We start from the raw sequence: 139,240 nt of genomic DNA, 5'->3' as shown, positions 1-139,240 counted from the left end.
GCTCCAGCATCCACCTCTTCATCTCCAACAGCTCACAGTTTCAAAGCCAGAAGCCGGAATGGATGCTGAGGCCGGGATGGCAGGGCTGGATAAGCCACTTGCGTTTGCTTTGGAAAGGCTGATGTTTGCATGAGCACCAGCTCCAGTGGTTTTAAAGCGACCCACCCAAGAGCAAATCCCAAATCCTCAAATCAGAGCTGTGGCTGCTCCCACCCCGGCCTGGGCTGGAGAAGTCTCTGTCCTATACTTAGACCCAACCCGTACGTCCTGGGTGGAGGAGGCCACTGGAGCCAAGGCTGCAGCTGCAGATCAAGGGAAGCAAACGGAGACCCCAGCATGGATAACGGGGCTGGCAAACACCTAGAAAGATCTTTCTTGGAAATTTGGGGCAGGAAGGGTGAAGCTGCTGTCTGTAGCTGGAGACATAGTTCAGCTGAGCTCAATATGGCCCATCTCCCAGAAGTCCGATCTCACCCAGCATCCTCACTCCCAGCAGATGTGCTCTGGTACCTGGCTGCTTCAGGAAGCGTGACATATGTGTCACCACCCTGACATGAGAAGGGACGGATCCCTGGATACGTGGTCTGTGCCTGTTTCAGGACTGGGGCTAAACCTGCCCTGCCTGCAGAGCTGCCAGCAGCTCCAGGGCATTTCAGCCTGGAGCCTCTCCCCTTCCCCTAGAAACCCCCGTAAACTCAGCAAAGCACCGACATGTGGCCTGGGAGAAATGCTATCATTTATTAAGCCAGCTATTTTTTGTTGAGAATTATTTAAACAGCGCTGGAGGACTTACCCTGTCTCCACCAGGGGCCCTCGGCTGATTCATCGCATGCAGGGCTAGAAGGAAAGCGGGGGACAGCCAGCCTTGGGGGACATGGTGGCTCAGTGGCAGTGGTGGAGCTACACAGGGAGCCAAGCACAGCTGCTCCAGGGCAGGCAGATGCGATGCTCATGTAGGGCAACCTGGTCCCGGTTTGCTGAGATTCCCCAAAGTCCTCAGCAGGTGCCATCTCTGGGAATTTTGGACATTGTCCTGCTCTCCACGTCCATCCAGGGAAGCCCTGAGGATCTGCAGGGGAAGGGAGAGTGCTCGGGGATCTCAGTGCGGGGGGTAATTTCCACTAAAGGTGTTGCTTCAGAGACACAAAGCTGAACCTGTCATACACTCGACCACCTTCCTAATCACAGCCAGGTCACACCTCACATCTAGAAAGAGTCACAGCCAGTTCTCCCCTCTCTCTTGGCTTCCCATTGACAACAGGAGATGTTGTCCCCACTCCCACCACCCCAGCAAGGAAAGAGCCAAGCTGCAACCCATGTAGGAAGGGGAACGGCTGCGCCATGGTGAGAGAAAAGCCATCACAGCACTTGTCCGGGAACAAGACGCACCCACAGACTGTGAAGCCAGGACCCTCCAGGTTTGTCCATGCATGTAGAAGAGCCCCTCTCCTTGAAGCAGGGGGCTGTGGGATGCTCACATCCTTCCCTGCATACTCTGGTGAAGGCAGCAGGTCCTGCCCAAGCTCTTACACAGCTCCAGCTGCAAGCCATGCTCTACAAGCCAGCAAGGGGTGTGCTGCAAGGCATGGTGGGAGGACAGTTAAAGGCACAGGCAGAAGCCAAGGCTAAAAGGACAGATAAGGTGTCTCCAGGGCAGGGTCACTGCAAATCCACCCCATCAGAGAAGCCTCATATTTCTGGTTGCTGGTAGGGGGCAGAGACCTGGCACCGTTCATCACACAGGTGGGGAGAATCCCAGCCATCACCCCCATCACACTGCATCAGAAGAAAGCACGAGCCTTTCTGAGTCTGAGCCCTGTAGGCTCTGCCAGGCTGCCCGTACGCTGCTACATCCCGGGGTTTCTGTAGGGCCTGGTCCCGAGGGAGAAGACAGTCCAGAAACAAACTGGGAGAAATGGATCTCTTTCTCCCACACAGTGCTTTGCCCTTCTTGTGCAATCAGATCGGGAAGGGAAGTCTGCACCATCATCCTTTCTCCGCAGGGCACAGATGAAGGCTCCCCAGCCCAATGGGAGCATCTACAGTGACCACCCTGATCATGCTTGATTGGCTTCACAGAGGCATTTAAACCAGGCAGGGCTTCACCCACAGGAACTGGGTTTTAGCATCCACCATGTGCTGCGGCCAAACCCCAGGTGCCCCAGGTCAACCCTACCCTGGATGGACACTGGCCTTGAAGACAATACTGGAAATGAGCACATCAAACAGGGATGCCCTGCTGATAGTCCTGCTGAGCATGCTGGTGCCACCAAGCTGTGGATGCATGCATCTCTTGTCTCCTCTGGGTAGCCAGTTTGGGGGAAGAGTCCCCAGTTTTTGCAGACAGGAGGCTGAGGATTAGAGGGGAGAGGTCCTAGGAGTCCCACTATCCCAGGTTTCCCCACCAACCCTTCCCCGCCACCAACATCAAGGACAACAGAGTGACCAGCCACCAGCAAGCACCATCCCAGAGCAAAGGATTAAATTTATGGGGACCCATCTCATCCCACCTCTCTCAGAAATTTTCCACGGGGGGGGGGCATCCCATCCCTTAGAGCTGCATCACCAAACACTGACGAGAGGGGGCAGAGGAACACTGCAACACCACAAGCCAGCCCATCCTCCTCCTCTCCAGCCACCCCAACTCTCTCAAGTGGAGACAAGTGCAGCAGAGCAGGCAGCTGGGAGAGCTGGACTGGGAAGGTGAAGCCATGGGCTACAAGAATGTCACATCATCCTGAGACTGGAGCCAGCGCCAGTGGGCATCATACTCCAGGTGCAGTTTGCTGTTGAGTTTGCAGTTCTCAAAGTCAGCCTCGGCTTTCCGAGCCTTCCCACCCGGGTTCCCCTTCCCCAGCCTCTCCCCAGCCCCCGATGGCAACTTGTTGTCTCTGCCTGGCTCCAGAGAGGAGGGCTGCTGGCCCAAACACCCGTTGGCCACCTGGGGCTCCTTAGCAAAGCGGTGATCCTGGGGCAGCCCGGGTGGGGAGAGGTCCACGTGGGGCCACTCTTGCTCTGCTTTGCCCTTCTCTTGCTTTGCAAGACCCCTCTCAGGGTCGATCCTGGCCCAATCCTGCTCTGCCCTGACCAGGGCTCTGCCTGGCACAGATGTGGCAGCAGTTTCGGCAGCATTTTGGGAATACTCATCCATGTCATCAGCCAACGTGTCCAGGTAGCTACCGACAGAGATGCTGTCCAGCCTGTCATTGGGGTCCTGCAGGCTGTCCCAGCTGCCCCGCCGTGAGGCCGCCTGGCTCTCCACCAGGCTGTACTGGCTGCTGGCCAGGCTGCTGCATCGGCTGGTCAGCGTGCTCCTCTCCTCCAGCAGCCACTTCACCGCCTCGATGCCTTCGTTCACCACCACCAGCTGCTGCAGGATCTTCACATCGACCGCTCGCAGGTAGGCCTGGTGGGGAGACAGAGCGTGGGTTTTTTGAGGGAACCAAGGTGACACCAGTGGCTGAGAGCCCCAAGTCCCAGCCCACCCTGGCAGAGGTCTCATCATGGTGGCTGCAGGTCTCCTGAGCTGCTTGAAGAACAGCATGGCATGGGGGCACACCCTGCAGGAAATCATTCCACAGGGATCCTGCCCAAGACTTGGGGACACAAACATCGAAGACCAACAACTTATGGCACCCACTGGCCACGAACCCCCTCAGGGAAATAAATCCAGGGCCTTTATGTCACTGTGTTCTATGGGGACAGGGATAAGCATGGAACTGGAGGCACCGGGTGCAAATCTGATCCCAGAGCATCCCCCAAGCCCTGGGAGGCTGCTGGCAGGGCAGGAGGGATGCAGGAGGGGCATTGCTCAGGGCAACAGTCTGGCCAGACCATCAGCACCTCCCTGGGCTGTTTCAGCCAGGTCCTTTCATGCATGTACTTCCCCCTTCTAGGGTCTGATCCAAGCCTGGTGACAATGTGACACAGCAGGAGGAGGACAGTGTGGAGGTCAGGCATTGCTGACCACACCACTCGCCTCACTGACTCCTCTTCCTCCAAGCTCAGGGAAGCTCTTTGCAAAACTTCAGTTACTGCAGAAACATCTGTTTTCCTAACGGAAAGCCCCGCGTGCCAAGACATTCCTGTCTGTGTGATACTGGCCGCCGAAAGCCACTGGATTTCCCCTGCGCAGGACGCAAATATTTTGCCAAGAAAGGGAATAAGGCAGTGGTAGGGGGAGAGGGAAAGAAACCCATTGCAGGACAGGTAAAGCAGCCTGAGAGCTGCAGATGCCCACAGACTCATTCACAAACTGATCCTGTCCCCAGCACCAGTAAGCTATGACAGAAATCCATGCAGTCCCACGGGATCATTTCTGAGCACAGCGCCCAGTCCCCAGTATCCGGTACCCTCACAGTCACCCTCCCGCCCACGGATGACCCACTGGTCTCTCAAGACCCCAGTCTCCGGTCCCACAGCAAACACTGCAACAAAAGCATCCGAGGAAAGAGCCTGGGAAAACTCCAGCCAGGGTTTCAGCACGTGACGCCTCTCAGTCCAGAGGATGCAAGAAAAGGGACAAAGATTCTAGAGACCCGACACCAAACCCCCGTCCCCTCCCCACACTCCTCAAGCTGGAGTTAAATAAAAAATAGCAGTGATGTGCCCAGAGCCAGCTTTGAAGTGCAGAAACTTCCTTTCTAGGCAAGTTATTTCAAAAACTGCCTACAACAGACTTTTCTGCATGTGCTGCTAAAGCATGTGGCCTTGGCAGGGAAAAAATGCAGGGGGAGGAATGCCGGGAACCTCTGATGGGAGAGTTCCCCATTTTTCTCTGCCTTATGAAACTGTGGCTGTCAGAGGTGCCAGGGGAGCCATCCTGAGAGCAGCGGGTGGGAAAACACTCCCCGCTTTCCATAAGAGTTTGCTATCAACTTGCTGCTACTTCAGGCCAGCCTTACCCCCTCCCCTCCATTGCACCCCTGGGAGAAGATTTAGGTCCAGCTGCTCTCTATATTCCTCTAGATGCAGTGATGGGTACACCACACCAACCTCCTACCAAGAACAGCCGTACACAGGACCATCACGCTCCTCCTCACACTCTCTAAGGGCAGGCAGAAGGGAGGGAGCATCCCCCCCGGGGGTGGATACGGTCTGTCTCCCCTCCCCAGCATACAGAAAACCTGCAGGCACCTTCTTCCTTCAAGACATCTGTCCCTAGGGATAAAGTGTCCTCCTCGGACCAGGAGACAAGAGTGGGAATTTGATGTCTTCTCCCACCACCCACTCCCATGCCAGCTTCTCCGAGCGTTGGGTTTGCTGGTCTCTGCTGCTGGGAGGAGAATTTTGGTTCCTGTTCATGGGGATGGGGAGATCAGGGGAGCTCCGTGCTGGGTTTTGGTCACCTGGGTGCCATTCCCAGGCTGCTGACCTGGATGCAGTGTGTCTCTGCTTCTTCACTGGCTGGTGAGAAAAGCCAAGGCAGAGGAAGGAAAAGCCTTTCTGAGCCAAGGTTAATAACACATGGCCAAAGCTAGGCCTTGCAGGTCATGGGCTGACCCTGCCTGCACCTGGGCAGGGCAAACACCACCACTGCTTCCTCCTCCTCTGAGCAACCCAGAGCCTGCAGACCTTTCTCCTCTGGTCAGAGTGCAGGCTAGAAGCCGGTGCGGAGCAAGGGTGAAAGCGGAGGGAGGATGAAAGCTTTTACACCAATGGGGAATACCAATTTGGCCAAAGTGCGGGTGCGGAGGGCTTGGGCTGAGTGGATCCCCAGCCCCCCGGGTGGCAGGCAGGGCTGCCGGCATATTTAGCCTATTTCCCTATGGAAACGATGCTCATTCCCTCCCGCTGAAGCCTGTGTGCGTGGGAGAGTCCCTTCCCCCAGTGGCACTTGAACTCATTGCCCAATCTCGCCACGTTTCCCGGAGGCGCAGGCATCGCCGTATTTGCTCCCTCTACGAAAAGAGGGAGGCGAGAAAGCTGCCACCGGCACTCCCACGGTCGCCGGGAACGGCTGCCACCGAAGCCCAACCCTTTACTAGCCACCGGAGAAACTCCAGCAGGAAGCGAATCCCAGGAAAGCTCCCAGCGATGCTTGTGCCTTATCACCCAAGGGCTGACACCCGTGGAGGGAGGAGGGAGGGACCCGCCACCATGTCCTTGGCGAAGGTCCCTGCCCTAAATCCTGATCCCCGGGACACCCCGTCCGCGCCGGAGCCAGCGACTAGGGGGTGCGTGGGGTGTGGGGAGCAGGACGGAGGTAGGCGGAGGTGTCCGTGGGACCCCGGGGGGGATGCTACGTGGGCGGGGGGCACAGAAATGCCGGGGAGGGGGGGGGCGGAGGGGTCCCCAAAACGCGGGCAGAGCGCTGGGCGCTATTAGGGGGCTGTTACCAGGGCTGGCAGGCAGTTACCCGGGAGGCAGTAGTTACCCCGGGGAGTGGCAGGCAGCGCCCCCGTTGCCGCGGAACTCACCAGCTCGAGGCGGAGCGCCCGGAGGCGGTCGGCGAGCGGCGGTCGGACGCCGCGGGCCGGCGGTGCCGGTGGTGCGGGGGCGGTCTCGGCTCGCAGCCCTCGCAGCAGCCCGGCGGGCGGCCGCCGTCCCACCTTGCTGGCCAGCTCCCGCAGGTCGGCGGGCAGCGCCTCCCCGCCGCCCTCCATGCGGGTGGGGCGGCGGCGCCGCGCGGGGCGGCGGCCGCGCTGTCACCCCGGCCCGAGCCCCGGCCCCGCCCCGCCCGCCCCCTCCCCGCTTCCACCTGCCCGCTCCTGGCGGGGGCGTGGCGTGGCCGCGCACCAGAGAGGTCCGCCGGGGAGCGCAGAGCGGCGCTCGGCGGGGGGCGGAGACCGGGGCGGGGCTGACGCTGGCCCCGCCCCCGCGGCGTCTCTGCGGCGCCGGAAGCGGCGCGGCCCCGCTGGCGCTCAGGGTTTGCGGGGCGGCGGCGGCAGCGCCGGGTCGGGCCCTGCCCTCCCTTGCCTGATCCCGCCCGGTCCCGCCCCGCCTCGCCTCAGCCTCGCCTCGCCTCAGCCTCCCTGCGCGGACCGTGAGTAGCGCGGCCGGCACACACCCTCCGGGCCGCACCGCCCGGCTCCCCCTGGGCTCCCCGCGGTCCTGAATCGCCTGGGCCCCCCACCCGCTGCTGTTCCGGGAGAGCCGCCGCTCTTTGCCGCCTCCGTCCTTGGAAGCCTGACTCTCCCTCCCCTACCCCCCGCCCGGAGCGCCTGGGTCCCCTTCGCGAGCCCTCCCCGCACCCTGGTCCCCCCCACCTCCCGAGTACCGGGGTCACTCTGCGGTACCCGCACTCCTTTCTTCGTCATCGCCGGGGTCCCCGTGTCCTTTCCGTGAGGCTCCGGGTCCCCCAGTCCTGTCCCGCCGTGGGCGGCTGCTGTGCACTCCCCACCCTGCCTGGCCCTGCTGGGGGGGGCGAGGGGCCTGTGCTCCAGCCGTGCCCCTGGCTCTGCCGGGCCTCCGCAGCCCACACCAGACCCAGCAGGTTGCGTGGGAAGCTTGGACTCACCTGGGCACAGCCCCTCTGGCCCAGGGGTGCCGGGATCTCCAGCAGGACTATGACCCTGCTCCCATCCCCACATCTAGGCTGGCTGCATGCCTGCTAGTGGGGATGATGCTGCTTCACAGCCCCGCTGCTGCAAGTGGGGAGGGTGCCTCTCTCTGCCAGGGATCCTTCAGGCCGATATGGCCAGTGATGGCATCTCTGTAACACCTGCCAGTCCAGGGCCTGTTGCCAGCCCATGACTCTTGGCCGATTTTCTTTTCCAGAGTGGGAGCTCACTGCACTGCAGCAGCATCGCTAAGGGGCTGGCCTAGGGCAGAGGTCCTCACTGGTCCATGAGTTCAAGGGCTTCCCACCACCCTGCTTGCAATCCTCCAGCAAAGCCTGGCCTCCTGGATTGTTCCCTGGGGGGCTGGGGGTGCTGGCAGGCGGAGAGGCTCTGTGGGGCTTTTGCTTGCAGCACGAGTGCCATTCATGATCACTGCTTGTGCCAGGCCCTGTCTTTGCTGGTGAGAGGGTTTGAAGGCACTCGCCTCCCTCACCCTGCACCCATCCCATCCTGGCAGGGAGCCCTGATGGACACGAGAGTGAAGCAGCACGCATCCTGACCCCCGCCCCACACGGCTGCCCCCATGCCACCCCCCATGACTATGGATGAGTGGAAACCCAACCCTGCTGTCAAGCCCCACAAGAAACGGAGCTGGTACCTTGCCTGGAAGTACAAGCTGATGAACCAGCGCGCACTGCGGAAGCTGTGCCAGGTGAGTCACCCACAGGCCTGTGGTAGATTAGGAAGGATAATCTACAGGATTTACGAGTTTATGGAGCAGCTGCATGGATGGAAGTGGGTCTGCTGGCAGTCTGGGTGACCTAACATGCTGGGAAGCATAACTTGTCCCCCAGAAAGTTACCTCTGGTGGCTCTGTGCTCGTGCGTGGAAGGGTCTGCCATGTCTAGCAGCTTCTTCCAGCTGCAATTGGACCTGTTGGGTGGCTATGCCAGGACAATTATCCAGGTGTCTTTAAGAGGCATTCAGTGAGAAACCTGTCGAATTCCTCTGCTCCTGGTTCTGGACCCATGCCGAGTGCAACAGGGCTCAGCCTGCAGCGGGAAACCATCCTTGTCCCATGTGGTTTGCAAACCAAGCCTGGTATAAGGCACAACAGGTGGACAGAGAAAATAGGGTTGAGTAACAGGATCTTTTGCCCCAGAGGCAGGTGGTGTCTGGGAAAGCCGTGGGCCTGGTCAATTGTGCTGTAAAATGCCTAATTCTTGACGGAGCCAGCGTCCTGGGGGGCATCTGGGGGCATAAGGATGAGGAAGGGTTTGGCCCTGTGGCAGCGAGCTGCAGGAAAAGGGCCATTCCTGAGATGAGTAGAGCTCATGAAATCTGGCAGTTGGTCCCTGTGGGAGGGAGCAGGGAAGGGTTTTGCGTGTGTCTGGGAAGATGAAGGCTCGCGAGGGCTCCCTGGAGAAGAAAACTGCTTGGACCTGCATCTTCTGGGGTGCTCAGGGCTTGGGAACAGGCCCAATCACGCAGACAGGCATTGCTCATCATGCTGAGGGTAACAAGCTAGAGCCTGTCTGCTGTCATCTCTCTCCTTCATGACACTGCTGTGGCTTAAAGCAAATGGAAATTTGACTTAAAATATGTAAACCAGAGCTGCAGGTATGAAGTAGCCAGGTCTACAGCAGCTGGGCCTCTATCAGCAGCTCTTACTGAGCCAGCCTTGCTAGACCCAGCTTCTGGCCTTGCTTAGTGCTGCCTTGTTCACTCTGGTCACTGGGGCTGCTCCTGCATGTCTCCAGTGCTGACCATGGTGGAAGGTCTGGGCAGGTTGGTAAGGTAGCCTTGCTGCTGGCCACCAGGCACAGTGTGCTCCTCACCTCGAGCCCAAGGCTCTGTTCTTGCCTAATTAAAAGCTTTCTGTGCACTGATCCTGAAAGGTGCTCATACTCCTGAGTCAACAGCAAATCAACAAGCCAAAATGCCACAGCGACATTTATATCATTGTCTTATTGCTGGTTCTCTGGCTTCCTCTTCCTCAGTTACTTCTTGAAGCCATTTGGCTGCTTGGCAGAGATAGCAGCAACACACAGCTTTGAGGCAGTAGCTGGCCAGGCAGGGCAGGGATCCTTTCAGTGCATCTCCCCAAGGGCAGGCCTGTGTGTGAACTCAAACCCCATACCAGACCTCAGAGAATCAAGGGTCGTAGAGCTGAAAAAGGCACGGATTTTTAGGAAGCAAGCTGTTCAGGGGTTGAGAAGCAAGGCAAGAGACTCAAAACCACCCAAGACCCAGCTCAACATCCACTTGTGGGTGGACCAGGCTATGAGCAGCCTCCACCAACTTCTCCCCTTCAATCCCTTGGTTGTTGTGACATGTTCACGCTGTCTTGGGAGGCTCCAAGGAGGTTAGTAGGACCCTGAGCTTGCGTGGCTGAAACTGGAAACTATACGGTGCGTCCAAAGTGTGGCTGGGACAAGGGGCCAGAACTTGTGGGCCATGGGGTGAATCTGTCAGCAGCACATAGCAGTCAGATTTGGGCCTCTGTGGTGGTTCTGCTGTGAGCTGGATGGACTCTCCTGGCTAGGAGGCTGCTGGGCAGAGGCCTGCAGCAGTGTTAGCTTTGAGGGTATGGCTGCTTAGGGCTTCATATCTTAAATCTGATGGCAAACCCTTCCCTTGCTGCGTGACTGTCCAGGGCAGCTCTTGGGCTCCCTGCTAGAGCTGTTCCTCAGACCTGGGACAGGGCTATAGCTGCTGGGCAGGGACTTTGTCCCTCTGCAGAGCCCCACAGCCACCACATGCTGCTGCCACTGTTCCACCACAGAGGAGTACCTGGACCCCAGGTTACAAAGCTTCCTGGGTCAAGTAAAGAGAAATTGCTTCAGCTGAGGTCTTGTCTCTCAATCCTGCATCCCAAGCCAGCACTGCAGCTCTAAGACCATCCTCTTGGCCATGGCTGGACATGCTCTTGCAGCCTACACCTGCAGGCAAATCATTTCCCAACACAGGACATGATGGTCCAAGTCTTCCTGTGTGGCTCTGTCTCAGAAAAAGTCCTTTTAGCATGGAGTATTTTCTTCTTTACACTGGGTCCAAATACCAGGAAAAAGAGTGAAATTGGGGAAGAGAGCAATAAGATGCATTTAAATAAATACAGATGCTTGTAGAAATAAAGTCTTTTCTCCCTCTTGGTCTGGGAGCTACAGGGCCATGGGCAACGGCAGTGTTCACGACAGAGGTTCCCATGGACTGCTCCATAGCCCCTGGACCTTCCCATAGCCCTCTGTGTCGGTATCCACACAGGTTGCCTTGGTTTGCTGCAGACAGTAAGGCAGAGGGCTGTTCTCTGCAGCCTGTGGCACAGTGCGGTTTCCTGAAGTCAGACCTCAGCTTCTTCCCTTTGCCTTGCTTTGGTTGCACAGCATCTCCTCTCCCTCTGAATATGTCTTCTGATTGCAGAGGGAGAAACAAGAGTAGTGATGCTACAGGAGAGGCAGAAGTTAAGGTTACTGTGGGAGCTGTAACTCTGAATTACCAAACCCTTGGCCTGCAGAGACCCTCACCCTTAATGCAATACTTTAGCAGGCATCTGCTCACAGATCTGGAAGCAGGGATACGTTGGAAGTGCATTAATTTTCACTTATCAAGAAGTTGGTGCTGTCCAGCTCATGAAAGCATTTCCCCTAAAACTCAGTCACCTATATTTCTTTCCTGTTGCCTTTCCTCAGAAGAAAACAGGGGAAATAACAGATGCTTATGATCCCTTGCAAGATCTGCTTGGGGTGCCCTCCAGCCTTTGCCAAGGAGGTGGGCTGATCTTGAGGTTGTTACTTAACAAGTTGCTAACACGAAGCATCTTGCATTACAGACAGGTGCTGTCCTCTTCCTGCTTGTGACTGTAATTGTGAACATCAAGCTGATCTTGGACACCAGGAGAGCCGCTTATGAGGAGGAAGAGGAGTCTGCACAGGACTATGGTGAGGGGCAGCATCTAGCTTTTCTTTGAAAGCAAGGAAACCAGAGGGAGGGAAGTAATTTCTTTAAGTCAGGGCAAACTTGCGACCAGCTACAGCATGAAAGACAGGTCTGTGCATGTGGGTTTAACAAAAATTAATAGAAAAGGTTGTTCCCATTCCTAATGTGCCTACTCAAGCCTTCAGCACATTTGGTTGCAGAGTGTGGGGATAGCTAGGGCCAGACCTGTTGCCATTTTGGATTTCCCTCGCCTGCCATCCTTTAGATTCTGACCCATGGCTTGTTGGGCTGGGGTACCTGCTGGGCATGACCTCCTGGAGGCCTGGCTGGGCTAGCACCAAGCAGGGACAAGCCAGAGGTGCTTTGGCTGATTGAAACTGTGCATTTCTCTCTTGTAGATGATGAAATGCTGAACGTGGAGGTCCCTAGACACCCTCTCAGCAACAAGAAGGTCTTGGATGTCGAGGTGTACTCCAGTCGGTCGAAGGTCTATGTGGCTGTGGATGGGACGACAGTAAGTGACGGGTGCTGCCTATCCCTGTGAGCAGAGAGTGGATGGAGCTGAATGGTTGAAGCCTTAAGCAGCGTGTGGTGAGAGCACTTTGATGGCTAGTGAGAAGGTCAGGAGTGAATCTGATTCCTGCCTACAGGACTCTGAAAGTGTTGTCCCATGTTGTCTTCTACTCTGGCATCTGTCACTGCCATGAGCAAAGCCAAAATGTCACAGGAGAGAGACTTGCCTCTTGTTTGGGGGCTCTGCTGTGCTGAATGGGCAGGGAATAAGAGGTCTTGGCGTATGGTTCTTACTGCTTCCGCACTTGCAGGTCCTAGAAGACGAGGCTCGGGAGCAGGGAAGAGGGATCCACGTCATTGTCTTAAATCAGGCTACGGTAAAGCATCCCCATGTGTCTGCATTTGTCTTTCCTGTTGGGCAGTGTTTGTCCTTCCTCTTTAACTCGTGGGTGCCTGAGGCAAAGGGCATCCAGGAGGGAAGTCCCCAAATGCTAGTTTGTAGTTTCCAGAGCACGGCATGATCACCCAGAGAGTCCCTGCAGTGTTTCTCTTGTGCTTGCCTAGCTGTCCTTGAGGAGCAGGCAGGAAAGGAGTTGTGAGGTTGGGTAATGCTGTCCGTGGACCTCAGTGCGCTTCATGTCACGCGTGAAGGCCTAAGGGCTGAGCTTGCCTGGAGTCTAACTCCCTGGCATACCAGAATAATAACTCATTGTGTTGCTCAGGGACCGATGCTTCCAGGACAGATTTCCATAATTCTGCATGCCCTGGCCATGTAGCATTTAAGATGCGTCTGATGTTGAATACCAACAGGGTCATGTGATGGCCAAGAGGGTCTTTGACACCTATTCTCCCCATGAAGATGAAGCCATGGTACTTTTCCTCAATATGGTTGCTCGGGGCCGGATCCTGATCTTCACCATTAAGGTATGTGACCTTAGTGCCACACGAAAAAGTCACTTTGAATCAGGATGCCCTAAAGTTTTTCTGGGCAGTTGCCTCCTGAATGTCATCAGGCATTCCCAGGGCTAAATGTCACATCCTCACTGGGCTATGCCTCCTTGACTGGATCACCTTGTCCTCTCGCTCCCCCTTGTTACTACAGATAACTGCTGTGTGCCCAGCAAGGCAGGAGAGCAAAGAGCAGGTATGTCAGAGCCTGCAGCAATAAACAAAGAGGCTGGGTGGAGAATGGACATGAGGAAATAGAAGGATGTGATGGGACCCTTCTGGGTCCTAGTTCCAGGCTTTACAGGATGCACTGTGGACTGTGCTGGCTCTGGGCTGCTGTGCAAGCAGCACTGTGCTTCTTCAGGGTGTCGGGTTTAGCTGTGTGAAGTGTTGCTGAACACATGCCCCTGCTTAAGAACAATTTGGTCTCAAGGGAACAAGAGTCTCCAATTCCTCTGACCTCCCTGTGCGTCATGATGAAGCCACCAGCAGGTTTAGTGGCACAGAGACCTTAGGAACCTGCTCTTGAAGGTTTCTGGCTCAGCTGGTTTAGGGGTGGGAGTGGGCTATGTACCTCTTTGGTATTGGTGGGAGACTTTCCTTGTCTGCATCAGGAGCCAGACCTCAACTGCAGGGTTGTGTTTTGTCCAGGATGAAGGCTCCTTTCACCTCAAGGACACAGCCAAGAATGTCCTGAAAAGCCTGGGGAGCCAAGTTGCACCATTCCTGAGCTGGAGAGACATGTGGACATTTGTGGGAAAGAAGGGAGGTGAGTCTTCCACAGGCTGGGAGAGGAGTTCATGGTTCCTTTTCTTGGGAGAAGCCAGGTGAAGACAAACCCAGCCCATCCCGAACATGCCATATGAGCATGGAACAAGTCACAGAGAGCAGCAACTCTGTTCCTGGGCGTGAGGGAGGGAACAGAGGCAGAGCATGTCCCTTCAGCAGCTCACCAGAGGCCAATGGGGAAATGGTGCCAAGCTGCCACCCTGAGCTACAGCCCCTGGTCATGCCTTGATGCAGCAGAGACGGTCCCTTTCAGACAGTCCTGACCCTGTGTCCCCACACCAGGTGAAGTGTATGGGGAGAAGCATGCCAAGTCACCCGCCCTCTCAACATGGGGTGACCCCGTACTGCTGAAGACGGAAGTTCATCTGACGTCTGTGGAAGGTAGGAAGTAAGATCTACTCTGTGGTGCCAGATATCTCTGGGAGATGTCTGCCTGCTGCACTTGGTGGTTTTGAGTCAAAGCCATGGGTCTGTTGGCAAGATCCCAGGATGGATTTAAGGCTGTTTGAGATGGGGATGGTGACTTTTGAAATGGGGGCCATCTTCCCTTCTTCCTGCTTCTATGGCAATTCCAGGCATGGTTGTTGAGAAAGATGAGGATGGGGAAGTGAGGACATTGTCTGGCCATCTGCTATCTCTCTAAACCAGGCCTGGTCTAGTCTTTTTTGGCTGTTAGCTTTGAACATGGCCTGTTGCTGCTCAGAGAGGCCATATGGTGGGGATGGCTTCTGAATGGGTCCAGTGGTTATTTCTGGCATCCAGAAGTGTTGCTTGTTCGTGGTAATAAGGATTGGCTTGGTATTGGCTGAGCTCAGGGAGAGCTGTCCATGTGGCAGTGCAGCCTGGAGCACACAAGGTGGTGAGCAGTGGTGGGGGGATGAGCAGTCTCTCTTTTTTTTTTTTTTTTTTTTTTTTCCCCCCCCCCTCTCCTTGGTGCCACTAGATGCTGAGTGCCATTGGCCCGACACAGAGCTGAACCGCCGCCGGAAGAGGTTCTGCAGCAAAGTAGAAGGTTATGGCAGTGTCTGCAGCTGCAAAGACCCCACACCCATTGAGTTCAACCCCGATCCTGTGAGTGTGGGAGCAGAGTATTCAGGGAGGGCTCCAGGAGGGAGGGCTGGACTGAACCAGGTGTGTTTGCAGCTCAGATGCAGAGCCCTGTCATTAAGCATCAGCTGAGTGGTGCAAACTGCCACTGGGCAAGCTCTTAGCCCTGGCAAAGGTAAGGTGAATACACGTGGTCAGGTCATGCTGACGAAGGGGAGTTCCCTTGCCCTATCTCTCCCCTGAGCTGCCAGGTTACTGTGGCTCTAGGGGCATCAGTGTAAGCAGCAGAGTCTGTACGTTTGGACACAGAGCAGCCGTCATGGCCTGTGGGCTGTCCTTGGCACAGGCTGAAGGGTTTGGACAAAGGTCTCTGGGTGGATGCAAGTTAGGATTTGGGAGCTGGGTCTGTGGGGGGTTGAAGCTGGGGGAAAGCTGGCAGGGTCTCCAGCAGTGCTGAGTGGAGTCCTAGTTGATTGATGTGATCCTGAGCCAAGGGTTAGGATGATGCAGCTCTGCTGTTTAACAGTGGGGCCAATCCCTACCCCTTGGATCCCGCTTTCAGTGGCATAGAATCATTTAGGTTGGTATGGCCTCCCCCAACCCCACTCATACATATTTTTCTCTAACAGCTCAAGGACAATAAAGTCTTTGATGTGCCTGTAGCTGTTATTGCAGGGAACCGCCCCAACTACCTGTACAGGTAAGCACTTCCAGGGCACCCAGCTTCTCTGCTCTGTGTCACACAAGACCAGACATGGCCCAAGCCCTCCCCTTCATCCTGCTGGCAGGATCCAGCCTCCTCCTGGTGTTGCATGGGCAACATGGGCAGACCTGCTTGGACAAATCCCAGGGTCCTTGGCCATGGGAAAGGGAAGAGCCCAGGGGCAGTAGGTCCTGTTCCCTAATCATGCACACTTCCCCACCCCAGGGGATCCCTACCCCTCTGCTGAGCTGCCTGGGCCCACTGGGGCTGTGTGCTCAGGCCCCTCAATCTCTCCCCAGGATGCTGCGCTCCCTGCTGTCGGCTCAGGGTGTCAATCCACAGATGATCACAGTCTTCATCGATGGGTACTACGAGGTGAGAGCACTCCCAGAGGTCCCTGTAGCCAGGTCTTTGGTCCCTGAGCTGGGAATGTGTGGTGCTGACCCAGTCCTTGATGGTGGCAGGCGATGAGCCCTTTCACCCTTCCTCCTGCTGTGGGTTGCACTGCTCCTTGCCCGCTCCTGTGTAAAGTCAGTCAGCTTAGCCAAGCCATGGCTGTGGATAAAGCTGCCTTGGCCTTTCCCAAAGCCCAGATTTTACATCCCCATGTCAGAAAGAGGCTGGTGCAGGAATGAAGTGGTCATGCTGGGCTCTCCCCATACCCCTTTCTTGTTTGATGAGTGTCGCCAGCCTGGGTGTAACACTGCCTGTCCCACTCCCTTGCATGAAAGAGAACGAACCAGTCCAGCTGTGCCTGTCCATCTCCACTCCCAATAAGAGGTGAAGAGACCCAAAATGATCTGTTTTCACAAGGCACATGAAAGTTGAGGAGAGCTGGTCCTTTAGAGGGCAAAGACCTTCCCGTCAGCAAAACCTTATAAAGGCTTAGAGAATCCCACTCCAAGCCTTGGCTCTCTGGCAGTGGGATGTGCTCTGGAACAGGCATGTGGGATCTTAGTAGGTCTCAGGAGCTTGCTAGCCGTCCTTTGCAGCAGCCCATGAGGTATTGTCCGGTTGCCTTGTGTTGGAGACAGGGAAGGGTACAGACCTCTCCCACCACTGCCAGGTTGTGGGGCTGGGGGAGCTGGTTTGTTTATGCAGGCTTTTACTGCAGCACATGAGTGGTTAAAGATAGCAGCATCCATTGCCATGGCAACTGAGGCAGCATCTTTGAGTTACAAGGGGGCAGCCTGGATGCTCCTGCTGCCATGGTGGATACCAGGGAAAGGAGGAAAGGTTGGTGCAAAGGGAGCTCCTTCTTTCTTTTGTGGCTAGGAGGTGGGATGGACAGTAAGGGGATGGAGAAGGCCTTGGTGTGGCCTTGGGGCAGAGATGCATCAACCCAGATATGGGTTACTTCTGACCCCAGTGCGGATGTGCTTGGTCAGAGAGGTCCCTTTCTTGGCAACTGTGAGAGAAAATGGAGTTGATTGTGGTCTTGATGTTAAGTGCTAGTAGGTGTTCCTGGCTGTACCTGTTTTCTTTCTGCACTGTCAATGGGGGACTAGGAATTTGGGACCTCTCAGATATTCTTGGATACAATTTTGGGTCTGCAAACTAGCAGGGCTGACAGAAATGTGTGGTGATACTTAAGGGCTGAAGGGCCAAGAGGGTTTGGCAAGTTCCTTGCTGTGGGGCCTACAGCACAGCACCATTTTGAGCCTCACTTGCCCCCAAGAAGACAGCCACATGCAGGGGATCCCACAGGCATATTCTTCTTGTCCCATGGAGCTGACACTGGCAGAGGGTAGGGAGAATGTATCCAGACCCACACGTTTGATGAGCTTTTACCTTTCCATTGCAGGAGCCAATGGATGTTGTGGAGCTGTTTGGTCTCTCAGGAATCCAGCACACTCCCATCAGCATTAAAAATGCCAGAGTTTCCCAGGTGAGAGACCTTTCCCAAATCCTGGGAGAGTTATTTCCCAAGACCTGGGATAGCATTCAAGGGAGGCAGGCTCAGCCCTGCATCTGTGCTAGGTTGATGCTAACACAGGCAATGATCTGTCTTTTTTTTCGTAGCACTACAAAGCCAGTCTGACTGCAACCTTCAACCTGTTCCCGGTGAGTGAGACCTCTCCCTGTGTCCTGTCTAGCTGCTCGACTGTGGGAGCCAGACAGCGCAGGGTTTCCCTGGGAGAGTGGCATCTGTGACCCCCATCTCACAGGAGCTGGAATCAATCCTCCAGGGCAGGGAACAGCACAGGCAGGGGACACTGTCCTGTTCCTCTCCGTCCTTCTGACATTCTCCTTGCCCTACAGGATGCTAAATTTGCCGTGGTTCTGGAGGAAGACCTTGACATTTCTGTTGACTTCTTCAGGTAAAGCTGTGGGTCCCTGAGCTCCTGTTTGGGTGAGGCACTTCCTAGAAGCTCTCTGGCTATGCAGGAGAGTCCAGATCCCTGCCGTGCTGTAGCTCACCTATCCAAGGCTGAGCAGTTCACAGGCAACAGAGCTGTGCCTGCAGAGAGTCTTGAGTCCGCTGTCCTGGCACTCAGTACAGGGTGACTTTAGGGTCTGGGATCTCTTCATGATTTGCTTTCTGGGGACACTGATCCATTCTGTACACACATGGTTGGGGCTGCCCCATAGCAAGAGGACAGGGACAGTGTCTGATGGGGCTCCTGTTTCTTAAGGAGGAGGGACTGTGGTGGAGCAGGAGACAATGTTGTCCCCTCCACATGGTGAGATGCAGCTTAGCTTGTTTGGGTGCTCCTCCCCTGATCTCACACCAGCATCAGCTATCTCAGCCCAAGAGATGGGTTAAACAGTCCCAGCAGTTGGGGGTGGCTCATCCCTTGGTGGACAATTTGCCTTGGTTTGTGTGGGGAAAGGATGTTTGACCAGGGACTGGGCAATTCTTTCTTCAGCTTTCTAAGCCAGTCAATACACCTTCTGGAGGAGGATGAGAGCCTGTACTGCATCTCGGCTTGGAATGACCAGGTGGGTCAAGGAAGCATGGTGGAGCAGGGACACCATCTCCCCTGTGTTATTCCCATGTTAGGCTGGGGTCCAAGTTCTGTCTTTAAAGCAGGGTGTGTCCCTCACTATCCTGCTAAGTGGGTCTGTCTCCCCAGCCCTAGACTGTTCAGAAGTGCCTCTGCAAATCACTGTCCTGTCCCTGCCGTGTGCTTCCCAGTGGCTGTCCCCTGCTCCCCATGCTGAGACCCTCAGTGGAGCAAGGTGTCTCCTTTTTTGATGGGGTAGGGTTGCATTCAGGGTGCTGAATGCTCCCTGTAATATCACAGGGCTATGAGCACACAGCTGAGGACCCCTCACTCCTGTACCGTGTGGAGACCATGCCAGGCCTGGGCTGGGTGCTCCGGAAGAGCCTGTACAAGGACGAGCTGGAGCCAAAGTGGCCAACCCCTGAGAAGGTGAGTACCCTAGAGGGACCCTGTCTTCTGCACCCCCATTTCTGCCCATCAGCAGTCCCTAGTCATCACCCAGTCCCTATGGGTACAGTTCTTGGAGGGGCCCTGGCTCTTCCTGAGCTTCTACTGGGAAGGGTGCCCAGGCAGAATGGATTTGGGACAGACAGTAACTTGAGGACCACATAACCAGCCACAGAGCTGGCTGGAACAGCCCAGGCAGGCTGGGGCCAAAGGGTCTAGAGCTGGTGTGGGCAACCAGAAAGGTGCCTGGATGGGCATGCTACCAAATCATGTCCCCAAACTTGAGTGTGAGTGGCAGTTTCCCCTCCCCAGCTCTGGGACTGGGACATGTGGATGCGGATGCCTGAGCAGCGGAAGGGCCGGGAGTGCATCATCCCTGACATCTCACGCTCCTACCACTTTGGCATCGTGGGGCTCAACATGAATGGCTACTTTCACGTGAGTGACCTCCCTCAGCCCCCAAGCCCTGGCCTGGTGCTGAGCTCTGACTCAGCCACCTTTCCAGGTAGTGGGGATGCTTGAGGTGACTTCCAAGTCCTGCTGACTCCTGACTGAACCTTGTTTTCTTTCCTTCCCTCTCTCTTCCTCCCAGGAAGCCTATTTCAAGAAGCACAAGTTCAACACAGTTCCAAATGTTCAACTTAAAAATGTGGAGAGGTGAGTGCTGGTCAGAATGAGATCTGGATGGAACAGTTGGTTGACCCTTCTCCCCTTGTGCTGGGGACATTCCACTTCCTCCTGGAAGAACAGCCATAACCTCCAGCCCCAGCACGCTGACCTCTGCTGGGGAATCCTTGCAGTGGTTTTTGTGAGGTTGGGTTCAGCTACCCTGTGCTTCTGGTGAGCCTGTTGAAGGGTCACGCTTTTGCTGCTATATCCTCTAAGATGCCTGGCAGTCCCTGCTCTCCATTCATTGTCTCCTACCTGCCTTTTAGTCTTACACTGAGGCAGTCTTAAATTTGGATCATCTTGGGATGTTCCCTGCTTATCAAACTGCCTGTGTTGTCTTCTCTTCCAACAGCTTGAAGAAGGATGCCTACGAGACTGAAATTCATCGTCTCCTGCGGTAAGTGCGTGCAGGAAGGCTGGGAGACCACAAGGCACACTGGATGACAGACAGAAGAAAGGGTGGAGGTGGACACAGCAGCCCCAGCCACCACTTGCCTGTCTGAAGTATTCTGCAGTGGGAGGAGGTGGCGTCCCCTCTTACCCCCTGTTCTGTTTCTGCAGTGAGGCTGAGGTCTTGGACCACAGCAAGAACCCCTGTGAGGACTCCTTTGTGCCTGACACAGAGGGCAGGGTCTATGTCATGTTCATCAGGATGGAGCAGGAAGCAGATTTCACCACCTGGACTCAGCTTGCCAAGGTGAGGCCCCTGACGTGACCCATCCTCAACCATGCATTCATCTCGGCATCACTGGGAAACATCTGGCTGCTGTTCTTGGGTTTACCCATGGCATCAACACAGCTCGGTGAATGGGTACTTGCTGTCCTTGGGTGGTGATAAAGCTGTTGGTGTTTATTGAAGGCACTGGGTCCTCGAGGGCAGGTGCTTGGCTCAGTGTAGAAGATAAGTCTTAGGACTTTCCTGTGTGGGAGCCCAGGGCCTGAGCTTGTCTGGTAGTTTCCATCACTTGCCTGGAAGTGATGATTAAACCCTCTGTCCTGACGCAGGGGTGGGAGCGGGTTCCCCCTGTCTTCTCGCTGATGGTGGCTGAAAGGGTGCTACCTTACATCACCCCAATCAAGGGGTGCAGCCCTCCCTGCCGTGTCTCAGTGAGGGCAGGGGTGGTGGCTCTTCCTTTGCCAGGGAACACTTGTACCTAGTGTCTGTTCCCAGGCTCTGATGTCTCTTCCTCCCTCCCTACCATCCTAGTGCCTCCACATATGGGACCTGGATGTCCGTGGGAACCACAAGGGGCTGTGGCGGCTCTTCCGCAAGAAGAATCACTTCCTCGTGGTGGGGGTCCCTGCCTCCCCCTACTCGTGAGTATTGGGGGCACAGCAACCTGGGTAATCTCCCCATCCTCATGGCACTGGCCAATGCACTGCATCATCCACTTCTGTCCCAGCCCAATCCTGGGGCATACCACCCCCCCTTATTAAACAGTATAGCAGGAGGGTGACATGATATATGCCCAGGGCTGCAGGATGCCCCAGTGGGAGGGAGACCATGCCAGGAAGGCCAGGCAGTGCTGTTGGGAGTTGGGGCCTGAGGGGGACAGTCACCCATGCTTGCTCCCATCTGGCCTCCTCACCTGCAGGTCCAAGAAGCCCTTGTCGGTGACACCAATCTACATGGAGCCCCCCGCCAAGGAGGAGGGGGCGGCAGCCGTGCCAGCGGTTGCTGCAGCAGAGCAGACGTGAGACTGGCAGCTGGGAAGCAAAGGGGACCGGGGGAAGACAGAGACCCCCATGGTGCAGAGACAGAGTTGGCAGCAGCTCTCGGAGGCTGGTGACTGGACATGGACTCCCATTTCAGGCTGCAAAATGAGATCTTGGGCTTCCTCCAGCCCCCTATGGCGGTCTCCCTCTCCCTCAAATGGGACAGGGTCCTTCCCTGTAGATATGCCACCCCCATCCCAGGAACTTTTTTTTTTAACACAGACTTTACTAACGCTGCTCCTTTTGCCCCCTGACTGGGCAAGGCTGGAGGAAGAGATGCTCAACTCGGGGCTAGAGGGGGCCTTGAGAAACACTTCTGCTTCTTTTTTTGGCCCTCAAGTACTGAGAAGGCAGCATGCTTATGCGTCAGTGCAGCAGCCTACCAGTTGGGTGTTATTTATTAACGCTTGCCTGGCTGGCTCCATGCCCAATGGTGAACATGGTGGTGAAGAGGGGATCTTCCAGCATCTCTTCTATCTCCTGCACGATGGATGCACCTTGAAGACTGTATGCTGGGTTGGACAATTCCCCACACACTGGCTTTGCTTCTTGGGCTGCGGCAGCTGATGCAGCCCAGCTCGCAGGCAAAAGGGAATGCTGAAGAGGAGCTGAACTTGCTGTGGACATGTAGAGGGCACTGCATACCCAGCACAAGGGTGGTCAGGTGCCCTTTTCCTTTCTCTGCAGTTCTGAGAGCTGGAGATGACTATAGATGGAAGTGGACCAGGCTGTGTGCTGCAGCTCAGACCATCCTCACCCACCTTCTCTGTGGGGAGCAACCCTTCCCTCCCGAGTCATGGGAGAGGGGATGAAAGTGCCTTGCAGAGCGAGATGGGAGCAGCCAGCGGGCATTCTCCCAGCTGCACGGGCAGGATGGACCAGGGTCCTCTGGAGCGAGAGATGCTGTGCTCTGGCGTGGTCCCTGCGTGTGGTACTGTCTCTCCCTCTTCCCTGGCCAGGTGGCCCCAGCTTTTGCTGAAGGCAAAGGGGGGTTCTTCTCCTGAATCCCCACCCTTACTGTGGTACGTTGCTAGCAGGGAAGCTGTGAGATGAGCCAGGATGGGCAGCCTGGCTTTCCTGCAGAGGGAGAGGGTCCCTGTCCCCCTTCCCGTGCCTTAGGAAGGACCCCAGGGCCCCCTCCTGTCACCAGCCACTCGGTACTAATCTCCCCCCACCACTGGGGGCAGTCCTGGTCCCCTTGCTCAGTACACCTCCCTGTCTCAACCGTGCAGCAAGAGATCTATTCTCTGCCAAGGTCCCCCAGCCTTGGGCAGGGATGCTATGCTCTGGCTTGCCCTTAGGAGGAGGATTTGCTGCTCAGCCCTTTCCCTGTGTTTGCAGGGGCTCTTCCTCTTCATTTTCTCACTGTGAACTGAGTGTTGGGGTCTACACTACACTAACTTATTTATTTATTGCTTGTGGGAACGGGAGGCTAACAGGAAAGCAGCATGTAGAGCTGGCAGCCCCCAGCCTGCACAGGGAGTCATGGGAGGTTTGTCTCTTGTCCCCCTGCCTCCATCCTCTGTTCCCCTCCTTCCTCCCTTGTCCAGCATAGGAATGAATAGTTGGGAACCTGGGAAATCTCCTCTGGACAAAATGAGCCCTGTGTGGACACAGCGCAGCTCTAGCATGACCACAGGGCCTCTGACCATCACGCTCCCTTGCATCCCTGTCCCAGCAGCAGGGACAGGATGGATGCAGGAGGGGAACAAGAGGGTGCAAGGTGGCACCCCTGAGACTACAGTACTGGGCTTGGGTTCAACCCTGCCCTCTTCTGTCACCCACAGCACTGCCCTTTGCTGGGACTTTGCTCTGGCAGCCGCTGGGTAGGCGCCCTCTCTGCGCTGGCCCTCAGGGTAAAGCAGCTCCTTTCAGTGCGATGGGCAAGAAACTTTGCTTCTTCCCGGGGAAAACAGCTTGCTCCCCATACCCTGCTTTGGAAAAACTTCCACGGCTCTTCACCGTGATGACCTTTCCCAGCATCTCTGTTCCCAAGGCTGTTTCCTTGTCCCCAAAAGCTAAGTGCACACGATTTCCCATCTTCTCTGGCAGGGCTCAGGCTTGGCTTCCTCCTAGCTCCTTCTGGGGCTGGGGAAGGTGGCCCTACAGATGGGGAATGGCTAAACACAAGTTCTGCTCTCTGTTGCCTGCTGTGGCTCCCTGCTCTGAGCAACAACAGGACTTGACCGGTGGGCTTCAAGCTCCCCCTTCTCTGCACACCATGATGGGCCTGCTAAGTGCTGTTCTCCATCCCCTCCCTATTCCTCCAGCAAGGCTCCGGTGTGGCTGCCATGGTAGGGCTGGGTGCGTGGGCACCCCCAGGGCTTGCCGCTTTCTGAATCGAACTATTTTTTCAAGAGTAAACATTGCAAAGCTGTTGAGCCTCATCTGTGTCATAGCTGGCCTTGTGCATGGCCCAGGGCTGGGATCCCTGGCTCTGGCCTGGAAAGGACAAACCCTTGTCCTCTGGTGTCTTGCTCTGTACTGTGCACCACAGGGCTAGTAGCTGTGGGCTAACGGTGGCCCCAGGCGCCTGTCCTGTGGCTCCTGTGCCAGCAGAGGTCCTGCAAGCCATGCGGTGCCAGGGCTGCTGGTGCAGGTTGGCAAACTGTTTCCTTCTCAAGCTTTATCGCTTTTATCTTCAGTTCACCAACCGACGGAAACTGTGACCAGCTGCCTGGGGACTCTTGCTTGGCATAACTAGCCCCCATGCTTCCTGGCTTGATGTCCCCTTGAGGGTCAGCAGGGTGATGCAGTTGCTTGTGCTGGGGTGAGGGGCAGCGATGGCGCTTGCACCCCACCATCCAGCAGTCTGAGCCCCACAGTGCTGAGCTGCATTTCTGGCCTCTGGTGGATTTGGGTTTTTTTCCTTTGATGAAAATGGGATCTTCAAATAAGGACTCCCTGCCCAAGGTCACAGCAGAAGGAAGGGATGTCATAGCTGGAGGGGACAGGGCCCCTGCTGTCCACCAGCCATGGCTGGAGCTGAGACCTGGCAATTCAGGTCATGCCACACCAAGGCCAGTCCCCCTCACTTCTGAGCTGTTCAGCCTCCACCTGATTGTGTCTGGGGATGGCAGAACAAAAGCAGGGGCTGCAGGAGCGATCTCCAGCAAAACCACCTCTGCAGTGCAGAAGCCTTCACTCCTCCCTGCAGGAGTGGGTACAGGCAGGGGGTGAAGCAAAGCCAAGCGAGGAGCTGGCTTGGTCCTGCCATGAGAAAAAGTAGCTGCAGAACCTGTGGGTCAGCCCTCTGTGGGTGCCTTTTGCAAGAAGCCCAAGAGACCTCTCCAGATTTCTGCCCCTGTGGGGCAAGGTGAGTTGGGGGTGCACCTGTTTCTGGGGCAGAGACAACAGGACCCAAAAGAAACCACAATGGGAGAGCGTCAGCCACTGGCATGGACCAGCTGCAACCTGCATCCTATACCTGCTGCCTCCTGCTCCCATGCAGATCCCTGCAGCCAGGCTGGGCTTCTTCCTAGGCAGCTGCCACCCCCTCCCCAGGACCAGACACAGCTTTCAGGGGGGCACCCCCTTGCCAAACAGTTTTTGCCCAGCCCCAAGGGCTTTTCTTGGTGGTGCAGGAGTGGGCTCTCACCTCCTGGCAGCTTCCTCGTCTGCATCCACCTCCCACCAAGGCCAAACCCTGCAGGACTGAGCCCTTACCAGGGCGCCGTGGGCGAAGGGAGGATGCAGCCACTGGGACTGGTGCCCATGGGCCGAGCCCTGCAGGATGATGTGCACTCAGGTTTGAGACCCACCACATCGTGCCTGCCTCAAGGAGCCAGCATTCGCAAACTGCTGCGTTTATAGGAGCATCCCCTCCTGAAACAGAGAGATAATCTAAAAGCAGGTTAACCCCCTTGAAGGGGAGTGTCTGTGCCAGGCCGATGGAGAGCTCCAGCTCGTTGCCCCTGGGTGATGGCGATGCCAAGGTTCATTGTCTGAAGGGGCTCAGTCCTGGGAGCTTGTTAGAGGTCACTCCCCATCCTGCCCTTTCTTGGGGTTCCACTCACCTCCCAGCTCAGCCCGCAGGTGCTGGAGCATCCCCGGGTGTCCAGGAGCTGGCCAGGCAACTGGCCCATCACCTGCCCAACCTGGGAAGCCCAACCCACTGGCTCCCATGGCTCGGCCCCATGTGGCACCAGCTTTAGTACGTGCTGCCCAAGTTGCCAGTTCCCAGGTCTCGCCCGGCCCCATGCAGCATCCCCCCCTGCAGCCCGGCCTCCATGGCTTTGTGCAGCCGTACAAAGGAGAACCTGTCCAGGCTGCTTTGCATCCCAGGAGCCGGCTGATAATTAAACAAAAGCAAAACAGCCTTGGCATGAAATTTGACCTTTCCAGAGCTTGGGGGGGGGGGGGGGGGGGATTTTGCATCATTTCTGGCGATAGTTATTTTTATCCATTATGCTTTTTTGGCGGGGATCTCTGTGCCAGAGGAGTGGGGAGTCCCCATGCACCAATGATGGACTGGGATGTGGGAGACAAGGTCCAGGCTGACCCTTCCTTTGGCACATCAGTCCTTCTGTGCCCCATAGATGGAGGGAAGCACCCTCCAGCCAGCGTCCTCCAGGATAACAGGCACAGTCCTCTCAGATGGAGGGATCTCAGCACTGGAGGGATCTAGGGTATGCTGGCCCTGTCCCCATCCCTGCATGGGAAGGAGGCAGTGACGCTGTGCCCAAGCCACCTGCGTCCCAGCTCAGGGAACTGATCCCCAGTTTTCAGCACCCTCTGCTTTATAAAGAGCCCAAGCCGCTCCCAGGAAGGGGCTCTGCTTGGCTTCTACCCTCGGTCCCAGCTGCAGGGAGGCCCTTCCCTGTGCCCACCCCCTCCCTATCCCTGTCCCCTGCTGCACCTCCCAGCACGGGGCTGCCACCTCCTGTGCCCTCACCCAACAGAGCCTGGCAGTGAATTAATCTTCAACAGGGTCCCCAGGATTGTTACCATGACGGTTATTACGCCATGTCCTGCCCAGTGCGACGTTAATGATTAACACCCCAGGTTCAATGTCAGCTCCTGCCTGCTGCCTTTTGAATAGCCCTTCCATCACCACCTCTGATATAGCCTGACAAATAACCAGGGCACAGAGCTGCCCAGAAAGCACCCTTGGGACTGGGTGGGCACTCAGGATGGTTTATCTCTGGGACATGGAGAAGGAGGAGAAGGGGAGCCAGGGAGAAAGGCTGTGATGGGGAAAGGGTGCACAGTCTCACTTCTTCCCCTGGGCCAGCCCATGTCCTTTGAGGACGTCCTCTCCGGTCTGGGAACATCCTAGCCAGGCTGTTACGTCAGGCGGGGGGAAATCCCCCGCAGGGGGCACTCCTTGGGTAGCTGATGCAAGATGAGTTTCATTTTGCTTTCCATTCGCTTCCTTTATCAGCACAAACCCAAAGAGCTGCAATTCTTCCTCTCTCTCATGATGCACCCTGTCCCCCACCAAACCTAATTCCCAGGAGAGATGGGGCAACTCATTATCTAGGGGCTGCCCGCTCCTTGCCAGCACACACCCCTCTCATGCAGGCTTTTTCCCGTTGTGCCCTGGGGCAGGCAATGCCATGGCCCTGCAAATCTCCTGGGACTTTGGCCCATGCGCGGCACCCATGGTGGTGGGGCAATGGGTGCACAGGCACCCCGTGGGGCTTCTGGGAAGTGAAAGGCAGCTCTTCAGGTAGCTGTCTTCTCCATACGGCCAGGAGCGCCAGCCCTCATTTTCCCCTTCCTGTGCCCATGCAGATGCTGCACTGCAGGAGGCTGCCGGGGAGGGGGTGCTGGATCCACCCCACCCAGCCCAGCCTCCAGCACACACACCCCAGCCGCTTGGTTATTGCCTGAGGGAGCAGCTCAGCCTTGAGTCATCCCACACCCCAACAAGGGGCAAATTCCCTGCATGGGCTCTGAAAGTAGCTGTATCCCACAGGGAGAAGGTCCAAGGCTGCTATGGGCAGGGTGGAATAGAGTGACATCGGGCCAGTCCTCATTGTGTGAGGGCTTGTGGGGCCTCAGCAGATGGGATGAGCTGCCACACCGCTCCCAGGGGCTCCGGGTGGGCAGGGGGGTGTGCATGCACCCCTGTTTCCCTGTACAGGGTAAACCCTGGAGCACAGGGGCCAAATGCTGCCTATTTGCTGAGCCCAGCCCTGATGGTGACCCTGGCTCTGCTGCCTGGTGTCCCCCTGCATGACTGGGTCTCTCCCCACCATCCTCATCACCTCCACAGCCAGGAAAGGGGCAAATCCAACCCAGGAGAAAAGCAAAGTCTGCCCTTGGCCCAGCCCCCCTGCCCTTCTCTCCTGCTGGCTTTGCTTATCCCAGACGGTTTCTGCCCACGCCAGCTGGCCAGGCTGGTTGGCACCCGCATAGGGGTTAGTTCCCACGGTGGAGGGGAGCAGGGCACAACCCATGGGCTGGAGAGCACCAGAGGGTTCATGGCTGGAGACAGAAGTGACCCAGGCTCTGGCAGGTGGCAGGGTGCTGCCTGCAGTCCCTACCAGGGAGACTTTACCCTCCTGCTCTCCCCCACCCCTGTCATGGGTGGTAAAGAGGAACCCCCACCCTGGCACAGACACACCCCATCAGCTGCTCGGTCACCTCAAGTCCAAGGACGCCTTCCCGGGGGCAATAAGGAAGTTTCTGTTCGCTACCACGTGCCCCCAGGGACTTTTTGGCCTCGTGCTCTGACAACACAACTGTCAGCTTTTGGTGTGCTGGCTGTGAGGAATCAGGCAAGTCTTAAGGGTTACAAGGTGCAGAGATGCCTGGTGGCACCCACGTGGGTTGGTGGGGACGGGTGGTGGGCTGGAGTGCATCCTGGGGCTGGTGGGGAACCAGCTGGGATGGGGTCTCCTCTGGGGAGCCCAGAAGCTCCAGCGGTGCCTGGGCAGTGGGAAGCAGAGGGCAGAGGCACAGCGGGAGCACAGGGGAGGCTGCACCAGCCTGGCTTACCCCCTGCTGTTGCCCTTCAGCTGCCAGGGGAGCCAAGATCCGGGAAGGGCAATGAGGAGGAATCGCATCCGGGAGGAGAAACTGGTCCTTCGAGTTTCCCCAGCAGGTAGAGGGGAGGAACCAAGCCGGTGGTTGCAGGGTTATTGCCAAAACTCAATGTCACAGAAACTGCCTGCCCTGTCTCAGAGAAACCCCATGGCTGGGAAGAGGTGCCAAGCGTGGTGCCTCTGGCCAGCCAGGCATTGTCCCTGAGCCTGCTCCACCCCGTGGGGGTGACGGTGAAAGGGGTTTGCCAGGAGCTGGCTTTGCAAGGCAGCCCCAAGAGGGAGCAGAGGGAGACGTGAGCAGGCCACGTATGCCCAGTGGTGCCCGGCGTGGACACCTCCAGGAAGGGCTTTGGGCAGCACCAAGGTCCAGGCAGCTCCTGCATGCTCAGGGAGGGAAAAGAGGAAAAAAAAAGGCCTGACGTCACCCATGCGGTCATCAGTTTATGGTGGAACCAGGACTTTCACCCATTCAGCAAGGAGGAGGAAGAGGAGCTCATTTTCTGGCAGCTTCCCCCCATGCCTCACCATGGGGCAGGGTCAGAACCTACGTCCCTGTGGCTGAGTCATCCTGGGTGGGGAGCGGGTCCCTTGCGCCTGTCCTGCTGCCACTCAGCTGTTCCTGCCAGTGTTCTGGGTGCTGGATAGTGCCAAGGAGATGCCGGATGCAGAGGGGCCATGGCAGCGCCCTGGTGCAGCCCCGTACCCAGTGCAGGAGCTGATAAGGTGGTGCCATGGCAAGCATGGAGCAAGGTGGTTCATGGGAAGGCTGTTTGCACACTGGCCTCCTGCCCTGCTGCTTATCACCCCGTCCTTCACCTCCACCACCCCACAGCCCTCACACTCTACCCCCCAAACAGGAACATAGGGAGCCTCATATTAAAAATGGGGTGAAGCAGCTCTCTACAACAGCCACTTCGCAAACCACCTGCCTTGCTTTTGAAATGGGGAAACTGAAGCACAGCAAGTGGATGCTAAAGGCAGGGTGGTAGCAATGCTGGGGGAAGAGGGGGGCTGGAAACCCTCCCATGACCCCCAACATCTCCATGCGTAGAGGGGCTGTGGATGCATTACACAGGCCCTGTAGGATAGTGCTGGGGGGGGAGGGACATGCCCAGAGATGGGGCTGGCAGGACCCACTCCCCCTCACCACCCCAAAAACTGTATTTTGGGTTCCTGGGGCTGATGGGCACACAGGCACCAGTACAACCCCACACACCCCAAACCAGCCCTGCCTTTCAAGCCAAGCAGCAGCTGTCAGGGAGGGCAGGGTAGGTTTGCAAGGCTAATGGTAGCCCCTGCCGCTCCCCAGCTGTTGTGCAAACACCGGGCAGCTTGTTTGCAAGCACCCAAGCAGGTGAGGAGCCACAGAGGAGGGAGGGAGGGCAGGCAGGCTCCAGACAGGGCTATGCTGCCTGCATGGGGCTCATGGCCAGGGGAAGGCAAGGCAAGGCTGTGATCCTGCAGGCAAAGGCTGTTTATTGAAAGCAGCACTCAGAGGAACTCCAGGAAACAATTTGTATCCAAGATCAAAAATTTATTTTTATTTTTTTCTTTACAGCACAGAGAGGGGCTCAACTATGAAATGACAAGTGTACAGGCAGCCCTGGCCCCTGCAGGGCCAGGGACTAACAGGGCTGTCTTCATGCCAGGGCCGGGACAGAGACCAGCCAGCATCTCTTTTAGGGGACAACAGGGTGACAGGGCAGAAAATGGGTGTGGGTGTAGATACATCCCCATGTGAGGGTGCAGTTACAATCTACAACACCTTGGCTGGGCACAAGCCCCAGTTCAATGGAGCAATGCAGGGGGGCACAGGCTAGCCCCAGTGCCAGCCTCTGCATAGGGACACAGTGGGGACAGCATGGGAGAGGTACAGCACCCACCTGCAAGGGTTTAATCAAGATATTGCTGTGCCACTGCCAGATCAGCAGCCCTGGTCAGCCATTGTGCTGCCTTATCTCCTGCTGGCATCAGCTACACAGACCAAGTAGCTTCTCCCCACCACCCCACTCCAAAAAAAAAAAAACAACAAAAAACAACAACAACAAAAAAACCCACAAAACACCCCAAATCTCTATGTACAGACTCGGTGTGCCATATCAGTACAAAAATATACACATAAACTCTACAGATCCCAGCTCAGTAGATCAAAACACAGCTATAAATCACAATGCACAGGACATCAGGCCCAGGGAGTGATTGGGTCCTCCCCAAAAGCACTGCACACCACAGGCGCACCCTGCCATGGGGAGGGGGGGGTGGGGGGGGGTGGGGCGGGCGCAGATCATCCTCCTGCCTTGCGGGGTCATTTCTGATCCAGCTGGCAGTACAGGTACATGGAAACAGCCATGGATGCAATCTGTGGGCAGCAAGAGGTGAGTCAGCACCCCCCTTGTGTGTCCCACTTCAGCATGGGTTTGGGTCACAGCCCAGCGCACACAAGGAGAAAGAGCTAGGTGTGCCCAGGGAAGAAGGCTCAGTAGCCACCCTGGGACAGTCTCTGGTCCATGGGGCTGCACCAGACCCCTGCAGCCCCTTGGCCACCCAGGCTGGTCCCAGCCCCACTGCTCATCTCCAGGTACAAGGAGAAGGAGTCAGCTCAGGCACTTACCTCCAAAGCAGCAATGCCAGCTGCCACACCACCCACCACACCTGCATTAGTTTTTATTTCTTCCAAGATCTGATTGAAACAACCCTGCAGGAGGCAACCACACAGGTGAGGATGAGCAAGGGGTAGTGATCTCCCAACCACTGGGGCACAGCATCACCAGAAAGGGAGGTATGGTTCTGCAGCCTAGAGCTGCACGGCCATGGAGAAGTCTAGGGGCTTCAGGGGGCAACTCATCTCAGCCACTTCTCAGGCCAAAGCGTAGTGTTGCTGGGCAAGGAGGGGAAGAGGCACAGAAAGCACCCAAAAAGGCAGAGTTGTTCCTGGGTTCATGCTCAGCTCCAGGCATGCCACCCTGTTGCAGAGCTTCCTTTAGGACCAAAGCTTTGCTTGTCTCCACTAGGGACAAGCTAAGGCCACCATAGCATCCCCCAGGACTTAAAGCCCATGGGATTGCCATGTCCAGAGCTGAGGCTGGAGCTACAGGACAGGTCTCCCTCCCCATGCCAAGGCACACCCCAAACCAGGTGGCACATCCATACCGGGACTTTGCTTTGTGCTGCAACCGTGGCATTGCAGGGCTTCATGTCCTCACAGCACGGCTCCGGGTAGGTATTGTGTTTCTCAAGCCACTGAGAGTTGTTGAAGTCTGTGTAGTTATTCAGGCCACAGCAATGGACCTAAGAGGGAGAGAGAGGATGGGATGGGGAGAGCATCCTGCAGGTCTCCCTCCTGGGTCAGACGTGGTCTGGACCCCACTACTCCATGAAGGAGGTCACTCAGCTCTGAGGGGGGTGCTCAATGGCCTTCTTAGGACCAGGACTTTACCCCCTGCTCCAGCATGTGCAGCTATTGTCCCAGCCATGGGACCACTAGATCCCAAGCAGGTAGATCCCAGGCACCTGGGAAGCTGATGGGGTGGTGACAGCTCAGCACATCCAGGATTGCAATGCTATCCCCATTCCCATCCCACTGGCCCACCCAGGTGTGCACCACCAAGCCTGTGCTGGGAGCATCCTGACCCACAGGTGAGGGCTCCAGGGCTCAGCACACCTCTGTCATGGTGACATTCCAGATATGCGTGAGCTTCATATCCACCCCATACTTCTCCTTCAGGAGAGGGGTCACCACAGCCGTCAGCAGCGTCTCTGCCTGAAAGAAGAGGCAGAGAAACACCATCAGAGAAGGTCCTGGTGAGCACAACAGAGCCAAGAGCCCCCCATGCTGGTCTCAGACCATGGGGAGGAGACCAACCAGACCCAGCATAGCCAGGAGCATGTCACACTGTGTCCGTTCGGCCCGAGGACAGCTTGGCCTCTTCCCCACTAACCAGTGCTTTATGGCACCAAGGCCACTTACGACCAGTGAGTCACCTGATAAGCAGCATAGCTGAGGGAGCCAGGAATGACGTTTGCCCTGCGGTTGACTTCCCCAGTGCCTAATGAGGCAGTCACCTTTCTCCCCAGGTGGTTTCTCAGGTGCCTAATAAGGGGTTGAGTTTGCTCAGCATGAAGCAAACTTCCTCTCCCATGTGGCTCCTACCATTAGAGGTGTCAAGCCTAGGCTGGTACTGGACTAATGGGTTTGAAAGAAAGAAGTGGGTGAAACTTGTACCATAAACCTCATTTCTTTAGGGCCATGTGAATCCCTGATCCCACCAGCCTCACCCCAGCAGGCCGGCCCAGCCTGCCCATGTAGCTGGTGCCAGCAGGGACTGGCATGCTTCCTCCTGCAGCAGTGCCCACCTCTCGGCTTCCCCATCCATTAGCAGCACTGCTAGCCCCAGTGTCTCCTGTTTTCCCAAGGGGTAGGACAGGTCCCAGATTAGCCCAACCCAAGACTTAGATATGCCACTCACAAGACCTGTGTAGACCAGAGCCACCACGGCAGCAGCAATTTCAGCAATGAAGATGATCAGCACCACCGAGAAGAACTAGGATACAGCAAGAGGAGGGAGGTCAAAGCAACAGCCAGAGTCAACAGGGGCCCCAGGAACCCATCTGCTTCCCAAGGGCCAGCAGGACCCTCCATCAGGGCTCAAGCCCCATCTCATTGCCTTCAGCACTACTCCAAGGCAGAAGCAGCACAACCTTGGGGTCCTCCAACCCTCTGCCTGCATGGGGCTGACCTCTCTGGACATGCTCCAACAGAGACCTCTGCTCAGCACCAGCTTCTGCTTCCTTTCACCCTTGCCCACGGCAGACTTTGGTTCCAGCACTGCCTTTCCAAGGTCCACCCAGCCTTCGACCACATGGGAACATCCAAGGAGGACATCTCCAGAGAAATCTATCCCTCAGACCTCCCTCACCAGAGACCCAGCTGAAATGAGGCTCGATAAGGAGATAAGTCAAGTCCATACCATCATCAGGAGACACTTGCTCTCCTTCTGGGCACCACAGCACCCAAGGAAGCCAATCACCAGCAGTATGGCACCAATGACGATGAGGAAGTAGCTCACATTCACAACCTGCAGGACGCTAGAGGAGAGCGTCCCAAATATATCCAGAAATGACTGTCCATCCACCGTGACCCAGATGCCAACTCCCAGGAGGGTCCCACCACCAAGCTGGGAGGAGAAATACAACATCAGCTCCCAGGCAGGCAGAGATCCAGGCTTTGGGGAAGGTCCTGACACAGGTATTTCTTCCCTCTGAAAGTTTTCACGGTACTAAAGCAAGACTTTGTGACCACTGAGGGCAGCTCAGGGCTTTGCCACTACAGGCTTGGGGTGGACAGATAGGTCGCTACCCTGAAACACCCCACCGCCAGCACGTCCCCAGCTGCAGCATCTCAGCTGCCCCCTTCCCCAGCCCAAGGGGGTTTAGTGCCAGCAGCAGAGCAGAAACACTTGTGCTGGGCAGGCAAGCCAGCAGCATCATGCCCACCCCCCACCCCTGAGGGGCAACATGCAGCCAGCTCAGACATTGGCAACCATCATGAGCTCTTCCAGCCAGGGAAGCTGCCTGCTCACCCGGGGGAACAGTTGAGCAGCTCCTGGCTCCAAACACACACACACACTCTCAGCAAGGGCAGCTCAGGGCTGCCTCCAGCCTGCCCCAGCCCTGCCCTTCACCCACTCAACCTTCACCACCAGCTCCAGGTCCCAGCAGGAGCTCTAAGAAGGGAGCTCTTTGGCAGGGTGAGCCTGGGGGCTCTGCACCTCCCCTTCCCACTGCACGCCCTTCCAGGTGGCTCCATTGCTCCTGCAGAGCCAGAGTAGCTCTCAGGAGCTGCACTACCCTTTGCCTTGGGTGGGAGCAGAGGCTGTGCGTGCTCTGGAGACCCCCAACACCACAGGTCACTGCCTTGCACATGGGCTGCTCCCCTACAGAAGCAGAGCCCCCCAGGCAGAGACCCAGCAAACCCCCCTGCTCTGGGGCACCCAGGACCCTCCACCAGAGATTCAGCACAGGGAAGGACACGGGTGGCTGATGCAACAGCCACAGTCCCCAGAGCCCAGCACAGTCCCCTGGGCTTCAGCCAGAGCTGAGAGACCCCCACAAGGTTAAGTCCTCAGCTTGGACCCCTCACCGGGGTCCCAGCAGCATGAGTCCCACGAACACTTAACACCCCCCTCTCCACCCACCACAGAAGGGACGTGGAGGGGCAGGAGAACCCACATGGGCAGGCTTCATTCACCCCATACCCGGCTCAGGGTGCTCCCTAGGAGTTGCTCGCACAGACCCCAGCCCTTCATCCCAGTTTCCCGGAGCAGCCGGGGGGGGGCTGCTAGGCTCGGCCCCCCCGGTCAGAGACATCAGCTGGGGTGCACTTACAAATATGGCCAGGTTGAAGAGGATCATCATGACCTTGATGAAGGTGAAGCACCCCATGTTTGCACCTGGGGAAAGCAAAGAGGTCATCAGGGGGAGCCCCCACCCCGCTGCCCTCCTGCCAGCGGGGCTTAGCCCCACTCCAGGGGAGACTGGATCTCCCCACGGTGTCCAATCCCCGAAACGCCGAGCCGAGCCCAGCCTACCTGAGTGGAGAGCAGGTCCCAGAGCCCCAACCTAGCCCGCCCCGACCACACTATCGCCCCTGCCCCGCCGCCGCCGCCCTTTTAAACGGGCGCGGCTCCGGGGCCGTCCCCGCCGCCGGAGGCCCCCGCCCCGCCCGGCCCGGCCCCCTCCGGGGCCAGCCCCTAGGGTGGCCAAGCCACGCGTGTCCCTGGGTGCCCGGTGGCTTGCTGCCCTCTGCCGCCGAAGCCGCCCGCCCCGGGGAACCCAGGTATCCCGGCCGGCCGCTGCCCGCGCCCATTGCCGCGGCCTCTTGGCGTGTGGTGGGGAATACGGTGCACCCGTCCCACTGCTGCTGTGAGCTGACAGCCCTGGAGGGGCCCACAGCGTACCCCTGCCTGTGTCCCCGCTGAGTCCCCACCCGACAGAGCCCCGCGGAGCAGGAGGCTGGGACCCCTGGGATGGGGACTTTGGGGGGGCAACGGTATCAGAGAGGGCATGGGGCCCGTGTGAGCTGGTTTGCAAAGGAAATCCAAAGCTGTACAGGCCATCCCTAACTGTTGCACAGGGAGGCAGATTTTCGCTGGCGGGGGCACAGCAGGGTGATAGCTGGGGAGGACAGTGACAGCCGTAACAGATGCCAGCGCTGGAGCAGGTCAGCAGAGACCTGCCGTTGCCTAAGGGCTGCCAAAAGTAATTTTCTTTGGAGAGACGCTTTGAAACAGGCCTGGTTTCCCACAGAGGGTGGCTGCAACAGAGAGATGAACAGCTCACTGGAGGATGCTGCATCCTCAGGCCTGACCATGGGGTGGTCCTTGCCTTTCCAGCGCACCTTTGTGGCAGGGGCTCATGTTGGACCTCTCCTCAGCACCCACAGTATGTCCCTTCAGCTTGTCATCAAACCGAGGAGCTATGCAGGAGGCCAGGAGGCCCTTGCCCTCTGACAGCAGGCAGCAAATGCAGGCTCTGGGTGCTGGGCATGCTCCACCCTGCACTCAGCTCCCCCAAAACCCCACAGCAAATTCCCTGCCTGGCCATAATGATACATTTCAGCAGGATGAAGTCAGTCCTGTTGGGCTCCAGTCAAAGCCCAGTGGTATTTGGGGGAAGCCTTCAACCTTTCCAGGCACCCTGGGTAGTAATGCAGCCTATGCTGGAGCCGGGGGCTTTAACATTTCCCCCTCCCGCTGCCTGCAGCCTCAGCCCTTCCCTGCAGCAGCTGCCCATCCACTGCTGCCACGAAGCCGCTCAGCTTGAGGTGCTAAGCCTTCTTCCCTCTTCCGAAGTGGGACCGCTGCCCCCTCAATGTGAATGAAGTCTCCCATCATATTGCCCCTCTCCCAAAAGTTGCCCCATCCCAGCCTGACCCGACTCCCTGCATGCAATCACCCCACCCCAACAACAGTTTTTGGCAAATACATAAATACTGGCTTTCCTTCCCAATCATTCCCAGCCACGAGGAAAACCAAAGGACAAGCTGTGGCTGCTCCTCTCGCTTCCCAGCGCCTGGCGCTGCAGCCTGGGGTTTGGCCACTCCCCAGCATCACCTATCCGAGACCCATTAGGGAGCCAGGGCTGGATTTTCTGGCTTTCCAGGAAGGCCTGGCCTGACCACAGCAGGATGAGCCTGGTGACATTCTCATGTCCCTCCTGCCTGGCAGGGCCCTGCCACTTCCCCACTGTCACCATCCCCACACAGAGCTCAGCTGGACCCCGAGCATCCCCTTCCCCAGAGCACAGGGATGCCTTTCACTGGGGTGTTGGTAGCAGAGCTCCTCCACAGCAACCTGGCCCTGGGAGACTGAGAGCAGGAAAGTGGTCATAAGAGGTCCTGTGTCCCCAGCCCAGCCACTAGCCTGTGTCTGGCTGAGTACAGGAGCCAGGCACAAGTCTGGTGTCAGGATTTGACCATGGCGTCTGCACCAAGCACCCCTCCCTGCGCTTTTCTTCAAGGAAAAGCTGCAAGCTCTGCTCCCAGCCTCAGCCCTCTTCCAGCTCGTGTTCGCATTTTGAGCGTTCAAGTACTGAATTTCCACCCTGCTGATGATTCTGGGCCTTGGCATCCTCCAGCTAATGGCCGAGCTCACTGTGGGCACAGCCTCCCTTGCATCGGGACCTTCCTACCCAGGGCTCCAGCAAGGCAGGGCAGGCAGCTGCTGGGCGCTCCGAGGTGGCATTTCTGAGCAGCCATGCATTCCTCTCCACAGGCAAATTAGCCTGCGATCCTAACAGAGCACCTGCTTGGGAATAGGTGGGGGGAACCTAAACTGGCATCTCACACCCAGCGGGGCACTGGGCACCCTGACAGCCCTCCCACCAGTGGGGTTTGCTGGAGCCTGCTCAACCCGCTGTGTGAATTGGTAAATGCTAATGAGCCTGACCAATCTGCCAGGGAAGAGGCCAAGTGGGTGCTGAGCCTGGCTCACTTGGCTTAATGCCATCCACAGAGATGTCCCCTGTGCCGTTCCCCCTCTGCCTCAGTTTCCCTCCTGGTAAAGCATTGGGTAACAAGCCCTAAGCAGGGCCAGCTATGGAGACCAGACCAGCCCAGTATTGATGGGATTTCAGGGTACCCCCAGCCAGGTGTGCTCCTTGCAAAGGGCTTTCACGTGTGTGTTTTGGGCTGGCAGCATCTGTCCAGCTGTCTGTCCAGCGTCCAGTCACCTGGAGAGTGGTGGATGGATGGATACACTGCAATGTGCCAGAGCTGAACCTGGCTTCGGATTTGCAGATGGAAGTTACTGAATATTCCTATTTTGTGCTGAATTCATCACTTCCCGCCACCTTCTGGGGTAAAATAAAAATCTACAGGAGACAAAAGTTTTCGACATCTTGAAAATGAAATATTTGACTTCTCAGCTTTGAAATTACTCAAAGCATTTTGGCCAGAGAACGGGCGAAATCACTGATTCCCCCACCCTGGTAGGGACTAGGCAGGGGGACCACACTGATTTCCCTGTGGCTGCAGCTCTCACTTTGAAGGAATTCTCCCCATTTCCATAGCTATGTGCAAAACCACAATTTGAGTCCAAAAACTGGGAGCTGCCCCATCTGGTGCCACGGTCTGTGCTATGCGAGGCCTGGGGTGTAAATATGGGGGTGATAAGTGGGGGCTGCAAGCACGTCCCAGAAGTGCATCCCCACAGTGTGAGTCCCTCAGGGTAAGGATGCGGCCCTGTGCCTTGTGTGGCTGGTTTTAATCATGATGTTTTTTCTAGCTGTGTGTTAATAATGCAATTAAAGAGGGGCTCGATGACATCTCCCTGCCTGTGTACTGGGCTGAGCTTCTTCCCAAGCATGTACCCCCTGCAGCGAGTCCCCGGTGCCTGCCCTGCCGCTGGCCGCCTGCCCACACCCCTGCAGATAACATTTTCTTGTTTCTCATATGTGTCCAGGCCAGCAAATCCCTCCCAAATTAATTAGCAAGGGCCGTGCCCAGGCACCAGCTGCTGCAAAAGCCAAGCCGGGTGGGTTCAGGGATGCACAGGGCTGTGCTGCGGGGTCATGTCAGGACAACCCCGTGGCCAGGCGCTGCTGCTCTGGGGGCTGCTGCAGGCGAGAGCCAGGCTGCAAAGTCTTCACCTCCTTCACGAGGATGGCCAGGGCCACCCAGTTGATGGAGCTTTCTCCTGCCACGGATTGGGGTGCAGGACCTGGCCCAGCTTGGGGCTTGGTGCATAGGTGTGCTGGTGCCCACTGCCCAGGGAGGCAGCGTTGAGGGGCCATTGGTCCCCGGTGCCATGTTAGGATGCCCTGTCTGGCACACCGGTCTCTCTGCCGGCACCTGCTCTGACAGCTCCTGGCATCTACCATGCTGTAAAGCTTCAGCGCTGCAGAGAAGCACAGAAAAGAGCCCCAGCACCAGCCCTGGGCAGTGCCCCGAGCCTTTCCTTATGTTCCTTGGTTTTTTTCCAGCATCTCCCTCCCCAGGTCGGGGGTACGCCCAGCCCGGCAGCTGGGTGGTGGTGGCAGAGCGTGGCTGCAGGAGCGAGTGGCTCCCAGCTGCCCACGGGCACCACACTGGGATGTTCTTTGAAGAAGCACTTGGCTCTTCCTGAAACAAAACCCATAGAGGCCAGAGCTCATTCGTGGGAACCCTGGGAGAAAAACAAGAGAAAGGGAGTTTTCCTGCTCCTAAAGAGACAAGAAAGCAAAGTGTGGCCCCCTCCAAAGGGGGGGGGGAAAGAGATGAAATCAAAAAAGCAGCCTCCGAAATGTCAGCGGAAATCAAACACCATTTCTCTCTGATTTCTACAGCTGGGAAGGGCTCAGCCTGGTTTAGCAGCCTCACTTACTCCAGCCGGGCACGTTAACAACTCTATTTATGCTCTATTTATTCACAGCCGTGTGGCTAACTTCCCCTGGCTGCTGCCAGGAAGCACAGTGTGAGCATGGCCAGCACATCTTGGGGCTGGCCAGCACGGCGCTGGGCAGTGCCCAAAGCAAAGCAGGGAGCCGTGGGGCACACCTGTCATTTTGGGAAGGACAAGGCAAGCAGATGAGGTGGGTGCCTGTCAAGCATCCCCTGGAGATGCTCCCACTGAAGGCTGTTCCTCTAGCCAGGAGAGGAGAGGGGCCTGCAGCAGAGCCTGAGGACCCCCAGCAAGGAGATGCGTCACTCTCCCTGCCCTGGGCTGTACAGGTAGTGAGCAAAAGGGAGCTTGAAGGGGAACATGGGGTGCAAGGTGCAAGGGTGCCTCCTCCTGCACACCCCGCAGAAAAGAAAAGGCCAGTCAAGTCAAAGGCAAAGCTCTCATTGCAATGAGTGCTGCTCATTAAGAAAACGAGGAAGGATCTGTAGCTAATCAGGGCCTGACAGGCAGCTCCTCTGCTTGCTCAACAAACAGCAGTGGAGGCCTGAAGCACCTTTTACTTCATAGGGTGCCCCCTGAGGGCTCTCTGCCCACCCTGGTGGCTGCACCCACCTCTGGGCTAGAGTGAGGTGGAGGTTTAAACTAAGCATAGGGGTGACACAGGGTAAGGGGCTGCTTGGGATGGGGGAGTTTTGGGAATGATCCTGCTGCAATGCAGCTGGGGTGGTGGCAAGGGATGATCTGAGGGCTGGGGGATGTATGGACACAGGCAACAAGGAGGGGCCCTGGGACAGGAGCTGGTGAGAACTACAAGGAGGGCTATGAAGAGGATTAGAGGGCTGGAGCATCTCTCCTACAAGGAGAAGCTGAGAGCCCTGGGGCTCTTTAGCCTGGAGAAGAGAAGACTGAGAGGGGACCTCATCAACACTTAGAAATATCTAAAGGGCAGGTGTCAAGAGGATGAGGCCAGGCTTTTCTCAGTGGTGCCCAGCGACAGGACAAGGGGCAACAGGCACAAGCTGGAGCACAGGAAGTTCCACATTAACATAAGGAAAAACTTTTTCACTGTGAGGGTGACAGAGCACTGGAAGAGGCTGCCCAGAGAGGTTATGCAGTCTCCTTCTCTGGAGACATTCAAAACCCACCTGGACGCATTCCTGTGTGACCTGCTCTAGGCTAACCTGCTTCGGTGACCAGATGGTCTCCAGAGGTCCCTTCCAACTCCTACCATTCTGTGATTCTCTAACTGGGGTGATGCTCAGCCCCATCTGGAGAGGAGGGAGGGGTGCAACAGGGCTCCAGGAGGAGCTAGTGCCTTTGGGTTTGGGGACCCTGAGGTACATCAGGAGCAGGAGATGTCTACTGCTGGGAAGGAGGGATCCCATCCAGCAGCCTGGGAAGGGGAGATGGTGGATGTCATGTCAGGGTGTTCCCCTGCCTCAGAGCCCTGGGACTGTGTTAATTCCTGGCCTGTATATAGGATTGATCCTAGGATAGGATCGGTGGTAATATCAGATGGTGATGTACCCACCAACCTCCCCAGCTCTAATCCTCTGCCAGGAGGAGAACACCTCCACACCTTTCCCCAGTCAGCCCCTAGAGCACTGGCACCATGCCCAGCCCTGTTGGGCTTGACAGCACCCGTGGGACAGGCTGGGGAGACCAAGCAGGGCTTTAGGCACTCAACAAAACCCCTTCATCCCCAATGGGGCACAGGGGACACGACTAGGGCAGCCTCAGGCAGGGAAGCACGACTCAGGGGAAGGCAGCATCTGGCAGTTTGCAGTCAAGTCTGACTCTGTCCCAGCAGCTGCGACAGCAGCACGGTGCCAGCAGAAACAGGACAAGGGAGAAAAAAAACTCTTTTAGTCCCTGAAGGCCAGCAGCTAGGCTGGATCCAGGCTGGGGACCGGGGCAGCAGGGTCTGTGTGCTGCCCAGGGAGATACAGCTGGGGAGAAATGCCCCAGGATGCCGCTGCTCTGCATGGTCAGGCCATGCACTGCAGGGAAAGGAGTGGGGAGTTTGCTGAAATTATGAGTCAGAAAGGCCATACATCTCCTGCATTGCTCTGCTGGCATCTGTGCCTCAGTTTTCTCCGTTTTCCCAGCCCTTCCCCAGCTCCTGAAGTGCCCTCTTGGACCTTGTGCCACCCCTGGACTGCTCCAGCACCAGCCCGGATTCAGCCAGCACGCATTTCCCAGAGCCTGTGTTTTAGGTACCTATTTTTAGGATGCCCAACCTGCAGCAAAGACAAGGAGTAACTGTCAGTTCTGAGAAGTCAGTGTGAGAAGCAAGGATTTAAAAAAAAAACCAAACAACCAACCCAAGCCTCTGCACCTCTGGGAACATCACATCAATCTTTGTGCCTCATGATCAATCAAATATTGGGACAGCTCATCCCTGCCCCAGTGTAACTGGCTCTACTGAGACAGAAACCACCCCAGGGCAGAGGCACCAACAGCATGGGTGTCCTCCGGCTGGAAGTGAGCTAAGAACTGATGCTCTTGTTGCAGGCAATGGCACTGCTGTGCACACTGTGCATCCCCAGTGTGGCTGAGCTTGGCCCTTTCCATACGAGCCCTGCCAGCCCCTTCCAAGTTCTGCCCCATTATATTTTGACTGCTGCCTCATTAACTTTTAAGGAACCTTGCTGCCTGCGAGAGCTCTTGCAGCGTTGCCCCACACTGTTTTATGGGGTGTCCAGCCCTTACCCCAGGTCTGGGTCAGAGCAAACACTCAGGAGGAGAGTGAGGAACAAGAGCATCGCTGGGCTGGGGTTCTCCAGGGCAGCTCCTGCCTGTCCTGTGCGTGTGTTTTCAAGCCTGGTTAAGTGATGGGGTCCTCTGTGGGTGGGCTGGGTGCTGGGGCAGGAAGAGCCGGCTGGTATGGGGTGCTGGTCCTCCCCTGTACTTTAGCATCCCTACGGATGGTGGATGGACACCCCCCACCCCCCCCCCCCCAAATCTGTGGCTCTCCAGGAGGCAATTTGGGAGAGGAAATGCTGCATCTGGGGATGAAATCATCCACCTACTCCTACAATTCTCCCCCCTCCCCGGTAGCCGGGCGCCCCCCCCCGCCGCAGCGCGGCGGGGGGGGGGGGGGGGGGGGCGCCCGGCTACCGGGGAGGGGGAGGAGGGACGCTGACATCACCGCCGGAGCGCGGCTCGGCGGGGCCGGGGCGGCCGGGCCGGCTCCGCTCCGCTCCCGTTCTCCGTTCCTGCTGGGGGACCCACCGCGCCCGGTAAGGCTGGAGGGGTAACGGGAGGGTTTTGGGAGGCGGGTGGATAGATGGACAAGACGGACGGCCCCGCGACTGCTGCTCGTCACCCACCCCTCCATCCATCCATCCATCCATCCATCCATCCCTCCATCCCTCCATCCATCCATCCATCCCTCTTCCGCGGGGTCCTGCGGGAAGCTGTGGGGGCAGCGGGTCGGTAGCAGCACAGCCCTTCTCCCCGGGGAAGATGTCTCTCTTGGAGAAATATTAAAAAAAAAAAAAAAAAGGAAAGAAAAAACCAGACCCAAAACCACCCAAAAATCTTACGTCTTCATACGCCAGCTCTGTGCAGTGTTGCCAGGCTGGAGATGCCGGAGGGGAGCTGCGTGCGGCAGGAGGTTTCTCAGCACATATGTCTATTTTAAAAGCCCGTGGCGTGATCTCTTGCCCTACTTTCCGACTCTTGCCGGTACTTTCTTTGCGTGCAGTGGCCAAGCCCTGCTGTCAGGAGCTCCCCGGGAAGCGGGAGCTGAGAGCTGAGTGAGCTGCTGGGCTCTCCCCAATGCTGGGAGGCTGGGATGGGGGGACAGGGCAGTGGGGTTGGGGGCAAGACAGCCGTTTGGTCACTAACGCGGTGCCTTTCTCTCCGGCAGAGGGAGGGAAGTCCCCAGCACCTGGGATGAGACCGGGCAGGGAAGAGGACTGTACGTTTGTACCCAGCACCCAAATTAGCTTCATTTGCTCCCCTCCATTTTCCCCAGTGATGAAAAGGCTCCCTGCCCACACCTGAACCAACCCCGCCAAGCTCTGGGCGCCAGCGTGGCTCAACAGCAATTTTGGTTCAGGAGCCGCTCTCCAACACAGAGATTTTCCAACACTGACATTTTTATTCTGCATGCGCAGGGAAGGAAGTGCTCCCAATCCCTGTCGCATTGCCCCAGCCCAGCTGTACCTGCCCTGTGCAGGCACACTGGGCCCCTGATGCCCAGCTAGATTCAGGCAGTGTGACCCACACCACGCTGTCACCATGGCCTCCTCGGACGGGCTGCAGTACCGGGCTCTCTACGAGTACCAGAAGGACCGAGAGGAGGACCTGGCACTGTGCCCTGGGGACGTGCTGACCGTCAGCAGGGCCGGGCTGCTCAGCAGCCCCGACTATAAGGATGGGGACGAGCGCAGTCCCCAGGGTTGGCTCCACGGCCTCAACGAGCGCACCAAGGAGCGCGGAAACTTCCCCGGCACCTACGTGGAGTACCTGGGTCCCACACGCATCGTCACCACCACCGCCAAGGCCAGGCCACGGCCCTTGCCCCCACCACCCGCTGGGACCCCTGCACACTGGGGTGAGTGCTGAGGGAGCAGGAAGGTGGGAGCCCACGGGTGGGTGTCCACTGCAAGATGACGAGGGTGGCATGGTGGATGCTTGTGTTTGGGGTGGCTCGGTGGGGGGATCCACCCTCAGGATGGGGATCCAGCCCCAGAAGGATGAGCTGCCCCAGGAATTATCTGCCCTGGTTCATCAAGGCAGCTCCCCCCCAGGCAAACATGCTGCAGGGATTGCTCCTCATCAACATCTCAGGCTGGCTGCTGTGCCAGCATGGGGTGTCCAAGGGGGTCCGTGTCTGTGAGAGTACAGAAGAAGATGTAGGAGCCCTTTGGCCCCCCAGGGAGGAGCAGAAAGCCCCATGGTGGTCCCCAGGGACCTTTTTTTCCAACTGCTCTTCTTCCCACCACTGCGGCACCCAATTCTGGCTGCTCTCAGTGCCCGGGTGAGTGCTGGCCCCCAGCCAGCTCCCAGCCTCACTGTCACTTTCTGCAAGCTGGGATGGGGGACAATCTTGGCAGACGGTGGGGTTGGTCCCGGGGGGGGTTCCTCCATCCCCAGGGACTGCAGCACAGTGCTGGGAGGGATATTCGGCAGGTCCCTTCCTGGCACGGGGGCCTCCAGCCATTTCTCTGACTGGATCTGCTGAGCTCGTGCAGCCGGCTCTGCTCTCGCCACTTACCGTGGCCAAGTGCGTTGGGGTTGGGAGGGCTTTCACAGCAGTTGCATAATGCACCCAAGCTAAAAAAAAAAGCAAAAAAAGCACAAAGGAACCCTGCTTCCAGCCGGCAATGACCTGGTCACCCTGGCCAAAGCCATGGTGCTCTCTTCTCTGGGATGTGATGGAGGAGAAATGGCTGTCCATGTGGGCCTGGGGCTGGGAGAGCGGCACCACCTTTAGCCATGGCTGCCCAAAACCTGCCTGGCTGCTGGCCCGGCACCTTGGGCAACCTCCTCGCCCAGTTTGGGACCAAGGATCAGATGTGATAACCAAGAGAGGCTGTTTCCCTCCTGGGCTAGGCATCGTACATACCTTGGTCCCAGGTTTAGAGGGGCACCTGCTCATGAGAAGACCATCTCCCTCCAAAATATTGTTCAAGCCCCCCTTGCCACCATGATTTAAGAGGCTGGGAACCAGCTGACATGGGGCAACTCCTTCCCTCAACACCATCCACCACCGTACGTGGGGTTGCCATGCAGATCCTGCTGCTCAGCCCCCCCAACAACATGAGAAGGATACTGGGACCCACTTCTGCCTCCCCTCACTGAAACACAGGTGCTCCTCCCTGACAGATGCTCTGAGTGCACCAAGGCAGCCGCAGTCCTGGCAGCACTGGTAAGGATCAGTGAGCAGCTATGTGCTGCCTTTGCAGGAGGGAGGAGGCCACTTTTTAGGGGTGCTTACCCTGCCAGACAAGGGGTTTGAGCCCCCTTCCCAGTCAAGCTCACTGGTATGTGAGAAGCACTCTGCCCTTGGCTGTTTCGCAGGCAGAGCCCTAGCAAACTTGGTGCTGCAGTGTGGACAACTCGGGTCAGACAGGAGCAGACCTAAGGGCTCTCCAGCCCCCTTCACTGGGGAGAAACGTGAAGCCACTTTCTTGCTTCTACCCTTTGCACAGCCTGGCTGGAGAGCCTGGCCTGCATGGAAGGTCTCAGAATGGGATCCTTAGCCCTGCGTGCACTTGGGCAAGCAGATAATTGCTTAAAATTTAAAAAATGTAAAATGGAGATTTTTTTTCATAGGGAAGAACCCACTAAAACCAGGTTTTGGAGGTAGATTGGGGAGGGTGCTGCCATCTGCAGGACATGCTCTGGCCGTGGCCTTGTGTCCAGCCCCACTGCCCAGGAGGACTTTGGCTGCTGCCTCCCCGATGCTGCGCCATGCGGTGTCCCTCCCTGGGGTGACTTTCCAAGGTGTGCGGGCACCTCGGCAGGGGACACTCGTGGCCTATGACCATGTGTTTCTGCAGCAACAGAGCAGCATGTACCGTTTTATGTCAGTTTAAACCCAAACCTCCCGGCTGGCGGGATTTCCCTTAGAGTAAAAACCTCCAACGTGCTCTTGCAAGAGAAGGGACTTTTTTTTTTTTTTTTAAATTCTACCCATACTGTTTCCACTCCCAGATGGAGGTTTTGAGGGACATTTGTTTTGGCTGGCCTGAACGCTTATTTTTCTGCATCAGCAGCTTACCACCCTGCATGTCCTCAGTGCACACTGAGCCCGAGTGCTGGCTGGGGACCCCAAGCAGGGTGAAGCCTTGGGGGGACCCCTGGATGGGAGAGAGACACTGCTTTTCCCAGCTGTGCCCCAGAGCCAGGGCTGGCTCTGCAGGGAGGAATGGTCTTTTTTTAGTTAAATAATATCATAAAAATGGTTCTGCAGTGGATCTGAGTCCCCAGGGGACTCCCCAAGAGCTCAGCGGCTGTTTTGTCCCTGCCTGGTTGTCCTGGATGGCATCACTGCTGCAAAGCATCACCTCTGCTTCACCTGAGGTTAGAGCCAAGCAGTGCATCAGGATGCTGGGGTCCAGCCTGGCACCCTGAGGGGAGAGGATGGGCTAAAGCTCCAACCTGAGCTTGGGGCCATTCCTGCTGTTTCCAGCAAGGAGAAACAGATGGTTATTTTTTGCAGTCACCACCTTTTCCCTAAGCCATTGGCTTGGAGGCCAAAACTGTTTTCCCTCATTAAAAATCCACCCCTGTGGTGGGGACATTTTCCGTGGGCTCACAACCACCTGCTTTGCTTTAAACCCTGAAATCTTCCCCGTTCCCACCCAAGGCATATGCACATCCCCATCAGGCAGTGGAAAGTACTCCCTTGCTGGGCTCAAGGGTCACAGCCATGCCTGGGGACCAGATCAGCCACCTACAAGCAGGAGGTTTGCATCCCTTCCTATTCTCCAGGGAGCACCAGGGCATCTCCATGGCAAAGATCAGAGCCTGGATCCACCCATTGCAGCCAGGTTGTGTGTTTGCAAAAGGTGGAAGGCAGCATGGCCCTGCCCAAAGTCTCTCTTTTTTTTCTTTTTCATTCCTTAAAATTGTTACTAGTTTCTTGGCTTCACACAGGAGCTCCCTGCCTTCTGCCAGGCAGCAAAAACCAAAGACAAAATGAACCTTACAGGGAAGGTGGCCAGGCTGGAGTGCACCTTGCTGGGGGGGAAAGTCATGCTCAGGCTTTAATTTGCCTCTTTTTTTTTTTTTTTTTTTTTTTTAAATATATTTCCAGCAAAACAGAGCCACTTGCCACATAAAACAGGCAACGAGCTCTTGACACATCAGCCTTTCCAGATGCCGTCCATACTTTGGCAATTGCATACAGCTCTGATGTGCTGCAGCCAGCAACAGCCTCTGCCAGACTCTGCCCCTGCCTTCTCTTGCCTGCCCTTTGCCCACTGCCTTCCCGGGGAGGGAGGGGGGCGGGGGGGGGGAGGCGGGGCGGGATGTTCAAGGCCACTGATGAGAGAGTGTCGGGGGACATCCCAACACTGGCACTGCCAGGGTCTCCATCAGGTATAACCCACACAGGAAGGGTTCATCAGCTGGAGTGATAAGAAAGGATGGATGGATGGATGGACAGACAGCAAGAGGGATGGATGGATGGATACAGTGTGCCCTTGGGAAGGAAAGCTGCTCTCACGTATGCCAGGGGGTTTGCACCTCTCTGGCAGGGTCTGGGGTGAAGTGTCCTTGGTATAAAAGCCAGGAGCTAGCAGCCCCTGGGGATTTGCGCTGTGGGAAGCCTGGCCAGTATTTGGCTGAAAGGCTCCTCAAGGGCTGGCGGAGGTGTGCGCCAGCCAAGGGTGTGGCTGAGTTCTCCCTGGGCTTGTGCTCATCCCTGTTGTAGACACCAGAGAATCCAAGTGGGTGATAGCTGCAGGGAAGCATGTCTGTGCTGGGTAGGGATCTGGACCCCCCAGCTCCTGCCTGGTGCTGCTAAGGGCTGTGGGTGATGAGAGGAGTCAGTCTCAGTTCCACGGGAGGAGAAGTGGGGAAGGGTTTTTGGCCTGAAGGAGCTCCGCGTTTAGGGCAGGATGCTCGGGGGAAGGGGGGGGGGGGGGGGGGGGGAGCGGGCAGGTCGCATGCCTGAGCAGGTATTTGCATCTCAGCAAGTGGCTGAGCCTGCAACGATGACTCTTACTGCAAAAAGAGGATGAAATAAGGAAGAAGTTCTCCAAAATTTGCCATGAATGAGCTGAAGTGTTGGTTGTGGCTGTGCCAGAGCAACAGCTTGATCCTAACCTGGGGCAGCAAAGGAAAGAGGCTGGAATTCCTGGAAGCAGGAATTTCCAAGCCTCTTCTCCCCTTCTTTCCACCACAGGTCTCCCTGGGCAGGCAGAGCTCGACGAGCACCCCACCCTCCCTGAGCAGGTGCTGCCGACTGTGGCCAAGCTCATCGAGGCGCTGGAAAAACAAGGTACGGGCAGTCATGGCAGCCTCTGCAAGGGTGTACATGGGTACACACATGCATGAACAACCACTTTGCCCTGAGAGCATTGCTACAGTCAAACCTCTCCCCATGCACCCCAGTCAGTACCCACTCAGTGTGGGCAGGGTTTGGGATCCTGGTGGTCTCAGTCCCTGCCTGCTTCCATCAGATTGGAGGGAGGATTTGGGGCTTAGGACTGACCCCTCTCTCTTGGCTGCTCCCCAGGTCTCGACAGCGAGGTGCTCTATAGATCCACCCCTGGGGCACTGGGGGATGCTGAGCTGAAGCAGGCTCTTTTGGCAGGTAAGTCTCAGAGCCCTGTCCCTCCCTGTGCCCCTGGTCGGGAAGGGGGCTGTGGAAATGGTGCTATCCAGGCATGTGATGTTACTCAGACACAGCAGAGACAGTTTACTGGCTCCGACCTCATTATGGCCCTAATTACAGCTCTGTAATGCCCTCCCTGCATGCAAGCCCCCCTCCACTCACCCAATACCCCAGTGTGATGCTGCGGAGAGGGATGCAGGCACGGGGCTGGGGGTCTTCATTAGAAGCCCTCCATTTTTTAGGGAGAAAAATATTTTGTTTTGTAAACTTTTACGGTTTCTATTCGAGAAGCGGGGCAAGAAGAAAGCCTCTTGTGGGTGCAATACGGAAAAAGAAAGGGGGAAGAAAAAGCTCATTTTTCACGAGAATGGGAAGCGTGTTGCAGGACTAGGGGTGCACGAGCAGGGGCGGGGGGAAGGGGAAAACCATCTCCCCAGCCCCGCTCCTAAATTCACGACTGGGATGGCACGGGAGCATCGGGGACATGATGGATCCAGTGTGCCGCTCAAATATGGGGCGGCGGGGCCGGGGGCGGGGGAGGGGGCTGCTTCGAGCATCTCCATCCTCCTGGCCGCGGTGCCCAGAGGGCGGCACTGTGGCACCAGGCACGGTCCAGCCCCGCACAGTCCGGTTCCGGCACCGGGTGTCCTCCCACCCGCTCCCCGCCTGCCCTTGGGCCCAGCATCCCCGGAGCTGCCGGCCGGGGCACGGCGGGGGCCGGGGCGGGGGGGCGGGGGGCGGCGGCTCTGCCAGCGCCGGGAGCCGGCGGCAGCCGGGCCGTGTTGCTGGGGAGAAGGGCTGTGATGAAACCGCTATATTAAGCAACATGACCTCATCGCTTTCCCCGCGCACCGGGAGCCGAGTCCCCGCCGGGCGGGGGACGGGGCTGCGGAGAAGGAAGGGCTGCGGGAGAGGAGATGCTCGGGGTCCCGGGGCTGCTCCGTCCCCGCTGCCCGAGGAGGGCTGTGCTCCCCCGGGGGTGATGTGGGGCACGGTGTACCCCACCACCCCGCTCTCCGCCCTTGCGGAAGCCCCTGCTGCAGCCAGAGACCAATCCCCGTGGCCCCGGCTGCCCTGGGCATCGACGCCCCCAGGCTGGGCAGGGGCAGCAACAGCAGCATGAGAAGGATAATTTGCTTTCCGAGCACGCAGGAGTTACCGGTCCTCCATCCTCCCCACGCAGCCAGTGCAGCATCCCCGGCAGGCACAGGACTCCCCAGCAGCACTGCAGCAGTCACTACCAAAATCCTGCCCACCCTCAGGAGACCCCCCAGCCCAGGGGCAAACCCCACTGGCTTTGCTGGAGCCTGAGCTGGAGCTCTGAGCAGCTGCTGGGTCCATCCAGGTTTTCATCTCCCACTGTAGGACCCAGCACTGGGCAGGGAAATGCCATCATGATTTTCAAATAATTTGAAAGCCCTGAAAAATCCCCAACGGCCCTGAGTGACTTAATGCTCCCAAGCCCCCCATCTCCTCTAGGATGCAAGCTCTTTTATTTGGCAACTCAGGGGGCTGCCAGTGCTGGGCAACACTGAGCTGGGCAAAGTCAGAGCTCCCCAGAGTTCACTGGAGGGGGTAGAACATGTCACAGATTTGCTAGCTCTCAGCTGGAGGGGCTGATGCTCAGCCCTGCCCAAGGGATGCTCTGCAAACAGGATGGGGATGATGTTCTTGCCAAGGCCAAGCATCCTGGCAGAGCCCAAGCTTGGCAGCCTGCTCTCCCGACAGCCTCCTGCGGACCAGAGACCCAGTGGTGCTTCCCCAGGATCCTGCTGGAGTCCGAACTGGGCTGGGGAGGGCAGGAGACCATCTCTGCTTTTGCCCCCATAACAGGCCCTTTCACTGCATTTGGTGGAGTAAAACATCCCTGCCAAAAAAAAAATGGGAGTTTGCACACCCCATGCACGAGACAGCAGAGAGGAGGGTCACATTTCTCTTCCTCCAGCGCTCCTGATGCCTCCAGCACCCCATCTCTGCCAGCAGCCTGCCTGAAAAAGTCACGCTTTATCTTGGGGAACAGGGAGAAATCAGAGCCAGGGCTGGCAGTGGCTGGAACCGAACTGCATCTTGGCTGAGGGGGAAAACTGTGTTCCCAATGGGGGTTTCAGCTTCTCTGCAAATACCCAGATCACGCTGGTGTTTGGCAGTGGTGGCAGGAAAACTGACAGAGCGCAAGGAAAAAGGAGCAGGAGCTGGAAAATTCAGGTGTTGATTTTCTAACCCCCAAAACTTAATGTGTCAGAGAAAACAGGGTGTTTTCTACACTGGAAGAGCACCTGAACTTTTGGTGGAGTGGAGGAGGAAATTTCTCCAGGACAAGGAGCCATGCAGGTCAGAGCAGTCCTGGCTGGCCCAGGGAACCATGGGGCTGGGCAGCAGAGGTGTGCTGATTGAACACTTTCGCCATCCCTGGTCCTTTTAGAGCCCTTATCCATGGGGCACTTAGCCTGAGGGGGTAGCCCTCAAGCCAAACATTGCCCAAGCTTTGGGATGATGGTTTCCTATCCTCATGGGGCTGCAGCAGCATTGGGCACAGCTGACTTGGACACAGCATGTCTCTGCATGGCTCTACAGCCTCGGCCGAGCCTGTCACTACCCAAGCACTGGTGATGTTCTGCAGCACGGTGGCATCTGACCACTGGCTAGAGCCTGTGGTATTTCCATGTAGGATGAAGCAAGAAAAAATACTTATAGAGAGAAAAAAAAAAAAAAAGAAAAAAAAAGAAAAGCAAAGACAGCTCATTGATAACAGGTCAGTGAACTGGGTGCCTCCACTGCCACCCAGCTGAGATGCCATCCAGGCCAGCAGGTGAAGCATGGACCAAAGGGTGGTTGGGCTCACAGCTGACTTATGCTGGCTCCAGAGGAGAATTAATTGTTTTAGGACACTCAGTGCTCAATTCAGACTCTCATGCCCCAAGAGGTGAGAGGGGCCATGCAACATCACTGAACGCAGGAGTCAAGAGTCATGCAGTGGCACCAAAAAGGGATTTATTGAAAAGCTGCAGCCCCACTGGGGGCCAGGGGGATTCAACAAAGGGCTGCAGGCAAGCAGCCAGCCAGAAGCCCTGTTGTAGCCACAGGGAAAGAGTTATGGGGAGAAAAAGAAGAAGAAAGTAGAACTTTAAACAGCAGCAGTAGGATGCAGCACTCACCCCAGCTGTCCCCAGTGCTCCCTGCAGTGCCTGGCTGAAGGGCTGCTCCATGGCCTGAAGGCATCTCTGTGCCTGTCATGCCAGGGGCCACACGCTGACCCCGAGGGTTTCCAGCCCCCAGCACTCCTGCTGTCCTCTGTGTGTAGCTCAGAGGCTGTTTAGAACACAAGGGATGGGTCAAATCACCTGCAAAGTCCCCAGCACCTGTGGACACGAGGTGTACAGGCCCCTCTGGGAGCCAGGGGTGATAACTTCTCACCCCATGCTCGCTCTGGGTCCTGCCCACACCCCTCTCCCCATGAGATGTGCTAAGCAGCCTTCTCCTCCCAGCTGCCCCTGAACCTAGAAACTTGGGACCTTCTCTGGCCAGTGACAACAGAGCTGTGGATGGGCTGGTGGGTGCTGGAGCCCTTGCATGGGGATGGCTGGAAAGTCCTGCATGTAGTGACCAGGCAGCACTTTGCCACTGCTGGGTCTGCATCCTCATCCCTCCCCCCTGGTGGGGGACAGGACAGAGAGACCCACGTCATGGCCCCCTGGGTGCCCTGTAGGGCTCAGATGGGGCTGAACCCATTCAGAATAGTGGCGAAGCACTGAAACCTCCTGCAGATGCAAATAGCAAGACTCTTCCCCAGATACACGGGCAGCACTGGGAAAAACCTCTGTTGCTGGCAGAGCCAGGCAGGAGCTGCCTGCACCCTGAGGTGCTGGGGCGAATCCAGCAGCAGCGCGAGGCGGATTGGAGACGGTGTCTCCAGGCGTGCCGTGCATGTGCTGCCATCCTGCGTGCTTTGATCTCGGGCTCTGGTGCAGAGCAGTCTGCCTGGAGACACGCTCACGTGCCCGGGAATTAGGTCAGGCCTCAGTGGGGATTAGTAAACGGTGGTGGGCCCTGGAGCTTCACCGGGGCTGCAGGGAGCTGCTGCTGGGCAGAAAGGGCTGGGCTGGAGTGAAGAGCACCTGGGGGGGCCTTACACCACTTCCCCGCATCATCAGGGATGCCCAGGGAGGGAGTGCATCCCCATTCTCATCTCTGGGATGCCAGAGGGGGTTGAAGGACCCCAGGGGCTCTAGTTTTACCTGGCCAAGCTATTAACGCAGCTCCCAAACCCAAGGTGCCCTGGTGCCTGTCGCACTGCTTTTTATTTATACCTGCAGTGGAAATATACCCTGCGTTGTCAGAGCCTGGCAAGAGGCATGAGCTCATCTCTTATATTTGGTGGCAACGAAGAAGGGTAAATAAATGGCAGCAGCACAGATGTCCCTGCCAGACCCATCAGGGCGAATTGGGGGTAAGCTTTTGCCATCCCCTGGCACAGCTGCTGGGGAAACTGAGGAAGGGAACTGCCCTCAGCAAGCTGAGGTGGGGGAAGACAGCCTCACTGGGGTTGAGGGTCTTTGAAAGGGGGTCCCAGCACACTTGCCCTGTCTGAGTGTGAGCAGGAGGTATGCCAAGGTGAAACCCAGCTGGGAGGTTGTTCGCGGCTGCCAGGTCCCCAGCACAAGGTACAAGCAAGCTGGCTGAGAGATGTTACAATGATGCTGAATCAAAGCTGGGGAAATATTCCCTGATTGAGTGCACAATTCCCCAGTACACCCCCACTATGGGATGCCCAGGAGCTTCAAACACCTGGGCAGGTCTGAGGGATGTACAAGTCCTGGTGCAGGCAGCATCCATGTGGATGGGAAGGTAGAACCCTTAGGACTGGATGACAAGGACATCCCTTCAGCACCAGCTGGCAAATAAACCAAAAAAGTCCGTAAGGAGTAGGGAAACTCCCAAGTTAGTATTTAAGTCAGCCCCTAATATGGGTGGTTTGGGTGCCCCTCTACCATGGGGACCATGCACCCAAAAGCATCACACTGCAGCAGCGCTTGGCAGCCGATGTCCAGCTTAGCCTGTAGGACACCCTGCCGCACCCTGCTGCGAGAGGGGACATGGGTGCTAGGCAGAGGCTGCACCCTGTCACCCACGTGTTGGCTGGGGATGTGGGCACAGCCATCACCTGTGGCAATATGCAGGGAACAGCTGGTTACCAGGGCCCACTCAAGCCTCTCCTTCAAAACAAACCCCTCCACCTCCTCCGCACCACCTCTTGGCTGAACATCCTCCGCATTTACCGAAACTCCAGGCTTACTCACCCCTCCCCAGCTGGCTGCAGCTTTTGGGAGAGGTCCTGGTGTTTCCTGTCCAGCCTGACTCAGCCCAAAGGCCCAGCATCCCTCAGCCTCTGCTGGGATGTGGGGTCTGGCATCCCGGTAGGAGGAGGCTGGGAGCATCCATTGCTTTTCCCTCGGGGCTGGTGGTCATTGTACACACCCCTTCCCCAGCCCCAAATGTATTCCTGCTTTTCATCTTCCGTGGACAAGGGATACTCTCCAGAGGTCCCCAGATGCCCTCCACTAGTCCCAAGCTGCTTGCTTGCTCTGCCAGCAGGTCAGCAAGCAGGTTGTGTACTGGAAGGGGTTGGTATGGGTTTGAGGTTGGGGTTTTGGGGTGCTTTCCTTCTATTTGTGACAAGTGGATGGAATCCCTCCATCATTCCCCTGGGGGGAAGGCACAGGAACATCTGGAGAGCAGCAGGAGAGCATTGAGTCATCCTGCAGCATCATTAACTTCTTATAGCTGGTTATCATCTCCCTCTGATAAGAAGAGAGCAGCATCCATGCATGGGGTCAGGCCAGTGGTAATTGGCTGGGAAGGCTCCAGGGTTAACCCTTTCTCAGCTGCCAGCCGAGCCTCCCTGAGCTGCAGGGGTGCAGACAGTGCGGGGGAGCAGCTCAGAGCAGCCCCGGCTGTGCTCTCAGCCTAACAGGAGCCCAGCTCACCACAGCAGCTCCAGGCGAAGGAGGGGAGCTGGGGCAGAAGGATGCCACTGCATCTCTAGAAGGATGGAGGCAGCAGGCTAACGGCTATTTCTAGTCAACGTGACAAGGAAAATGGTGCCATCAGCAACCAGTCTGTGATAGCAGGGTGTGAATCCCCCTGGTCTCCCCATCACACCTCTCTCTGGGTATGAAGACGTTTTTGAGTCTGTCTTTGAAACCGGCTGAGCCCTCCCTTTGAACAGCCCCCCAAGCCCGTGCCTAATGATGCAAATGAGCTAATTAGGCCATGGTGGAGCCCCCGGCTGATCGCCTGGGGCCAGCAGCCAGCAGCGGCCCCTTCCTTGTGCAGAAACAGCTTGTGGCTGCTCTCCCCAATCTGCGACAGCATCCTTAAGGCGAGTGACAGGTCCCTACAGAAACCTCCGCGGGGGCAGGGGAAAGCAGCCATGTTTGCCCAGGCTGAGAAGGTGTTTGGAGTTTGCCCGGTGCATTCTGCTGATGGGAGAAGCTCTCTGCAATGCAGCTGCTTGCCCAAGCAACAAGACACTGAGACTTCCCGGCAGCATCCCTGGGTATTAGCCATGCACTGAGGGGGTTCAGCCCAAAATGGGGGTTAGAGCATCTTGTGGGATCCCTGGCCTCGCTCTCCTTCCCCTGCCTGGCTGGAACCAACCTGCCAGCTCACTTCTCCAGAGCAAGTGCTAGCAAAAATGGGGAACTGGCTGTCATCCTCCCACAAAGCCCATTAGAAATAACACTTTTGCCTAGCTGAGAAGGTCCAGAAGTATGGCTAGGAGATGGGAGCATTAGCATGGACCAGAGCAGGACCGGGGTACAGAAGGCATGAGCTGGCACAGCCCTGCCCACCTTGAGGATGCTGAGGGCAGAGTGGTCCATGGGGTGATGCTGTGACATCAGAGGGTGCCAGAAAGGCAGCACCCACCTTTGCCCCAGGTCACATTTGGCCTTGCTGGACAGCTGCCCACTCTGGCATGGTGGCATCTCTCCCAGCTGTCCCCACGCTGCCCTGGCGCATGGTTCCTGGCCGGCTGGGTGCTTGCTTCTGAAAATGAGGTAGCGTCTCCAATGGCTGGGTTAAAGGCTTCACTTTGGGCATTGGTCAATCTGTTTTCTCTCTGGTCTCTGAGCCAAATGGCAGGCACTGGCCGTAAGGGACCCGCCACAGTTTCTTGTTCTCGAGCAGTCAGAGGCTCGCAAGCTGCGTGGTTCATGGTGGGGTGCCCCAAGGAGAGGAGATCAAGGTCAAGGTGCCCCAAACGAGCCTTTGCCAGGAATCGGGGAGCTGCTCCCCATCCCAGCCCTGCTGGCTGGGTGTCTCCAAAGCCTTGCCCTAGGAATTAGCTTTTCTCTGCTCTTTTGGGTTTATCACTCCAGAATGGAGTATAGCCAAACGTGGTCAGATGAAATGATTGGAGATTTGAGGCATTTCTGCTGGAAAATACTGGTCTGGGAGATGGAGCATCTCCCAGAATGGCACTGGTTTCAGTAAAGCTGCATTTGGGGGTAAAGACCCAGAGAAGGGAGGGGCAGGGAGCTCACAGCAGGGCAAGCCTGACATCTTCTTCTCAATCACAACACACTAGGCCATTTGGGGCCTGACACGTCATCTTTAAGAAGGTGCAAAATTTGTTCTTTCTTCAATATTCTCATTTAGAAGTGAGAAATTAGTTTTCTACAAACAAACGATTTCAAATGATCCCAAATATCTTGGGCTTTTTTATTATTCCCCCTCCCCTGCAAGATTTGTCCTATAAGGAGAATTTCAAAACATTGCGTTTGGCTCCATTTCAAATAAAAGCCAGATTTTGAAACCGCCAGATCTTTGCAAAAGGGACCATCACCCTCCGAGCAGCCACATCCTGGCCCAGCCTGGCTGAGAGACCTCCAAGACAAACTCATGAGGCAATACCAAAGGATGCTGAAAGGGCTCTTCCCCCTGGACCCTGATGAAGCAATGTCTCCATGCCAGAATGGTCGCAGGGCTCAGATGGACACATCCCACCATTTGGCTTCTGCTGGACTGTGGGATATTTCTGCTCGGAGCGCTCCCCTGTCCTGAGCCCAGGCTGGGTGGGCTCAGACTCCCCCAGGTGCTTTGCCCTGGTCCCTGGAGCATCCTTCACTGCCTCTCCCAAGGCAGGTTCCTTTCTTGGGGCTGGGAAAAGTGATGCTGGTTGGGACATGTTCACAGCATTTCGGGCTCACTGGGGGTGATGTGTGCCTTTAGCAATGTGCATTGCCTGGAGACCATAACCACATTCCATGGATGCATTTTTCCAAGCAGTTCCTCCAGGGCTGGGTTGGAATATGAGGAGGGCTGTGGCAGGCCCTGATGGCTGGAGGGTGCCTGGGGCACCTGCTCAGCCCATCCCATGAGTGCTATCCTGCAGTTGGACCCCAGTGGGATGGCAAGAGCCCCTGCCCCACGCACTGGCTGTATGGTGCAAACAAAGTGGATATGCTGCCACGTGCTCTCCATGGGCACATGGAACTTAGGGTCAGTGGAATCTGGGACAGGAATATTTGCTGGAGAGGACTGGTGGTGAAATCATGGGCTGCCACACCTGGAAGATGGGGGGCATGGGTGAAAAAATCAGCACCCATGTTTGGAGGAAGGCCTGTGGGGATGGACAAGCTCCATGCTTGGGTGGCAGTGCCATGGGCTAAGGGCTCCTGCTGGATCTCTCCCTACAGATGCCTCGGCTGTGGACATGGACCTTTACGATGCTCAGACGCTGGTGGAGGCCCTGAAGTGGTACCTGCAGGAGCTCCCATCGCCCCTGGTTCCCCCAGCCCTTTACAGCGACTTGGTCCACATGGCTCAAGGTAAGCACAGCCAGGGTCCCTCATGCCTGGGACATTTGTGGGGCTAGAGAACATTTGGGAAGCTCCTAGAGAGGGTCTCCAGTATCTCCAGGGTGGCTCCTGACCCCATCCCCTGCCCGATGCTGCAGTAAGGGCAGATCCTGAGAAGGACTGCCGGGAGCATGGGAGCATCCCCCTGCACTGGAGCAGCGTGGCAGATTTTGGGAGATGCTTCGGGAAAGCAGCAGCTTTGCCCTGGCCACAGCATGGCCCTCTCCCACTGCAGTGTCTGGAGGAGGAGGTGCTGCCTGCTGGGACGAGTGGCTGCCAAGGCTGGGTGATGCTGGCCCCAGAAGAAAGCGTTATTATAATATTTTGGCTCTGCTGCCTGGGAACTTTTTAGTGTAATCTCGTTAACTCTTAGCTTTATATGGGCATAGAAAATTCTCTGCTTTTTAAGCTTAGTGCTGTTAGGAAGTGCCTTTAGGTCCCTGCAAGCTTTCCAGCCTCTGTGCAAACATACAAGACCATCAAAGTTTTGGTTGTATTTGATTTTTTTCAAATAAAGAGGGCAGGCCTTGTAAACAGGTCAGGAGAGTACACAGTGCATCCCAACAGGCAGCCTGGACCAAAACCCATTTCAAATGAGTCCTCGCAGAGCCGCTTAGCCCCTCCCAGCCCAAGACCCCATGGACATCGCCAGGCACACACCAAGCCCTTGCCTACCATCTTAGATAGGACCTGAACCCCTCACCCCCTTCAAAACCAGGACCTTCCCTTTCACAGCAGCTCTCGTCTCACTGACAGTTGCTGCAGTATCTGCCATCGCCGTGCATCACCTCCCCATCCTAAACCAGATTAGCACTTGGGCAGGTCATGCCCTTGGCTGCCTTAAGAGGCACCAAAAGATCACCTGTGGCCAGACCAGTGTGGCCTTTTCCTACTATATCCTGGTGGGAAAATGCCACAGGCTCTTTGTGGCCTCCAGCAAGGCAGCAGGGACACACGGAGAAGATGAGGGATAACTCACACCCTGTCCTCCCTGCCCTGCACAGAGACTTGGAGCCAAGAGAAATACCCCCGGGGCTGGTGGCACGAGAAGCTGCTTTCCCCTCACCCATCAGAAAGAGGAGAAATCAAAGGCTGCCTCACTTCCAAGGATAAAAACACAATTAGGAAGCAATTAGCTGGGTTGCCTCGTTAAGCAACTTCAAAGGGAAGCGCCTTTCCCTGCAGCCTGAGCCGGAGTGGGCTCTGCTCCTGGCACAATGGGTGCAGGAGGAGGGGGAAGGAACGAAGGAACGGAGGCGAAACCGATGGGGATTTCTCCGGGCCTTTAAAAAAAAATAAAAATACAAGTCTTTCAGGAGACGGTGCTGGTTTTTGGCAGTCTGCCCTTCAAGTAAGCTCTTGCCCCTCTCGAGGCTGCCGGCTGCAAAAGCAGCAAGCTGACCACCTGCAAAAGGAGGGGGAAAACATCCCCCAGTTCCCCCTTTGGCTGTGGACCTTCCCCCTGCATGCAAAAAGGTGCAAAAAGCAACCAATTGGGGTAGGGGAGGCCTGAAGCAAAACAAAGCAACCCATGGAAGAAGCTTCTTGGATACAGGGGCACACAAACACCCCATCTGCTGGGTTGCAGACCTGCTTGGGAGGGGATCCTGGACACCCAACCCCTCCGGCTCTGGTGCACCCCAGCCCCGAGCATGGATTCCAGGAGCTGGCTGGGCATCGGCCAAGCCTCAGTCCTGGTGCAAAGAGCCGTGGGGAGCTGAGTCAGCCCCTGGCCGAGCTGGGTTTTGAAGATGTCTGAGAGCAGCACAGCCCTGGGGACCTCCCTGTCCCCTGCAGATGAAAGGGCCAGGCCAAGGCAGGGATGGAGGACGGCTGGAGAGCGGCTGTTTCTCATGCCAGGGGCAGAACTGCGGTCCCAGGCCGCTGAGCTCATAGCTCACAAGACCAGGGAGCCCTGGCCAAGGCTGCCAGAGGGCACCGGGGATACAGGGAGATGCTTCTGTGAACACTGCGAGGTTGTGGGAATGCTTGGAGTGCCCACAACTTGGATCCTGGCAGCACCTCTGTGCTATGCAACACCATTAGATGCCTGTTTGTATTCACATGGGCAATTCATGCATCGCTGGAAGTAGTTGCCCGCTGATCAGTCCTCCCTGCTGCTGCAATTCATGGAGCAAGACAGGCCGCAGTGAGAGGGCTGCAGGGACCTTACTGCAGCTCTGCCGTTAGGTCTCAGCCCAGGTGCAGCTTTTTTTCTCCTGAAAAACCTCCCTTCTAGCTTGCTTTTTCTGCAGGGGAGGGCTGAGCCTCTAAATTTGCCAGGTCTTCCAACTGGTGCCTGTTTCCCCTCTTTGCTTTGGTCTGCCTTTTCCATGGCTTTGCTGTGCACTAGGGCAGGGCTCTTGCTGTTCTCCACTGGATCAGCAGTGAGGGGTATTTAGGTGCAACCACTGCCACGTGAGCAGCTCAGACTCACTTGCTCCCTCCCTGGCTGTGCTGAGAGGGGGAACGTGCTCATATCACCCTACAATCTGATCTGGGGTGGTATAAGTGGGTAAATGGGGCTGGCAGCCTCCAGCAGGCAGCAGCTGAGACCTCCAGAACATCACCTCTGCACGCCCTGTGCCCCTTGGGGTACCCACATGTCCCACAGCGTGTCTGGAGGAAGGGATGGCGTGCAAAGAAATAATCACGGTTTTTGGAGGAGAGATAGAGGTCAGGGTTTTTATGGGGCTCTGTGGGGAGTAGAGATCTGACACAGCTCATGTCATGTGTTCTGGCAGGTGCCAGGCTCCCAGGAGAGGCAAGGGGATGCCACAACCTCCCAAATTAACCTTTCTTCCCCTGTTTTTCCTCCGCTGCAGAGAGCCTGGGCCTGGAGGAGTGTGGCCAGCGAGCCAGAGCCCTGCTGGTCTCCCCGGCCCTGCCACAGCCTCAGGCACTGCTCCTGTGCCAGCTCACCCACCACTTCTGCCGCCTCTGCCAGGGTGCCCGCAGGAGCCGCCTCTCGCCCCGGCTCCTTGGCGAGCTCTTTGGGGAGCTGCTTCTCCGCCCTGCAGCAGCCAGGTAAGGTGCCCCTGCCACCCACGGGATGGGGCGGGCGAGAGAAGGGTGCCCGTAGCCAGGCACAGGCATGCTGACCCCCAACCAAGCTGCTTTTGCTGGATGACAGCCCATGGGTGGCTCAGCCCTGGGTTTTTCTGAAGGGGAAGGCCAAAGCTGGGAGCCCCCATCCCAGCTGTGATGCTTTGATATCACACATTCCCAGCGTGACCTGGCGTGTTGTCACACACGGGACTGGGATACCCAGCATCGCCCCAGTCCCACAGGAGATCCATCAGGGCAGCTGACTCCTGTCCCAGGGGCTTGGGGGGCACCAGGAGAGCTGAGCTGCTGGCACCCTCACCGATTCCTCCCTTGTCCCTGTAGCACCGAGGCGAGCCCCGAGCTCCACGCAAGGATCCTTGAGTCCCTCATTGTGGCCAGCGAGACAGCGGAGGTGCCAGCAGTCCCTGGTAAGAGATGCCCAGCTGGCAGCGGAGTGGGGGCAGTGGGAGTGAAATCTGGGGAGATGATAGCAGCAGGTTGCAGGGTGGTTTTGGTGGCCGGTGAGGTGATGGGAAGGTGCCCATGTCCTTGTGGTGGTGCCTAGGCTGCACTGGCTCCCTGGCCAGGCACGCCGTTTCCATTTCATTCCCTCCTTTCTCCTCAGAGGCTGGTTTTGAGGCATTTCTTTGTGGTCCCTCAGGAGGTTTGCAGCTGTTTTCTTGCTTAACGTCTGTGTTGCTGCTCTTTGGTGCCAGTGTGGTGCAAGTGCATCCTGCTGCCCTGTTTCAGGGGGCTCGGTGGGTGTAGTGCTCTTGATCAGGGGCTGCTGCACAGTTTGTTTTGGTGAGCAGAGATCTGGCTGTGGTCTGGGGTCAAAAAACTACCATCACAACCATAAAATGGCAGGATGGTGCTTGCTACAGAATAAAATCCAGATTTATGATTTTTGACTTTCATTTAGTTTTTGTGTGCACAGAATCACACTTCGTCCATCAACACACGCCTGCTTTCCCTGTGGGGCATTCCCAAGATGGGGATAAGGGTGGGCACTTGTCCCCCACCTGTCCATACGTGGGAAAGGACCCAGGACTGTGTGTTTTTCTGCAGATGTTGGTGACCCCACCCAACCTTCACCCCTCAGGACTGCAGTTCTGCTCCTTTTATTACCAAAACCACTGTTTGCCTCCAGCACCTCTTTGCTTTTTACTTCTGCTCTAGTGGTTGAAGTACCAGCCCTCTGCTGGCCTCCTTCTCCTGCCATGTCCATCTTGCTTGGTGGCATCTTATGTCCCATCATTGTCCAAAACCAAAGCACATACCTCTTGTGCCCTCTGCAGCACTCCAAGGATAGGAGACAAGCGGTCCATCTAGGCAGGGATGTACGTGGTAGGGAGGGTGCTCAGGGGAGCACAAACTGTGCACCTTGAGGATAACAGGGATCCATTCCTGTGGGAACCCATCTCCAGGCACCCACTGGCTATGTCCCCACGCTGAGCTGCCCAGACCCCTAGGAGGCCCAACTGCTTCCAGCCCTCCTGCTTGGGGATGGCTGGCCCTGGTGAATCTTGTCTCCTTGTGGTGCATCTGGGTCCTTGTCATCGCCCTGCCTCCTTGCAGGGTGGCCAGGCCAGGCAGGATTACGACTCTTAATATTCCTCATAAATCAGTGCTTTCAGACCTGTCATCTTATTTATTGCTCTCCCCTGAGCTCTCGCCCACAAGTTTGTTGAGACCCATATGTCTCTTCCACCTGTCGATCCAGATGTTGTGCAGCTGCAGCCCAGTGGTCTCTGGGGTCCCTGCTGCTGTCCCCAAGCCCTGTGCTGTCACCGATTGCCCCCACCCCAAACTAAGAAGAGGGACTGGGCAGGATCCTGGGGCCCTCATCCCCTTTCTGTGTCAAAATCTCCCCTATGGGCATGTCCCCACGCGGGCACCCCACAAGCATGGGGCAGAGGATGGGGCATCTGGGCTCACCACCCCACGGGCTGCCTCACTGCGGGACTTCAAACAAGTCCTGTCACCTCCCCTCTCTTCGTACCTAAAAGCAAGGATATTATTACTTGGCTGTCATCACATTAGGATGTTGGGAGCTTAATTAAATGCCTGCAAAGCGTTCTTGAGAGCTGCGGATGAAAAGGGCTATATATAAAGTGCAAAGAATTACTATCAGTGGTGGGGACCATACCCTGGCCCTGCTCCTGTCACCCTGGCCCCGCTCCTCCATGTCCCGGCATCATGATTATTTTTGTGCGTGTGTGGAGTTGTGGGTTTATAATTACATATGTAAAATAGCTATAAATACCCTGCAATAACACGGCGGGTGTATGTCCATAGCACAGGAATAGGAGTCGGGAGCTGACAAGGAGGAAACCGCGGTGTGACCTCATTCTGACTCAGGTGTAAATATACCTCGTGAGAGTGGATGGCTGGGGGTTTTGGGGCAGCTGGGGGATTTTTGGGGCCACTCGGGGGCTGTAGGGACAGTGGCCACCTTGGCAGCAAGGGTCAAGTTTTGGGTGAGGTCCAAAGCTGGCTGCTAGCCCCAAGGAACTCCTGCGGGGTTGGGGTCCCTCCTCTCCCATGTGTCCTGGGGCTGATGGTGGAGGCTTGGATGTGAAAATCATCAAGAATAAAAGTGTAAATTATTAATTCTGATTCCTGGAGGGGCTTCCTTGGGCAGATTTGCTGTTGTTGAGTTTGCAGCGTCCCTTGCCCCAGGCATTGCTCCTGGGGGTCTCTGCAGCTGCTTGCAGACTGGCTGCAAAGGGGAATGGCATGGGATGGGATCTGTGATGGTTCCCGAAAGCTCTTCCTAGTGACTGTGGGATGCAGCACTGGAGTCCTGCTGGAGGCACTGGTTTGAATGGGGCCATGCACTGGTTCGCCCAGGGCAATGCCATGGATCCGTGGCAAAACTGGGACGGAGCCTGGGGCCAAGCGATCACGTCCAGGCCACCTTGCTGTGCTCTGCAGCAAGCCCCCAGCACTGGGCAGCCACTCCCAGCCCAGGAGCGCAGGGACAGTCCCCCAGCCCCATGGGGACCCAGAGGGGCATGCACAGCCCACAGCAGGACCCCAGATGCCGTGGGGGCTGTTTCCCGAGCAGGGTGAGGGGGCAGGGGAAGGCAAAGGGAAGAAGTGATGCAAATACCAGCTCAGCTGAAGGAAGATGACTTCATCTCCTTTTCCTCTCCTGGTGCTATTTATAGCCACTTTAATTTACTCCCCTTTGCTTTATTATCTCTCCAACAAGCCGTTAGCCCTCAGACAGCAGGATGCCTTTACTCACCATGCAGCACAGACTTCTGCAAAAAAAAAAAAAAAAACCACCAAAAAACCCCAAAAAGCAGGGGTGGGAGGCAGGGAAAGGTGGCAGAGCACTGGGGGCAGGAGCTTTGCTGTCCTGTGGCATAGGTTTCTGGAGAAAATGAGAGGATTTTGGCTCCTTTCGGGGAACATAGTGAGAATCAGGCACAGGAGTTGTCCCCCTTCCTCCTTCAGAGCAGCAGCCAGAGGGGACAGGACCAGTGGTACCAGGGTCCTCTCCTTACTCCAGGATGGGGGCTGCTGTTTTACTGGACCCTGCTGAGGTAGGCACCCCCTGCTCCCCCAGGACCCCCAGCCCTGCCCTGCTCTACATGGGGCAGTGGTATACTGCCAGCAGGTGAGGATCAGGCTCCAGCACCCAGTCCAAGCACCTTGGAAACATCTTCTCAAAGAGCAGGTTTGGCAGCCTTGTGCCATGGGGAAACTGAGACACAGCCTCCCAACAGAGCCACTCTCCCAGTGGCTCCAAAATCCAGATCCTGGGGGGATCGGTCACCAGATGCCCAGCCTAAGACCAGCACCATGGCACCCTGCACCCCAGTGCTCAGCAGGGATGGAGGCCACATGGCTGTGGTGGTGCTGGTGGTGGGTGACATCTTGTGATGTGGCATGCTGGGCACTTCCCAGTCTAAGCCCCATGCAGGCACCTCTGACAGCATTGCCGCTGAGCAGGACTGCCACATTAAACCAAATTAGAAGTATCTGGCTTTGAAGTTTTTAATTAACTTTTTTTCCTGATCGCTTTCTTCTGAATCCAAGGGAAAAGCCCATCCTCTCACTCTCCCTGGCTCACCTGTCAGTATGCCATGACAGAGCTTGCAGACTCAGATGTGCAGGGGGGTCAGGAGGCAGCAGAGGGCTTGCCAGGAGGTGTCAACCCGGGGGCTGCAGACCCCCACCTGCCCGGGATGCTGGGAGCACATCCAGGCACTGCCCTGCCTGCATGGGAGGGTCCCCATGCAGCCATGAGCATCCCGCCACTCGGCCTGGCACATTGGCCATAGGGTGCCTCCAGTTTGTGTTACCCCTTGGTGTTTCTTCCCCTTGGGGCTGCTGATGTGGGTTAAAAATAGCCAGGAAAAAACCCAACCAAAAACCCCTGGGTGGAGGGCAGCATGGGGAGGCTGTGGCTGAGTGGTCCCCTGTGCTGAGATACCTGGTTCTGCTTCCCCTAACCTGCAAATAATACAGAGAAAACAAATTAACACTGAGGAGGGAGGGGGGAAAGAAAAGAGAGCCAGACCCTAGCTAGCGACACAAGATAGGGAGAGCAGCTAAAAATAACAGATCCCTGAAGGGGAGGAACATGACAGGGATCCACACTCCTGCCATCCCAGAAGGCGGCCTTGTGCCTCCCCAGCTGCTCTGGCCATAATGCAGCCCAGTCTGGTGAATCTGAAGAGGGAAAAGCCTCCAAGATGTGCAGCAGTAAGGAGGCAAGAGGTGCAGAGCCGTGCCGTGGACCAGGGAGCGATGCTCCCACCCACAGCAGAGAATGGGGGTCCCCCAAGCACCCAGGGCACCCAGCTGGGAGGCAGCCAAAGCCTGACCCACTTGCAGGCAGCCGGTGGGCAGTGGGATGCTGCTGGGAGACCCCAGGGGTGCTGCCTCTGCAGCTAATTTTAGCCCATGTTCAATTAATCATGGAGCAGGAGGGGATAGCAGCACTGCGGCAAGCCCAGCCGTTGCCAGTGCCTCTGCCAGCTCCCCTGCCTGCCCCATGCTCACTGCTGGGAGGGCTTGGAGAGGCAGGGAGCAGGGCATACCTCTGCCCGTGATTTTGGGCTCAGGAACTAGGAGTGACCCTGTGCCGCAGTCCCCTTCCTCCAGCGGTCTTTAAGTGGCTGGGGCAGCCCCTGGAAGGATGTCCCACAGCAGCCTAGGGACAGAGGGGTGGGAGGCCTCCCTTGGCATCTCTTCCTGCCTCAGTTTCCCCTCCTGGCTGGCAAAGATGGTCTTTGCCTGTAGGATTTCTCAGGTTGCCTGTACTGCTCCAGGCAGGCATTTTCCTGGCACACCAGGGCTCCGGGTTGCCTCCCTGGGGTGAGAAGCAGCAACACCCAAAAAGGGTTATTTCAGCCAGCCCAGATCTCTGCTGCACACCCTGGTGGCAGTCCCTTTCCGAGGGGTCGCCAGCTCTGGCCCCTTCATAGCCCCAAGCTTTGCAGGTGGCCATGCCCAGGCCACAGCGGCCCGGCAAAGCTGGGGCAGGAGAAACTGCATTGCTTGGGGACTGGCAGCTTCCCTGCCATGAGGAGGGACCCTGGCAATGCCATGGGGATATGGCGTGACAGCCCTGTGGGCCCTCTTTCCCCATGGCAGCCACAGCCCTGCTTCACCGGTCCTAGTGTTGAAAGTATGGCATGGTCCAGCCCTCTCCTGTGGGAAGGGGAACAGCTCCTGACGGAAACATGGCTCAGCTGGGATTGAAACCCTTTTCCTCCCTGCACCGCATGGCTGGAGGTGATAACGGGCTGGATAACCCCAAGCATTGTGCTTGCCACAGGCACATGACCTGCCTGGGGTTTCACTGCCGGAGAGGAAACTGCCACTCGACCGGCCGGAATTTGGAGGGAGCCTCTGTGCATGCCGGCAGTGGGGCACTGGGGCTGTCCTGCCGTCTGGGCAGCCTTCCTTTCTTTTTGCCAGCATATGAATTTTTGGGATGGCTCTGTCAGATCCTTACTGGTGCAAGCCCAGGCCACTGTGCCAGCACGCACTGGCCAGCTTTCAGCTGTATGGCTGTGAAAGCTGCCGGCCCAGATATCCTGTGGGTTCAGGGAGACAGTCTGGCACAGCCGGAATCTGGCCTTCAGGGTTTGCAGGGCTCTCCAGACAGGGCTTTGCACCTGGGATGCCCCTGCCTGCTCCAGAGGGCAGCTCCTGGAGGCCAGGCTGGCTGAACAAACCCTCCCCATCCCAGACAGAGCCACCAGCTTGGCTGTCACTGCCGGGCCAGGGCTGGCTCACTCCTCACACCGGCTGCTCACCAAGCCAAACTGCAGGAGCATGTGTGCCAGCGCACGTGTCCTCCCGGCCCCCGCCCTCAGAAGCTGTCTGGGCTGGAGTCACTCTTTCTGCTGCAGTGACTCCAGCTAAACACCACTGGCAGCTTCACAAAAGAAGATGGGGAGGGTGACAAAGTGCTGGTCACACCACCAGCCACAGCCAGTTTTCCAGCTTGGCACCAAAGCCGGGAGCATACTCTCCTGTGAGGTGGCATTTCTGTCCCCTGCAGCCTGCCTGGCAGCAGACGGGCAGCAGCATGTTACCCTGCTGCCCTTTTGGTCAGGAGATGCCAGAAAAGGGCAATGCTGCCCACGGGGGATTCCATGCTGGAGCAGGAGAGCTAAAGGGCAGCTGATCCCTCCATGATCCCACCAGCACCCCTGGACCCTGCCCCCCTTAAGAGCATTCCGGCTTTGCTCTGAAGGGGTGGGAGGAGGCAGGCTGCCTAGCACACATGCATGAGTGGCTCTGGGGAAAGGCAGGATTTGTGCTTCCAGGAGGCAAAATGAGTCACAGGGGGATGGCTGAGCCATGCCAGCAGCTGAGCGTGGGACTGGGGTAAGCAGTGACTGTCGGCTGCTGTCTGGGAGGTCAGGTAGAAATGCTCTCACAGGCCTTGCCTGGCTTTAAAATCTGTTAATGTCATTTTGCCGTTCGAGCTGAGAGCGGCACAGGCAGCAGAAATGTTCGGGCATGGCTCAGATCAGAGCAGGATTTCAATTACAGTAATCAAAGGTGACACAGATAAGAAACCCCTGGTCTATGAAGCCACAACAGCTGTCCTCTGGCTCAAACCGGCACCCATCCAGAGCAGCTCCATCAAAATCACTGAAGTGGTACTAGGGTAAAATTGGATTGTGAATCCATTTTCACCTGCCGTGGTGGAAAATGCTTTCCCTGCACTCCTTGGGGAAGAAAGCCACCTTCTCAGGGGAGCAGCAAGGGAGGAAGGTGCCAGGTGTGGAAGAGGGGACAGCAAAGGCACTGATGGCTATTTGTGGATGATGGAGGCAGCAGGAGGAACAGCTGGGATGCTGGAGCATGGCAGCTCTGCCTCCTGCTTTCCCCCCTCCCCTTCAGCCTGGCCCTGCGGGGATGCTTGTTGCTGAGGCAGGGATGTTCTCAGCTCCATGCCAGGCTTCCCGGAGGGAGAGCCCTGGCATGGCCAGAGCACCCCAGGCCATGCTCCAGGACAGACACCCCTGGCAGTGCCAAGGAAAGCCTGGGAAGAGGGTCGGGGGGTTGGAGGGGGCGAAGAGCCCCAGGAGGCAGGAGCTGGCACCCTCCTCTCTCTCCTTGTAAGTGCCTGACTTGGTCTTTTTGAGAAGTGCCATAGGCACACTTCCAGTGAGTGACCTGCTGGCAGAGGCTGTGTAGGAGCGCAGGGTGAACACACCGGGAGCGAGGGCTGAACATGCCGGGAGTGCGCCCACCCTTCCCATCAGCTGGGGAGGATGCTCACAGTGTGACACCCAGGGAAAGCTGCCTCCTGCTCCTGCCTCTGCCACTGCTTGAATGTGTCCCTGGTCAAACCCCTCCACTCTTTTTTTCTCCCATGGTCTGGGTTGCAAATCTTTTGGATGGCAGCAGGGCGGCAGCAGTACTGTCCATACCAGCGTGCTGGCTGAGCTCCTCCACCTGCCACCTCCGACCCCCTCACCCTGTCGGGCTCCCAGCCCCAGCTCCTCAACACCACCCCACGGACCCACCAGTCACCACCTCCACAGCCTCACAGGATCCTGGATGCAGCCGAGCCATGGGGGCACCCTCTGGGTCCCTCACGCACAAGGGGCCCTTTCTGCCCTCACCCCGGCATGGTGGGAACCAGCCAAAACACAGCAGTTCTTTCTGCGCCCACTGACCCCGCTCCAGCCTGGCTGGGTGTTAAGTGCCAGGCTGTGGCGTGTCCTCCCCGGTGCCCCCTGGGGAGTGTGAGCCCTCTCCCGAACACTGGGGGTTTGTGCAGGGCGGCGGGGCTGAATGGTGGGTCTGTGCGGCCGGGGCTGCCAGGCAGGGAGGGAAGGCGAGCCGCTTGCCTCATCTGTTTACCTGGAAGCGGAGATCGTGGCCAGGCCCAGCTGCCGCCACGGCGGAGTTTTCATGCCAGAGCTAATGGGATGGGGAGTGCTGCGCTGCACGCATCCCCAGCAGCCCGTGGCATCCCAGCAATGGGGACACGGGCAGCGACCTGGTGGTGCTTCTCTCCCTCAGTGTCCCTGCACAGTGCTGGACCCTTCTGCCCACCAGAAAGCCGGAGCCTGGGAGGGATGTGAGGATGGGGCCCAGGCACACCAAAGGGGTGGGCAATACTGCTGGTCATCCTCTGCCCTGCAGCATCACTGTGCCCCAGGGCTCTACAAGGTCCCCCCACATGTGTCCCCATGCTAACTGGGTCCCCATCCCAGCTGTGTGTCCCCACAGTATCCATGGGTCTCCATCCCTTGCGGCATCCTCCTGGACTGGCAGGGTCCCCATCCTGGCTGCGTGTCCCTCTACTACCTGGTCCCCGCCCCAGCTGCCTGTCCCCATACTCTCAGTGGTCTCCATCCTGGCTGCATGACCCTGCACCATCCTTAGCTCTCTGTACTGGCTGTGGGGCCCCACATTGCTGTGGATGCCTGTGCCAGCTCCGTCCCCATGCAGGCTGTGCATCCCTGCACTGGCTGGGCCTCTGTACCAGCAGTGTCCCCAGGGGAACATGGGAGCCACTTAGCAGTTCCGCGAGACAGGTCACTCATGCAAGCAGCAGGTTTTGTCTTTGTGTGAGCCAGGACTGATGGCCACCCACAAGCTGCCAGGGAAGGGAAGGGGACGATAGCATCTTCATCAGCACCTGGATGCGCGGGGATTAACAAAGCTGGCTCGCTGTCCCCAGAGTTCAGGTTGCCTTATCTATGTGTATCTGTTCCTACCCAGCCACTGCTAGAGCTGCTCCCAATGCCATACAGGTAATCCAAAAGGCTGCCAGATAGGGCAGGGACTGCTTCTTCCACCCACACTGAGACTGTGCCATGACCTGCTCCTGCCCTCAGGCCAGCTGACGCTGGAGATAACCGGAGGCCCAGGACAGGTGTGCAATGAGTTGGGCATTCTTTCTCTCCGGCAGTAGTACACAGACGGTTGGGAGGCAGGCACCGGCATTGCCTCTTATCCTGACCTCAAGGCTCAGTGACCTTCCAGTTCTCCCAGCAAAGCTATGTCTGCCCAATTCATCTCCATTCATCCTTTCCTTCAGCTGAAAGAGTTAGTGCCCCATGGCCAGGGCTTTAGGGACTACACCAAGTCTCTGGGAGCTTGTGATCATCCTTTGGGGTTGCTGAACAGATTTCTCCATATTTTAGATACTTCTGGCATTTGGAGAGGGGTGTGGGTGGTGAAGGACCTGGGGTACCCACAGAAGCTGACATCTTGCCGAGCAACCTGGCACTGCATTGTCCCCACGAGACATGGGGCTGGGGCTAGCTAGACCATTTGACCTCACACCATGCAGATGTGACTGGCATCATCAGCTCTTCCCAAGTACTTGGAGGACCCACGAGTCCTGGCTGTCCATCCCTGGTGCTGTTGGAGAGGTGCCCTCCCGCTGGCCTCTGGCACTCCTAGTTTCTCCATCCTGCATTGGCCCTTCATGCCCTTGGGCAGGAGGAGCATCCGGGGCTGTGCTTTGGCACCATCCCAAATTTCCAACCTGGCATGCACAATACCATGGCAGCGCCTTTATTTTTTCAGCTGCTTCCCTGTTTTCTTTGCAATCGGGCTCTTTCACTGTGTGACGGCGATCATGGGGGTTATTTGGGGAGGGCTCAGCGTGCCAATGAGCAAGCAGCTTGTAGTGTGGTGCCCAGACCTAGGACCTCGTGGTGGCCTGCCCTGTCACACACCCCACATCTCAGATAGCTCTGACCCTGCCTGGCCATGTCACAGGAGGAAACACACCTCAGCTGGGCTTGGGAGAGACAGTTTGGCTCTGCACACCCCAAAATCACCTTGGGGCCTCAAAGCCACTCATTCCCCACGGGCTGTGCAGCTCCATGCACCACAGACGTGGACTGCCCAGACTGACGTCCCCAAGGTCACCAACACCGCTGGAGCTCTCCATCCGCAGCGAGATGGTGCTGAGCCCGCTGAAGCAGGTGCCCAGCATAGCTGGCACTGCTCTCACTCCTATGCCAGTGCCTCCTGCTCCCAGCCAGCGGTTTCTCCAGAGAATCTCTCCTGTTGCCTCCTGACCCTGCTACACTGGGATTTAAAGCTATGGGGAAGGTGGCCTAGAGAAGGCTTTGCAAGGTGCCAGCAGGGAACAACAGCAAAGGAAGCCACCCCAGGGGAAAGAGTGGGGTCAGGAGAGCACAAGCACCCAGGACCCCTGTGTGAATGGGATTTGGAGGACTGAAACCCCCAGTGACAGGGTTTTGGTAATGTAAAAAGCACCAGCCTGAGCTGGCCCTGCCCAAACAGCTCGCTGAGCTGTTTCAGGAGCAGTCATAACTGAGTGGCTACACATTTCTGAGGGGAGCTCTGCTCTGCAGCCTCCAACAGCTGTTTCTGCAAGAGCCTTGAATTGAAACATCTGGAGTATTTCAGAAAGAGAAACCTGAGTGTTTTGGGGTCCAGAACAATTCAAAAGATCCAAGACAAATTCATGAGCCAGCAGGCTTGACTTGAGTCTGGTCTTTTCAGTGAGGAAGCCAAAAGCCCTCGTCCAAGTCATTTCCTCCCAGCTTTTATTGGGATTAGAACCTGTGCTGGCAGGCGTCCCCCTGTGCCAAACACATCCAGCCCCTGAAATCCCTTTGCACTGGCCCCAGACTCCATCTCAGCATCCCGACACTTGCTGCTGCCATCACTTCCAATTTAGACCTTCTCGTGGCAGAGACCAATATAGAAGCACTTTGCAGGATGGCGCTTCCCCTCCCCGGGGAGCTGGCGCCAGCGCTTCGCTCTTCCCACTCACCAGCTCTAAGGAAGACTGAGGAGCTTGAATTACTTTTTTACAAGAAGGGTGGATTTGGTTTGCAGAAAGATAAGGGCTGGGGAGCAGTTGTTCTGCTCTGCTGAGCCTTTTGCCATCTGGAACAGCTTTTGGTTTCCTTCTGGATGCCTCTTCCATGACCTGCATCAGCAGGGTTGGGAGAGGGGCAAGGGCATCACTCAGACCCCCAAGGACAGGAAGGATGAGGAGATGGAGCCGGTGGATAAATGGGTCTGTCCCTGTGCATCCTCTTTGCAGAGGTGAGGGAAAGTCCAGCCAGGCAAAAGGAGAGCTGGTTTAGCAAAGCGCTTGGAACAAACGCTGCTGTGCCAGTCATGGAAGTCCTCTGGTCAGCCCTCCTGTGGGACATGCCTGCTCTGCCTGAGCTGCTGCCTGCCCATCCTCTTGACTGCAGCCACTGCTTCTCATGCCACATCCTCCAGCCCAGGGCTGGGAACAGTCTCGTCTTCTCCATCCTCCCTCTTTCCCTCCTGGGGAGAAAGATAAAGCAAAGAAGTCAACACGAGGGCTGGATTGCCCAGGGTCTAAAGAGGGGAGAGCTCTCCCCAGGGTGGGGGCACTGCTGACCACAGCCCCCCAGGTGAGGTCTCCAGTGTCTAGTAAGGGGTTGTGCTCCTGCAGCTACTTTGTCCTCAGGGAGGCCATAAAAGTCGTCTCCAGTGCTCCTGCTGCCTGTTCCCATGGAAGCTGGGGGAGAACTGGGTCTCTTGGGCACAGCACTCCTCCCAGCTGGAAAACACCCCACAGAGCTCTGCCAGGGGCTGTATGTCAGCTCCCATGGCCCCACACAGCTCTGAGCTGGTCACGCCTGTGCCTACCACATGTTGGGGTCCCCTGGTCTCCACTGGCTTCTCAGTGGCTCTCCCCCAACCATTTCCTATGTAGTGGCTTTCATTTGGTGTCTCCAAGGCTGACACCCGGCTCAGGACCACACTGCCACTGCCCAGGCAGCCTGTACCATCCTCAACATCCAGAGCTTGAAACTACAACCTCTCAGTGAGCACTCTCCCCGGAGAGGCCACTCTCTGCAATTAATCCGGGCATGGTTTATGCTAACGACTCTCCCCACTTTAAATTATAAATGGCCCTTGGCATGTGTGCACACAAACACACGTGCACGCGCAGAGATCCTTTAAGGCCATCATTAGCTGTAATTAGCGGGATCTGTCACTCATCTTTGGCAGTTAACGATGAGCCCTGAGTCAGAGGAATCCAGCAGCAGATAAAATAAACACGATTTCAAACAGTTTGGAAATAACAAGCCCTTATTAATCAGACAAGCCCCAAAGGGAAGCTCTTGGAAAAGTGGTGGTTTCTTTGCTGTTGCCGAGAGCGGGGCTGGGTGGGTTCCATGCCGGCCCCTGCCCTCCCCAAACCCCCCTCTCCAGTGGGAGACAGGATGCTTTCTTGCTTGGCTGACTTCATGGCAGTGCTGTGGTGTCAGAGCTACTCAGCTCAAGTAAGCAGCCTGAAAACTGGTAAAACCCACCCAGAAGGGCTCCTTCATGGCCACTTTCTGGGTAAAAGCAGCCAAGGCAGGATCTGGCCCCAAGGTGCTGGCAATACCAGTGCAGGGGCTCAGCTCTGGGTTGCAGATGAAGCAGCCCTGGGGCAGCACATCCCATGGCCACCGCTCACCCCGAGATGTGAAGTGCTGCATACCAAGGGTGCATGGAAGGCAGGAGAAGCATCCCCAGGATCTGACCACACAGAGCAGAGCATGATTTGGGGAAGGGGCTGGTACAAGGGACGTTTCCTAGGGAGCAGGGGGAGCTGGGGAGGTTTCTAGCTGTCACAGCTGCAGCTAAATCACAGCAAATAGGAGGGGAATGGGACACACGAGGCTGGATTATATTACAAAGGAGCAGTCCATCATGGGGTATTTAAAATAATCCGCTTAGATGCACAGTAGCAGATTTGGAGTGCTAAGGGAATTGAAGGCGCTGTGGCTTTGCAAGGCTGGATCAGATCTAGTTAAGATGCCACTTAGGACAGCACATCCCATCCTGCCTCTGCCCCAGGGGACAGGCACATGGCACCCGCAGCCCCTGCAAGGCCACCCCCACCCTGCCTAGGGAGGCACCCAAGGTGACATTGGCAGCATTGGGATGGGAGAAAATGGCCTGTGGCCTCTCCCTGGGACAGGCGGCAGGTTTGGATGGTACCAGCCCCAGAGCATGGAGCTATGGGCTGGTTTAGGTGCAGGGCAGGGGATTCCCACAAGGGGCCAAGCCTGTGGAGGGGTGAAGGAGGTGTAACTTGTGCTCAGGGTCCAGGAGACCCTGATGTAACCCAGTGACATCTTCCTGCTGAAGCCAGCTGCCTGACAAAACAGCTCAGACCAGGGGATGCCCAGGAGGGAGCTGTACCCACACTGCCAAGGGATGGGAACCTCCTCTAAGGACATCCATGTGGCATTTACAGCTCAGATGGTGCTGGGAACCCAGTGTGGGGTCCCCAGCAGGCTGGAACGGGGTGTCACAGCGGGGTGCATGAGGATCTTGGTACCTGCTTTTGGCAGGGGGAGCTAGGGCTGGGGCTGCTCTGCGAACAGGTGGCCACATCTGCAGGGATGCCAGCCGGGCTGCTCTGCCCCTGTGTGGGCCTGCAAGCCCCACAGCATGGCTAGTGGCTGCAGAGAGGGGTGTCTCCTAATGCCAGGAGCTAGCGGGTCCTCTGCTGCAGTCTGGGGTCAGCCCAGGGATCTGTGTGGGTAGGAGCGCGGTCTGTCTGAGCATCCGTTAGCATCCTTGCACTGCTCCTGTGGGCCAGGCTGAAAACTCAGCTCCAGGGAACACAGCTCAGACTGAGAGAGGGATTTCATCCCAGAGATTTCATCCCAGGCAGGCATTTCCCCAGAAAAGCATCCTTCCAAGAGCAGACAGTTTCCACCTTGGACTGGCACCTCCAGACTGCTCTGATCCCAACTGGTTCAGCCCTGCAGAACCAGACCCAGCAGCAGCCTTACGGAGCCAGGCAGCGCTGCCAGACGTGACCCCAGCACGGAGCTGGCCGTCACACTGCCCATCCCTTTGATCACAGGGAGGGCAGGGCCCAGGAATATGCCAACAAAATCCAAGGCTGCGTGTCAGATTAGGCCAGAGGACTGCCTGCCCCTCTCCTTGCCCTTAACCTGTGCCCTCTCTTCCCCTCTAACCCCACTGCAGTGCCACGCTCAATGCAACGGCTCACTCCTGCAGGTTAAACCACTGTCCCCAGCTCCCCTGAGCACTAATCCAAGGGAGGATTAAGGTTAACAAGCTCCTGGAGCCACCCAGCCCTCAAGTCTCCTGGGATGGACCACTCTGTCCTGGCCCCAGAGAGGGCACAGTGCCCTGCTGTCCCCCTGGGATTTGCTGTGCCCCTTTGAGCCCCCCAGCTTCTCTTCCACCAGCATGCATCTCACCAGGGGCCCACAGGCCATCCCTGGGGCTCTGGGGGCTTCCAGGCCTCTGTAAGCATCTTCCCCCTGCTTCCTGCAAGCCCGGGGCGGGGACCAGGGTGGGTATTAGCTTCTCCCCACACTTCTCTCCTGTCCCCTTGGTGCTATGCTACGGGTCGCTCATTCCTAGATAGCTCTGGGTTCGTGACGACTAGTTTAAATGCGTGGAAAATACCTTAATCCCTAGTAAGCCCCTGATCCCTGCCTGCCTCGTGCTCCCTGCAAGAGCCCTCCACTTCGGCCATAATCCCCGGGGAGAGGTCATCTATGCACCTCCAGCCCTGGGGACAAGGGACCATCTCCAGGGCACCCACAAGCTCCTGAGGCCGGCACATGGGTGCTGGTTAGCCTTGCCCAGGGAGTTCTCTGTTACCTGCAGGGCACGGTGGGGACAGGGCCCCCAGGGATGCTCCTGCCATGGGGTGGGATGGCCAGGGCAGGAAGGTTCACAGGTGGAGCTGCCACCCTCCTGTTGCCCGCCTTAGTGCCACCAGCTCCAGAATAGGGGTTTTTAGACAGAACCAAATGACTGTATTTTTATATAGTTAGGATTTTTTTTATATTTCTATTCTCGGTTCCTATATGCTTCAGTGAGCAGAGCCACCAGTCTCCCAGTCCCCGTCCCCACCAACGCCTGCCCCATCCCATCCAGGGGGTCTCCCCAGGGCACAGTAGTGAAGGAAACCCCAGCTTGTGGGGTGAAAGAGAGCCCTGCCTCTGCCCCCATCCCCATTTCCCCAGTGTCCAGGAGCTTCTGCTGCCTTCACCTGCCCTGACCCATGGCCCCGTGAGCTGTAATCCCCCTCCTGCTGCACCCTCAGGGTCAGAGGCTGCCAGCACCAAACCCATCCCGGAGAGAAGAGGACACCAGGGAGGTGGTAATAAACTCTAATGACACCCTGGGGAGAGGAGGAGCATGACAGGCTCTTCCCAATCTCTTGGGTCTCTAAATAGGCAAAAGGAAAAAATCCCTGTTTGCAGAACTGTCTCCTATATTTCTAAGAAGCAAAGACAATGCTGGGATAGAGGCTGAGCTGAGCTTTTAACCAGCCAGATTACACTTAGCAGGAGCATTTACCTCTGCCTCTAATCCGCCTGCCACAAAGACTTGCTAACTCCTTCCCGGATTTAACTGGAAGGCTTGAACTCTTTCCGCAGAGGAGAGAGTTAAGCCCGAGTTGGTGCTGGAGGACTCTGGGGGCCAGGGTCAGCGGTCCCCCCGGGCATATCAGGTTTAGGCTGGACATTTGCCTCAGGCTCAATTTTTTTCTGGCAAGCTGCTCCCGCAGGCAGGATGGGCAGGAGAGGGGCAGGTGCCGGGAACCCCTCAGTCTCTGGGAGCTTAGTGCTGGCAGCTCCAAAATCACAGCCTGTGCAGAGCGAAATTTTCCAAGCAAAACTCACTGCTGCTTAAACACAGAGCAGAAGCAAGTGCTCTGAAGGAGCCACCTGTCAGGCACAGCCCCTCTTGTTTTCAGCTGGATTTCTTGCAAGAAGAGAAAACATCCACAGCTGGCACTGGGTGGCTGGGGCAGGTTGGGGGGGGCTCCTGCAGGATATGGCCATGCTCCGGACACCAGTGGCCAGTGTCCTCTGGCTCCCCTGAGATCCCAACCCCAGCCCAGAGCAGCCACATCCTCCATTGCCTGCACTGGATCCGGTTCATAGGTCCTCAGAGCCCAGGGCACCAATGACCACTGCTGGGCATCAGCACTGTGGCTGCATGCAAGCAGGATCCGTCCCTTTGCAAGTATTCCCTCGCAGGATGCTTCACCTCCATGCCAGGGAGGGGAGAGGCAAAAATCCTGGCCCTTGGCCCCACAGCACACCTCTATGACACCCCACGGCACAGTGACCCTGCGCCACTGCTAGGGGCCGCAATGCCCCATTTAAGGGATTTCAGTGGGAGGCTTTGGGGCAGGGGGACAGGGATGCAGTGCAGGCTGATGTGACCAAGCTGGCCGGTGTTGGGCAGCATGCAGCTCTGGCAGTGCTGCCGGAACAAGCGTCTCTGCGGCAGCCCGCAGCCCACTGGCGCAATCCAGCAGTGAAGATGACCCAGCTGGGAGAGGGGCCAGGAGAATGTCTGGAGCAGCCACTGGCACTGGCGGGAGCCTGGCTCTACTCTGCAGGGCCTGCCCCAAAGGGCTGCCTACCCTTGGTCTCGCCCTGCATCACCAGCGCTAAGCCCCAAGTGCCAGGTTTGCAGGCTGAACTGGGGAGGAAGCATGAGCTGAGACAGCAGAGCCAGGGCTGTAACCTCCCCTGACTTCTGGGAACCCAGTAATATCAGAAATTTCCTTCCCAGTACGGCTGTGCGGGAGGGGATGGTGAGTCCCCTTGGCCAGACCTTGCATGGTCTCCCTCCATCTGGCAGCACATCCTGGGGCACAGGAGGGGTGCGAGCCTCCAGCACAGCCCAGGCCAGGGTGACACGGATAGCCACCATGCCACCACCACTGAACCACTGCCACCACCCCAGCACAAGCTCCTCGCACAAAGTCCAGAAGCCAGGTGCAGCCGGGGGGGTTTCCAGCTCAACCACAGCCCTGGGCACCCTGGGGCTGAGCCAGCTGCCAGCCAGTGGCACCCAGCCTGGCCTCTGCGTGCCTTTGCTGAGCTACTCAAGTAGTTTCTGCAATGGTCGGGGCTTTCCCTGCCTTTCTTCCGCTGGCACAGCCAGCTGCCTCAGTGCCACTGCAGTGGAACCAGTATGGGGGACTGGGGGCTCCCCAGGGCATGGCAGCAGCTGTAACTGCTCCATCCAGGGTTAAGAGAAAATCTGCCTCATGCATTTCCGAACTTGGCACTGGGACCTTCGTCAGGTTGAGTGCGCCAGGCTGCAGCTGGCAGCAGCAGGGCAGCCAGCCACAATGGTCCTGGCTGTGGCAGGACCTGCAGCTGCACCAGCAGGGGAGGATGTCAGCCCCCGGTGGGTCCCAGCCCTGTCGAGAGGTTTGCTGCCCTTTGGGATGTGTCTTGGGGCAATCACAGGATTCTGACAGGACCATGTGCGTAGGGCTGGGGTGGTAGGTTTGAGTTCCCTCTGGTAGCATGCTCCGGCCTTCTGCATAACAGCTTCCAGAAATCACATGGAATCCTGCGTCAAAGGTGACCCTAGAACCTTGAAGGCATCTCGACAGGTTTCAAGCCCGCCTCCTATATTTACCCCCTGTGGTGGGTGAGCTCCACAAATGCTACCAGATACACAAGGACACTCTGCAACCAGCTCCATGCTGGGATGGGGGTTGTTGCTGGAGAACAAGAAAGCGTGATTTGGTCACCACAGATTTTGGGTGATGAACATGTGTCCTCTTGAGAGTTGCCTTCCTAGTCGAAGCACAGGGCTTCTGCCTCTGCCACACTTCTTAGCTGCTGCCTGGCACAGGGCTGAGCAGTGATGCCCATGGGCAGTAGTGGGTCCCTCTGGTCTGAGCCCATGCAGAGTCTCTGAACATCAGAAACTCTGGCTGTGCTCTGCCATGCCCACCAGCCACTGGCTCCCCCAAAGCCCCCTCCCAAGGAAAATCCTCCTGAATTTCCCCTTGGAAATCAACAGTGATGCATGCTGGGGAAGCAGGAGGGGAAGGGGGGCCATTGCTGCACCACAGGTCAGAAGAGCCAGCCAGGTTTCCTTCCTCACTGGCAGCCCCAAATTCACAGTGACCTAGTCCTGATGTGAGCGGAAAATTAGCCATCCCTAATGACGAGCTCCATAGCCATGCCACAGCATCCCGTCTGCCCCTGCAGCAGCATCCCCCCTTCAGCTCCTCCTCCCACATACCCAGCTCCGGGTGGGTGTGCCCCAAGGGGTCTGGCATGCAGACAGGGGGGCTCTGGCTGGAGGCAAACAGTTGCGTTTCACGGCCGAGAGGCAGCAAGCAGCTCTGTGCCATCACGCTGCGAACAGCAGGGCCTGGCTACGGAGAGAAGGAAGTTTGCAGGCAGGAGGGTGCATATCCGGCCCCCATCTCCCCACCCCCCCACCCCCCCACCCCGCATGCCCTTCTGCCCTGCCCAGCCCTGGCAGGTTTAGTGCCTGTGAGCACAGCTCCATGGGCTCTGGAGTTAGACAAGAACCCCAGAAATGGTGAGAATCAGCCCTGGCTGGGGGTTTCCAGCCAGTGCAGAGGCAGCCAAGCCGGGTCTGCTGTGTGTGTGTGCACGTGTGCGTGTATGTGTATGTGTGTGTTACACGCACCCAGGAGCCCACCCCCATTTCATCACTTGTATTCCTCACCCGTTGCCTCCCTAACAAGCAGCCCAACAAATTTCAATGCCTTCACTCAAACAAACAGCATCAACCTCTGGGAAGCGCTCTTCCCAAGGACTGGGGACAGGGGCAGGCGAGCAGGGTTGTGGAGTCTCCCCAGTCCCCTCCTCCAGCCTGCCAGGCAAGGGGCCAGCTCGGCTTCAGCAGCCGTTTCTGCAGGCAGGGCTGGTATGTTCACCACAAGCTATAGATGGCCCGGCTGCTGCTTACAGTAAATCTGAGTAAGTTGTTTTGGGCAGAGCATTTGAAGTCCCGCAGGCAGCAAACCAGCCATATCCTACAGTCATAATCATCTGCCGCAGGCGTCTTCCATTTCCAGCGCGCCCTTTGGCTTTCCCAGCACCAACCTGCCGCATATCAGCCCTCGTCATAGGCTTAAAGCCATTTTCCCAGGGTTTCCCCACCTTCCCAGAGGCAGCCGACGTCTTGGGGAGAAGAGCTGTGTCTGCCATCAGACCCCCATTGCTTTGGCTGCAGGTGTGCAGGAAAGCTGTTGAGGAAGGATGCTGGGGCACTCGGTGCTTGCCAGCATGGTCTCACAAATCTCTGCCTGACCACCCTCTTGCTGCTTCTTTCTCTCATCACTGCCCTCCAGCCATCAGCTGCCATCTCCAGCAGAGGGACTGGGAGATTTTTCTGCTTTCTTGGGTGAATGTGAAATCTTTGCCCCTGCAGTGGCCAGCAGATGAATCTGAAGGGCCACTTAAGCATTTCTTTAAGGGCATAAGTGGGATTTGTGCGGTGAAGATGCATTGGGAAAAGGCGAGATTTGGCTTAACCAGAAGAGTTTCTCTGAGCCCTCAGGATCATGTTTTGCATTTTTCTCTCCCTTATCCACAAGGATTTTCTCCCTATCCACTTTTTAAGTGAAAACCACTGAGTGTCTCATGTCACTGGTGACTGTGAGGCTTGGGGCTGCAAGGATTGTCCCACACCTCACTTCACATTCACACCCCAAGTCCAGAGGAAGGTGAGGTACACACTGGCAAGAGATTCAGCCCCATCTGATGAATGACCAAGAAGCAGAAAGCAAGCAAGGCACTAAGTTGTCCAAGGTCAGATCACGTCCCAGATGCTGAGCCCTGCCACCCCTGATGCAGTGGCCCAGGGACATTGCTCCAGAGCAGCTCTGCCAGTCCCACAGCATCTGCCGCATTTGGCCCAACATTTCCCGGCACGAGAAAGGTTGCACAGCAGACACAGGCAAGGGATTTTGCAGGGCGGAACCTTGCTCCTAGTCTGTTTTTTCAGAAGCAGGCTGCAAGTTCATGAATTGGAGGTATTTTTCAAGTTGGTTCCTGCAGTGGAAGTGATCAAATAATTGTTTATACATCCATCTGGCCCAACAGCTCATGCTCACGGAGCAGAAACTTGCTGTCAAGGCTGCTGGGATGTGGTTCCCCCGTGACGCTATGGCATGTTTTTAAGAGGAAGGTGTTTATGTCACAGTTGCCTTTCCAAAGCAGAGCCATGCCATGATCTGGGCACGCTGCCGGCCCTTCACTAAGCCAGATTCATGCCACCTTTCCATGAAGCCACAGGAGCCTTGTACCTGGCAGAAGGCTTTCCCCTGTTCCACTTGCCCCAGAGGGTGCTCCCAGCAGCTTCTCCACCCTTTGTCCTCTCCTTCCCCCTCCCACCAGTTTGCAACTCTGACAGCCCGTCTGGCTCTCCCCACCTCCCCGTGCTCCCCGTGCTTGAGCAGGTGTCCGGAACAACACGGCTGCTCTGAGTGAGGATGGAGGACGTGCATTCCCATGGGAAAGTCAGGCTCTCCCAGCAGCAGCCTCCTCCAGTCCACAAAATCATGGTGACATGAACGTTTTCTATTTAGACTGACCATTTTTCCAGGCATTTGTAAACCCCCTCTGCTGTGTTTTTCTTTTTCTCTCTCCTTTGGGGTTGGAATTATTCTGTCTTTGTGCAAAAACCAACTCTGAAGTGCTCAGGGAGTGGAAACCTCTCATTATACTTTTGAAAAATAATATTAATCTTCCCTTTCCTTCTACGAAGAGCTCTCTCCCCGATGGCTCAGGACTGCAGGTAGGCATTTGATGTGAAAATAGCCCTTGCTGAAAGAGCCCTTTTGATGTTTGATTTTCACAGGGCCAACTTCAAACCAACTGCAGGGGCACCAGATGCCAGTGGGGCTGGGCCCCAAAGGTCACCCAGGACAGACGTGGGGGCAAAGAGCACCAGAACAGGCTGCCCAGGGAGGTTGTGGAGTCCCCTTCTCTGGACCCATTCAAAATCTGCCTGGACGCGTTCCTGTGTGACCTACTCTAGGTGGTCCTGCTCTGGCAGGGGGGTTGGACTGGATGATCTTTCGAGGTCTCTTCCAACCCCTAACATTCTGTGATTTTGTGAAGGTGCTGCCTGACTCTTATCCTGCCTGCCTGCCATTTCTCTGAGCAACAGGCAGGTGTTTCCAGGCTTTAAAAGACCATAAAACCAGAGGGATTTCCACTCATGAAAACTGCCCTTGGCCTGATTCAGCTCCAAGACATAAGGCAGGTGCCCAGCCTGCAGTGAGCCGGAGTGACGGATGCAGCTCTCAGCCATCCATGCCGTCTCCCCTCTGACAGCATGGTAGCACCAAGCTCTGTAATCCCATAAGCACAGCTATGTTGGTCCTCCCGTTGCCTTCTGTACCAGCCATGCCCCGCTCCCTGCCACTGCCCACAGCAGGAGCCTATGGCTCTGGCTAGGAGACACACTTTGTAAGAGCAGGTCTCCACCCCTTTGCCCAGGGCAAGAGAGACCTGGCATGTCCCCATTAACCACAGAGACCAGAGGGGAGTGCAAGAAGCAGAATTTGACCTCAGTGGCAGGAATGCAATGGTAAAGGGAAGGAGAGGACACGCTGCCTGATCCCATCACCCACCAGGCTCTGCAAAACCCCTGTGCTGAAACCCACCCACTGCAGGGAGCTGGCCGGGGCCATGGGGCCATGCCATGAGGATGAGAATAATGTGATTGAGCTTGGTGTGTGTGGAGGTGCGGGAAGGTTAGCTGGAGTGCTGCAAACCCAGACAGCATCTGCAGGCGATGGCATCCCCATCACTGCTGCAGGGACACAGGGGGCAGTTAAGTGGATACTCGTGACTGAGCCACTGTCTTGGGGCGCCTCTGGTGGCAGGGAGCCTGGTCACCTGTTTGCTTCTTCCAGTCTGACTTTGCTCCTAGCTCCTTATTTAGTGGTTTGGGTATCCAGCAACTTTGCCTCCTGTAGCGTAGCAGCAAGCTTTTCTTTCCTTCCCCTGCCTTTCCCCGCCCCTACTGTTTTCTCTCATTTAATTCTTCAAAGCACTTTTAAGAGGCCATTCATCTGGGAGGTATCGCCTAGAACAAAGTTGTATTGTGTACATTTGGTCAAAGCAAGATAAGAGCTTCCAAGCAGTGGGGCAGTAAAGGTGGCTTCTTCAGGTGCTGGCAGATCTCACAGAGCACACAGTGTTTGGGATGTGTTAACCCACTGGGCGGGATTTGCAGGTACAATAGGTACAATACCCCTCTTGACTTTCTGGCAGGTTCTTGGCCTAGAAACTGTTGAATTAAACCTTAGCCCAGTATGTTGGCCTGGTAATAAGTATCGCACTATTTACTTTGTCTCTCCCCTCTTTCTTTTTGGAGACAATACCCATTTTATGCTTTGTCAGCAGAAGGCAGGGCAAGAGCTCACCCTTTGGGACGTCCCACTTCTCCTGGAAGCTGCAGGCACTCAGCGTTCCGGCAGCTGCCAGCTTTGCCTATGCTCTGCAAAGAGTTCACGTCCAGCATGTGTTCAGGGCACCAAGAAACAAAAGGTTTTGCATTTTGGTTTATACCAACCTATGTGTTGTGAGAGAGACCTGTCTGCCTTTTTACCCAAAAGCTTTGTCATCAGTAAAATCTGAAGATGTTGCAAGTTTTTTGCTCCTTAAGGAACACAAGAACTGCTGGACATCTGGAAATCCTGGACACAAGCACTGTGCCAGCATAGCTCAGCCCTAAGGCACGTGCTTAGCAAGACCAATGCTCCCAGGAGGCAGGGGACCAGCCGCACACGTGTAGTCCCTTTGTGCACAGGCAGTAAACCCGATGCCTTCCAAATGCTCTGGATTTGTTGCACGTTTCGAGGACATCTGTGCAGCGTAGGCATTGATGGGCTCAGGCTTCCAGCAAACAGCCAAAGGATTTACCTGGTGTGCTGGGAAGCTGAACTTCAATGCTGCAGTGGCTGGCCTGCCAGCACATGCCCACTGACAGCTATGCCACTGCAGCTGGGACTTAGTGAATCTGCGAAATTTTGGGGTTTGATGGTGATAAAGTCTCACCTGGTGGTGCAAAGTGGTATAGTGGTTTGCAGGGATGAGGGAGGTGTTTTCCTGCCTGTTTCTAGAGGATGTCTAGGACCTCATAACGCAAGAGTGGCAGGGAAGACACGGAGTGAGTCCTCAATGCCCTAAAGACTCACCTGTCCTCCAGGAAATTAATATTCCTCTCTTGGGAACCCAGCCTTATTCAACCAAATTCCTTCTTTGGGTTTGGAAATCTTTAGCAGGGAAAGAACCTTAATGCAAAGGACAGAAAAAAAATATATTAAATAAGCTGATCTGCAAGTTGCCTTTACTCAAGCCCTCCCTGCCCATCACCTTGGCGGAAGGAAGGCGACGCATTCATGTGCTGGTTTTTAAATGATTACCCTACATAGCACTGTTTATTTTATTTCCCTGCTTCATGTTCAGAGGCTGTTCTTCTTGCACTTATTTACAGTAAAGCAAAGAAAGCCAGGGAAAATGATCTCCAAAGCAAATAGAGCCATGTTTCCATTTGGGAAAACTTAGAGGGAAATCGCGTGTAGCTAAGCAACAATGCATGATGGTAAATGGGTCATTTTCCAAGGCATGAATTGCACGTGGATAACTGCAAGGAAAACAACCCCAGCCAACATGCTGCCAATGTTTCACTTCTTGGCCTAAGTGATTAATAAGAAACAAGATGACTGTTCAATACACCTGAGAGCTCCCTGGGTTGTTATGGGGTTTTTTTCCCCTGCTTTCGATCTCCACCCAAAACCTTGGGTGGAGGTCTCTGTTACTGTGGCTGGGCTGAGCTCTGAGTACGGATGCATTTCAGTGAGGTTCCCTCAACCTGAAGAGCGATGGGTTAGCTCCATCGCATCCCGGGGAAAGGGGTGGGGACAAGGGAGTCCCATGGCATGACTGGGGACTCAGCGATGAGAAACTTCCTTCTGTGTAGGCCCGGAGTGAAGCCAGCATTCACTCGTGCATTAGCACTGAAGCTTGATCTCAACCTGCCCCCAGCAGTAAATAGGGATGGCTTTGCTCACTTATCCTTTCTGTTAAACTAGATAATCACCGCTGCAAGAAAAGAGGGGGGGTTTCTTACTGTGGGGTAAAAAGAAAACATGTTGTGGGTACACAAGGGTACTGGTACTAGGGTAACACTAGCTATGGGATCATAAAATCATTCAGGAAGCCAGGAATGGGACAATTTGCTGGAAGATAAATAGTTGAGGTCACGTTTGGTTGGAGGCATAATGTCCATGTCACATAGCCGCTGTGTCATTGGTGACAGTGCCTGGCTCAGCCGCTGGTGAAGGGTTAGGGAACCCTTCAGCTTTGCACCCTGAGGCAGGAAAACTACTGCGTTGGCATTTATTTTTTCATAATAATAACAAGCCTACAGAGCTCAAGCTTTGCATTTGCAGAAGTGACCACTCACCTGGGCTTTTCCAAAATTCCTCCTACCAGGAATGGTGCCACCTTCAAACCAGTGCTGGCAATTCAGCCTGAATGTCACCAAGTAGGATGGCAGCAGACCAGGGACGAGACCTTGCTTTTCCTAGACATGCTGTTGATTTCCTCTTCCTGCCACTTGCATCACTAGCTGTGATCGAATCATACACTGCCATGTTTATTAAAAAGAAAGAGTTATTGCAGGAAGGTATTGGGCTTATTTGTTTCCTCCATGAATAATGTTCTACAGTTCCTCTTAAAATCAGACCTGAGGAATTTACAGAGTGGTTATTGTACATTCCTCGGGAAAAAAAAAAAATCTAGGCAAGTAGTTCCAGTGCATTAAAGCAATGAATAGAGGGAGCAAAAAATATTTTCAATTCCTGTGCAGTGTTACATTTCAAAAATGTCCTGGGTTAGGACATTAGAATTGGGGGGGGGGCTTTTTTCTATCTCTCTTTTCCCTCTAATTTCTCTGAACTTGTTACAATCTCCTTCCATTTTTCTCACCATTTCCAAGTGACTAAATAGAGAGAGGCCTGGAACGATGACAGAGATGCGAAGTGCACAAAGGGACCAGAGTGTGGCCCGATAATTCTGTAATTGGAGCTGCTCGAGGCAAAATTTTTTTCAAGCCAGTGTAAATGGGGATCGCTGAAACCCTTAACAATCGGTCTGTCAGGCTGCTTCTTTAATGGATTGCTCTGTTTAACTCTCTCTGTTTGTCATTGGCAAGATGACAAGAGAAATTAGTGTACTGGAAAATGTAAGGTAACTGGCAGCTCCCGAGCCCAGTTCCATGGCCCCGCAGACCCTGGGCTGCTGCAGCACAGCAGCCCGGTTCCCCGGCTGCTCTGCCACCTCCATGGAGAAGGAGGAGGGGAGTTTGCAACCTCCTGCCCTTCCTAGGGGTAGGAAGACCTGCAAAAATACCCTGCAGCTCTGGGACTGACATAGTGAAGAGCACGTGAGGAGAAGAGGTCCCCCCCTATGGCTGAGGGGTCCCTGAAACACCGTGCACAGCTGGCTGCAGGCTGGGATACGGGTGGGGAGAGGACCTGAGCCTCCTCCCAAGGCCAAGCTGCAACCCTTTCATCAGCTACAAACTGGCCTTGTCTTCTGCTTTTACACCACGGATACTTTTTTTTTTTTTAAGCACTATGGGTTAGTATCAGTCTTCTGGGTCCGTTGGGTGTAGGGTGGGAGCACTCGTTAGAGAAGATGCTTCCACTGTGTGTGTGAGTGTGTGCAAGCACATGTGAGTGCGTGCAAGTGTGTGCTGCTTTGGAGATGCTCTGACACCTCCATTGTTCACAGCCAGCCTCTGAAATTTGGCAGCAACAATGCCCCGAGGCTAGAGATGTACCTTTCGCTTTTCCCATGAAATTCCATTCTGGTTTGGCTGAGTTATAGAAAAAAAAAGTTTGAAAATCGCCATTTCCCTTCTGCTGCCTGCATTCCTCAGGAAAACTTTGGCAGCCTGTCAAAACAATAACTGAACGTGAACTTTCTAAAGAGCTAGCCCGGTGCTGTCTGCCAAAGCAGCAATTCAGCACAGCTTCGCGCGGCGTGTCCTTTCCCTCACCCCCCTGTGCCCACCCCCTCACACACCCATGCCCAGGCACCCTTCAGCACAGACGTGTCCACCCCGGACACCAGTGGGCAGAGCGCAGGTTTGGCATGTGCTGCCTGGCTGCGAAACCCACACACACCTCCTCTCCCGTTGCAGGAGAGCGGCTTTCCGCTTCTAGCCCTGACCGTTACTCCTGCGATTTTCGGGGCAGAAACCTCCGGAGCAGTGAGGAAATGCCAGTCCAAACTTTGCTGGGGAATACATTAGGTCCAGCTGCAATAACCTACGTTGTAGATATTTATTTAGAAGATCTTCTTCTTTTTTTTTAATGTTATTTCGTGTGTTAAAAGAACGTTGTTTACAATGCAAAGCCAAGTGCTTTTAAGTTAGGAAATGCCTAATGTATGATTCCTCGCAAGCTCAACTCTGTGTGCATGCATCATGCTACAACCTTTACATACATGAGCCCCTATTTCAACCTCTTTCATTGTCATGTGGACACGGAAGGGAAGAGGGCACAAGTGGCTCTGACAGCTGTAAATAAGACACTTCCTAACATTGAAGTGTTTCATTTGAATGTTTTTGCAGACCGCATATTATTCTTTAATACAGGTTTTTAATGCAATATATAATTTTCAAACCGAAGCACCCGACTTCAGCACACTTGCCAGAGTTTTTCCTCACCACAGAAATGCGGCCGCATCTGGGGTGGAGCAAGGCAACTGTTTTGCAGCCTATTAGGACACAAAATGACTCTAAAGCAGAGTGCACAGCCCTTGTTAAAAACACCCACTGCATTTCACAGGAAGGTGCAGAAGGATGCGGGGAGGGAAACTGCTGCTACTTCACCCCCACAGGGTTAATAATCTGGTGGCAGATTTTTTGTAGTCTCTGGGGTATATTTGGGACTCAGATTGCACAATTCCAGGGGAAGATGGTGCTTGCACCGTCCCTGTGCTGCCAACACCATACTGGTTCAGGATGAACCTCTGCCTTTCCCACCACTTCTCCTGCCAGCAAGCCCCAGGTTTAGCTTGCAGTGCACTGAGCTGTGCTGAGACCTCCAGCAGCAGCATCTGAGCCAAAGCAGACCTGCCTTCCCTCATCTCGTCGTCACCGGGAGGTGAGAAACAGGCAGGAATAATCCGTTAACTGAACCAAACTGCCGCAACTGGTTGTTCTCATGCTGTTACTTGCAAGGTGTGGCCGCCCCCATGGGAAGCTGGCCACCAGTTATGGCAGATACTCCACAAATCCCAGTGTCTGGGCAGCACAAGGCTAGTAATTTCATGTAGCATTTACTGCCGGCCTGGGAGTCATCCTTTCTCACGTGAACACAGCTTTACCTTCTACAAACTCCCCTCCAGCAGGCCCTGAGTTTGTGCTAATGATGAAGCTAATATTCGGATCTGGGGAGTGGCCAGGAGTCTCCAGCTTCCCCAAAAATCTCCCATCATTTTAGCGCGTTTGGCTGGCAGCACTGTGGATTCAGCCCCCCTCCTTCCTCCACCCCTCCAACTATAAAAGCCTGTTGTGGCCGACATTCAGCTGTCAGATATCACATTATCATGGCTCGGCAAAGAGGAAACCAAGCAGTTTGGCACAAATGGCTTTTCTGTGTTCAGCCTGTTCCAGCGCGGGTCCATTCGGCTCCTCCTGAAGCACATGGAAGTGCTCAAAAACTTCAATATTTAATCTTGCCTTGAAATGCAAATTGTCAGATCCAAGGAAATGAAAGCGAGCGAACGCATGGCCATCAACAGGGGGATGTCAGGGAGGCAGGAGATGCTGCGCTCACTTCTTGCCTTTCAGCCTTAGCGTGGGGCACCAGGACCCTTTCTTGAGCAGTGTGCCCCCTGCTCAAGCATTGCCATTATGGGCATTATTTTATTTCGGTGTTTGAATGAAGCTTTTCCCAACCTGGGGTGATCTAGTGCTCAGCCAGACGGTGAGCATCCCTGAGTGTTCTCCCGGTTGTGTTTCTGTTCTCTGAGGGCACTGCCATGATGCTGGATGCTCAGACTTTGTGCCCATGGAGGAGAGATGCACAGGCAGAGGGGATTTTGCAGTGTGCAAGGCAGCACATGTGCCTCCCTCTCCATGCTCCCTAGCACCCACAGGCACACAACCACTCGCCCCTTATTGCAAGGCAGGCAGGGTGGTAGGAAAGCGAGCGCCCCATGTGTGTGTGTTGGGAGCCAAGTAATCCTGGATATATTATAAGCACAGTTTTGAGAAATAAAAACACATTAATATTCTGTTCTCTCAAGGCATTATCCTACTGTTTACCATTACACACAATCCTTTGCCTTAAATTGCATCTTTGATTAAAGCAGCAATGAGAGAAACCAGTGCTAATAACAAAATGTATTCTGCTTTAAATCACTAAAGTGAAAACATCAATAAGCTGTAACCATCAGTGCCGCCATGAAAATGAAGGCAACCACCATGGGAAACAGCAAGGATGAAATCCACTTTGCCAGCATAAAAGCCAAGTAATTAGGTCTTATGTGGGTGGAACTTATAATGAGGTGCAGGAAGGGGGAAAATTAATTTCAAACCAAGCCTCCCCCCCTCCTTCCTCCCCCCACCAGAGCTGCTAATCCAAGTTTGGGGGCTGCAGTAGGGATGGTAGCCCCATTTCACAGCACTGTAGGCTCTGCAAAGCCATGTCTGCATCTGCACCTGCACCCACCGCCCAGTGGGCAGCAAATGGGTTGTACCTATGGTACCAACTTAAATTTCACTGGGAGGGGGTTGTGCTTCAGGAGGGGCATTTCACTTTGAGCAAGCTTGAGCTGATATATTGTATCAGGCCAAGAAATTTAATTTAAAAATTAGAAAAAGGAATCATATCTGGTTATCATGGATTAATCGGAGTTTTGTGGATGGGGATATAAAATTAATTTATCTACAGTGAGTTATTTGAATCAAAGCCCTGTGCTTCTCTGCAGCTGTCCATCCCTCAAGGAGCTCTGTTACTGAAGCAGTGCTGCTCTCAACTGCTTGCCGTGAAAGTTGTGATACATTAGCGAACTTCAGACACTCTGTGCCCAGCTCTTCCCACATACTCTTACACTGGGTATAGCCTTTCAGTTATCCACTGTTGCAGTCACCCTCCAGTTCACCTAAGCCAGGAGTGTTTTCAGGAGCTTTCTACCTGATGCTAGAGCAGGGGAAATTATTCATAACTTTCTCTTTTATGCTTTAAAGTGCAAATAAAGCAGGCAACGTCTGTGCTGGGTTTTCTGTTCTGACATCTGCACAGCAGATCAAGGTGCTCATCCATACTTGTGCCTGCAACACTGGTTGGAAGTGTCTCTGGAAAGGGCTTTTCCTTAATTTCTCAACAGCTATCATTTTGCCTTTCTTTAAGGATGCTTCACCGTGCTAAGACTGAGGCTGGCTGCCGAGCTGGCTGCATTTCTGTCTCCCACTGGTGCTTGTGGGCTGCGAGCTCAGGGTCTGGCCATCGGGCTGTGGCTGGCAGGCAAGCTGAGGTTCAGTTTTGGGTGTGTTTGCGGCTCAGGCTTATCCCAAAGAGTGTGAGAGGCAGCCATCCAGTTTGGTGCCTTTTCCTCTTCTTTTCCCCCTGGTTATGTCGCTAGAAAGAGTGTTGGGTTTCCCTGGGGTCACACTCTATAGTTAGTGGATGGTTACAATGCCCTCTGAAATGCTCAGGTTATTATTTGGCATACACAACAGACGGCTGCCAGGGACCTGCAGAAGTAAGGCAGGGAGGAGAGTACATGTTTCTGGTAGCAGCAGCAGCAGGGCAGGCAGCTAGGAGGTGGCGTGGTGGGGTCGGTCAGCCCAGGCCCCAGCCGGGGATGGGGACAGCAGCTCTGCCAGCAAAGGGGCCTCCCGGGCCTAGGCCGCGGCCCTCTCCCACTGACCCCAACCCCAAAGGGAGGCCAGTCCTGGCTGGGGGGGCAGCAGGTAGGCCCGGCGCTGCGGGGCGCCGGCCCGAGGGGGTGCAGCGCCTCGGTGTGGGCGTCCCCCCCTCCCCGGTAGCGCCGGGGCCGGTTGTAGCGGGGGGCGCAGGGCCCAGCCCAGAGGCTGCCCCGGCCGAACGCGGGGCCGGGGTGCCCGCGCACCCCCTCAGCCCCGTCCCCCCTCTCCGACTCAGCGCTCGCCTTTCTTTGTCCCGCTTAGTAACTGGGCCTCCCAGCCAATCGCCATCGAGCCGGCCGGCTTCGCCAACAGCTGATTGGGTGGACTGCCCGGAGACCTCTGCCAATCCCGGCGCTCGCTGCTCCCTCAGACAAAGGAAGCAGCTCTGGCAACTGGGCTCGACTCCCCCCGCCCCCCGCGCGTGCTCCGCGGAGCAGCCCCTTGGCGACAGGCCAGCCGAGGGACTTACCACCTCCCCTGCTCTCCTTAGAAGGGGGGGGTCGCTAGGAAAAGGCGGCGAGGCAGGCGGCCGCAGTGGCGATAGGGAGCCGGGTAAAAGTTAGGAAAGTGGGGAAATAAGGTCCAGTTTTGTGCAAAGCTTTCTTTCTGGGCGTGTCTCGCCGGCGTGAAGAGGGACTTTTCCCCGTTCTGCTTTTTTTTCCCACCCCCTCCTCTGCCTCGTGGAAGCGCCCGCTCGCACAACCCCCTCCCTCCGCCGTCCTCCTCTAAGGGGTTAAAAAGCCGGCGCGAAGCCCCGCCCCCGGGGCCCCTCCCGCGCGGCGCTGGGGGGCGTGGCCTCGTCCTCGGCAAGAGGCGGTTGGCGACGGTTGGGCCCCTCAGAGCCTCTTAAAATGAAACCGAGCGGGGCCGGCAGCGCTGCAGAGAGCCCGGGGCTGCGACCTGCCGGAGCTGCCCGCGGCCGCCGCCTGCTCCGCGCGGGGCTGCCAGCTGGGCTCGGCGGGACGCGCCGCCGCGGGCTGCCCGCCCAGCGCTGAGCTGAGCTGAGCCGAGCCGGCGGGGACGGCTGGCCGAGCGGCCCCCAGCGCCGCCCGCCCCGCTCGGGCTCCGCGCCCGCCGTTATTGTTGCCCGCCGCCCCCTCCTTTCTCCTCCTCCTCCGCCGGAGGAAAGAATTCATCCAGAGACTGAAATCTCGCCCTTTTTATCCGCTTCTTCCCACCCTCCCTCTCCTTTTGTATGGGGGTTTTGTTTTGTTTTCAGCCCGGTGTTTTAAAAATACCCCGAAAATGGCGATTTTTAGAGAGAATTAAAGAAAGTGGCTTTTCTGTGGAAAGGTGTCTTTTTAAACAAAAAGAAGCACGCTCTATATATTACATATATAACTACCTATCTTAGTTTCTGCAGGGCAGCTGCTGAGGTGGCTTGTGTAGTGGGTTTTTTTTAATTAAGTTTAATTTTGCGATTTTTTTTTCCTAGAAGTGCTATTTTAGAGCGGGGTGGATTCTTCTCGGCTTCCCCCTCCCGCCCCCCGCTTTTTTTTTTTTTTTTTCTTTTCTTCATTAAAAGCCGGGAAAGCCAATCTGTTATTTATAAACCTGCCGGGACTTGACTGTCGCGATGTACAACACCGTGTGGGACATGGACCGCGATGACACGGACTGGAGGGAAGTGATGATGCCCTATTCCACTGAGCTGATATTTTACATTGAAATGGACCCTCCAGGTAGGGAGCCGAAGCCTGCGGGCCTGCCCCGGCGCCCCTCGCAGCGGGTCGGGGCCGCCTTTCATTCCTGCCTCCTCTCCCCTGCCCGTCCTCCCTCCTCCTTGCAGACTTTTCCCGTTTGGAAAAGGAAGGGGAATCTGCAGAAGGGGAGGTGGGGGGTGGGGAAGAAAAGAAATATCTGTAGTTAAACTTCGTGTAAACTTTCCAGGGACTTGAACCCCACTATCTCCTGGGCAAAAGAAGTATTTTAATACTGGGTGGGTTTTTTTGAGGGGGGGGGGGGGGGCTAACTGCGATTTATGGTGCTTTTGGGGAGGTGGAAGGAGGCAGGAAGAGGAGAGCTGCTCGCAGCCCCTCTCCCGAGTCTGCTTTTCTTTTAAGCCTTTATTGAAAACCGTATATTTCGGCTGTATTCACTTCTAGAGGAGCGTTTTTATTAGCCTCTTCACCTGTGCGCCTTTATGTGCCTGTAACACTTTGATGGTAGTGATTTACCTACCTCCATTCAGTTCCAGTTTAATCGCTTTTACTGTCTCTGAGACTGTTCTCTCACCAGCTCTCTTCCAGCACTGACAGATGAGGTGTGTGTTGTCACTGGGTTTCGGTGCTGGGGGGATAATACTTGCGAACAGGCTGGAATCCATCCCTAGAGGCACCGTTACTTTGATAATGCTTAATAACCTTGTTCAAAAGGGTTTGATGCAACTTCTTTTTTTTTCCTGTGGATTGCCAGTGCTGAAAATGGAGATACATGTTGTCCCTTTCTTGCCTGAAGTTTTTAGATGGGACAGAAAGTTTCTTTTGTGTCTGAGTGAGGGAAGGGTTACAAGGAGAAGAGGTCGAGTCTTTCTTTGGTAATGAATTAAAGTAAGCATAAATGGGTACTGCTGAAACTGTATCTGTACCTGTAAGAGTCTAACAGACTGAGAGCAGTAAGGTAGTTGAAGGGCCTTTATGTTCTTAGGTCTCTGATCTGTATGGCCAGAAGGTACAGTAAAATATGCATCAAAAATCTTAGCCTGCAGAGAAATTGATAGTAAATAAGTGCTTCCAAGTGGTGTGTTCTGTGTGGCATGTACTGTTAGACTTTCAAACTGCGCTTTTCTATCTGTGCTTGAATTATGGCTTGTATCTCCAAGTGTGGTTTAGTCTCTTTGTTTCAGTGCAGTGAGCTCTTTTTTTTTTCCCTTTCTGTAGGTATGTGGTACTTTATTTAAAAAAGGAGGAGGTGATCATCCTGAGATTTTTGGATCTCAAGGACCTGTACTCAGTTCCCCTGGTAATGCTTTAAAAATTGGACAGATCTCTCAGATGCACAATACTGGCCACTAGTTAAATTCTTGCATAGCTGACACTACCAATTTTTAGATGTTACTCCTGAAAGCATAAAGTTCAATCAAATCTGTTTGCTTCTGTGAATTTCAAAGGTACCTTTCTTGTAAATGTTTTTGATTTTAACTATTCATGAGGTTAGTAGTTGTATTTGCTTGTATCAAGTGAACAAAAACACTGATTTCCATTGTAGGTGACTTAATTGTTGTGGGGGTCTTGTATTAAAAAAATAAAGCCCCTTGGCTTAGTGTGAGGAGGCTGCTAAAAAGGGCTGGCCTACCTCAACTGGTCAGAAAACAGCTTTATAGTATTTCTGCAGGAATTTGGGCATGCAGACTTACAAAGTTTACATTGAACAGCAGCACTTCTGTCATTAATAATGCCAGTCTTTCCATCATTGAAGCCCTGTTGTCAGGGACCAAGGCTCTGCACAGTCCAGACACCACTTAGCAAAAGGATTTAATGTTACATCCTGATCCCTGAAGTGTACGTTAACTTTTTCTTTCGTATTTTTAAACTAGAAAAGCCAGAGCTGGACATGATGCATGGGATGATCACCATGTGTAGGTCCTGATTTCATAGAACTGTAGCTTTTAAACTGCAGAGAGAGGGAGGGAGAGCATGGCAGAGGTGGTCTGCTTTTTCCTCATCCAAAGTGGGAAAGCGTTTTCTGGTCTGGGATGATAGGTCATCCCTAAGGGGAGTGTGGAGGTATTTATTTGGAAGACTTAAACACTCGGCATGCCTTGGGATAATGTCACTGCATTTGTACCCGGTAACAACCACAGCTCCATTTGGCCCACTTCCAACAAAAATTTGTGAAGGTTTTCAGTATAGCATTCCCCTGCGCAGTGGCTGGAGCTCCTGAGCAGCTGAATGATGGCAATATGTTTTCGCAGCAGCGCACAAACTAACAATACGCAGTGAGTGTCCCTGCTGCCAAAGGAGGCAGCACGGTCTTTTGTTCACAGAACTTGCGTGAAGAGATCCCTGGTTGGTCTTTATGCTGCAGGACTGGGCATCGACTGATACCAGGAGCCAAGTGTCTCAAATCATGCATGGCTGCTCGTGATTACATGTTAGTGCGTCTAAACTTCAGGCAGAGACCAAAGCAAGGTGAACATAATGTGCAGTGTCACCCGTAACCTCTAAATCAAGGGTGGGGATACTGTTTCTTGTTAAGGACCAGGAGACCTTTTAATTTATCTTGGCAGACTGTCTTAATACCCACCTTAGCATTGCCCAATAACGATGCAGAAATAAAATCCTGTGATGGCAGGCAGCCTGCAGCGCAGCCGTAGCTTCTGTCAGGCCTCAGTGCACCTGCACCAGCTTATCAGTTTGCTTGTGTTTTCTGTCCAGGGTTGTAGGTGTAAAGAGATGCTCAGAGAAGGTCCTGAAGCCTCTCTGCGAGAAGACTTGCTCAAAAGTTCAAAAATAGTAAAGTTGATGCCTGTCTTGGGCAGAAGGTTTTTTTCCAACTCCAGCAGAGGCAGAGTCAGGCGACAAGGGATTGCCAGATTTCTGCTAGTTTTTAATCCATTTTAAAAGTAGGAGTGGGACAGTTTTCCTAAACAGAGTGGTGAAACTAGGGGTTCGTTCCGTCAGCCTTGCAAAGCATGTCTTAAAGCAATAGAACTGATACAGGAGCAACAGCGGTGACAACCAGCAGGGTGACTCCCGTTACCGAACACTTTTTCCTTCTGCTTGTATGGCTTTCGGCAGAATAACACGTGTTGCTGGCATAAGGTAGGATCTATATGTGGCAAATAATATGAGGTGCAACTAAATAACTTTCATTGTCTAAAGACAAAGCTGAAACAATCAGGTGTGTATAGCTAACATAGTAGCTTCTAAACTTTCTAATCAGGATCAATTTAGAATGTTATGGCCATAGCAGCATCATATGCTGGGTCTGGCATCAGGAAACCGGCTGTCAGGGGTTCACTTGCATGTTTGTTCTTGCTGTCCGAAAAGACAAGAAAATAGGCTACTGGATTGAATTTAGTTTTTACTTAACGACATCTTTCAGGTCTGCAAAAAGTTGTTGCTGTCATAAGTTAAGTTTTTGAACAGAGGATGTTGAATTGATTGCAGAAGTTATCAGAGTACCTAAAGGATAACTACCTATGTATTACTTCACTTCTAATTAGCAGGACCAAGTAATGTCTTTCCCTCTGTAGATGTGCGATATATTATCAGTTGTGTTGATGATAAAATGTGTAATCACTGAATAGATTTTGTCACAGTTGGATGAAAATCAGTAAGAGTGTTCCACTGGGATTTCAGACACAGATGTCAGCAAAGATATTTGGCTCAGCTGCAAACTAGAGGTTAGTTTCATTTGTGTGGGTTATGAAGAAAACCACAAGTTACTAATGCAGAATGGGCTCTGTCTATTTATGAGCAGATAATAGAATAAGTGTTTCTCCTAAAGCTATATGAAAGCTACCTTTTTGAAGCCTGTTAAGTCCAAATATGACTGACTGCGTTTATAACTTGATCCAACAGTCTTTTTCAAGCATATTACTCTTCCTTGCCTCATGTGCTGAGACCTACTGTGAAAATGCTGTTACAAAATCTTTTAATAATGAGGAGGGGGAGGCTGCAAGAATCTATAGGCTGCTTAGTTTAGTCTGCTTTGCAAAAGTAGCACTGCTGTTGTATAAGTGAGACAAGTACTCAAGGGAAAAGTGTATTTATTCATTATAGTTTCTATTTTCTTCTCATACATAATTTGACAACCCTTGTTTTAGGGAAGAGATACTATAATTGTAATTTGGAAAAACATAGGGTTCTGATCTCAAGGGCAGTGTTTGCTCGGATACCAGTTGTGCTGTATCATTATCAGTGTTATAGTGGAAAGTGAATGTGGCTTCTCAAATGGGGTTTGTGGTATGCAGTAGCCAGATGTAGGTGAACACAGCATGTCTATGCCTGACTAGTTTTCCAGGGGGAGAACAGATGCAAATTTTAATGGCATTGTCAGTATTGTCCTTCAGCTTATCTGAGCTGACTCTAGAAGCTTATCAAAGAAAAGTTCTGCTCTTGCACATCTTAAAAAAAAAAAAAAAAAGTTCTACTAGTGCATGTAATCAAGACAGCAGCACTGTGGCAGCCACTGTCTTCATTGCAAGTGTAAGCCTTGCTGAAAGTCAGGTTTCCAAAAAAACAGATGTTGGGGTTGAGAGTTTCCTTATTACAGAAGACAAGTTTGTGCAGACTGTTTTGGAGTAGAGCAGGGAATAAATAAAAGCTCAATCATTTGTAGTCTGTGTTTCCTGGAAAATAGTTTGAATTGGGGGTCTCATCTCCTATGAGAACAGTGATGTGAAATGCTTGTATGTTGCTACACCTGCATTTCTCTACTGGCCCTTTCATTTAATGACGGCTGTAACCATTTTTTTTTTTATTTCTTGTTGCATTTTCAGGCTTGCTTTTGCATTCCTTGCATTTGTTTTTCATTTTGATGGCTCTGACTGTTAAAGAATATCACTCATCAGCTTTCAATTAAATACATGAACGCAAAAAATAGCATCATTAATATAAAGTGAAATGATGCTTTGCTTGAAATGGGAGAGCCTGCTTAAAAAGGCAGACATTTTTGTTTATCAATAGGCTTTCAGATGATGTAGTTGGGGAGGGAGAGCTTGCTGAAAGGAGTTGTTCAATTCTGTGTTCTGTAAAGCTGTAGGTTTATGCAAACTAAAACATGGGAGACCGTTCTGAGAAGAAACCAAGCTCTTTGCCACATGTTTGAAGGCAAAACCTGCAGCAAATGTTATTTCTGCAATTGTTATTCCAAACAGTTTTGCGTATTGCTTGATGTCTGTACCTGACAGGAGTTAATTGCTATGTTGCTTCCTTCTACCTCACCTGTTCAAGAGGAGAAGTCTCTTCTTGGAGTATCTTTTGGGGAATATTGTTTTCCTAAGCAGCAGAGTTGAATTCTGTCTTTGCCATTGTCTGCATGATATCTTATTCCAGAATGAAGCTATTTGTGCTTATCTTTGCTCTACAGCTTAGGAAAACAAGAGAGGCATAGCTGGTCGTACACATCTGCGCCCAGTACTAAAAGCAGTTGGGTGCCTTACATCATCTCATGTTGGTTGTTTAGTGAGTCACTTTTTGGGCAGAGACCTAGAGAACACTAGAAACAGCAGCATAAAGAATACTTTTATCAGCATTCTGTATGTTTTAAAGCTTAGGCTTTATGGTTGTCAAAAAGACGGTTAACTGTTGAAACATGTTGCTGTAAAACTTTGGCCCCATTAAAGCAATAGGTGTGTTCTAGCTGATTTTTGGTAACTCGTTTTTGTAAAGTAGGTTGCTGAGTAATGCTTAAAGAACAGTCTTTGCTCGTGTACTAAATGCCCCTATGGAAATGAGTCAGATTTTTTTTTTCCTTCTGCTTTTTATCTCATTTCTTCTGACAGGTTAAAATCTGCACAATAGCTTAAGTAAGCAAGAATTCCTTCTCCACATAATCTAAACTACAGCATATGAGCTGATGCTGGGTCCCCAAACAATGTGAGTAGATGTTACTACTTCAGAAGAGATTTTCATTGTCCTTCATCTTTGCTGTGTCCTCCACTCAACAGACAAAGATTTTGCAGTGTTTCAGTGAATGTATTCCAGTACCTTAAGTTCCTCCAGTTCTTCTGAAGAGAAGTGGCTATGTTCAGGAAGTTTTATAAGAATTCATACAGTTCAAAAGAAGCAAAGTGCAAGTGGTGCCTGTTGTAGCCCTTTCCAAAACGGACGCCAGCTGTCCTGCTGGACACAAGTCAGCTGCCTGGTGAATCCTGATACTGAAGCACAATGCGCTCTGAAGCTTTCATGCAGCTGAACAGGATCCAGGTTCTTCTCTGGCTTGAGATGACTACCTGCCATCCAGTGCTCTTTGAAAAAGGAGATGAAATACTTCAACTGCTTTAACCTGTGACTGCTTCCAACATTTACCTGAGATTCTACCAGTTTTTGTGAACTGGAAAAATGTTATATTAATAATAATACATTGGGAATGTTACTTCTAAAATCAGATATCCCTGAAGCTGATGCGTAGTTATTTAGGAAAGGCTTGAAAAACATCGTGCTTCTGAGCACAAAAATTTGATGGGTTTGGACAAAAAAAAAAAAAAATCAATCTGTATCCCCTTCATCGTTTGTTTTTTCACTACAGAATAACTTCAGTTTTGGGTTGATGTCACATTGGGACTCTTGTACTTTTAGCTCAGTTTTCTTCTTCCAAACATCAGCCTCCCATTTCTTTCTATTAGGTGCTACGTACTCTCTATGTTACTTTCTTCCTCTTCCTTGTGAACCAAAAAACCAAACCAAAGCAACAAAAAAAACCCACCAACCAAAACCACCAAACAAGGGGCCACTTTTTTCAGTGTTTTTACCTTAAACTAAGTTTCAGCCTCTGATGCTACACCTAGTCATCTTTGCTTTTGGAGGCATTCTTTCCTTCCTTGCATACCTCCCCTCAAAAAACCCTGAAACCAGAGCTGCTGCAGTGGAGCTGAGAAAATTGCTGTAATGAGGGAACACAGCCCACTGTTCAGGTATGTTTTTCTTTGTGGGCAGTAGGGCTGACACTCCAACACCTGCCCCAGGAAAATGTTTTAGAGGTGAGATGGATGAGAAGTTCATTGCCATGCTGTGTCTGTAAGTTCTGGTGTCTGTAAGTTCTGGTGTCTGTAAGTTCTGGTGTCTGTAAGTTCTGGTGTCTGTAAGTTCTGGTGTCTGTAAGTTCTGGTGTCTGTAAGTTCTGGTGTCTGTAAGTTCTGGTGTCTGTAAGTTCTGGTGTCTGTAAGTTCTGGTGTCTGTAAGTTCTGGTGTCTGTTACAACAGACAATTTATACATTGCAATTAAATTTCCCAGGCTGGCAGTACTCATGCTGCGCTGCACTGCCCTGTATAGTCATCTTGGGGATGTTATAGGAATCTAGAGTGTTGGCCCTCTGAGGAACTGCTCCCAGCTGTCAAATTAGAAGTCTTTGGCTTTTGTGGAATCTTTACTCTGATTCATCTCCTGTCTCCAAAAGTAGTGTCTTGAAGGATACAAGGAAGCTTGAATAGATAGGATGAATGTTTAAGATCCTTTCCCTTTCAAAGGGTACAGTACAGTCTCACTGGTCGGTTTTGGGTGAGTGAAAGAAGTCAAACCGCTGCTGTGAAATGGATTTCATTAAAATACTTTGAAGATCAGTGTATTTGAGTGAGGAGATTGAATCTATTTCTTTTGTTGCACCTTGAGATCTCAGCATGAGCAATAGCCATGCAGTCTGACCCTGGCTAGACAACTTCATGCCTCTTCTGACTCTCTGGTCAGGTTCTGCTCAGGGCACTGTGTAGAACTGCATGGGTTGGGACTTCTGCCTCAGTGGAACTTCCTTCAAGATAAAGGTTCTTAGAAAAGATGATTCATGATACAACATACAACAGGGTTCCTCTGAATACTTTTCTACCCTCACATTTCTTCTGGAGTGTTGATTTGAAATGCACCTTTTGATCTTGACTTAGATGGCTCTCTGTTAGCAATTTAGGTGGTGTTGAAATATTTCTACTTTGGTAACTAGAAAATAGTTTGATGTAGCACAAGGACAGGTACTGTATGAGGAACAATTTTACATACTGCTCTGAAAGATCTGAGCTAGTTGTATGCTAAAATAAAATGCTGCGTAGAGGAGCAAGAGTGACATGTTATTTACAGCTGTATTACTGTTATTCTTAAGTAGGCTCTTGTGCTGCAAACTTAGTGGTGCCAATTATTTCTGTGGATTTGCTCCATGAGGTTTGTACCTGATGTTTGGAGGATGGTTAGTCTTTGAAATATCTGGAGAAAACAGCCCTGGGCTGTTTTTATTTAAAATGGCTTTTTCTATTGGCTTTTGTAGGCCTCCTAGCCATAGTGTGTCACTGCTTGGGCCTGGCTTCATTCTCGGTCTTCCACAATGAAAAGCTAGTTCTTCGTTCTTGGTCACTATAGCCCTGTGCTTATGCTAAATTTTATGTTTCCTTACTCATAGCCAAAAAATTATCTCCATGTATTGACCAAAGAGTATTTTTTTAATATCTGTTTGAAGACACTACCTGTGGTGGGGTAGAAAACATGTTATAGTATTTCTTCTGTAAAGGCAGATGAGAAACTGCTTTAGTTAATAAGTGAAAAGGAGAATCTACTTGTGTTTTATGTTTACTTTTATTGTATAGTCTTCTAGACCTGCCGTTGCATACGATGAAGTACAATTGTTCTTATCAAATATTTCAGATTTTCATGGACAATAAAATGCCTGCTGTGGACTTTCATCCAGACAGTTGGTAAAATTCTAGGTCTACTGTCTAGGAGATAAAGCTGTTCCTTCCTGAAGTGATCCTAGCATATGATGCCGGGCAGTGACATTCTTTGATGAAACATGGCAAAAGTCTAAAACATTATCATTGTTTTGGTATCCAGCTTATTAATAGTGTGCTAATTATGCTTGGTAGGTAAAAGAGGGAGAGCTTGTCCTTTTTATCCTTCTTGTGTTAACTTTGGGACAGCAATCTCAGTCCTGTTGGTCATGGAACCTCTGACACTGCTGTAGCTTTGCAGCTGTTACACAGTGGTCTGGGTTGAAAGGAAAACTGTTTTTCATTGAGTGGTGAAAATAATTGGGAAGTTGAGGGGTTTTTGGCTTTGCAACTTTATGTAAAGGCTGCAATGAAGAGAAGATCTGTGTTACTTTGTCATACAGAAGTCAAAGATGTCATTTATCTGACAGTGAGCATTTTCCATTTCTTCTGTCTCAGCCCATGAAGTAGCAAGCCTTGCCAAGTAGTGAGGGGTGCTCGCGAAGTGCCCAAAAGAATTCTGAATTTGAGCCAGCCCCTTCTTCACCCACAGTTGTCCTCTGTTTTGCAGGTGTCCCATAGCAGATAATATTTTAACCTGTGCAGTAGCTGTGGATGCTCGTGAAGAAGAGTGCAGCAGAAGTCTGGCAGGCTGTAGGAGGTGAAAACAGTGGTTGGGAGGTGTGGGAGAGGACTGGATAGCTGGGGAGTTTTCAAACAAAATAGATCTTTATCAGAAAAGCCAATTAATCAAAACTGAAATATTTCTTAAAGGTGTTGGTTTTTATGAAAGTTCATAGAAACACAAGCAAAGCTATAATGGGAGTGTTTTCATTGGAAGCCCTCCTGGCTTTGTGCCAACTTGTCTGCTGTTTTCTGTAATGAGATATTGAAAGACTTCAGTTCTTTGAATATGTCTTGCTCCTTGGCATCTCGCCTGCTTTGGGGGAGGAGAGCAAAAATGTGAGCATGCCTGAGGTTCTGTGGCCAGCAATAATGTGATCGAGTAGCTTCCTTCTCCGTCCCTTGAGAAGTTCTCAGTGCATGTTAGCTGCCCTTTGAGGAATGGCAGCTTCGAAGGGCATTGGTGCTCAGTACTTTGCAAAAGGGGTCTTGGCAAGAGAACTGACAAGCTGAGATGTGGAGCTGCCAAGATAACTTACCTGCCAGAGGCGGGGAAGGATCTGCTGTCAGCAGGTGCGCATGACCTTCCTCGTTGTGAGCTGGAAACTCTCTGCAAAAGCATGATGCCTTATTGCTCTGGCTTGCACACCTAGTAGACAATTTTTCTGAAATCATGCGCAAAAAAGACCTTAATGCAGCGTATGCTTTATTCCCTCAAGTGTGTTGAGGGGATCTTATGCGGTAGTTACAAATACTGAGGACTACTGAGAGAGGGGAAGATTTTCAGGCTTTGCCTTGAAAGCATAAAAGAAATTGTGGAAGTGGTTGAGAAATTGAATCGGACTATAGACAGTAGTTAAAAATTGGAGGGGATTTTTTTAACTTAAAAAACTTAGTTTGCATTTTAATTCCAAATCCTCATCTATACCTCCAAAGGGAAAACCCTTTGGTCCTTAAGGGCTGTGTCATTAAAATGTTAGCTGACCTAACTGTGGATTACTTACATGTTTCCATAGTAATGACACTTTCTGGAGCTTTGTATTACAGTTTGTAGGATATCTACTGTATGTCAGCCTTTTTGAAGCTGGATAACTATTTTGGAAATTCTCTGATCTGTTTTCTACTTGTCACAACGTGGAGGGAGAGTAGATTGGGAGCATCAGAAAGAAGGCTAGTAAACAAGTTCATGGAAGTGCTGAGTGACTTAAAACTGACTTTCTCAGGGCGCTTGGTAGTTGCGAGTATTTGTAACAGTAAGATAGAGTTAATGCTGCATTTAAACCTGCTATGCTTCTAAGTATCTGGCCTGCAGCTCTTAGAACATACTAGAAGAAATACGTTATGGAGCCGGTCTTAGACTAAGTGACATCTGCCTTAAAACTGCAAATTAGAGTTTTGATTAACTGGCAGGTCTATCTTGTACACAAATAGTGCAGCCAGAGAATAAATGGGCTGCTTGACTGGATGCGGTGTGGGATGTAGTGCTTGAAGACCCAAGGCATTCTTCTTTTCTTGCTCCTCCTGAATTAGTGCCATTGAAGTACCTCTAACACACAGGGCTCAGTGGCTCTTAGATCATGTAAACTTCCGAAGTGTTTGATTCAAAACCTGACTGGGAGAAGTGCACATATCTCATGGAAGTCATGGCATACTTTGAAGTTAATTCCGGATTAATATAGCCCACTATTTTCTACAAAAAACCTTAACTTTAAAAAAAATACAACAGTGCTAAATTTCAAACACTCGCCAGCTTTCTTGGCTGTCTTGGTGTTGGAGGTGGTTTGAATTTCAGGGAATCAAGTCAGTTAAATCTTGAGTAGCCTTTTTAAAAAGCAATTCTACTCGGTCAAGAAAGCATCAGAAAAATTACCTTGGCAAAGCCTAATCAATAGGCTTTTCTCTCGAAGAACCTGCGCGGCAGCTCTGCGGAGCAGCTCAGCTGAAGCTACCTGCTGGAGCCACACTGCAGCCTTCCACGCCTGACGTCCCTTCGAAGCAACAGTGATCTGGCATTAGGATATAGCTCAAACTAGGCTGCTTGGGGAGTCTAGAAAGAGGGGACTAGAATTGCTAAAGACAGACAGACCAGAGATGCCCACCAGTGTGTGAGGGAGAGCCAGTCTGCTGTCATCGCCATGTGCCAGGCGGTCAGCGAGGGCAGAACCTGATCTTGGGAATGCACTCATGTGGGAGTGGAAGGGTCCAGCTGAGCTGTTACCTTTTGGGTTTTGGAAAGATCTGTGCCATAAAGGTGTCCTAGAGACATGGTAGGGGAAAGATGCTTGTGTATCTATCTGGTGCTAACAGCAAATTCTTTATTAGAACAGATAGATCCATTGTGCTGTTAATCACTTGAGATCAATGTTCTTTCTCTCCCAGGAAAAAGGAGGCAAGAAACAATCAGGATCGCTCACTCTAATCAGAGTTTGTTTTGAGATAAAGTAAGATTGTGCCTGTGGCTAGATCAGAATTGGACCCAGTGACATGGAAAAAAACATGTCTGCTCTTGAAAGCATTTCTGTTGATTCAAGCCAGCCTTATTTTACTTTACTGGAGCATTTTAGTTCTCTAGTGTTCATCAAGTAAGGTATATAAAACTGGATGGGGTTTTTTTATTTAAATCAAAATCTGTAGATTCTTGAAGGCGCTCTGTAACTTCTCATAGGAACATCACAGGATTTCTGTAGGCAGGGTGGTTAGTATTGTCTACGTACTCGTAAAAATTGTTTTAGGATGCCTCTACTAGCAGCCCATTGGGCCGGCGTTATGAGAGCAGCAGTAGGGTGAATGCTGCTGTCTTACAGTAGACTTAGCATACTGTTACAAAATGCTCCCTTATGTCATCACAGGTTCTGGGCTGTGGGGTTTAAACTACCTTCTTGCTCAGTTCCCCATTTGTACAGACCACAGTTGTGTCAGCTGAGAGGGTAGCCCAGAAATGCTGAAATGGATGGGCATGTTAGTCTACTGGGTAAAGCAATAGCAAGGGCCTGGTTCTGAATCCAATGCAGCGGAAAATCTATTATGACTCAGAGTTCAAAGGAAAGTAAAGAATTAGATCCATAGCTTTCTGGAAACAGGATCCACCCTTGCAAATACTTTTGTATTTTTAAAATGTGCAAGCTATTAAAAGGTATTTTTCAAAAGTCTATTGTGAAAAGAACTCGCTTCCATGAGTCAGGTTTTACAGGAACTGATCCAAGCTTTATTCTTCTCCCTAGAAGAATTTCCTTCCAATTTTCTGGTGCAGAATGGTGCTGCAGACAACCCCCAGATAGTGAGAAGATATCTACCTATTAAGGGAAAGAAGGAAAAAAAACCCCACCTGTAGTAAGAACACTTGGTGTAATGTCTAGTGCTCTGTGTCCTTATGCGAGCCTCCTGTTCCTTACCTTTCTGGTCTTTGTTAGTTTGCTTTTCTGTGCCCAGTGCTTTCAAGTGAGCCCTAACAAAGCTGCTAAATAATTCCACAGTATATAAAGGAGCAAGACTTAATCTTACAAGGAGGGCTAGAGAAGTATTCAAGTACTCTAGAGAATACTTGAAAGCCTCTTCTGGTAAGCCCCTATTACAAGTGTAAAACAGGCTTTTACACTGCAAAATACCTTGAAGTTTTTGAAGACTTAACTTGCCAGACCCAGTGAAATAATTGCTGGTGCTGGTATAGTTTCCTAAGAATTCTCCACACTGTTGTACGTTTTTACATAAATATCCATGTGCTTCTTGATGGCTCAAAACCTACAAAAGATTCTGGAGTAGATCAGAACATCTACAGGTTTTATGAGCTCTGATTTACTGTCATGTGCAGACACTGAGGGGTCTTAGAACTGCTGTGTCTGTTCTGTCACTTGCTTAGGGTACATAGCACAGAGCACAGCCCAAATGTGAGGTGGGGGAGCAGGGAGGACCTGAAGACACTTTCTAATTCAGGAACTTTGGGGGAGATGGAACAGCATAGGGCACAGTAAATACAATTGACTCTTCAGGCTTAGCCTGGATGTCTGCTCCACTGACCCCGCAAAAGTAGGATGAGACTGGGAGCTTCAAGCAAAGTAGGGTTAGAACTGTGTCTTACTGTCAATAGTGCTTTGTACAAATACTTAGGTGCTATACAAACAACTGTAGTAGTTGATCTAGGAATTACTGAAGCCTCCTAACCAGGAAGCTGCTTCACTGATTCCAAAAGTTTTCCCCTTCCTTTTATAACAAGACCTGTTATTGCCTCACTAAGATATGTGCACACCTGAAAGTTCCTAGCTCACCCCATAAAAAGAACCTGTATGCTACGGTTTAATGCTTAGTCCCGCAGAATGAATGCTGCTATCTGAATCAGGTGTTTGGTCAGCAACCCCAGGGTGCAAACGTCTGGGTCAAGGTTCAGATTTAGTTTAAATTGGCTCGATTAAAGTATCTACTGGTTTGTCTGAGAACAGTGAAGTTACTGTGTCGGATATTCAACATGAAATGGTATTTGGAACTGCAGTTGGAACACTGTTTTCTCTTTTTTAATGTGGGAGGTGTGGCTCAGAGGTAAGCAGATGGACGGTGCCAAGTAGCACACCTCTCAGCGTTAAGCCATTCCGCACTGGAGCTAGAGATCAAAATCTTCTTTCTGCTCCCTTTATTTGTATTTCTGCTAGTACGCTGGGATTGTGTGCATCTGAAAGATGGCTGTTGTTGGTGTGTCAGGCCTGCTCGCTGATGCTTGTGTAATCTGATGGCTAGGGCACAGGGCTGGGAACACAAATGTTCAGGGTCTGACTTCAAAATGTGCTAGTAGCAAATCAATGTGCGTAGCTGCTTTCTTACTCCGAATTCAAATGTGACTTGTCCCTGTAAAACATTCTCATGAAATGCCTGAAAAATGCTCAGTTTTAGTGGGAGTGTTCTTGATGAAGTGTTCAGCCTCTGCAAAGCAGGGGAGAGCACTCAAGACATCTTTCTCAAAGAAAATGGTCTAATGCATTTCTGCTGACGGACGAGTCTCTACCAATACATGATAATGCCCATGGCTGCTGGATTACTCCTGTTATAGGGCTTACATTCAAGATCACAGAAAGTTTTGAGCAAAAACTGACCAAATAGAAAGAGCTTCAGTGCATTGTATGCCATTACATTGTGTAACCTATTTTGAGAACAGAAGTAAAAGCCTGTTTGCCTTGAATTCAGAATATGGGAATTCTGGGTGGGTATGCACTAGGCCTACAGATATGCAGTTCTGCCTGTCTTTTGGGGATTTGTAGCATCCCCTTTCCTTTGGTGAACACTTCAGCAATGTAAAGTGGCACAGGCACTCTAATAATGACCAAATGTCCCCTTTCCCCTTCCTGTATCAGCTCACATCCTGTAGTATTCAGAGTTACAACTTCTGTTCCTAACAGGAGCCTAAACAACTAATCTAGTCTGAAGTGTGAACCTTGGGCGTATGATGCTGCTGCCCAGATACCACTTCTCTCACTAGCAGCCTTTTTCCTTCTGAAGAAGAGTCCATGCATTTGCTCTTATGGGTTGGCATAAGGACTGGTGACGCCTGAGCTACTGGAGCTTTTCCATAGTGGTGCACAGTGCTTTCTAAGCTGTGGCTTTCAAACACAATACACCTTTGTAACTTGTTCAGAGGTTTAGGTGGTGATTGCCCTTGTAGTCATGCCTGAGCCAGTCTTCATTTCAACAAAAACTCATGTTTCCTCATACTCCTGCCCTTTCCCCTCCCTCAAGCATGTGTTTGATTTGAGTACTAGGAAATCTGGGATCACAGTGCAGCTGCTGACTTCAAAATTCTTTAAAAATTACAAATTCCATTTACTTTGAGAGAGCTTGAAATCCAAGTTCAAGATGGACATTTTCTCTCAATTTTTCACTGTCATAGTTCATTAACAGTTTAGTGATTATTTTCACCTGTTTACCTTTCTTTAATCTGTTCTTAATTTTCAGCTCTTCCTCCAAAGCCCCCCAAACCAATGACTCCAGTCAGTACGAATGAAATAAAAGATAATTCCAGTTTCTCTCTGCAGGAAGCAGAGTGGTACTGGGGGGACATCTCACGGTAAGCAATATTACTAAACTATATTAATTAAAGTATGTTAATATATGTTATTAAAAATAGAATATGCCTGTTAGAATTCAAGAGGAAAAAAACATGCCTATTACAGGCAGCATTTTACAGGAGGGAAATGCTTCAGGACTATACTTGGCAAAGCACCTGAATTAAAGTATATGACTGGATTCAGGACTTGAGTTTAAGTTGTTACTGTTCTGGTACAGATACTGCCAGTCTTGGTGACAGTTATTTTGGGTTTCTGAATTTTTCCAGATACACAAAGCCTTTAAGAAAAAGAAAATTATTTCATTGGAAAGAAAAGTGCTTGTGAATATGTTAGCTAATAAGATTTTGTAAGTGTACAATACTGGGATGCATGCAGTTCAGCAAAATTTCAGTAGGAGGCTCAGAATAAAAGGAGTTGCATTCTAATTTTTGGGTTCTTTAACATTTGGTTAAAACTGCATCTGTATTAATTTCTATTACATGGTGGTATAAAAATAGCTCTTACAAATGGTAACCATCACCAGCTATACTGAGCAGATGATACAGACACATTCCAAATAAGTTTTTACCTCTTAAGGAGACCCTTTTCTATGAGCTTGAGAAAATAGATGGCTTGGGTTAGGTTCAGAAAATGAAGTGCCAGGTTTTATGTACTTAATTACATAAAAGAACTGAAGTGTCCAGTCATCTCTTTCCCTCTTACGGCACTTCTGAAGAGTCTAGAATTTGGAACTGTAAAGGGGAAACACTAGCCTGCCAGGAGTGCGATCAGGAATTGCTCAAACTTGTGCACATAACACTATCTTTGTCAGATAGAGGCAAGCAGAGCATGTTTGCTACAGTAGTTCATTGAAGTTCTGAGAAGGGAAACAAAGCTTTCATATCTTTATTGTACCACCCTTATCTTTATAAAGCAAACCCATATAGATCTTGCTTTTGAAGGGCCTTGGCAGTGATATTTTTCTGTTAACTCTAAATCAAAGCAGAGTGGCAAAACCTGATCACAAAACCCACTAGGCAGCATTTGTTTAAAACTGCTCGATATTGGTACCAGTTTATTGACTGTGCATTTGTTCCTCAATTAAAAGTGCACGTGATGGCAGGAGCTAATGCAGTACAAATCACATTGGAGTGGCTTTATTAGATTAAAATGTGGCACACATGCATGTAAAGATGGAATTGTTTATGATCCTAATTTGACAGCCAGCAGGTATGCACTGCATTGGGCTGTCAGGGCAGGAGCCATGTTCCTCAGTCAAGAACTTGTGCTGAAAATTGTCACAGGCTCCAAGGTGCAACTTGCAGGCATAAGCCCAAACCCCTAGATCATATCTTTCCATTCAGAAAGGCCATTTGAGTTGACTGGGTCCAGTCTGTAAAATGTTCTGAGAGGAGTAAGCAGATATGCACATGATGATACTTAACAGGAGTCAGTTTTACTAACAGAATGATTTTCAGGTAGATAAATCAAAACTAAGGCTATTTCATAAGTATACTTTTGTTCTTTAGTATTTGAACAAAAAAGCTGCTGTTGATTTTTCTTTGTAAGATTCAAGTAGGCTTCCCACCTCACATGGGTAATGTTGAGGCTACCTGATAAACTTTAGTTTCCAAATGATGGTATTAAAAAGTGCTTAGTGCTTCTAAGAACCTGTGAGGGAGCTGTTGTAAAGTGAGATGTGATCTGGGTGAAATGGTCAGACCTGGCAAGACACTTAACTCTTCAGCTGAAATAATTTTCTTAATGCTTACAGGTATTCACTTTCACTAAAAGATTTCTTGATTTAGCGTAAGCTCTGCACTGAGTATGCTTTTGCTTCAATTGTAAATAAGGAAAAGGTGTACTGAAGCTAGCAAGGTTGTAGTGGTTTAAAACTGCTGTAAATAAGATCAGAGTTAAGCCAATAATGAGTCTCTTGAGACTAAAACTGTGCTAAACTCTGGATACTTTTGAGCTATGGTGATAGAGACCATTTCTTAAGAGGTCAGGACTGGCTTCTCAAAGGGCACCTGTTTCCAGTGTGGACTTTAAAACCTGAGCAGATTATAGGGAAAGGTTGTGAACTCTGAGACACAGCTGCTACTGTTGCTTAAACAGAGACTTCTTCCGAAGTGGCAGTTGACTGCAGCTGCGATTTTTTTAGTATAGCTACAGAAGTTCAGGCTTCTTTTTAGGTGGCCTGAAAGACTGGAGAGCCTGAGTGCGAAGGAAGAGTGCCTGATATTTTGAAGATTGAACTCCTTATGCATGTGTTACTGGCTCCAGTATTGGTACCTGTTGCAAAGATGATCATGTCCTTAATGCTTCTAACTTTGCCTTCCTTTTCATTCTCCAGGGAAGAAGTAAATGACAAATTACGAGACATGCCAGATGGAACATTCCTGGTGCGTGATGCATCAACCAAGATGCAGGGAGACTACACTCTGACATTACGGTAAGTATTGAAAAGCTGTAGTCCACCTAGTAAAACCCTGAGTAGCTAGTTGCTATACCAGTAACAGCAGTGGCTGTGTAAAGCTGACGTGGCTCAAGTTGAGAGATGTTCCAAAAGGTACTGCAGGTCACAGAATGAGAAAATAAATAGCCAGGTCCGATAGTCGGTTCTGTCCTCTGCATTGAATCCTGGCCCTCACTAAACGGTACTGTAAGGCTCTCTGTGTAGATTAGATGGGACTTGGGGAGGAGTCACTCAGTAGTGCTTTATAGTTTCAGATCTGATAAAGTAAAAGGTATTTATAAACCAGGGCTTTGATAATCCTGAATATCTGGTCAGGATGCAGCTCTGGAGAATCAAACACGATGTCTTTGTGAAAAGAGTATCTTGTGCTTTCTGATCTAAAGTTTAGAAAATATTGAATTGGAGCTATGTTCCTTTCTTCGTTAAAGTTGTCTGCAAGTGACAGACTTCCCAGAGCTGCCCCAGCCCTGTCTACTGCAGTTAGGCAGCAGACCTCATGTGACTAGCTGCTGGTGCCTTGCCCAGCCTGTCCAGCTGCTTGCCTCTGCCAGGCTCCCAAGATTGTTGTTAGAGGCCAGTGGGTGAGCCACATAAGCCACTGTGTCTGTCGTACACCTTTGGAAGTTACTATGATATGGTAGATATTTGATCTTGCCGTGAAATTCCATTGTCTTAATGGCAGGTTTGGCCCCAGAGATGTAGTTTCAATTCTACTTTGACTTCTGCCTTGAAGTTCACAGCTTGTGCACTAAGGTTTGGCATGACTTGGTTATTTTGCTGAATGCAGATGTCTTTAGGAACCAAAATTGAGAGTGCAGGAAGGACAGGATATTGTCTAAACAGTCTGCTGGTGATAAAAAGGAAGAAATAAGTACTAGATTAGTGGAAACCACTAGAATGTATGAATCTGGATAATGTAAAGTCCGAAACTTACAACCATCTTGTAATCCTCAAAGGATTTTGTTTAGATTCCTATATCCTGTATTAGCATACATAACTCAAAAGACTTGTTAATCACTGTATAAATGTATACTCAGTTGTATACTATTAGTGACCCCAAATTGCAGGAAATTGTGGGTTTGGGTTTTCATATGGCTCTCTTATTCAGCCTTCGGCATCCTCCTTTTCCCTTGCGAAACTTCTGGCAAAGCTAGGTCTTAAATACCACGAGCTGGCTCCAGAATGAGCGCACAGGAAGAGATTTACTTTGGGTTTTGCTCCTGTTCAAATAATATCTGATGATAATTCTGTGTGCATTGACTCTTAAACTACCTAATATCTGCTAGTATGTAAAGAATCACTAAGAAGGTGTATGATGTCAAAGCCACTTGCCCAGGAATTTCAACTGGTCTCTTTGTTAGCAGCCCAAGTGTTGAAGAGGGTAGGAGGTACACAATAAAACTTCTAAATGACTGTACTGCTTTACAGGAAGGGTGGCAACAATAAACTGATAAAGATCTATCATCGGGATGGAAAATATGGCTTTTCTGATCCACTGACATTTAATTCAGTTGTGGAACTGATTAACCACTACCGCAATGAGTCTCTTGCTCAGTATAACCCAAAGCTTGATGTGAAGTTGATGTATCCGGTGTCCCGATACCAGCAGGTAAGTTCTTCGTTGGACACCAATAGCTATTAGTGCAGACAAGAAAAAAAATGCAAATGCATATATAATTTTTTTATTTGTGAAGCCTGATTTTTTTTGAAAACTGAAAAAAAAGGTGAGTTTTCACATTTTACCTCACTTTGCTCATAATAATAGGTCTTCCAAATTGTCTAGCCATTTAACCTTCTTCATTTTATCAAGTTTCCAGTCTCTATCTGAGCAGTCCAATAGAGAAGTGAAACCCTGACATGCAGCAGACTTGAACATCTCTGAGAAACCTTCCCCCCCCCCCCCCTTTGACCCTTGTGGACCCACAGGCACTATTCTAGACAGTGTTGTCCTTGAAGTACAGATGAGCCTTGGAGCTGATCACTCTGTGCATAGCCATCTACATTTTCCAAGAATATTTTCATAAAGTTTTATTCAGTAGCCCAAGACATTGTCCTGCAGTGCCTTTTTTTTTTTTTTTTCCAGGGGGGGAGCTCTAATTTTTAACTTTATTCCAAACAATTCACTTCCTCCTTTCCCCAATAGGGAATAGCAATCCTAGACTTAAGCTGTAGTGTGTTTTTGGAAGCTTAGTATTTTGGCGTAGTTCTTGGTGTCCCATAGTTCTGGTTCCTGCTGTCTGTAAACTGTGGAACTTCTTGCATGGAGGAAGGGGAATTTAGATACAGTGTTTGTGTTCTGTAGAAACCTGATTATAAAAATGGTGCTAATAGCTGTAAAATGCAAGTGAGCATAAGTGGACAAACGAATACTCTTAAGGAAAAGCTGCTTTGCTTGAAGACTTAATAGCTTTTTGTATGTGCAGGATCAGTTGGTGAAAGAAGATAACATAGATGCAGTAGGTAAAAAGCTTCAAGAATACCATGCTCAGTATCAGGAAAAGAGTAAAGAATACGACAAATTGTATGAAGAATATACCAGAACGTCACAGGTTGGTTCTACTTCAGCTATCTGTAGAGTCTGTTTCTTGTTTAGAAAGTAAAGAAAATTATTTTAACCTGTTAGGGCTAATAAAGGCAGTCCAAGGTCAGAAAATACAAGGAAAAAACTTAGTAAATTGTGGAACAGAGTGAGGTGGTTTCAAAGTTGGTGGAAACAGTGAATATGACTTGTTGCTGATAGTCCTAGAGGTATGGTATGGGGCAAGGACGAAAGAGGAGCTGAGCTTCCTAGTATAAGGTAGAGCGGTGGAGAAGGCCATCACCTACAAGCTTTGCACTGCAGACTTCTTCCTTGGCTGCTGAGTATTTCCAGCTGCTGTATGCTGCAGTGAGAATTGTAGAGGGGTTTGTCCAGGTTTTTTATGAAGTTGTGATCAAATCAGATACCAGATATTATGCATTAAGGAAGTGTGAATACAGTATTTGGACTGATTCTTGTAAAATGAGGTAGTTCATATATGGGGAGGAGGTTTCCTGGCAGTCTTCCTGCAAACTAAGATGGAAAATATGACTGAAATATTTGAGGGGTTTGCAGCCTAATAGAGAGCATCATCATATGAGGAGGGTAGACTTATGGGGAGTAAGTCTTCCCTGTACTTCCCTGACTCTACTTTGGGAAAATTTGACTAAATTTAAAACTGATGAATCACATTTTGACTTGTGGGGATAGAAAAGTTCATCTTTGTCAATTTGGGGAACGTAATCAAGTCTTGCGTTGTTATCTGATCATGAACAAGTGATGGACTCTTTCCTCATATAGGAAATTCAGATGAAGAGGACCGCAATTGAAGCATTTAATGAAACTATTAAGATATTTGAGGAACAGTGCCACTCACAAGAGCGATACAGCAAAGAATACATTGAGCGATTCCGCAGGGAGGGGAATGACAAAGAAATTGAACGGTAGGCTCTCAAATTGTGTTTGCTTACAAGGAAGAACTAGTGTCCACATTGACAATCCCATGAAATTCTTTTACATAATATTGCATCATATAAAATATTTTGTAAACTCAGTGTTTTCTCCAAGACATTACCCCAGGTGTCTGAACCTTCAGTAGAGCCCTCTTCTGTCAAGGCATTGCATTGTAGATAGAAGAGGTGGGTTTATTCTCTGAACTTCAGTAAATCAAGATACTGTGATGAGGACCAGGAAATAATAATTTCATTTGCTTGTCCCACTTCTATTTGGATTTGCTCAGAATATAATTTAGAAAAATCTTTACTTGTAAACTGTGAAATGTACATAGATCTGGTAATATCATAGTCCATAGTCAGTTTTAGTCACTTTCAAACAAGATCAGTATTTAATTGCTTTGTAGTGGATAGCGGTCATCTAACAGATTCAGTAAGGGCCTCACTTGAAATTGCCCTTCTGTGAAGATACTAGCAGAAAAAGCTGTATCTGGACCTTTGAAGAAATGCCAGGTATAATGCCTAACTTGACACAGTGCTTTATGAATCACAGTAAGGTAACCTTAAGGAGATTTTTTAGACTGAAAACAGTTACCTACAACAATCTTATTATGTGATTGTGGTGTTTCATTCTGACTAAAGATCAATTAACAGGGGAAATACGTGATTTTCCTGAATTGTACCAAACCTGCAAACTAATCTTGAATGAAGAGACAGGCAATGTTACTTCCTGGTCAGTAGCTCTTGATCAGTAGTTGAAGTCTGTTTTGAAATCTTACTAGTACTGATGCCTATGGTGGGATTGCATAATTGGTATACCAAAAAGTGAATCTGACAATGAAGGAGGCATCTGTTCTAGCTTACCCTTCTAGAGATAATTTGTTCCTGTATCTCTCTCAGAAGGAAATATATCAAGGTAAACTGAAGGTTGAAACTATGCAAAAGGGTGGTAGGCCTCCTGGCAAGGGGTCTTTTCTCGTGCTCTTACAGTAATGCTCATCTTAAGATGAAGCGGTCAAAGGGAGGAGCTGCTGTTATAGTGGTTCTTGTGATGGTCTTATATAAGTGCTACCAGTAAAGTTCGGTCCTTCTAGACTGGTTTGACTTTACCTCACAAATATTATACTTGTTTGCAGGATAATGATGAACTATGAGAAATTAAAATCACGCCTGGGTGAGATCCATGATAGTAAAATGCGCCTGGAACAAGATTTGAAGAAACAAGCTCTGGACAACAGGGAGACTGATAAGAAAATGAATAGTATCAAGCCTGACCTAATTCAGCTCCGCAAAATCAGAGATCAGTATCTTGTGTAAGTACACCTGACCTGTACCTCAGAATAATGGCTCTGATGAACCTGATTAATGACTGTTTCCATCAGGATAATGGGAATTTAATTTTCTTTTCATAACCAAAGTTCTGTGAGTGCTAAGGTACTATGTTCTGGCATGGGATGTCCGAGTAATTGGTTGGCCTTTTCATGACTTCATTACTTAAAGGTTTAAAGAGCCTGTCACAACTAGGTGCACATTCTGCAACTCCTGTAAATAAAACACTTCAGATGGATGAGTTCTAAAAAAAACCTGTGCCTGCTAATGCAACAGAGGTTAGTACTTTGTGTGCTAGGTGTGGCAGATGTTGCTTGTACCCACCCTTGATTTCACTGACACCCCTGTTATCCAGCTCCTAATGTCCTTGGGCTGGACTCAGTGCTCTAGGATTCTGGCAGAAGACACACAGTCTTAGAAGGTGATGTTAGGAGGTGAGAAGAAGCCAGTGGCAATGCCCATTTTGTTTTCACAAGAGAAACGGGCAGCTGTCACAATTTGTATTCCGCTTCCTTTCTGGACTGCACTGTGCAGAGGCAGTACATCTTCCTCAGCTCAACCCTCCTCTTTCTCCATTTAAGAAGTTGCTTCATGGCTCCTTTTTGCTGTATCCAGTAAAGGAGGCATCTTGGAAGATAATGCCAGGAAGTGCTCTTGCAGAGTCTACGGTCTTTCTATGGCTTTTGGTGCTGGAGAACAAACTGAGCTCCAGACTGTTTCTTTGTGAGGCCTTGTGTCTGAGCTTCAGCTTGCTCAGTAAGAAAACCCGTACATGTACCCTGAAGTAACACATTAATGCTCTCTTCTTCTGGCAGATGGCTCAATCACAAAGGGGTGAGACAGAAGCGAATAAACGACTGGCTGGGGATCAAAAATGAAAATATTGATGAGTAAGTGTCACTATACATGTGATTTTACTAAGTGTTCCATTAATAAGTGTTTTCTCTTGTGGGGTTTGGTAATACAAAACACCAGTTTCTCAGTAAAGGACTGTAGAAGAAGGAAGGACAGGAGAAATTGTGTAGGGGAACTTGGTCGTGTGAGGCAGCAGCTCTGATGAAACATTTAGAACTTGATTGTTCCAACTTTGTTTAATCCTATGTTGAAGCCTTTAGTAGATGTCCTTTAGAAGCCTGACCTCCGAATTTGGGGGTGTTCAGGTATTTCTTTGAATGATTTCTGCAAAAATAAATCACGCTGCTTATTAATTCCTTTACTGACCACTGGTTAAGTTAACAAATTTATCCTCTCTTTCAGCACATACTTTGTGAATGAAGAAGATGAAAACCTGCCACATCATGATGAGAAAACTTGGTTTGTTGGTGATCTCAACCGTATCCAAGCAGAAGATTTGCTCTGTGGGAAACCTGATGGAGCATTTTTAATTCGTGAGAGTAGCAAGAAAGGATGTTATGCTTGTTCTGTGGTGTAAGTGTTTTCCTTTTTGTTCTAACTACTCAGTTCATAAATCTCTACCACAGCTCTTTTGTTCTCCAAAATAAAGCCAGGCCTAGCCTAGGCCTACCTATTGGAATGTGTTGCATGTTTGCAGGAAGGCTAGCATGGTAAAAGCTTTGTTGCAAAAATGTGCTTTGAATGTGCGATAACTGTAGTCCTAGCAGTCTCTTCAGTCACGACAGTAGCTAGTACAAAATTCTGAAGTATCCCAACTTGAAGCTCTACAGTCATAAGTAAATTAAGGCCAAATTCTCCCATATTCTTCCCTGACAAGGAACACATGGGAAGAAGAAAAACAGGTGTGTAAAGCTCCAACATCTACTGTTCTCATTTTCGGACATGCCCAGCTCTAGATGCTTTCTGTTGTACGTTTAAGGTAACAATGGTGCTTGAGGAGAGCACTACTTGTGAGCAGTAGTTTCATGACATTCACACAGCCTTGCATTGATTTCTTGTGTTTCACTTCATTTTATGCTGGTGTGATGGAGGTCAGAAATACTCTGATTCCAGTATCTAAAAATCCTTCAAGCCTGTTCTGGAGTGTGAAATGGCTTTCGCTGATTTGTTTCCCATGAGGTTAGTTGCTTCTGAAAGCAAGTTTGAGAAATGAATATGTGAAGGTCTATCACCTCAAGGTAACTGAAGATTGTAGTGTCTGCTGTGTTCAAGATAGTTTGTCACAGTCACTGAATGGGTTCATCAGATAATTTTGCCTGGTTGGTATCATACTACAAGCTAGCAAAGGGATGGCATAATGTAACCCGTTCCAACATGTGACTGAGATGGTAATAGGCTCCAGTACAGGGATTACATAATACTCGATCTTTCTGGCAGAGGAGTGTTTCTAGCAGCTTTGGAAGTACTGTGTTGCAGTAGCTGCTTTGCCAAATTAGGGACTAAGTTGCTATGACTTCAGATAATCAACCAACTTGAACCCATGCCCTGCTTAACATTTGAAAATGCACACTGAAGTTTAGTGCTGCATTGCATGAAATACTCTGTAGGTCCCAAGAATTTGTGGGGTTTAGCTTTTTCGCTTAGTGGAAAGGTTTCCTGATAAGTTGAGCACAAAGTCGTTCCTGACTTCAGGTGCTTATCTTCTTGGTTAAGCTCTTGACTTTTTCCAAGAAGCATTTGGAGAACAATGCAGTAGGGAATTGTACTGTTGGGACAGAAGAGGCCTCTTATGTGGATTATTATGCAAGAGTGTTTAATCGCATGCCCTGAAGCACTGTTTCTTCACAGACTGTATTAATCTCCTCTTCTTGCATCTACTGGGCTCTCCATTATGTAATTTAGTGACTGGCAGGGTTGTTGCATTAGTTAATTGTTAATAGGCTGTCACTTTGGGTTTGTCTTTCGATGTTAAACTCTCATGTTTCCTCTCCTTGCAGAGCTGATGGAGAAGTGAAACACTGTGTGATCTACAGCACTCCAAGAGGTTACGGGTTTGCAGAACCATATAACCTGTACAGCACACTTAAGGATTTGGTTCTTCATTACCAGCAGACATCCCTTGTTCAACACAATGATTCTCTAAATGTCAGGCTTGCCTATCCTGTCTACGCACAGATGCCCCCCTCTCTCTGCAGATAAATTTTGAGGAGGAGGAAAGTGTTGGCTATCTTGGATTCTTTTCTACAGTTTTTATTAGAACTTGGAGGGCATTCTTTCTCCTTAGACTGCTTGTTTTGCACAAGAAGTGATTCTGTGAATGTGAATCAAAAAGAGGCCTAGCAGCAACAAGACGACAACTTGGGTGTAGGTGTCCTGGTGCTACCTTAAAAGCTCAGCTGTGCTTTTACACTGATACTTTTGTTTCCTTATGAGGGGAATAAACTCGACACAATGCATACAAAAATACTGGAAGCAAAACATCATTTTATGGAGATAATTTTTTGCCAGGCACCTTCAGTGGAACTTGTAATTGGATTTTGTTTTCTCTTGTTCTTGTAGAGACAATTTGGAGCCTCTGTTTGAGGCATCAGTAATGTCTTTCAGTCTTAAACTCCCAAGAAACTAGGGGGGAAACTCTTCCACAGCAATTCTTCTCTGTTAATTTTAGCAGCTTCACTGCGATTCAGCCGAACTTCCAAAAGTGGGCTTGTCTTGAGGTAGCAAGGAATTTAGTGAGAGGAGACCAAAGGAATTATGGGAAAGCTTCAGGTTATTATTTAAATGGAAAAATGCTTGTAAAGAAAAGTTGCTTTATTTTTTGCCAACAGTAACGAAGTTTTGGTTTCAATGGCACTACAGGTCTTCGCTTAAAGGAAACATTTATAACCAAATTGAACACACCGAAACTTTGTTCGTTGCTAGATTGAGCACTTACTGGGAAGGTTGCATTAGCATCCGCACATACTTTCTGCACCAAAACTTGAAACAAATAAAAGGAAAAGCTAAACATTGTGTGGCTTCAAAATACTAAATTTGTCTGATCTGATGTAATTGCTCACTCTCCTCTTTCTTCACACCCCCCTGCCCCATTCCTCAGCTTGGGATTCTGTTTTCAGGTTTTAATGATACCGTGCTTCAGAATGTAAACTAGAATGAAGCTTGCACTTGCCTGTTGCAGTTCTCTTGCTGAACAATGATGGACTCTTGTAACACTTGATTTAGGTATAGAAGAGGTAGGTGCAATCGAATGCTTCTGGATGGCTTATTGTATCAAATTCTCTCATGAAGTGTAGTCATTTCCAGTTGTATAGAAGTGAGCATGCTAATTATAGATCTCCTCTGATTTGTTCTTTGCAAGCCAGATTCAGAACTCTCACACCACGGCAGCCAAGCAAGTTTTTACACTGGTATGATCTAAATTTCCTTGTAGTTATTTTGGAACATGGTGCAAAACACAGGAAGGGAAGAGAGCTGTACTCAGTTATTGGATGTCTGGTACCATCCTTTGGCAACGGCTGCTGTCAAATACTGGAGTGGGTAGTCCTGGGCTTTGTCAAGTATAGCAATCATCCAATAAATCCTCTCCCTGGAAAGTATACAAAGCAGCTTATTTCCATTCCTTAAGCTTCTAAAATGAAAAAGAACTAAGTCTGGCAAACTGGACCACTTGGCATCAAAGCACAACTGGCAAAGTAATTGTTCACTGTGCAACCTTGAAAGTTACTTTTGTTCCTATTACTGGAAGCAGTTCCCTTGCAATGCACCCATTGTGCAGGACAGGAAGCAGACAGTCATGCAGGTCTGAGAATTCTCTAGACCTGTTTCTGACCCTGGGGCTGATTTCCTGTTCAAATGGTTTGGTTTTTTTTCTATAAAGCCTGGGCGGTAGTGCCAGGGTTGTTGATGTTTAATGTTTACAGTAGAAGTATTTCACTGAATGTTGTGAATTTGCAAGCAGGGAAGTGACAAGGCTGGAGTACTGGCAGCCATTGCAGGAAGGGTTGTCTGGTTGCCTGGCATGCCTGTGAAATATTTCATTTTGCACTAATGACTCTGACGCATCCCAGGCACTTTCTAATCAGCCAGAGTGCAGTCTTCAGGCAAAGAATTCTGTAGATGCCACTTAAATGAAACACTACAAAACTTAACCAAAACTGGGTGAGAAGAGAAGAAAATTCATGCAAGCTGCTATGTCACAGTGACCCGCATCTGCTCGTGTGCCCCTCCCTTCTCTTGCACTTCCCCAAGAAAAGCGAAAACGAGACGTAGCTTTTGCTCCTGGTGAAAGTCTCAAATGGGTTCCTCAGTGATATATGGACATGGAAATTTTTCTTTTTCAAGGAACTTGCCCTACCTCTTGGGTAATTTGCATTTCTAATCTGGTAGCTGTAAAACCGTCATTCTCACACCTCTTGTGCATCTAGCGTTCCCTTGGTGCTGGGCTGAGTCCGCATGCCTGATGAAGGAAATCAGTGTAAAGGCACAAATGATAGCCAGGTGCCTCATGCCTGTGGAAGGACCCATGTGAGACAAGTGTCTTAATTGTTTTCTCTGCCCTTGTGATCTCTCTGGGCTCTCCTCTTATTTGCAACGTTAACATTCAAGGCTGATGGGACACGTATTTCTGATCCCTATTTTCATGACAGGGGCAACCTGGCTGAAGTGTTTCACATCTACCCTGTTTTTGGGTAGGACTCAGTTTTGTTTTAAGCAAGTGCAGGTGCACTTTCAAGGTTATAAATCCTGGCACACCATTGCAGTACTGACAACAGTGGGATAGCAAAGTGGGGCTATCTGAAGTTTCCCTGTAGTAGAATCTGACAGATTCTGTGAGGTCTTGGTCCAGGCTGTGGCCCTGGCTCTGCCAAGGTAAATAGAGCGTAATTCCATTGGCATCTGTGAAGGTAGCTTGGCTTTATAGTGGTGTGAGTGAGTGGGGATTCTGGCCTCTGGCTCTGAGATCTCTTCGCTAATCATAGGTGATGTATTTGCTGTGAATGACACACTCGGAGGCAATAAGCCATCTTGAAGCATTCTTTGAAATTCTGTTTTGCCCAAACCTTCAGATCAGGATTATGGGCAGACTAAGCCCACGTTCCTTGTATTTGGCTCTGTTGTCCTCAGCAGTCTCTCTGAGGCTGTGTCTTGCCGCTGTGTATCTCTGTGTTTGGTTTAGGCACCTGAAGTCCCAGCTGCTGTGATTGCTCCCCTTTGACTCTCACATGCTGTTGTACAGATTCTTTTTGCATTCGTTTTGCACTCAAAGGGCAAATGAAAATGGGTATAAAACTGACTGACGTGTGTAGATGGTGTGATCCATGGGGTAAGGGTTTGGTCCTGCTGCACTCATTGTGCTCAACCCAATTCTGTTTGCTCAGTAGCGTTGGCCCATGGCTTCCAGGAGCTGCTCTACGCTTGCGTGACTGAGAAATTAGAAATGGGCCTGTGAGGTGCAGGATTTACACCCTAATATGAAAAGCAGCTGTTAAGCCTAAAACAAATACAGGAAACGTGAACATAAAGGCAAAACAAAGGAACTCAAGTTCTTTTGAAACAGTAAGATGGGAGAAGGCTTCAAGAGTCAAAACATGAGGAGGAAAGGGGGAAATAATAGTCTCACCGTTGTTAGCAGACTGCGGTTAGAGGAGTACTGATCTCGTTGACCCATATTGTATTAAATATGTATGTAGAGTTAAATAACTTTTGCACAGTGTTAAGGGGGGGGCGGTGTATGTGATGTTGTTGGAACTCGAATATGCACAGTTTCTTCTAATCTGTTTTGAAGTATATTTGCAGGGATCAGGGGTGATTCAGTATTTTGTATTCGTATCGATGGAAATCAGGTCTACTTCCACAGTTGCCGTTTGCCCCATTGCGTCAGCCGTGAGTGCCGTGTTTTTTGAAGTTACTAAATTATAAATCTTTTCCCACAAGTTTGTTATTGATTACAAGTAATCTTAGAATGGGAAGAACCAACCTAGAAAGAGAGGGATGTCCTGACAGACGCTTCACCTAGTACATGAAGCAGTAATATGTGGTTGGCCACCATCTGCCACTGGAGTGCTCTAGATTGGGGGTTGTATTTTGGTTTGGTTTGGGTTTTTTTTTCAGTTCTCAGCAGCAGCAGGTGGGTTGCTGCTTTGCACCATTGGTAGTTGCAGTCTAGAGACATATCCAGTACAGCCCTCTGTCTTATGCCAAAAATAAAATGCTCTTTCCACGTTTATGTCTCTTGATGTGGCAGGTGATCAAAAAATTTTCCATTTAATGTGGTGGGCCTGAGTCTTTTCTCGCTGACACTGGTGTAAGCAAGACTTCCACAACCAAAAGCTATTCCCAGGAAAAGAGCTTGTATTTAATCATACCTGAACTCAAGTCACTGTGGGGCAAAAATCAAAGCTTGTCCTTCGCAAAGCCAGGCAACTGTAATGGGGACTGTGGAAGTGAGTGTTGACACTTAGTGCTGTTTTGGGGAAGACAGGGGAAGGAGGAGGGTCTTGGTTGCACCAAATCCTGGGCTCTCTGCAGGCTTGGGTGGCACTGTGTCTGTAACGGAACTCTGTGGCTGTTTAAAACAGCAGAATTGCTATAGGAGTGTCACACCTTAAGTTTGGAAAAGCCCCTTATTTGGTACTTGAACAATCTCACTTCTGTTTTTGAATGTCTGTTTATTTTTTATTTTTGTTACACTAACAGGGAATAAAAATCTGAAATGTTAGTGAGTCTTGTATGCTTGCTGCATTGTGCAGACATGAAACAGGTACTGCTTGTGGATTGGGAGGGGTAAGAGACAGGTTCAAAATGCAGTTTTACAAAGCGCTATGATGGGTTGGGGGTTGTTTCGTTTAGATCATGTTTAAAATCAGATTTTGTTACGCGTAGTTTCCTTATGTTGATTTGCAACATCTACATTTGGAACAGCAAAATCAAAATAACATTCCTGAAGAACAAAGGTGCTGTGAGGGGAGGGGGGTTAGGCTTGCTCAAATTCAACATTCAAAGCAAATGGCTTCAGTGAAGAGGAAGGGTCAGCATCCTAAAGCATCCCTCTGGTTGTAGTTCGATAAAGCAGTAGCTAGACCATGAAGTAGGACCTCTGCCTTGAACCACAAAAGAAAGAGGAGATGCCAGAGCAGACCCTTCCCTTTGGAATAATGGGTTGTACTCTCCTTAAATGTGTGTGCAAGGAAATGAACAGCAGTCCTTAAGGACTTGCTCCTCTTTCTGTATGGGAAAGGAGCTTGCATTGCTGATCCCCTCGTTTCCCTTGGCACAACCCACGCAGCCAGGCGAAGGGAGCCGACTTACTAGCCCAAATAAACGTGGGCCTGTTGGCGAGGCAGCTCAGCTAGTTAAGTACTGCGTGAGGAGTAGCTTTGGATGGGGTTAGATGAAGTTTGTCCAACATTTTTGTGAATCTTGCATTCTGTGGGCAGAAATACTTTCCACTGAATAGGAAGGGGGAGAAAAAAATCTCTCTTGAAATCTTTTCAATTCCTTCCTGTTTGCTCACAGTGGCAGATAGGGAGCTTTAAGCTTGTTAACTGTTTAGATGATGACAGTGCTTGAAGTGCTGGTCTTTGGGGCTGGCTTCATTCAATTAATGCAAAATTTGCATTTTTTTTAATTGCTATTGGCATAGACTCACCGTATTTTATGACTAGACTCACCATTTGTTCTAAAATTTGCCTTTAAAAAAACGTAATATGAAGTTCAGAGGCAAAAAAAAAAAGTGCGAACGGGCCCTTATCGATAGAAAAAATGCCTTGTTGATCAACCTGTATTAGAGAAAGCAGCTTTAGTTTGATGCCCCCCTCCACCACCTTCCCTTGGGGTTGCCTCTGTGGTATTGGCGTTAGCAAACGAGGGGTGATGTTTCACCCCGTATGCAGCAGCGCTGTACCCATGCGCTTTTCAAGTGCTTGTAGCAAGGGGCTCGGGATTGTTTGGGAAAATTATTGCATCCAAAGACAAAAAAGTCTCCAAGGGTGAACATCACCCCCTGGCATCAGTCTCGTTGCTTCAGGGGAGTTGTAGGATGCTGGGGCTGGGCACGAGCTGCCCCCGGGTCTCCGTTGGGTGCAGTGGGGGGTTGTGTTCAGTTGGCTGGTTGGGGTTTTGGTCTGTTCTGTTTTCGTGAGTGACTTCACATCCAGCAAAGCTACGTTTGATGAAAACTGTTAATTTTGTATATCTGGCTGTTTATTGCACCACGAGATTGTAATGGTCTGCATCATCTGCGTGTGTGTGCGTGCGCGTGCGTGTGTGTATATGTACTGTATGTATATAGATACATGTAAAATATATTCACGTACACATTTATATGCATTAGTTGTAAGTGACACTGCCCCTTAAAAATAAAGCAAAATTCACTGTTAGGACATTCTGCCCTGTATTTAGGCAGAATTGGGTTTGTTTTTGTCAAATGAAAAGGAGTTTGTGTTCATCTTGTATATGTGCTTCTGAAATGCTGAATTCTGGATTTCCCTGCGGGGTCACTACTATATTGGTAAACCGAATTGAATTGGGAGTTTTGTTTACTCTGGAACAAAGCATTCGACTTTGTTCCAAGCAAAGTTTTAGCAAAAGAAACCCTCTTGCTGTCCTGTGACATGCAGTGAACGTTTGCACGTTTCAGTAGACCCCCAGACCCCCTGTCCAGAGCTGATGTGCAATGGGTGGTGTTGGTACGTGTCCCTTTGTGAGTGGACTCTTTGTATAAGGTGTGGTTCAATGTAAAGCATGAGTGGGTGTTTGATCTTGTATTGAGGGCTGAAATAACAGCACACTCCTTTGTACAACCTTTGCATTAATGTTTCCGCTTTTCTTTGACTTCTGTTTTCTTTAAGGGAAACTGCCTCTGTTAAGAACCTGCTTCTCCAGAAGCTATCGCATTCTATCGAATTATTTTGCTTTCCAGATGAATTCCAGCATGTAACTTTGGTACTCTTGTTTGTTATTTGTGTAAAACCTGTTCTGTCGTTTATGGTGTAGTTGGGGGGGTGGGGGGTGGGGAAAAAGGAAAATTAAAAAAAAAGGAATTCATGTAGTTTAACTTCTAAAGAAAAGAAACAAACTGCTTCATAAGGAAACCAATTGTATGTTAGTGTTTTCAGACCAAGTCATCCTGTAGTTTCTAGCTCAGTAATGCGACACTGTACTTGTCACCAGGTGTGTTACAATTTTGCTGTACTTTCTTTTACTAGATGGTTGGGCTTTTAAATCCCAGACACTAAGCATCCTGGGCCTACTTGCTCTAGATCAAAAAAATGCAATAAAAAAATTGCAATAAAGCACATTGACATGTAATGTTTTAGAAGGATGTACTGACAGCTGTTTCTAATAAATTCAGAACTGCAGCGTGGTCAGGCTGTCGTGGTGTTAGCTGTGTTTGTGTCTCCCGGCCGACGCCATGAGCATCGTCTTTAACAGACTTTAAAATAAGACTCACAGAGGTCCAATTTGCTCTTGGCTGGAGCAGCCGGGTCTTGAGACCCTCATGGGGCTGAAACGAGGGAGGAATACACGTAGCGCACGCGTACTCCTTAATGGAGCCTTTCCTCTGTTCCTTTTACAGTGTCTTGAGAGAGAGCAGGAGCCATCAGCAATGTTCTTGCATGCCTCGTTGCTTCCTCTGCCATCAGGGAAAACCATGTTTGGTGATGCTGCCCCTGGTGCTGGGGGGAGAGGGGAGGCTGCAGTGCTGAAGCAGCCTTCTGAAAGACCCAGCTCGGCTGCATCCGTTCACTTCGACCCTTCCTTTTGCAGGAGTTATGTAAACCACCGTTTGGTTTCCCAGTTCGTTCATGAGCACCAGGGGCTGGGGCCACTGAAAAATTTGTGCGTGGTGTTGCCCATCCTCTTCAACCGCAGGTGTCAGCAGGAGCATCCCAGCACACTCACGGTGCAGCAGCAGCATTGTACAGCCGAGCTTCAGGCACTGCAACGGTGCAGCCCCTCGCCCACAGCCCTCCCACCCACTGTACCAACCTGCGACCGCGCAGACCTCTGCAGCCCTGGGAGCTCGCAGAGGGGTTACGGCAGCAGCCACCTCTCTATGTGCATGTTTTGCATTTTCCATTCGAGGTCTCAGAAGCTGCTGGGGAGAGGCCCGTGTCGCACGAAGCAGCCTGAGGGTGGCCAGGCAAAGAGCTTGGGCAAGCTGCAGAGCTGACAAGGGCGAAGCTGGGAGGGCTTCACCCCTCAAACCTGAGAGTTGGATGGGATGCCACAGCAGCATCCTCAGAAAATTAGGGCAGGGGTAGAACTGGTTTGCAACCCAATGAGTCAACGTTTTTGCAGACTGCTGAGCAATGTTTTTCTGACCTGCTGGGTCAGCCATTTAAAAAAAAAAAAAAGCTGTGTCAGCATTTTCTCACATTGCCCAGTAAGCCTTTTCGGCCACTGAGTCGGGGTTCCCTCCATCATCCAAGCCCCAGGCCCCTCTGACAGCAGACAGGGAGCACCGAAAAGGGCAGAAAAGCCCCTGGTCGTGGTGCAGGGGAGCAGGGAGCACCTGCAAGGAGCCTGAGGGCTTGCTCCAGCATGCATCTATACACCCAGCAAGGAGGATGCCCCCCACTAAAGCACCCCCGGTTGGGTCCCCTCTGCCTGCTGTGTCCTCCTTGCTGCCCGCAGTCCTGCCTGCAGGCATGGGGCACAGCACTGGGGGGATTCAGCCAGCTAAGAAACATCACCCAGTGGCATCAGGAGCCATGTGGCTCCTGATGGATGAGCCTTGGGTGTTGCAGGCCGGTGTCCACTGCATCAGCACCCCTGAGCACCCTAAGTGGGAGGACAACAAGAAACTGGGAGGGCTCTACAAAGTGCTTCTGGGGACTGGCGCTTTTTTTGTTATTATTTAATTTATTTATTTTTAATGAAAGCTAATGAGGTAGAATACAGGAAAGATGTAAGTCACTAATTGGTGAATCGTTTTTCAGGGCTTTGCCAGACAGTTCGTTATGAAAACATTACAGCTGGGAGCTGGCGTAGGAAATTTCCAAGCGGCTGTGCTGACTGGATGGAAAGAAAAACACCTCCCAGTTCAGATGTCTTCTCAGAGAAAGGGCAGATCCCTGGGATTTTTCCATCCTCAGCAATGCCGTGGATCTTCCTGCAAGTCCCCTGGGTTCCCCTCAAGTCACACATGGAACCCTTCCCAGGGGCAGACTGTTGTCCAGTGCACCGCTGGGCATGACACTTTAGGACAGGGGTACGAGATGGATGGACAGATGCCCCTAGGATGCTTTTATGGGATTCCTGTTCCCCCAGGGCAGGAGGCAGTTGTAGTGGGAGATTCACGGGAAGATCTTGCCCATGGAAATAAAATCTGGGAAAGAAAAAAAATCTCCAAAAGCCTGTCCTCCCCCAGCCAAAATGCCTTGTTGTAAGGCATCAGGGTTTGGTTCAAAAGCCACGGGCTTGTTGCAGCAATCATAGAATCATTAGGTTGTTAGAGACCTCTGAGATCATCAAGTCCAACCGTTGACCTAACACCACCATGTCCACTAAACCGTGTCCCGAAGTGCCATATCTACACATTTTTTGAACACCTCCAGGAACAGTGACACTGCCACTTCCCTGGGCAGCTTGTTCCAATGTGTGACCACTTTTGCAGCAAAGAAATTTTTCCTAATGTCCAGTCTAAACCTCCCCTGTCACAACTTGAGGCCATTTCCTCTTGTCCTGTCGCTTGTTACTCAAGAGAAGAGACCGCCCCCCCACCTCACTACAACCTCCTTTCAGGTAGTTGTAGAGAGCGATAAGGTCTCCTCTCAGCCTCCTCTTCTCCAGACTAAACACCACCAGTTCCCTCAGCCGCTCCTTATAAGACCTGTTCTCCAGACCCTTCACCAGCTTCGTTGCCCTTCTCTGGACTCGCTCCAGCACCCCAGTGTCTTTCTTGTAATGAGGGGCCCCAAAACTGCATAGGTGAGGTGCAGCCTCACCCATGCCGAGTACAGGGGCACCATCACCTCCCTACTCCTGCTGGCCACACTATTTCTGATACAGGTCAGGATGCTGTTGGCCTTCTAGGCCACCTGGGCACACTGCTGGCTCATGTTCAGCCGGCTGTTGACCAGCACTCCCAGGTCCTTTTCCCCCAGGCAGCTTTCCAGCCACTCATCCCCAAGTCTGTAGCGCTGCATGGGGTTGTTGTGACCCAAGTGCAGGACCTGGCACTTGGCCTTGTTGAAGCTCATAGCATTGGCCTCAGCCCATTGGTCCAGCCTGTCCAGGTCCCTCTGCAGAGCCCTCCTACCCTCGAGCAGATCAACACTCCCACCCAATTCAGTGTCATCTGCAAACTTACTGAGGGAGCACCCAATCCCCTCATCCAGATCATCAATAAAGGTGTTAAACAAGACCGGCCCCAATACTGAGCCCTGAGGGACACCACTTGTGACCAGCCACCAGCTGGATTGAACTCTGTTCACCATCACTGTCTGTGCTCGGCCATCCAGACAGTTTTTAACCTGGCTTAGTGTAGGTGTCTAGGCCATGAGCCGTCAGCTTTCTTAGGAGAATGCTGTGGGAGACTGTCAAAGGCTTTACTAAAGTCCAGGTAGATGACATCCACAGTCTTCCCCTTATCAACTGGGTGGGTCACGCTGCTTCTCTTCCTTGGTTTCAGCTCTCGAAATACTTATTTTAGTCTAACAGTTTAGTTTAACAGACACCATGTTGTTGGGTGGCAGGCACAACATTACCGCCATCTGTAGCTCAAAGTACCACAGGCACATCCATAAATAAATGGCAAGGCAGTTAAGGTAGGGTGCATGGCTCCCTGAGCTGCCTAAAAGCATTGGGGGTGTCCCTATGGAAACCATGAGGGATGCGGTCACCTGTCCCTTCCATCGTGCTCCACCATGCGTGGCCATCCATGGGACCCATCAGGCTCGTCTGCCGTGAACAAAGCAGCTGAACGTGGAACTGCAGCTGGGGCGGCTTCTTCTCACACTAGTCCCCTCCATGACCAAGGTCTGGGTAGGTGGAAAGGTGCCCAAGAAGGAGGGTGCAGCCTGCTTTCCCTGGGAGCGGGCCCCCTCCAGGGATGCACAACCTGGCCAAGCCCTGATGGACACAAGGAGGATGGAGGAGCGTTCGCCCCAGCCATGAGCCACAATTCCTCTCAGCGAGACATGAGATGCAGCATTTCCCTCCCTGCAGCACCGAGTCCAAGCTTGGAGCAGGGGCCAGCAGCTTTCAAGTAAATCGGTGGATTAGGGTTGGACACAGACCCAAAATCCCCATTTCACAGAAAATCTCATCACCTCACTCACTGGGGTTCATCCAAATTGGAACAAAATGTTAAATACAAAATTTCACTCTGGACAATTTTTTCAAGGGGGGGGGGGGGGGGGGGCTGGGGAAAGCCCCAACACAGCAATTTTGGTTCAGCTGTCACAGTCCCACACCAGCACTAACCTTTCTTGATTGATATAATCCAAATGCCTGGGAAGGTTTGAAGGATGGAGGCTTACCCCGATCTAGATGAACCGCTTCACTGGCTACTATTTTCTCCCTGAATTTTTGTCAAATCTGCCCTTTCTGATGGCAAAACTTTCTCTCTGGAGAAATCACACTGGCTTTTGTGGAGAAGTGGTGGATAGGTGACAAGCTGCTGGGGCACCCTCTGCATGGTGGGTTTGTGCTCCCTGGGCAGAGGACACAGCAGAGCAGGGAAGGAAAGGTGCAGAGCCGCTCCTGCCCCCAAACTGTCCTTGGTGGTGGTGGTGGTGGCTCCCGGGAAACATCTCAGCCATGACCACCCAGCCGCTCTCCCCTAGCCTGCACACTGGCTCGCAAACCATGGAGCAAAGCCTGACTCCAGCTTCTCCATGGGCTCCCACTTTCCTCCACAGTGCCATCTGACCCCCTAGCCCTTGCCCTTTCCCATCCCAAGACCAGAGCCATTTCCCCCAGCCACAGGGCAGAACCTTGAACTCTCCCTCAGAGTGGGAGGGAGGAGCACAGGCAGCCTCCGGCCCCAGCTCCTCAGGCCCAGCTGGCCAAACCAGAGCAATCCAGGGGCTGGTTCCCAGAAGAGGGATAAGGAGCAGGAAGAGAAGCATTAACTGTTGCAGGACCCCCATGTGCGAGCAAAGGCGTGTCCTGGAATGGAGCATCTTGGGCAGACGGGGATGCCAGGAGGGCAGGGGCCAGGATGTGCCCCTCCATCCCATGGGTGCTGCAAGGGAGGCAGATAAGCCTCTCCCTGGGCTCCTGCATGGACTCCTGGGAGAGATCCTGGCTTTTCAGGCTGCTGTCACAGGACCCTATCCAGGCAAGGTACTTGCTAGCCACAAGCCTGCTGCAAGCAAAGCTGCTGCTGGAGCTTTTCCCAAACCTCTTCCCTTTCCTCCCACTTTCAAGGGAAGGGGCTGGATGGTTGTGCTGGGAGCAGAGTTAGCCAGCCTGCCCCAGGCAGGTGTTGTGCATGCTCCTGTGGCTGCTCTGCCAAAGGAAACTCAAACATCCTACCCAAAGAAAGCACTTTTCATCAGCAACACAGGTTCCCATTTTTGCACAGGGTCAGCCTGTTCTGGGTAACTTTCCCCACCACAATGCTGGGCTGAGCGAGAGCCCAGCCGAGCTTTCCGGGCTGGGTCTTGGCCAGAGCCAACCTTCCCACCCCACATTAGATTCATCAAAAACCACTCAAAGTAACCATGTCCAAGACCAGGAAAGGGTTTAAACTGGCCTGATGTGAGACACTTCAGAGTCAAAGGGACTTAGCCTCAGAGTCTTTGGGGTGGGGAGAGCTGGGGATGTGGGTCCAGGGGATGTGGGATCTTGGGGATGCAATGTGGCACTTGGGGATGTGAGTACAAAGGGATTTGGGATCTTGGGGATGTGACACTCGGGCATGTGGGTCAAGGGCTATGCAGGAGCTTGGGGATGTGGATCCAGGGGGGGATGTGGGATGTGAGGATTTGGGACCCAGGAGGTTTGGGACCTGGATGCCACAGGACCTGGAGGACGTAAGACTCTGCTTCTCCTTTCTTCTGGCAAGGGGACCTTTGGCCAAACCTGGTTGTCCCCAGCCCTGCAGAGGCAATGAGTCCCTGTACCTAGAAGCAGCTGTTGAAGGGAAATTCCAGTTTCATGGCATGGTGCAGCTTATGAAATAGGCCAGGACAACAAAAATAGCTAAAGAGAAAAAAAAAAAAACAAGAAAAAAAACAAGTGTAATTTTGGCCTAAAGTTTGGAAAGACGTGAGGAGAAGACAGGAATTGGGGCGGAAGAGGGGGTGAGCAGGAATGTAAGGGCACTTGGACGCACATCACTCATGGAATAAATAGCTCTGGGTATTTTATACCTTCCCTCAGTGGCGGGCAGGCAGCTGGAGAGAGGAACAGCAGCGGTTCCTCATCCAGCTCCTCTGCACCCATCAAAGCACTGCCGCCTAGTCAGAGCCAGGCTGATCCCCAGCAGCCCCCGGCACCTGCCCGCGGCAGAGCCAGCACGGCGTCGGAGCGCAGCCTCCCCGGCTGCTGGCGGGAGCGAAGTCCATGGGGGCAAACGTGAGGCCGAGGCCCTGAGAACAAAGCAGCCTTTCACGGCAGCGGCTTGGCCAAAGAAACTGGGGAATATTTCTGTCCAGGAGCTTCCAAACGGCACCTAGCTTTGATCCCAGGCATGGGGTGGGTTGGGGTTTTTTTTCTTTCCTTCTCCATGTTGCTCTTATTTTTTTCTTCTTACTTCAAGGCATAATTTTGGTGAGTGTTTATAATTTCTAGGAGATTTTTCTTGCTGCTCTGAGAAGGAAACCTCCTGCTGGGAGCAAGGTGCAGGCGATGCATGGCCCCTTCACCCAGCATGGCTTTTCCCTGCAGAGCGAAGCTTCAGCTGCCCTTTCGGGTGCAGCACCACAGCACGTGGTCCCCACAGCCCATGGTTCCCACAGCCCCTCTGAGGACATAGCACCCCTCCTTTACACCCAAAGGCCTTCCTTTGGGGGAGAGAAATCCCTCCCCCTGGGACTCACTGCAGGCACAGATGTCCATCACCATAATTTTCAGGTCAGAGGTTGGTTTCTGAACCCATCTAGATAAATCTCAGCATCGCTCAGGGTGGGAAACCCAAACACCTCCATGGCTGCGCACCTTCCTCCCAAACCACACCCCTTCCAGAAGACCCGGGAGCTTGCACACTCAGGTGGCCTTTCAGACTGCCCACCCAGATGATGAGGATGTGTATCTTCCTCCTGATCAGCCCCCAAAACCAGTTTCTTTGTCACCTGTCTAAAATCTGATCCCCCACCCCAAACACAGAGAGAGGGGACGGGTCCCCCAACCCAGCTGAAGCTATGTCCAGCCCAGGGCTCTCCCCCGCCTTGCAGCATAGGTGATGGGCCCCCATGGCTCGTACACCCTGCCCACTGCCTATGTCCCAAATATTTTTAGGCAGCAGGAAATGTGCCTTTGCTGCTGCCAGCCGCTGACACAGGGATGCGAGGAGATGTGGAGAAATGGAGTCAGCCCTGTGAGCAAGCAGCCAGGGGAATAAAACCATCCCCCCTTCTCTTTGTCCTCGTTGCCTTTGGATGGGACCTTCTTGCAGCCCAGCTGCTGAAAAAAACACCACAGCAAGGTCTTTGCACCCACGGGCCATCTGGAATCCATCGTCGGCTGCATGAGGGGACGCTGGACAAACCCCAGCCCTGCCTGCTGCCAGCAGCACTTTACTTTCCAGGGGAGCACCCATGGGTGCAAGCAGGTCTCTCCCTAGCCCAACACCCACATCCAGCTGGAGCCTCCCACTATGCCACGCTGCCCCACCACCACTACAGTGCGAGTGGGACGAGGGAACCCCAAATGGCAGCAGCCCAGGCCTGCCCCATGCTGCGGGAATGGTGCTTTTTCCCCCCAGCCAAGGGATGTGTTGGTGCCTCCGAAGAGTGGGATGATGAGGATGCTCCTTGCCAGCTCACCGGGAGGAGCGGCGGGTATTCCCCAGGTGGAAATATGCCGCTCACCCTTGAGCTGGTTGATGCCATGGGTCCTAGTCATGCCGAGGGCCAGTCACAATTCCAGGAGGCTGGAGCAGCCCTGGTGCACTGGAGCAGGAATGGGCCATGGGATAGGGCTCCAGGCACCACAGGGCATTTTCTGGCTCTGCCACCGCATCCCTAAGCATCCTCAGGCACATCCTTGCAGCCCTCCTATCTTCTGACCCATGAGCCTTGACAGTATTTGAGGTCATCCCCCTCTCCCTGAGCAGCAAATGCCCCATCCAGCAAAGCCCAAAGGAGCATCATCCCCCTGTACCCACGGGTGCAGTGCCTACCCAAAAAGTCCCCAGCGTTCATCCCTTGGGCTGTCCACAGCCCCCATCAGGACAAGCCACCCCTGGCCACAGCACCCCTGGAGGGCTAGGGCAGTTCTGGCAGATCCCCAGCCCCACTCCCCAGGGAGCAGGAATTAGGGCAGGATGGGCCAGATTGCCTCCAGTTTGGGGTACACTCATACACACATGTACGTATCTTCCTCCCATGTGGGATGGTCCTAGCAGGCAGTCAGAAAAAGGAGTGTCAGCCCAGCTCTGACTGAAGTCTCACAGCAGCTCAAGTTGCCAAACCCCAGAGACCCCAAATAATTCATGTTTGGTCTCCCAATCGACTGAATATCACTCCTGTCCTGTTGCCAGCGCCCGCCCCTTCAGCAGAAGGATGGAAAAGCAGGGCTGAACATGTGTGTCCCACAAACAGGAGGGGTTCTTCTGGGTGCTAAATTGGGATTTTCATAAAAACAGAAAGCCCTGCGCTGCTGGCTGCATGGGCAGTGCTGGCCTGACTCTGGCAGCTGGCTATTTTCCTGGGGAAAAGTGGGGCCTCCATCCAGCTGCAAAACAGCTGGGGTGGGCTGACCATGCTGATATGGCAGCATGGTGCAGGCAGGACAGGTGATCGGCTGCTCCGCAGCGCTGCTCCACCACCTTTTCCTTGCTTTTAAAGGCTTACACCCCCCAAGCGAAGTTTTCCTTCCCCTGACAGCAGCCCACTGCTTTCTACTGGACGGCGTTGCATCCAGCTGAAGGCTTGGGAAAGAGACAAGGTGGAGGAAAATCCTCCTGACCCAAAGCTCTTCATGGCTAAAGCAACTGGGAAAGACAGCGTGTGGAAACACAGGGGCTGAGGGGGCATGGCGAGGCAAGTGGTCCCTGCTCCCTTCCTCATCTTCTTAATATCCTCATCTTTTTAATAGAGAAATAAGGAAAGTGGGCAGTGCTGGGGAGCAGCATGATCCCCCTGCCCCAGATGAGCATCTGCCACCACCATGGGAACATGCATCCCCAAGCAGCCCTGCAGACAAACCCAACGGCACCTGCAGGGTTAAGGAGCACCCTAATTAATGACAGCTCCAAAATTAATGAGCTGGCTCCAGCATCTGCATCAACTTCTATAATGACAGGTGAGGGCAGGAGAGAGGCCACAGGAGCCCATTTGCTTTTAAAAACACTGGTGAGCAGTCAAGCGGGGAAGCGGCCCCGGGTGGCGCAGCAGCAAACCTGGGGCTGGAAACCCTTAAAAGCCCATGTTCATCTTCTCCTTTTGAACTCCAGCAAAGCAGCCAGGCTGTCAGAGGATGAGAGGATGAGGATGGGGAGGAAATGGGCTTTTAATGCCACCCTGTTTGAATAAGGCACCCGTGCTCTGCTTCAGTCTGTTTTTCTTGGGGACTGATTGAAACTGTTCAAACATCCTCAGCAGAGCCAGCAGAGCCAGCAGCGTGGTGAGCAGGACTCAGGGCCAGGGAGTGCCAGCCCCAGCAAGGTCCCTATTCAGGTGTCTGCCTGTAAAGCAAAAAATCGCAGCTGAAGGTCAGGGAAAGGTGCTGCCCCGGCAGCGGAGCTGGGAAGGAGCAGTGTCGGGTGATGCAGGAGCATGGGATGAAGCTCCAGCAGTAGCTCAGCTCCAGGCTCACACCAGGAGAACACTGCGTGTGGATGGTGATCCTTGGAAGCTGCCTCCTCCTAGAAATGCCGCTCCTGCAATTTTTATTCATGAACTCCTGCAACATCCATCTTTTCAGGGGCCTGGATCCATTCCTTCCCCTTCCATGTTGTAAGCAAAGGCAGAGCCTGAGTGCCCACTCCATCCCCCAGCCCCGCTCCCTGCAAAGCTGCTTCTCTCCTTCATTCTCTCCCCCATCAGCAACTGCGAAGGGCTGGGGCTGAGACAGCCCTTCCCCAAAGCCACCCGGGACACTTTAGGGAGATGCTGGGATCAGCACAACCATTTTGGCAGCTGCCACCCATGAGGCAGACCCAAAACCACGGGAGGTTGCAATGCAGAATCAGCAGAGGCTGGAGGGCAGCATAATAGCCCTGGGGGCTGCTCTTCAAGCAAAAGGCATCTGAGCAGAGGCAGACACTGGTTCCCAGTTCAGCAGGTGGCACTGAGAGCTCCTGGCACCTAGAGTTCCCGGCACCTGGCTCCCAGGAAGCGTTGGGGACTCGCAGCCAGCAGCATCCCTGGTCTCATTTTGATGCTTCCCGCTCCTGCCCAGGAAAAGCCAACCACCACAATTTCCCATGGAGGCAAGGGAGGGGGGAAGGGACTACATGAAATTTTATATTCAGGCTGGAAAACTTGCCACTTGACAAAGTGGTTCCTGCAGAGCCACGCAGCCACCCTCTGTGCTGTCCAGTCTCAGCCCAGCACCACCATGGGCCACTGAGCCCCTCCCCACAGGGCAAACCCCAGGACAATGCTCCAGGGTATCTTCGTCTCACCACGAGCCCCAGCAAACATCTGCAGCAGATGTGGGCCTCTGCCTACCCCCCGCAGTGTGGCTCCCTTCCCCAGCCAGTCCAGAACCCAGGGTGGGGGGAGCATCCCGCATGTGGCAGAGTGAGGAGATCCAGGGCACAGTGCACCACCGGGACTGCCCTGCTAAGAGGAAACTGAGGCAGGGAGTGGGAGATGTGCAGACACCCTGGGTTGTGTCTGAGGTGTCAGGATCTGGTCCCAGAGAGGCCACAAGCTCAGGAGCCCAGCAGGGAGACAGACGCTGCAGAAAAGAGCCACCTTGGAGGGTTAGCTCCAGGCTCGGTCCCAGGGACTGGGCTCAGGCTGGGAGACTAAAGGCAGAAAGCTGGGCTTGTTTAATGGGGAATGCAACTTTCTGGTGCCAGCGACCTGGGAGAGCAGCACCTTTCCAGAGACCCTGTCCTCCAGGGTTAACAGGGGTTGCCAGAGCAAAGCCCACACTTATTCCCAGACCAGCAAGACCTGTGTCCTGGCTGACAGCAGCAGGGGCACCTTGGTCATACAGTTTGAATGGCCACAAGGGAAACCCCTCTGGGATGCTGCCCCCGCACTGCACTGCTTGCAGAGCCTCCCAGGAGCCAGCTTCGGGGGGCCATCCAGCCTTTTAATAAAGGGAAAGAGCTGGCTGCTGACCAGAGAGGCGTTTGTAGCCACTAGGCCCATGGCTTTAGCCCATCCTGCATCCCTTCATGCTGGCAGCCAGTGCCATTGCAAATGGGCAAAACAGAAATATATATATTTATATATATAGATAGATAGAAAAAGCAACAAGTGATCGGACAAGAAGAGAGGGTTTCAAGTTGTGCTGGGGTAGGTTTAGATTGGATATTAGGAACAATTTATTCACTGAAAGAGTGGTCAAACACTGGAACAGGCTGCCCAGGGAAGTGGTGGAGTCACCATCCCTGGAGGTGTTTAAAAGACACATAGACATGGCACTTAGGGACATGGTTTAGTGGTGGGCTTGGCAGTGCTGGGTTAATAGTTGGAGTCGATGATCTTAAAGGTTTTTTCTAACCTAAATGACTTTTCTATCATTCTGTGACAGGAGCTCCCCGGGCAGCAGCATGGGAGAGCATCCCATTGCCGGAGAGGTTCCCAGCCAGCCCCAGCCTGAGGAAACCACAGGTATTTCAGACCAGAGAGGGGAAGAGCGGGAGGGATGAGTTGTATGGGAAAATGTAGCAGCTTGTGGGTGCTCCTGCCGCAAGGCTTCACCACCCCCGGCACACAGCACCTCGCCCTGCTTCTTGCACAGCTTGAGACCAGGACAGATGCTCCCCACCTCACCACTTACCCCCTCTGTGCCAATTTAACCTGCAGGTCATGCAGCCTTCTTCCCATGCTGGGCATCCCCAGCAGCCCACCATCACACCGAGGCCCCAGTTACTGCCGGTGTGAATAATGTGGCCAGCGGCAGGGCTGCTCCGGTGGCTGGATCTCAGGGGAGGCTGTTCAGGGGGAGCCCTCTGACGTGGGCACAGCTTAGTGGGATTAGCGGGCAGACGGACGTGACTGCAAGGCAGTCGCCTGGTGCTAATTAAAGAAGGGATATATTTAGGCACCCGGTTATCCCCTGCATTTCACTTATTTTTAGTTCCCATGCTGCCAAGCCAGGGTGGCACATGGGGAAGGGCATGGCTGTGGGGCAGGATAGATCCATCCCTGGCCAGTGCTCCCTGTTGAGGGCCGGAGAGGTGGGGCGGGACCATGGCCCCATGCCCTGGCCCTGGCCGGCGCTGATCCCCTGTGGGTAGGAAACCTCTGTTCCCACTGGCTGCAAAGGAGGAGGAGGAAGCTTTTTTTTTTTTTTTTTTTTTTAACCCCCTAGAAAGTCAGGAAAATGGGTTTCAGGGAGCAATAGGAGCAATGGAGCCTGCAGCAATGCCACCGGTCCCCATCCCTTCCAATGTTCCCGCACTGCCCCTTAGTACAGCTGGAGCATGTTCCCTAAACGTGGCTGAGCCCCTTGAGAAACACCAGCTAGGACAGAGCCCAACACACCCCGCCCCAAGCCCTTGTGGCCTCCTGGGCCAGAACAGCCGTTCAGTCCCATTCATTCTCCGCCCCTTCGCTACTTTCCCACAAGGACTCTGGGATTTTATTTTTGGAGGGGTTGCTCTTTTTTTTTTTCCCTTTTTGAGCATGAATTATTGATTAGGTCGCTGCTAAGCTTCCCCCCTGTGCCGCCTGGCTGACGTGCTTCCCTGGTGGAGCAGAGGGTGAGGTGGGGGAGTAAAATCAAAGTAACAGAATAATTAATGACCCAGGGAGTTGAAACCCAGCCAAAAGCCGAGCTGCTCCAGCGGGTCCGGGGCGGGGGGGGGGGGGGGGGGGAAGCTTCCCAGCAGCGGGGAAGTCACACCCGGGAGTGCTTTTGCAGGAGGGTATTTCTGGGGAAGGGCAGGCAAACACCAAAGAAAGAGGTGATGGCAAGTGAATATCTCCCTCCTCCTCCGAAGAGCTGCTGTGCAGGCTGGTGCTGGCAGTCGTGCCAGTGCAATTCCCAGTCCCGACCCCCCCCCCCCCAGGGTTGGCCCTGGATAAAGCTGTGGAGGGGGGTCTGTTACAGGGCAGCACCCCGAAATGCAGCCACAGTCCCTGCCATGAGCCAAGCACAAGGACTAAGATGTCCGCATGTCCCCAGGTCTCACCACCAACTCCAAGCCCCAACGCTGCCAGGAGGTTCCCTGTCACTGCAGAGCTGAGCAGCATCCAGGGGTGGCCCATCAGGTAAAGCCTCTCCCAGAGCAGCAAGGCTGGGCAGGTCAGACTATCAGTCAATAAATTTCATCCGGAAAAAAAAAAACAAACCAATTTTTTTTTTAAATTTATTTAAATCCTTTGACTCTAGGAGGGGGTGCCCTGCACCCCTGGCCTGAGGAGAGCAGCTGGGGCCATGCACGGCCGTTGGCTCCCATCCCCTCGGCCATGGCTTGCCCCGTTTCCCTGCTGCCCATCAGAATTAGCCGGCCCGTTTGAGCTGGTTTACGATAATCATCAAATAACTGGTTCATTGACAGCATGTCAGGCTGAGAAGACTAACTGAGCCCCCGTTTGCTGATTGCTAATTAACTTAACATTCCTAATCCCTCATTAGCAACTATGAAGTAAGCTCTGAAATATGAGGTCAGCCCTAATCGGCGTTTAAAATATAAAGCCCACTGGCACGTGATGGAGGCGGGAGAGAGGGGGGTGGCTGTGGGTCAGCCTTGAGGGCTTCCATGGTTCAGGGGGGAGGAGGCTGTGCAGGACAGAGCCAGACATGAAAAGTGAAGACCACGGGGCCACAGACATCTGCATATCACCCCAAATTTCAGCCCCCCAATGCACATCCCAGCTCCATGCTGGGCACAGGCAACAGCGTTTGGGGTGACAGCACATGAGATGCCCCAGGTCCCTCCCAAGTCCCATTCCTTGCTGTGCCTGGCTGGACGTCACCCCCAGGGCTCGCAGCACCCCTCTGCCACACCAAAACCTCTCACTTTGGCTCTGCAGCCAGGCTTTCCTGGCTGGGAAGCCCAGATGGGCCATCCTACTGAAGGGATCCTCGTGTCCCTGATGACAGGCAGCAGGAGGGATGGAGGACCAACCAGCCCCAGTAAACACCCTTGGCAATTAGCACCATGTCCCTGCTCCAGGGCTCTTCAGGAGGAAGGAAGGCAATGGGGTTTAGGGTGGGTTTTAACCCTGATGAGCTGAACATGTCCAAACAGGGACAAAAACTCCAGGGTGATTTATGTGACATCTTTGGGACAAATTTTAGGGAAAAGCACCCACAGGCCAGGCTGACCTGGCCCTACTAGTACCCCA

General features: G+C 52.7%; 4 protein-coding genes across 7 annotated transcripts; 2 read left to right on the top strand and 2 right to left on the bottom strand.

The window, feature by feature from the left end:
* Window positions 1–2,716: 2,716 nt before the first annotated feature.
* LURAP1 (leucine rich adaptor protein 1) lies at window positions 2,717–6,605 on the bottom strand. The gene is made up of 2 exons (XM_086463394.1): window positions 6,420–6,605; window positions 2,717–3,406 (listed from the first exon to the last, which is right to left on the bottom strand). Exons 1-2 carry the CDS (start codon window positions 6,603–6,605, stop codon window positions 2,717–2,719), a joined length of 876 nt encoding a protein of 291 aa, XP_086319520.1.
* A 1,498-nt stretch (window positions 6,606–8,103) lies between these two features.
* Window positions 8,104–21,200, top strand: POMGNT1 (protein O-linked mannose N-acetylglucosaminyltransferase 1 (beta 1,2-)). Its single transcript, XM_086462101.1, has 21 exons — window positions 8,104–8,214; window positions 11,332–11,440; window positions 11,837–11,952; window positions 12,263–12,328; window positions 12,762–12,875; window positions 13,551–13,668; window positions 13,971–14,069; window positions 14,632–14,759; window positions 15,365–15,435; window positions 15,738–15,813; window positions 17,243–17,326; window positions 17,461–17,502; window positions 17,701–17,759; window positions 18,309–18,381; window positions 18,687–18,815; window positions 19,146–19,271; window positions 19,426–19,490; window positions 19,855–19,899; window positions 20,064–20,199; window positions 20,710–20,819; window positions 21,098–21,200. The coding sequence occupies exons 1-21, from the start codon at window positions 8,104–8,106 to the stop codon at window positions 21,198–21,200; spliced, it is 1,980 nt and encodes a 659-aa protein (XP_086318227.1).
* Window positions 21,201–30,515: 9,315 nt separating this feature from the next.
* On the bottom strand, window positions 30,516–34,651 carry TSPAN1 (tetraspanin 1). Its single transcript, XM_009951250.2, has 7 exons — window positions 34,595–34,651; window positions 33,178–33,384; window positions 32,677–32,751; window positions 31,872–31,970; window positions 31,361–31,498; window positions 30,822–30,905; window positions 30,516–30,569 (listed from the first exon to the last, which is right to left on the bottom strand). The coding sequence occupies exons 1-7, from the start codon at window positions 34,649–34,651 to the stop codon at window positions 30,516–30,518; spliced, it is 714 nt and encodes a 237-aa protein (XP_009949552.1).
* An 8,684-nt stretch (window positions 34,652–43,335) lies between these two features.
* PIK3R3 (phosphoinositide-3-kinase regulatory subunit 3) lies at window positions 43,336–117,845 on the top strand. 4 transcript variants are annotated; one of them, XM_086462002.1, is made up of 15 exons: window positions 43,336–43,651; window positions 47,954–48,049; window positions 48,287–48,364; window positions 57,085–57,216; window positions 60,072–60,273; window positions 60,637–60,722; window positions 107,421–107,532; window positions 109,869–109,967; window positions 111,420–111,600; window positions 112,415–112,540; window positions 113,311–113,453; window positions 114,599–114,775; window positions 115,607–115,681; window positions 116,049–116,219; window positions 117,644–117,845. In XM_086462002.1, the coding sequence occupies exons 1-15, from the start codon at window positions 43,336–43,338 to the stop codon at window positions 117,843–117,845; spliced, it is 2,196 nt and encodes a 731-aa protein (XP_086318128.1). The 4 variants fall into 4 exon arrangements, with proteins under 4 accessions (XP_086318128.1, XP_009958466.1, XP_086318130.1 ...); XM_009960164.2 differs by lacking the exons at window positions 43,336–43,651; window positions 47,954–48,049; window positions 48,287–48,364; ... (1 more) ...; window positions 60,072–60,273; window positions 60,637–60,722 and adding an exon at window positions 92,087–92,192; XM_086462004.1 differs by lacking the exons at window positions 43,336–43,651; window positions 47,954–48,049; window positions 48,287–48,364; ... (2 more) ...; window positions 60,637–60,722; window positions 114,599–114,775 and adding an exon at window positions 92,087–92,192.
* The last annotated feature ends 21,395 nt before the right edge of the window (window positions 117,846–139,240 follow it).

The sequence above is a fragment of the Leptosomus discolor genome, chromosome 3 (assembly GCF_034619465.1).
Source record: "Leptosomus discolor isolate bLepDis1 chromosome 3, bLepDis1.hap2, whole genome shotgun sequence".
Classification (NCBI taxonomy): domain Eukaryota; kingdom Metazoa; phylum Chordata; class Aves; order Leptosomiformes; family Leptosomidae; genus Leptosomus; species Leptosomus discolor.
This window is presented reverse-complemented; position numbering and strand designations above follow the sequence as displayed.

Bases quoted from the DNA above. Each gene is read 5' to 3' on its own strand.
- LURAP1 (XM_086463394.1), bottom strand. From the start codon at position 6,605: ATGGAGGGCGGCGGGGAGGCGCTGCCCGCCGACCTGCGGGAGCTGGCC. The intron at 3,407-6,419 runs GTGAGTTCCGCG...TCTCCCCACCAG, and splicing joins GGGCGCTCCGCCTCGAGCTG to GCCTACCTGCGAGCGGTCGA.
- POMGNT1 (XM_086462101.1), top strand. From the start codon at position 8,104: ATGGATGAGTGGAAACCCAACCCTGCTGTCAAGCCCCACAAGAAACGG. The intron at 12,329-12,761 runs GTAAAGCATCCC...GAATACCAACAG, and splicing joins TTGTCTTAAATCAGGCTACG to GGTCATGTGATGGCCAAGAG. The intron at 20,820-21,097 runs GTGAGTATTGGG...CCTCACCTGCAG, and splicing joins GTCCCTGCCTCCCCCTACTC to GTCCAAGAAGCCCTTGTCGG.
- TSPAN1 (XM_009951250.2), bottom strand. From the start codon at position 34,651: ATGGGGTGCTTCACCTTCATCAAGGTCATGATGATCCTCTTCAACCTG. The intron at 33,385-34,594 runs GTAAGTGCACCC...TTCTCCTCCCAG, and splicing joins TCTTCAACCTGGCCATATTT to CTTGGTGGTGGGACCCTCCT. The intron at 30,906-31,360 runs GTATGGATGTGC...TGCCTCCTGCAG, and splicing joins CAGCACAAAGCAAAGTCCCG to GGTTGTTTCAATCAGATCTT.
- PIK3R3 (XM_086462002.1), top strand. From the start codon at position 43,336: ATGGCCTCCTCGGACGGGCTGCAGTACCGGGCTCTCTACGAGTACCAG. The intron at 60,274-60,636 runs GTAAGGTGCCCC...TTGTCCCTGTAG, and splicing joins CTCCGCCCTGCAGCAGCCAG to CACCGAGGCGAGCCCCGAGC. The intron at 113,454-114,598 runs GTAGGCTCTCAA...ACTTGTTTGCAG, and splicing joins AATGACAAAGAAATTGAACG to GATAATGATGAACTATGAGA.